General features: G+C 44.3%; 1 protein-coding gene and 1 pseudogene across 2 annotated transcripts; both read left to right on the forward strand.

The window, feature by feature from the left end:
* The first annotated feature begins 48,017 nt into the window (after positions 1 to 48,017).
* Gpr156 (G protein-coupled receptor 156) lies at positions 48,018 to 110,540 on the forward strand. Of its 2 annotated transcripts, none has more exons than XM_057765872.1 (9): positions 48,018 to 48,113; positions 48,588 to 48,724; positions 83,321 to 83,450; positions 83,763 to 83,873; positions 92,983 to 93,108; positions 93,932 to 94,027; positions 96,564 to 96,800; positions 103,164 to 103,322; positions 109,260 to 110,540. In XM_057765872.1, exons 1-9 carry the CDS (start codon positions 48,018 to 48,020, stop codon positions 110,538 to 110,540), a joined length of 2,373 nt encoding a protein of 790 aa, XP_057621855.1. The 2 variants fall into 2 exon arrangements, with proteins under 2 accessions (XP_057621855.1, XP_057621857.1); XM_057765874.1 differs by having other exon boundaries at positions 92,983 to 93,096.
* LOC130872331 (U1 spliceosomal RNA) lies at positions 84,750 to 84,904 on the forward strand (annotated as a pseudogene).
* Positions 110,541 to 144,179: the final 33,639 nt, after the last annotated feature.

Consider the following 144,179-nt stretch of genomic DNA (forward strand, 5'->3'; position numbering starts at 1 on the left):
AATTCTTATAATCACACTCGATGCATAATCACACTCGATGCCCCCTTTAGTCACCCCTATTTAGTTCTTTTACTTTCTCCTCCTAAAGCAATGCATGTGTAGCCAGGGGCCTAGTTAGTGGCTAATGAGAATGGTACCCTCATCTGTAATTAAAATTCCAGCCTTTATGTCACCTCCAATGACAGGGGGCGGCTTTGAAACAAATAATTGTTTCTTTTTTGTTTTTTATTTCTGCATCCTGTAAAAGGAAGACGTGGTAATTGGCCAATGGCTAGGAGTGAACCATATGGTTTGGGGATGCCAGTGGCATAATTATATATTACTTATATACATGTTTTATGCAGGTGTGCACTAGGAATTTCTCTCCGATCCTAAGCAGTCACAGAATCAAAGGTTCACCAGTGAGGGCCTGAGAAGACATATGCAGTAGACAACCCGCCATCAGGAATAGAACCTATGTTTCAACAGCTCGGAGACTACTTCAGTGAATCTCAGGTTTCAAGTCTCCTAAGGTTCTTCTGATGGGTGCTAGCCAGATTAAATATGACTGCAAGAGTACAATAAATAGCATACAGACCTACGCATATACTTGTTAATTGACACAGCCAGAAATCTGAAGAAACCTCTACCGAGAGTGCCTAGATTAGGTTGGTCATGGGTGCATCTGTGAGGGATTGTCGTGTTTATTCATTGATGCAGGAGGGCCCAGCCCATTGTGGTCCTGTGGTTATGTAAAAAGCCAACTGAGCAGGAGCCAAGGATTAGGCTAGCAAGTACTGGTCTTCTATGGTTGCTGTGTCAAATTTGTGCAGTTTCTGCCCTGAATTCCCTCAATAACAGATTGGATTTGGAAGTATACGCCAGATAAATCCTTGCCTCCAACTACCAGGTTGCTTTTTGGTCAGCAGAACAGAGCTGGTGCACCTAGTGATCTCGTGACTTTCTCATCATTGTGAACTCGACCCACACGGGGGATGGCAGTTGACACACACACACACACAGAGAGAGCTCCACATTCACAAGTCATGGGAAGAGAGGCTCTCGACTGAAGCTTCCAACCTTACACTAGGACATAGACCAGTGTAGACAGAGGGGTCAACTAGTTTCCATTGGGGCTCCATTGGTGAACTGCTTTCATGATTGATTTTATGTGAGTGAATTATTTGCTCATCAAAGAGAAGATTCTTTTCCTCATTCCCTGGTGTCATTAGGAACTCTCAGGTCAGATCTCTTCAGGTACTATTTACAAAGCAGTTGAATTGGGCTCTATCAGTACATTTAGACAGGCCCAACATCTTACACGGATGTGTGTGTGGTGTGCACATGCATGCATATGTGTGGTGTATGGGCACACATACACACATCCTATGCACACAGATACATACATCTAAAGATGGAAATTACTGACCACAGGAAGCAGAATGTGTGTGGCGTTTTCACTAGACTGCAAGGCTCAGAAGGATATAAATGTTGGCACCAGGGCCCTGATGTGAGCACTGTGTTAAAAGATAGCTTTTTTATTTTCTCCCTTGAGAAATATAGGAATGACGCCATCCTGAAACAAAGGCCAAGTGTTTGATCTGACATAAAACCAGGAAATCCAGAAATCCAGACCCCTTTAGTGTACATCGTCATAAAACTGGCCAGTTAGAAAGTTGAAGGGGTGTCAGAGGGGACACTAGGCAATGTTTTGGAACTCAGAACCAATTGTCAGAAGATCTATCATGCTATCCTGAGTTCTCCCCCCCCCCCATTGTCTTCCTATTCTTCCTTTGACATGATAATAATGCTTAGGCCACCCAATTGAATATAAAGAAAATCATGTGTCTTAACATCCAGGGCTCAGCAGTAGTCAGTAACTAGAAGCCTACTGAGCGTAAGACTGAAAATGAGGCTGTGGGTTCTGCAGGAGTCTCAGAATAGAGAAAACATGTCAAAAGGCTTGCCCATCCCTACCACTGGCAATCCTCAGAGAAGGCACAAACTACCAAAGCCAAGGAAAAGCTGGATCTCAAAGTCTTGTGGCTCCCAGGGATGAAGTTGATTTCAAACTCCATATGAATAAATGACTTTTCTGGGTCCCAGAGTGGCAAGAAGGATTGAACAGTGTGTGGTGCCCATCCTCCTCCTCCATCCTCCATCCTCCTCCTCCATCCTCCATCCTCCTCCATCCTCCTCCATCCTCCTCCTCCATCCTCCTCCATCCTCCTCCATCCTCCTCCATCCTCCTCCATCCTCCACCCTCCATCCTCCCCCATCCTCCTCCATCCTCCCCCATCCTCCTCCATCCTCCTCCATCCTCCTCCATCCTCCTCCATCCTCCACCATCCTCCACCTCCATCCTCCTCCATCCTCCTCCCTCCATCCTCTGAGCGGAACCCAGAGACCAGTGAGCAGGTATCTCTCCTTGCTTCAGAAGAACACTGCACAGCTTGCCTCTCACAGGAAACTTGGAGAAAGATAACACATTCCCTCCGTCCCAGGGAGGGAATTTGCAGCTTGGAACATGTACTTGACAAAAGTCCCAATCCCCAAACCTCACTGAGCCTACAAAGAAATAACACTGTCTAAAGGGACAGAAGGATCAGGTTTGTATCCCAGAGTTCAGAAGGCAGAAGTTGGAGAGTTTTTTGTTTTTTGTTTTTTAGATTAAGAATCAGGACTGTAATATGACTCTGACTCAAAAACCAGAGGTCTAGCCAGATGACTCAGAAGGTAAAGGCACTAGCAAAGTTTGATGACCTGAGTTTGATCCTGGGAACCCAAGCGGTGGAAGGAGAGAACCAACTCCCACAAGTTCTGACCTCCACAAATGCTCACTGGTGCATGTACTCCCCCCCCCCCCACAAACAAACATAGAAGGGATTTTTAAAAAAAATTTTTGCACTTGATTTTATACCTAAATGAAAGAGATTAATCACTACTGAGATCCAGATTAATGGGCTAAAAGATCAAGTAGGAAATATTTCAGAGCACAGAGCGAAGATGAGACTGGAGGACAAATAAATAGTCCAAGGGGTTTAGGGGGTTGTGTTTGGGGAGCTGGCTTGGGGCGGGGGGAAGGCTCAGATAAAAGAAACAAACTTGTAAAGGAGAAATTTTTTTAGACCAAGAAATCCCAGGGAATTACATTCCAGACTGTGAACACACCCTAGAAAGTTCCTGATCAAATCTGAAACTGTATGGAGGTGGGGTGGGGGTTATAAGAGGATACACAGCAGGAATTAGAGCCTGGGGATAGGAAGATGGCTCCCCAGTTAAGAGCACTTGATGTTCTTGCAGAGGACCAGAGTTCAGTTCCTACCGTACAAATAGCTAAGGTACCATCATCCTCCAGCTCTAGAAGATATGATGCCCTCTTCTGGCCTCCTCAGGTACCGCATGCAGTTGGTATACATACATGTGGGTGAAATACACACATAAAAATACATAAATCTTATTAAACCTTATTTAAAATATTACTGAAATAAATCATATTAAAAAGAACAAACAGGATCTGATCTCTGGAAGTTAGTACAATGATATCCACGGACTTCTGATAGGAAAGGACTCCAACTCGTGAAATATTTGACCAGTCAAAACTCTACTCAGTCATCAGGGAGAAAGCAATTTACTTACAAAAATGCGAAAAGTTGGAGGCTAATGCCTGTTTTCCTACTTGAAGAAAACGTTTAAGAAGGGATTTAACCGACCAACATAGAAATCCCAACAGAGCTAGGAGGATGATAGCAGGATGTCATGGTAGTGAGCAAGGAAAATTGAAATAGATTGCAGGCAAATGGATGGAGCTAGAAAACATCATACTGAGTAACGCAGACCTAGAAAGACAACTATCGTGTGTACTCACTCATAAGTGGTTTTTAATCATAAAGCAGAGAAATCTGGCCTACAGTTCACAATCCCAGAGAACCTAAACAACAACGAGGACCCTAAGAGAGACATACATAGATCTAATCTACATGGGAAGTAGAAAAAGACAAGATCTCCTGAGTAAATTGGGAGCATAGGGACCATGAGAGAGGGTTGAAGGGGAGGGGAGAGAAAGGGAAGGAAGCAGAGAAAAATGTATAGCTCAATAAAATCAATAAAAATAAATTTTTAAAAAAAGGAAATTGAAATAGAGGTACATAGGTTAAAAACACAGACCATAAATGTATAAGCACACGTGATAAACAGCACAAGGGCTAAGTAGGCCAAAATTGTAAGAAATGTAAGAAGAATTAGATAAAATAGTTATACCCAAAGACTCCAAAATACTGATTTCAGAATTGGTCAAATCTTGAGCACATGTTATGTATGGTATGGCATGGTCAAAGAATTGAATAATGGGCTGGAGAGATGGTTCAGTGGTTAAGAACATTGGCTGCTCTTCTAGAGGTCCTGAGTTCAATTCCCAGCAACCACATGGTGGCTCACAACCTTCCTTAATGAGATCTGGTGCCGTCTTCTGGCCTGCAAAAATACATGCAGGGAGAACACTTTATACATAACAAATTAAAAAATATATAAATATAAATACACCATCTCTCAAAAGAACAAAAAATGAAAAGCTATTTTGGTATCCATAGAATGCTTACAAAAGTCAGATGTATTTAATAATGAATTAATTCTTGAAGAGAGAAGACTGTATCCCAGCATTCAGAAGGTAGAGGAGGAAGGATCATGAGTTCAAGGCCAGCCTGGGCTAAGCAGTGAGAATCTGCCTGAAAAACAAACAAAAATGTTGTTAACAAATTCTCACAAGGACAATCTCTGGTCCTGTTGCTTTGTTTGTATTGGTGAGTCTGTCACCCAAGGCCCTGTGCTTTTCTCTGCCCTGCTGTGATGTGTCCTTAGACATAGTTTTTGATCTCACAAAAATAAAGTTGGAATTCAATAATATAAAAATTATCAAAATTGGGACTAGACCAATGGCTCAGCCGTTAGGCACTCATACAGTACTTCCCTCATAGAGGACCGGAGTTTGGCTCCCAGCTTGCAGTCTAGACAGTTCACAAACACCTGGAACTCCAAAGCCAGAGAATCTGGCAGCCTCCCAGGTAACCTGCACTGACAGGCCCAACCCACACACAGAAGCACGTGCATACAAAAAGTTAGGATTTTTAAATGATCAAAATCATGTGAAGAGAAAAAACTTCAAAGTATAAAGTACTTATAATCAACCAGAAAGAAAATACTTTTTACCAAAATCCAAAGGTCACAGTGAAAGCTATACTTGGAAAGTATAACTATCTACTATAAATGTTTTAAGTGTTAAATAAGAGAAAATAGAAGTTTGTTTTTCATAAATAGATTTGAAAAAAAACAGCAATGGATGGAGAACAAAGCAAGTTATTCTAGCAGAAAAGAAGAAACTATGGGCGGACACAAGAGCCTCACATACAAAGGGTGTGCAGATGTGTTTGGGACGGGACTGAGTGAAAGCAGTCTGAGTCACAGAGAGAAGTGATTAAAATGGTAAGGAAGCTATGCCAACAAACTCGAATTCTGAGGACAGTGGGTAGTTTCCTAGTGAAAATGCAAATTATCAAAGTGAAACCGGAGGAAGAAAGATAAGCCAATTAATTGTAGGAAAGCTTAGAATGGTCCTTTCAGATCCTGGGTGGAGACAATCCCAGGTTTCCCTGTGCTCAGAGCGGAGTATCGGGGGCCTATTGTTAATTCTGATGATGTAAACAGTCAAGCTTGCTGTGGGATAATACCTCTGTACATTGTGTGAATGAATATATGTTGCTATGATTGGTTTAATAAACAAGCTGACTGGCCACTAGCCAAACAGGATAAAGTTAGGAGGTGAGCCAAAGTAAGAATGATGGAAAGGGGCTGGAGAGATGGCTCAGTGGTTAAGAGCATTGCCTGCTTTTCCAAAGGTCCTGAGTTCAATTCCCGGCAACCACATGGTAGCTCACAACCATCTGTAAAGAGGTCTGGTGCCCTCTTCTGGCCTGCAGACATGCACACAGACAGAATATTGTATACATAATAAATAAATAAATATTAAAAAAAAAAGAATGATGGAAAGAAGGATGGAGTCAGAGGAGTCACCAGCCAGCCAGAAAATGAATCAGACACACAAAATGGGAAAGAGGTAAAAAAACACGAGCCTTTGGGCAGCACATAGACTAATGGCAATGGGGTAAGGTGTAAGAGCTAGTTAGTAATAAGCCAGAGCTATTGACTAAGCATTTGTAATTTATATTAAGTCTCCTAGTCAGTTATTTGGGAAGCAGCTGCTGGTTATTTGGGAGCAGGTGGTCAGGACAGGAAAACTCCACCTATACAAAGTCTCGAAGAAAATTAAAATAGGATTCTCTTCAGTCCCTTTTGTGGTTTAATATCAAACCTGTATGGTTTTATATCATACAATGGAAAATGCCAAGGGCTGTAAAACTCACTTCATTTTATGTGTTAGTACAAAAGCTCTTAGAATTTTTGTTTTAAATTTAATAAAAGCACTGCTTTGGTTCTATTTTTAAAGTTTCAAAGAACAACCAGAGAGAGAGAGAGAGAGAGAGAGAAATAGAGATGAGAGGAAGCGAGACAGAGAGAAGCAGAGACAAGAAAGGGAGGGAAGGAGACTCTTTGTCCTCTGGCGGTGCCATTCTGTCTGATTACTTTTCAGGTCTCAGATGCTGTTAATGACTTTCTCTACAATGTCGTACCCTATACTACCAAAATACAGGTAGTATGACTGTTTCGGAAAGAAAGGTTGACGTGGGAACATTTCAGACCTGTCCAGCAGAGGCCATGAGCATCAGGTCTTGACAAAGGCCTGGTCAATGACAGCTTTTTCCACTGCATTCTGATTTCAGAGATATCAAAACAGAAACGTAGACATCACAGAATCGGTGAGTAAAATAATAGACAAAGAGAATACTGCAGGCCCATCTCACTTATAGAATATAGGCATGAATATTCTAGAAAAGGTATTAATAATCCAGATCATATATCAGAAGAATTACCAAACACCAGACCCAAAATTATGATCTCTAGTTGAGGAGAGAGATGAAGGGAAGATTTGTGAGCTATGATATTGAGATATTTTCTAATTTGTCCTCATCATTATTGAAACCAGTGCTGGAATTGTGAGGTGTAGCCTTGTTCAGTGACCTACCATCCACGTGCCTGGAACATGCACACTCCTCCCTGGCTCTCCTTGTCTTCATGTGAAAGTAGGGCATACCTGGGTCTATTCTAGGAGTCTGTGGGTCTAGGACTACGGACGAGCCACAAGAATCCAGCCCAGGTTTTACCTAGGTTCTGTACAAGTCAAACCCTGGTTACTCAGGAAGAAAACTGGTCACACTGCCCAATAAATCTTCCTGCTCTTTAATTTCACACAACAGTGCAGAGTCTAATTCCAGCTCAAATGGGAATTTAAAATGACTAAGTTCTCCTTCTCCACCTACTCCAGGCGAATATGCGTGTCCTGGCTCCTTACTGAGGACCCCATAAAAGCCAAGGTTAACCTCAAGTGCCTTGTGAGAGTTACAGACACTGGCAAAAAGCTTGTTTTGAATACCACCTCAGAGCTGCTCACACACCCAGCCATTCTCTCTTCTGCAAGTAATTTTTTATTAAAGTGAGTTTACATATGCTTATTTACTTACTTTCTAATTATAGAAAAATAGACACAACAGAAATTTAACATTTTAACAGTTTCCTTCCTTCCATTCTTCCTTTTTTCCTTCCTTTCTTTTTTTGTCTTTTTTCTGGAGGGTTGTTTTGTTTTTGATAAAAGCCTTCTCTGTGTAACAGCCTTGGCTGTCCTGGAACTCACTCTGTAGACTCAAAGAGATCCATCTTTCTCCCAAGTGTTGGGATTAAAGGTGTGAGGCCCTATGCCTGGCTCATTTAAAGGAGTTCAGTAGCATTAAATACACCTACAGTACACTGTTGTGTAACCCTTTATTTACATTTACATTCCTTAAAAAGAATAAATGAATCAGAGGGTGAGAAGATGGCTTTCAGCCATCTCTGTCAGAGCGCTTACTGCTCTTTCAGAAGACCAGGGTTTGGTTCCTAGAGCCCACATGGCCGCCCATAACTGCTTGTACTTCCTGTTTCAAGGAGTTCTTTTATTCCCCTGCAGGCTCCTGCACTTGTGTGGTACGCATAATCTCACTGCAGGCTCACACACATGCCGGCAAAATAAAGAAATAAATCTTTTAAATTAACAAACAACCAAAGGCTAGGGGTGTAACTCAGTTAGCAGGGGCTTGCACGGAGACCCAGGTTCGAGCCCCGGCATACATGAACACGACATGGTGGTTCATGCACATAATCCCAGCACTGGGAAGATTGAGGACAACCTAGGATGCATGAGATCCTGTAAGGAGACAGAAAGACACCAACTGAAGGGTAGGGTTCCAGGAACAGAGGCGGCCAGGCAAAGCTCTGCTCTGAAGACTGCTTCAATAGACTAAGAAGAAATGAAGAAATTTTTAAGGGGCAAAGTTTATTGAACTACCTGTTGCTCCCCAAGAGCCTAAACGGTGCTGTTCTGTGATTGGTAGCCAAGACAGTAATGATCATCGTCAGAATAACCTTTTAATCAAACCCAGGAATGTTCACATATGCTGGCCATAGGCTTGAAGAGTCTTTCGTTTTATGGTTGAAAAGAACAAAACAGATCCTATCTGGACCAGTGAAAGGCAATGGAGACCAAAGGAGATACCACGAAAAGTTGAACAACCGTGAAGGATCCCGTGTGGTGACAATCAGACCACTTTACTCGACCTTAAATTTCAAAGTATTTAAATCCTAGAGGTGAAAACTTTAACAAAGTAATACACATAATGGATAATTGACTAAGGTTCCATTAGTTTTTTGGTTTTGTTTGTTTGTTTGAGACAAGGTTTTACTATAGATTTGGAGCCTGTCCTGAAATTACCTCTATAGACCAGGCTGGCCTCGAACTCACAGAAATCCGCCTACCTCTGCCTACCGAGTGCTGGGATTAAAGGCGTGCGCCACCACCACCCGGCCAAAACTGATGACTTTTTAAAAGTGAAAACGAGAGCAGGGAATTTCTCAGGACTGTCTTACGTGGTACAGCAGAGCCATCATTCACAGGGCACGAGTTTGGGATTTAGTCAAGTAGAGTCCTCAATCAGGATGAATGGGGTCGGCTCAGTCTGACCTTGCCCTAGACCTGGCCCAGCCTGCTTAGGAACCACACAGACTCAGTAGCCCAATTTTGCTGGAACCCTTTGTCGTTGTCGTCCCCTGTCTCCCCCCCGCCCCCCCCCCCCCCCCCGCACTCTTCAATGTCAGAGATGTACCTCTCAAAGGAAATCATTTTGGTCCTTGCTGTTCCAACCTGACAAACTTCCCCTTAAATTACAGGCACCCTTGCATGCTCAGGTAGGAAAGGACATGGGGCAAGTTGTGGCAATATGTTATTTGTTGTGGAGTCTGGCCCCAGGCCAAAAAACCCCGTATGTGACCTTTGAAAACTGACTGTGGGCCTACACCAGAGGCTCCGCCAGTTAATTGCAATCTGAACTGAAGTCAAGGATCTGCCTCCCTCTCCCCTCACGAGCCAGCCTAGCCCACGTATTTATCTTCAAAGCTCAGGCACCTTCCTCCATTCAGAGACCTCTTCTAGGAGTTGGCTGATGCGTTTCCCTGGCACTTCCTCTTTACTGAAAGTCTTGCTGGAGCACGTTCTGTACTTCGACCCAGGACCTTTCCACCCCTAGCCTCTTTTCCTGCCTCCTAGTCCCTGGTGGAATACGCGGGGACTTTCTTAAAGGCTCCTCAACAGTGAGAGGGTGGCTTCCACTTAAACTGCACACACCAGAAACGTTTCATTGATAAACTAAATGCCCAGCAATGAGGCTTGTGGAAATAAGATTTCGTGCACCTAAGATATAACTGTGCAGGCATTTAAAATGATGGATATAATTGAAAGGTTGTTTAATTATTAGTGGTTCTAAGTAGCATGCACTTCATCTTGTACATTCAAAAAATACAACAGAATAGAGAGCAGAAGCAGAATAGAAGAGCTCTGGGAGCTAGGATGTCCAGCCATGACAGTTTTACCTATCTGTGTTTCTTGGTCAAGGACAATAATGTATTGTTTCTATAATGGAAGTTATAATTTTAAATATTCATACTCTTTAAACAAGCACCCGTGTTTCTGGAGTTCTTCTCTGAGTTTAAGTTTGCATACAAAGGCTAAGCTACAATGTTGCCAAATGGTTTGTAACAGTGAACATTTAGATGCAGCTCAGTCTTGATTGCTTGAGAACACAGGGAATAGCTTCTAGCATATGCATAGATTATAATATTGGCAGCTCGACTGACTATTTAATGGTCTGGAAAGGCTTTCGTGATATATTAAATAGGTTTAAAGTAGCGAGTTACGTAACTGTATTTTCATGCCCTTTGACCTGGCCACTCCAGTTCTGAGAAATACTAGCACAAAAAAACAAGTGTCAATATTGTGTCATGTCAATGAAACATTAGAGGCTGCTCGAATTTTATCAATGGAGAATGCTGAAACAATGGCACATTCACATAGTGGAGTACCAGCGACCCTTAACAAGAATGAAGTCTTTATGGACAAACAAAGAAAGTGTGATTTAAGTATGTAAAATGTTATATATAAAAATGTAATTATACATCTCTACATGTATGCATGTCATACACAAAAATGTAATTATATAAGCATATATTTCATACATAGAAATATACTTTTATGTATGATGTATGGATATTTTGCATATATAGACAATACACACACAGGTATGTGCATGTGTGCATCGTAGGATTGAATTCAGGACCTCACAGAAGCAGGGAGGGGAGGTATTTTCTTAAAAACATTAAGACTAGAGCCGGGCGGTGGTGGCGCACGCCTTTAATCCCAGCACTCGGGAGGCAGAGGCAGGCGGATCTCTGTGAGTTCGAGACCAGCCTGGTCTACAAGAGCTAGTTCCAGGACAGGCTCCAAAACCACAGAGAAACCCTGTCTCGAAAAACCAAAAAAAAAAAAAAAAAAAAAAAACCATTAAGACTAGGTAATTCATTCTCAATTTCTATCTTAAGAAGAGCTAAGATAACTATTAAGCTTCCCAGCCTCAGAGGACTGCCTGGGTTTGGACTCTGGACATCTTGCTTGGAGGAGTGTAGGAGTCCTGTTAAAACTCTCCCCTGGATCAGGAGAGGGGAGGAAGAAAACAGAAAGTAATGGGATACATGTACATACACGTGCATGCACACACACACACACACACAAAATTATAAAAATAAAACAAAGCATGGAACTATGGTGTGTAAAATACTTGGTGGCAAAAGCAAGTTGGAGATGGTGCTGGTTAACCTTTGCCAGAAATTTAGACATACCTGGGAAGAGAGAAACTCAGTTAAGAAATTGTATCCAACACCCTGACCTGTAGGGAAGTCTGTGAGAGTGGGTTGGTTTGTTTGCTTTCTTTTTAATTATTGTATCGTATGGTGTGGATGCTTTGTGTGGCAGTCTGTCTATGCATCACATGCGTACCCTGTCCACGGAAATCAGAAGAGTACAGTGGACTTACAGATAGGAATCTAACCCGCGCCATTTGCAAGAACAGCCCCCACATTTTCTTGATCAATGATTGATGTTGGAGAGCCCAGATCACGGTATGGAGTGCTAACCTTGGCAGGTAGGTAGTCCTGGGCTGTCTAAGAAAGTCAGCAGCATTATTCCATTGTCTCTGCTTCAATTCCTGCCTCTAGATTCCTGCCCCAAGTTCGTCCTCTAACTTCTCTTTATGATGGACTGACTGTAAACTGTGAGACAAACCCTCTCCTCCTCAAGTTACCTTTGGTCTTGGGGTTTTATCACAATAGAAAGCAAATTAAAGGGCTGGAGAGATGGCTCAGCAGCCGAGAGTACTGGCTGCTCTTGCAGAGGAACCAAGTTTGGTGGCTCACCTGTAATTCCAAGTCCCAGGAGATCCAATGCTTTCTTCTGGCCTCCTTCGGCGTGGTATACACACAGCGCACAGATATACATGAAGGCAAAACATCCATACACATAAAATAAAAACAAGTAAATCTTGAAAGAAAGGAAAGAATGAAGGAAGATAGGAAAGAAGAAAGGAAGGAAGAAAGAAGAAAGAGAAAGGGAAAAAGAAAGAAAGAAAGAAAGAAAGAAAGAAAGAAAGAAAGAGAACTTAAGACAGAGTTCACTTGTTTTTGTCTTTGTTTTTTTTTTTGTTTGTTTGTTTTGTTTTGTCTTGTTTTGTTTTGAGACAGGGTTTCTCTGTATAAGAAAAACCCTGAAACTCACTATGTGGGCTGGGATGACCTCGAACCCAGAGATCCATTGCCCTTGCCTCCCTAGTGCCACTGCCACCTGGCAATTTTTTGCTTAATATGATGTGTACTTCTGTTTCCCACAAGTCTTCTCCTGGGTGTCTTGTTCCTACCTGTCCTGTGGAATCATGGTCTGACAGGTGAGGCCTAGAAGACAGGTCCCTGTTGAGAGTCACAGTGGTGTTCCACCCCTATGGCCTTGGGTGCAACCAAGTACTGACAAAAGAGGTTGCTCACTTATTTAAAAGGCTTGCTGGTAGCTAAAGGAGTAACCAAAGTGCTGCCTTAGACATGGCTGTAACATGAGAAGGACTACCTAACAGAAGCCTGCTGGTTACTATGACTCAGTCTCTTTGTTCACACAAGACAGACACCCACACATAAGGACCAGGATTTCCCTACTCTCCTTGTAGGAAGTTATTTGATTTGTGCCCCTGACACAGTTCTAAACCACTGGTTTATTGGAATCCTACAAGGCACTGGTCCCTCTTCTTCAAAGCTGCTGCCTCTGCTGCCGCTGCTGCCGCCGCTACTGCTGCTGGGCTCTTTCCGCAGAACAGATTCCTCCCATTGATGTTACTGTTTATTTCTCTAGGTACCACCTGGTATGAATATGGTTAATTTTTTCATCTCTCTGAACTTCTTTCTTCACTGTATTTATTATTATTATTATTATTATTATTATTATTATTATTATTATTACTATTGTTTGTTTGTTTTCAAGACAGGGTTTCTCTGTAGTTTTGGAGCCTGTCCTGGAACTAGCTCTTGTAGACCAGGCTGGCCTCCTTGAACTCACAGAGATCCACCTGCCTCTGCCTCCCACACCCCCCCAGTGCTAGGATTAAAGGTGTGCACCACCACTGCCCACTCTTTCTTCATTTTTAAAAGGAGATGTTTGGCCTTGACTGCCTTGAAGGACGGTGCCAGTTTTGCAGTGCTCCACCTGCCTGCTGAGTCAGTAGAGGAGGGCGGTCACATGGTTTTCCTTTCCCGAGTGGTCTTCAGACCCGGGGGGAACCCCTCTGCCTTGTGTTTCTGTTCAACATCCCCGACATTTAACCACCAGTCTCCACTGTCTGTTTATACAGAGGTCGGGAAACTGCACGTTCTGGTTCCGCCCTACTGGACCAGTCCTCTCCCCTTACTCCCCAACAAAATCTCTGCCATCCAATCAAAATAGGCCTCTTGCCTTGGGCATCCCTGCGTCTCTGCAATGCTCAGGGGTCTTTTCCTTTGGGGAATTTCAAGATAAAACTCCTAGGACTTTGTTTTCAAGTCTAATGAAGAACAAAATGAAAAGGGAACCATGATGAGAATCCAAAACAGAAGTTACAGTTTTTGAGAGGGGTTGGGGCGGGTAAAAGGCTTAACTTAGTCAAACTACAACAGCTAATTGATAATCTATCGATATAAACTTAGGTAATAACAGTGCTTGGACCCCTGTGAAAACATTTCATCTACCAGCTGGGCACAGGGGTGCCTTTCCTTCTGTTCACCTTGAATTCCCCACCCTCCTTAAGAAGGCTCACTAATGTCATTTTATCTGCAAACCGTTTCTACTGAAATGCGCGCATGTATACCGTCGGTCTATCTTCAACTTCCTGCCAGCCATCTTGCAATTAGTAATTCATCTTGCCGTGTAAGTTGTTCCAACTTTGGAAACACTTCACAAGTTAGTTATCTTCAAGTGTCAAGACCTAAACTTCAAAAATCTCTCAGATGACATGAATGAAGAAATCAGCATTGTTGGAGGAAATGAGATGTTAACATGATGTATTCAATTAAAAAAATAAACCAATATAGGGATTGAGTAGACGGCTCAGTGGGTGAAAGCTGCTAGACCTGGTGACCTGAGTTTGATCTCTGGAGCACACATGGTGGAAGGAGAAAATCGAGAAAAAGAGACCCCCTTAAGTTATCCTCTGACCTCCAGAGGTCATACTGTATTTTGTGTAAGTGTACATAGGTAGAGGGGCACACATACACACACACACAGTGTAAGTAAGTAAGTAAATAAATTTATTATTTTTTGAAAAGGCAACAGTGAAAGCTGGGGCTATAGTTCAAGCAATTAGGGCTTACCTGTCAAGCATGAGGCCCTGGGTTCAGTCCCAAGGACCTACTATAAACTGGGGGAGGTGGCCCCCTTCTGTAACCATAGCACCCAGGAGACACACACAGTAACACCAGAAATTCAAGTCATTCTCAGCTATATAGCAAGTTCAAGGCCACCTGGGATAGCAGGAGATCCTATCTCAAAATAAAAAAAGGAAAAAACAAAATAAAAAATAAAAAGGAAGTTATTCTAAACATGGGAACTCTAATGCCATGTCGGTTAACATCACCCACAAGGCCACACCTCCTATAATGCCACTCCCTGTGGACCTATGGGGGCCATTTTCACTCAGACCGCTGCAGTACCCTTGAAGTAAAATACCTGAGAAACACAACATAATGGGGGGGAAGGGATTTTATTTGGGCTCATCATCTCAGAAGTTACAGTACATGGTTGATGTAGAGGTTTCTGGGATGGTATAAGACAGATTGTCACAGCATGTGGGGGACCCCTCACAGCCAGCAGGGGACTAACCCAAGGAAAGGTGAAGAAGGAGACTCAAGACAGTGCCATCTTTGCAAGCATTAGGCCAAAATCTTCCGAGACCAGCCTCGTGATTTACTTTTCTTATGCATTTAAACACAGTAGAACTTGTGACCTGTGACCTTTAAATAAGAATGAATTCTATTGGCTGATAAGCAGAGCTCAGGGCTAGGATCTAGAGGAAGGATCTGTGATAACCATAAGGATAGATTCTGTTGGTGGAGGATGCAAAGTACATGGGGTCCCTTTCTTAGGGATATGTCCTATTCACTACAGAGTTAGGATTAGGGCCGAACAATGTTCAGGATATTCGAGGGATTCAGGTGGAGGCTGGCTCCTGATAGAATAACAAAGAATCACCAGGTTGTTTGACCACATCACTCCAGCATTCCCGGTGACCAGGCATCAATAGACCATGGTGATTGACAATCCTGGTTTCTCCAACCCATAATGGCCAGGAGGATACAGAAAAGCTCACATCATGACAGACAGGAAGTAGAAAGAAGAGACTCTGCTGGCATTCTCCTTTTCTTCTTTTTAATCCATCTGGTCATTCAGTAAAAGAAGGGGGTCAACCTAATGTGGGTCCTCCCCCTCATATAATCCTCTTTGGAAATATCTTCCCAGGTACACTCAGTAGTATGCCTTCTTAATATCCTAGATGACTCTAAATCTACTCGAATTGGCAATGAAGATTAGTCAATACAGTTATTAACTCAGTAAGCAATAAAGCCTTTATGTTAAAAAAGATACCCATTTCAATAATAGTCTTTAATTAAATGTTCCTAATTCTCAAAATCAAAATATAGGCTGCTTTTAAATGTTGACATTAAAAATAAGATCCTAAGAACTTTAAATCTTTGAAGAAAGAAATTGAAGAAGACACCAGAAAGAGGAAAGATCTCCCATGCTCTTGAGTAGGTAGAATAAACATAGTAAAATTAGCAATCTTACCAAAAGCAATCTATAGATTCAAAGCAATGCCCATCAAAATCCCAGCAAAATTCTTCACAAACTTTGAAAGAACAGTACTCAACTTCATATGGAAAAGCAAAAAACCCAACATAGACAAAACAATCCTGTACAATAAAGAAATTTCTGGAGGCATCACAATCCCTGGCCTCAAACTCTGCTACAGTACTGAAAACAGCCTGGTATTGGCATAAAAAAAGACAGGAGAACCAACGGAACTGAATTGAAGACCCAGATATTAATCCACACATCTACAAATGTTGTAAAAGGGATGGTGGGCCACTTCCTGCCGCCGGGCTCCCATCTAGCTTTACCCGGAATAATTACACGGAAACTGTACTCATTTAAGCACTGCCTTGCCCATTAGTTCTAACCTCTTATTGGCTAACTCTCACATATTGATCTAACCCATTTCTAATAATCTGTATCGTCACTTGACTGTGGCTTACCAGCATGAGTCTAACAAGCGTCCGTCTAGGAGAGGAGAGCCATGGCGTTTGCCTGACTCTGCCTTCTTTCTCCCAGAATTCTGTTCTGTCTACTCCACCCACCTAAGGGCTGGCCTATTAAAAGGCCAAGGAAGCTTCTTTATTTAACCAATGAAAGTAACACATAGACAGAAGACCCTTCTACACCATACGAACACCTGATTTTTGACAAAGAAGCAAAAGATATCAAATGGAAAAAAAGAAAGCATATTTAACAAATGATGCTGGCATAACTGGATATCAACGTGTAGAAGAATGAAAATAGATCCATATCTATCACCATGTAGAAAACTCAGGTCTAAATGGATCAAAAACCTCGACATAAAGCCAGACACACTGCCTCATAGAAGAAAAAGTGGGAAGTACACTTGAACACATTGGCACAGGAGGCCACTTCCTAAATATAACCCCAGCAGCACAGACACTGAGAGAAACAATTAATAAATGGGACCTCCTGAAACTGAAAAGCTTCTGTAAAGCAAAGGACATGGTCAACAAGACAAAATGGCAGCCTACAGAATGGGAAAAGATCCTCACCAAACTTACATAAGACAGAGGGCTGATCTCCAAAATATACAAAGAACTCAAGAAACTGTCATCAAAAGAACACATAATCCAATAAAAATGGAGTACAGACCTTAAAAGAGAACTCTCAACAAAGGAATCTAAAATGGCTGAAAGACACTTAAGGAAATGCTCAACATCCTTGGCCATCAAAGAAATGCAAGTCAAAACAACTCTGAGATTCCATCTTACACCTGTAAGAATGGCCAAGATCAAAAATACTGATGACAACTTATGCTGGAGAGGATGTTGGGTAAAGGGAACATTCCTGCATTGCTGGTGGAAGTGCAAGCTGGTAAAGCCCCTTTGGATGTCAGTGTGGCAATTTCTCAGAAAATTAATAAACAACCTTCCTCAAGACCCAGTAATACCACTTTTGGGTATATACCCAAAGGATGCTCAACCATGTTACAGGGACATGTTCTCAACTATGTTCATTGAAGCAATGTTTGTCTTAGCCAGAACCTGGAAACAACCTAAATGCCCCTCGACTGAAGTATGAGGATGAGGAAAATGTGGTACATTTACACAATGGAGTACTACACAGCAGAAAAAATAATGACATCTTGAAATTTGCAGGAAAATGGATGGAACTAGAAAACATCATATTGAGTTATATGGTAACCCAAATCCATAATGCAATTATCACATATACTCATACATAAGTCACTTTTAGACACAAAACAAAGAAAAAACAATCTACAAATCATAGTTCCAGAGAACCTAAACAACGATGAGGACCCTAAGAGAGACATACATAGATCTAATCTACATGGGAAGTAGAAAAAGAAAGATCTCCTGAGTAAATTGGGAGCATCAGGACTGTGGGAAAGGGTTGAAGGGGAGGGGAGAGAAAGGGAGAGAAGCAGAGAAAAATGTATAGCTCAATAAAACCTAGAAAAAAAATAAAAGTGATGGATTTGTTTTTAAAAGAATAATGAAATTATGCCATTTATAGTAAAATGGCTAGATATTATCCTTCTTAGGAAAATGAGCTAGACTCTAGGTTGCGTACATGAGTCTGCAGAATACCTGCAGGAAATCTGGTTCAGTTCATAACACCCTAATAGCAGCTCACAACTGTCTATAACTCCAATTCTAGGATATGCAATTTCCTCTTCTGAACTTGGTGGGCACCAGGCATGCACTTGGTGCACATGCATACACGCAGACAAACACACATTAGATAAAAACAAATCCATTCTTTTTTGGTATATACATTTACTTATTATGTATACAATGTTCTGTCTATGTGTATGCCTGCAGGCCAGCAGAGGGCACCAGACCTCATCACAGATGGTCGTGAGCCACCATGAGGTTGCTGGGAATTGAACTCAGGACCTTTGGAAGAGAAAGCAATGCTCTTAACCACTGAGCCATCTCTCCAGCCCCAACAAATCCGTTCTTAAAAAGATTACAGTCACATGATTGGGAGGCAGGAGCAGGAGAACTGCCGTAGGTTTGAGGCTGGCCTGAGATACAATGCCACATGAGACCCTGTTTTCAGGAAATTATAGAATATATGTTTCATTATACGCACATATAATGTATGTGCGTATAACGAAACAGATTAAGTAAAAATTATGTATATCCACTTGTATATGAGGATTGGAGTTTGGGGGGAATCACCCCAGAGCAAACTGGATCGTTAGATGAGGAAATCAGCAAGCATTGGTTCAGTGAGAGTCCCTGCCTAAATAAATGTGGTGGAGAATGAGGAAGCCACTCAGTGTCAACGGGGGTGGGGGGTGAGATTTAAGCTTTTGTTTTATTTATTTATTTATTTATTTTTGAAATAGGGTTTCCGTCCAGGAACTCACTCTGTAGTTCAGGCTGACCACAAATGCAAAGATTCGCCTGGCTCTGCCTCCCAAATGCTGGGATTAAAGGCATGCACCAGCATCGCCAGGCTGAGATGCAAACCTTGTTAAATAAAATAAAAACATAGGTGGCCAATGCCTTGAGGGAATGAAGATGAGGCAGAAGCATCCTTGGACTTGTACACTCGGGTAGTTACCAGGGTGACAGGAACACACAGCCTGCTGTGGCGCACAACTCAATTTAGGCCTGGAACAGACAGAATGCTAAGGAGAAGGTCACTCACCTCACCAACCTGAATGGTAAGAACTGGAAGAATGACGTTGAAGGACACGGCATTTAATTCAGACATTGAAGGGCTGAGGGCATTTCGACAGGTAAAGCTGTGGATGGCGGAGGAGAAGGAGCCAAAGAAATAGATGCATCGACAGTCCGGGGTGTATTCAGAGACCTGCAGTTGATAAGATTTGATGGAAGAGGACAGAGGGTTGGAAAAGCAGCTGCCATTCCAACTGTGAAAGCTTGGACGGTGTTAAAATGTCTAGTTATTGCAGGAGTAGGCGGTGGTTTGTTTGTTTTGCCATGAAAGTGACATATTCTCAAGTCTGTGCTGATGGTGAGGAGACCCGAGGCAAGAGAACCTGTTAGGAAACTAATAAAATGATTCAGCCCAGGGTAATTAAAACTTAACAAGGGCAGCAGTGTGGGAATGCAGAGGGGAAGAGTCTCCAGAAACACTTCTGAAGTAAACGTGGTAGTGCCAGGTGGGAGATAAAAATCGGTGCCCAGTACCTGAGGAACTGCGGGACAGCTTAATGGAAAAAGGACAGAAGGGTGGGGAAGGGGACCGAGCTTGAAGGAGTCCAATTTTGAGGGGCACTGAGAGTAACCGGTTCCGTTTAGAGGGACTCTGAGGAAAGGTAAAAGGCCACGGAGATCAGAGGGGAAATCCTTAATGTGGAACCACGGGCTCAAGATCCAGCTTTGCACTCTGAAGTGAGCATTGGCAGAGAAAGGTTGTCCCGGAAATGTGTGTGTGAATGAACGCACAGGCGTACATACACATGGAGGCCCGAAGTTGATGGCCGTTGTCTTCCTCAGTTGTCCTCAGCCCTAGTTTTGAGACAGGCACTCTCACTGAACCTGAAGCTTACCTGGCTGGCCAGAAAAACCGGAGATCCGCTGGTCTCTGTCCCTACACACACACACCTCCTCCCCACACCCCGTGCAATCCCAACTCTGGCCTTGGGATAATAGTCACGGGTGCTTTTAACACGGGTGTCAGAACTGACTCAGGTCCTCGGGCATTGTTCCAGCTCCCCCACCCCACGACGCCACGGCCTTTTAAACGGAGAAACTCCAAAGGTGGAGAATCAAAGGGACCTCCATGGCCCCTCCATGACAATTTCTAGCTGTGCAGAACCGGAAGTCACGTTTTGCTCATTTTCTTATATAAAGCACTTGCTTTATTTCTTTCCTTATACTTTTATCTGTAATGGAGTGTTTTCCTGTGAAAAGAAGCCTTTGAGTGGCATAGTGGGGGTGTAAGAAGTTAAATCCAACCCTCCCTGCCATGTGATCTGAACCCTGCACCCCTAGTCTGTTCCTCCTCCTCTCCTGTCCCTAAAGTATGTGGTAAAAATGTGGTGTTTGGGGGACTGAGAAGTGGCTCCCTGCCTGAGTGAATCCTGCAGTCATCGCTGTCCCTACATCCTTGTACATAGTCACTTGGGTCTGTACTTTTAAAATACAATAAAGGAAGATATGTAAATTCAAAGTAGATTCTCAGGACCCAGCTCACACTCGCTCTCCACCTGGGCCCAAGCCAGGTTTTCCTTAATGTACACAGGTACGTTCCTATTATAAGCAACATTTTTGTCTTTCTGATTCTAAAATAAGCATAAACTCAATGCAAAGAATCAAAAAGTACAGCAATAAAAGAGAAGAATAAGGAAAAGGAAAGAAGAGAGAAGGGGAAAGCGAGAGGGCAGTAAGGAAAGGAGAGAGACGGAAAGGCATGGGGTGGGAGGGACGCAAAGGCCCAGAGAAAACTAATGGATATCCAATTCTCGAACAACAGGAACCAGTTTGGGACCTGAGTCTAAGGAACCAGGCACAGGACCTGAGCATCCTCCGCCCGCGGCTCCTAGACAGCGACCCTCTGGGCACTTTGAACGTGCTGCGCTGCGAGGAGCTGCACGGGCAGATGGGAGTGGAGGTCGGCGGAATGGAGGATGCAGGAGTGGTGGAGCGGCTAGCGGCGGAGCGCAGAATCGGGTCCCGACACGGGGTGGCGCCAGAGGAGGGACGGCGTGCAGGCAGGGGAGGAGGCGACCCGCAGGGCACCGCGCACACCGCACGGCCGCCACTCCTGCTGTCAGCGTGACGATGGGCGCGTCTGCGTCCTTCCCGCCGCCTTCCAGCCCCGTGAGCCCACCAGAGACCTGGAGAGCACGCGCATCCCAGCCACAGCGGCCGGGGACCCCGCGAGGTGAGCAATGCGCCCTTGAGGACCCCACACGCGAGATTTTGTAAGAGCTCCTGGTGGATGCCGTATGTCCACAAAACACGGGGCACCTGAATTCTACAGTAAGAAGTGGAGAGGGAAGGGGCACTTCCTTCTCTTCAAAACCTGGGCAGGGAATTCGGGAATGATTTAAGAAATCCAAAAAGTATTAGGGAAGTGGCCACGCATCAGGGATGCAGATGGCAATTTGGGAGGGAAAAAAAAGAGGAGAGAGTGCTGTAACTGGGTGTGAACAAAGTGTGACTTCTCTGTTTCGTTGAAAAAGCGGCAAACTGCTGAAAAAAGAGGTCTTAGAACTAATCCCCACAGTCTGGAGATTTCCAGGCTTGATTCCATATCTACCCTGCAGGTGCAAGCTCCTCCGGAGGACAGGACAGCGAGCTGCTGTTTCCCATACTGACTCTGAAGTCTGAGAAAAAAGTTTTACTACACTGTGTACGTTCCGTGTGATGGCTTTGTTCCTGGGCACCAGAGGAGTGCCCCAGGCGCCCGAGCGTCCTTGGCTCTGGCCAGCACTTAGAAAGCTAGGCACCACGTGCTGCTTCCTTAGCTTTCCTTGAAATGTTACCATTTCAAGAGTAAGCTCCTTAGGGGAGGGTGGCGTGGCTACTCTTACCCATATACTGTTGTTCTGGGTTCACGCATGAGGAATAAGTAAACTGTGCCCTGACCCTATAATAAATTGACTTTTCCATTGTACTCTTTAAACGAGATTCAGAGGGTGACATTGCGTGCACACTTAGGTGAAAAGAAAAGGTTTCCCGGTGGGGGTTTGAAACCACCTTATGTGTTGGTGTGTAAATTAGGCAGCCAAGTGGGTAAAGAAAAAAACGATCTTTTTCTCCACCAATAGCTGGATTCTCCCAGTAGTTGGAGTACCAGCCAGGCTTCCAAGTCTGTAGATTGTTTGTTTGTATTTAACTGCTGCTGACGGAACACTTGGGTGTATACAGATAAGTGAAGGAGGACCACTTGTCTGGGGACTTCAGATACTTGGAGTCTGGGTTATTATGTGCTTTGGTAAACTTAGCTTAAATCAGGGCTCTCTCAGAAAAAGTGGAGGTGCTCTCTGGTCCCCATTTTGCCTAATTCCCCTTCGGGTCCACTACTGTATCTGGCATATTCTCTTTGTTTCTCTTTCTCTCGCCTCCAACTTTCAGCTTCTCTCTGTTCCCTGAAGAGTCTAGAGTTGGCCTGGTCAGAGGCAGAATAGTGGCAGTCTGGAGACCGACATTCCCTGGTCTAGGGAAATTAGAAATGTCCCCCAGCAGAGACAAGGAGGGTAAACAGCAGGAAGCAGCTTCCAGCCTAGAGTGGAAGGATGGTCAAAGGAACGGGGTCACCTGCAAAGAAGAGGCCTTGGACACCTTGTTCCGCTGGCTCCCTATTTGTCCATATAGATATTTGAAAGTTGTATTGGAAGAAAATGAGGCCCCTGAGAAGCGCACCCGCTCCTCAGATTTACCTTTTAAAAAGTCTCTGTGTGTCTGTGCGTCTGTGTGTGCAGGCACATGCAGTCACAGGATGCCTCAGGTGTGGGTTCTTGGTTCCACCTTGAGGCAGGGTCTCTGGTATTTGTTTGTTGTGTGCACCAAGATAGATAGCAGAATCCAAGGATTCTCCTGTCTCTGCCTCTCGCCTCGTGGAAAGAGGACTGGGATCCAGGCCTGAATGCTCTATAACTTCTGGTTTTATTTGTGTTCTGGGGATCCAAACACTTCCCTAGCAAGCAGTTTACCTACGGAATGCATGGTTTGTTTCGGATCTTGAATGTTTTTCAGGGAGTAACTTGGGCCAGGGCTCCTGTGAAGCACAGGAGCAGGGAAGTGCAGGCTGACTTGAGCAGAGAAGCTGGACTTGATAGTTGAACAGAAAACAGATGGAGCTCTTGTTTGCAGAAAGAATGGAGAACTATTGGTGTTTAGTTTCTGATGAGTTTGCTGAAGGATGCTGATAACGAATGCAAATCCCTCACTTCTTTTCTACCAACACTTTATTAGGAGAAATTTTAGATATACCCAGAAGTTACATACCTTTCTTTTCATAAACTTTTAATGATCTTATTTTTAAAAATTTATTGCCGGGTGGTTGGTGAGGCATACCTTTAACCTCAACACTTAGGAAGCAGAGGCAGATGGATCTTTGTGAGTTTGAAGCTAGCCTGGTCTACAGAACTAGTTCTAGGACAGCCAGAGCTACACAGAGAAACCCTGTCTCAAAAAAAAAAAACCTGTTTATTTTTATTTTATGCATGTGTTTTTGACTGCATGTATGTCTGTGCACCACATGCCTGCAGTTCCCATGGGGAACAGAAGGGGGCATCAGATCCACTTGGAACTGGAATTAACAGGTGGTTGTCAGCTACCATGTGGGTGCTGGAAATGGAACACAAGTAATTAGGAGGAGCAGTCAGTGCTCTTAACCACTTACCCATCTTTCCAGCCCTTTTAATGATCTTAAAACATTAAAAAAAAGTAATAATAAGAGTTTGAGACTCAGATGTATGTGACTCAGGCCTGGACAAAGGTTAAATCAGAAACTGATTAAGAAAAAAATATTAGAAAGATATTTTTTTGAGAAAATATTAATTATATTATATGAATTTTGTTCTTATAAATCTCCTATAACAGACAACAGATCTCTTGATTTTGGGGCACTCCCTCCCTCCTTCCCTCTCTCTTTCACTCCCTCCCTCTCTCTCTTTCACTCTCTCGCCCCTCTCTCTCCTCTCCCTCCCCCCAAATTTAAGGTAGTATATGTGGTAGAGAGACAAAAGGAAGAAACGCACACTGATGATATTCTTTTACTCATCCATTCATTCATTACAACAGGGTCTTTCTATGTAGTCCACGCTGGCCTCCAATTCCCAATCCTCCTGGCTCAGCCTCCAATGCAGAGATTACAGATGTCTTATTCTTAAGACATCAGTTGGATTTATCACCCCTCCCCCATGTAAAACCCTCCAATCGCTTCAACTCACACTTGAATGAAATCCAGTCCTCCATCAGAGGTGACCACAGCCCTGAATGATGGGGTGTGCTTGACTTCACTAGGTCACATCTATTGCCTGTGGTTTTCACTGCTGAGCTCATCTCTCCCTGATTCTTGTGACCTTAGTGAGAATGTGCCTGGCATTTGTCACTTTTCAATGCTGTGTCTCTGTCTCTGTCAATTGGACAGATCTTCCACTGGAAACACCATAAGAGCAAGAGATTTTTGTTGTTGTTTTATGGCTATGTTCCTACTTGGCAAATGATAAGCAATTAGCAGATATTATTGAATCAATTAGGCAATGAATAACACGAAGCCTTATCTCTCTCCCACCAGGCTTGTGAAACCAAGTTTTAAAAAAAATTGGTAAAATACTATAAGTCAGGTAGTCAGTACTCTATAGGGAAGTGATGGTCTGGAGAACACTGAGCTCCTTTATCTTAATGGTGTTCCTAAGCTTTGCCTGCTGGGGGTTGGTTCAGTTTTGGCCACGCAGCCCAAACAAAATATACAAAATTTCACTCCATCAAAATTTCCCTTATGCCTCTTTCTAGCCACCCCCACCATCCAGAAGTAGTAAATTCCTCTTGTCTGGATGTTAATGGCTCCTGCACCCATATAAATGAATTTATGTAGCATATCCACTTTGTCTGACTTCTTTTTGCAGCAGTCTCTGTGAGATTCATTGTTGTTGTTGAGTATATCAATAGGCCATTTCCTTTTACTGCAATAAAATAAATACCACCTTGAAAGGTGGTATCCATTGTATGAATATTACTGTTATGTTTATTCATGTTCCTATTGATGGGCACTCGGGTTGTTTCCAGTTTGGAGCTATTTTGAATAAAGCTGCTATGATTATGCTTATAGATCCTGCCTCTGTTTAGTCCTAAGTATTTCACTTGAAATAGAAAATCCTTCTGTGTCCCTGTGCAGAGAGACGTATGGCAAATGGACAGGGGTTCAGTAACAGGCAGTATGGTGTCCTTCCGGAGACATTGCTGCTAGGAGCTGCTCTACCTCATATTCTGCTGGGGCTAGCACTTGGAAAATGAGCACCCATGCAAATCAGGGGAGCCCTCAGGTATTCCTTAGATGTATTTTAGGTCCTTAAAAGAGACAGTGCGCCATGCCTCCTCCCTCACGGTTATATGTCCCTCCTCCTCTCCAGCTTCCCAGTCTTAGCACAAGCTGACGCTAATCAGCCTCTGAACACTGTGCTACCGAGGTGTTAAAACATTCATGAGAAGGAGTCTTGTTCAGAACCTGATCAAATATTTATGTCTTTCCATGGGGCATTGGTTTCCATCTAGATTTCTCAAGGCGTTTTTCTGAGCTTTTTGTCATACTCATGAGACATACAGACAGACGATACAGCCTCAGACGATCCCGTGCTACTGAGGCCAACCTTAGAGCACCCTGTTCTCCGGAGACGAGATAATTAGCACACAGAAAACGATGAGCTTCCAGTGTGTCCACATCAAGCATGCACTGTCGAAATGGCGACAAGAGAAGAGCTTGTTAACGTGGCACACTCACAGATGTGATTTGGAGGGGTCGGCGAAAAGAATGCGCTAGAATGAAGAAGGATTCGTTAAAGTGGGATGCTTACACCTCAAATGCTAGGATGAGGGGATCACTCTTGTCACAGGGTTAGTTCCTCTGATTCTGCCACGACGGAGCCTACACAAGCTAACTACATCCAGTGCTACAATTAAATTGTGACTTCCTGCCATGAGAGTCTATGGGCAGAGGAGGAGTCTCTGTAGAATTTCCATGGGAGAAATAAGTCAAAAGAAGAAATGTCTTTGGGGTAGGGTTCTGAAGGATCCGTGCCCTTCTGACCTGCGCTACAGTGTAGAGGGCATTTCCAGGGGCGAACTTATCATTTGAATTATAATAAGATCAGGTATTAAATCAGGATCAAAGAGCCAGGATGGTGTAAGGAAGGTACAAGAGGGTGAGGGGGTGGGTGGCCAGGTTTCAGTAACAGACAAAGCTGGTGGGTAGCACATACCTTAAACCCCAGTACTCAAGAAGCAAAGGAAGGAGAATCTCTGTGAGGCTAAGGCCAGCCTGGAGTATGAAGAGTTCCAGGAAAGCCAGACTACATAGTGAGATTCTGTCTGAGAGAGGAAGATAGATAGGTACGTAGGTAGGTAGATAGATAGATGGATAGATGGATGGATGGATGGATGGATGGATGGATGATATATAGATGATAAATAGAAAGGAAGAAAGATAGATGACAGATAGACAGGCAGACAGACAAATAGAGACAGATAGCAGGCCAGCAAGAAAGCTAATTACAAAGGTATTGTCTGTTTGTCGTAGGTATCCATGTAACTTTTGGCCAGAAACTGGGTCGGATTTTGAGTCATTCTTGGGATATGCATCCAACAAAGGCAAAATCTTGAGATATGGTTGTAGAAAGTACTTCTAGACTATTCTCTGATGTCCTGTCCAGTCTGGAGAGAGGCTCGGTGCAATCTAATCTAAGGGAGGTGACACCAGGAAGTTAGGTTGCCTTAATACATTCCCAGACAGAACCAGAGCAGGTCTCCGTACCCACCTTGCTGCTCCTAACAAAATGCAAATGCTCCAAGTTAAACAGGATTTAGAGGCTGGTGCTGATTCTCAGCTCTATCATAATTCCTTTACTTCAGTGGGGGTGACTGGGGTCTAAGTACCCCTTCATCCAGCATCCATCAGCTGAGGGTTAGTAGGTGTGATGGTCTGAATGACAATGGCCCCACAGGTTCATAGGGAATGGCACTACTGGGAGGTGTGGCCATGTTGGAGGAAGTGTGTCACTAGCGGTGGACTTTGAGATCTCAGATGCTCAAGTCAGGCCTAGTGTGTCTCTTTCTTCCTGCTGCCTGCCCTCAGGATACAGAACTCTCAGCTCCTCTAGCACCATGTCTGACTGTGGTACATGCTTCCTGCCATGATAACAATGGTCTAAACCTCTGAACTGTAAGCCAGATGCAGTTAAACACTTGTCTTTATAAGAGTTGCCGTAATCATGGCATCTCTTCACAGTAATAAAATCCTAAGACAAAAGCAGCAAAAGGCTAAGCGATGGGGCTGCCAAATCATCATCCCAGCCCACTAGACTGGACTGTGGCGATAGCTAGCAGTGGAACCGAAGTCATGTGCATGATGGCCCCTGGACAGGGCTGCTAGCCACCTTCCTTCAGGCTGCAGGTTCTTATTCAAAACTGACCACACTTCTTATCAAACTGGGTTGTTGATTTTTTTTTTTTTTTACCTGGAATGGATATTGGTATGAGGGATGTTAAGTGTGATAGCCTTCCACAGTGATGCTGTGAAGGGGAATGTAATAGGGGAAATGATGGTTCTGGGACGTCAGTCTTGGGAGCAGCAGTTGGGGATCTTTGGATACACAGCCATCCTTGGGTATCTGAGATAAGTTGGTTCAGAAGCCCCTGCAGATACCGAAGTCTCCAGATGCTCATGTGCCTCATATGAAATAGTGCAATAGTTGCATATAGCCTATACATATCCTCTTGTATAATTCTAGATTATTTATGGTACCTATTATAATGTAAATGCAATGTAAACAATTCTATATTCTATTGTTTAGGGAATGATGACAAGAAAAAAGTCTATGCACAGACACAATTTTCCTTTCCCCAGTATTTTCAGTGTGTGCGCAACAGAGTTCATAGATGCAGAACCTTTCAGATAGCAAAGGCTGGCTGTGTGTGGATTAGCCAGAGCTCTGGAGTCAGAGACTACAGTTCCCACAGAGAGAGAAGGCTGTATTTGGATTAGCCAGAGCTCTGGAGTCAGGGACAACAGTTTTTATAGATAGAGAAGGCTGTGTGTGGATGAGCCAGAGCTCTGGAGTCAGGGATGACAGTTCCCACAGAGAGAGAAGGCTGACTTTGGATTAGCCAGAGCCCTGGAGTTGGAGAACATTTCTTGGAGTGAGAACAGGAAATGGCATGGGAAGGTCTCAGGCAGAAACTTCCATTCCTGCTGGTTGGAATTCTTCTCTTGCTATGATGGCATGGCAGGGTTCCAGAGTGACACTGGGAACATTTGACCAAGTGTGAATTAAGTTTCCCATGGTTGCCGCCTCTGCTGGAACATCAGGCTGTCCATGGGCACTGTTGGCACTCCGTCATGGATTCCAGAGGGTGACTGGAAAGACCTTGAGAGAAAAAGCAAAAGTGAGCATCTTACCTAGGAAATGCCGAGAGCCTGAAAATGTGGCCTGGGCTGATGCTGTGGTAAGGACTTGAAAATGCCAGTCTAGCAAGATTCTGGATCAACAAAACTTTTCTCGGAGGCTAGGCATGGTGGCATATGCTTTTAATCCTCGCACTGGGGAGAGAGCCAATCTTTCTGAGTTTGAGGCCAACCTGGTGTACATAGCGAGTTCAGGACAGCCTGGGCTACTTAGTAAGACCCTGACCCAACTCCAACCTGCCAAAAAAAAAAAAAAAAAAAGCCAAGTAGATGAACTAGAGAGATGGTTACGGCAGCTCTGTTCTTCAGGGGCCCACAGCTTGGTTCCCATCACCCACATGGTGGCTCTCTGATGTAGGAAGTCCTTCTGTATATGTGTTGCTTTTATTGGTTAATGAATAAAGAAACAAGCGGCCTCCTACAACAGCTCTCTACTACCTGTAATCCCAGTTTCAGGGGGCCCAACACCCTCTTCTGACTTCTGCGAGGCAGGCATATGTGCATATGCATGCATGTGAACAAAACACTCAAGCACATAAAATATAAATAAATAAAAATTTAAAGGCGACATAAGAGGACGGAAGAGGTACGGTTTGTGCTAGGTAGGACTGTAGGAGAGAAAATGAGTAGGTAAAAAGTTAATTCTTCAGATTTTTGGCTTAAAAATGTTTTGAATTCCACATATCTGTCACACACACACACACACACACACCCCAAAGATCCTGAAAATGTCTATTAGAATGAAACCAAGTCACAGAACCAGAGCCAGGAATGAGGGCCATTGCTTGCCCAGTGCCGTTCTGGGGGTGAGGACTGGAAGGCCCTCGGGTGTCTGCCAGCTCTGTTCACGGCATATTCCATAAGAACTGTCACAGGCCTCTTCAAGCCTGAGCAACCGTGTTACCCCACAGCTCCACGCGAATTCCTGCAGGGGCTGGGCCAGCTCTGTGTCTCCCATCCCTGGAGGAAGCAAGCAGTGCCAGCAAAGGCCGTCAGGGGTTGGAGTGGTGGGATTTCGCAGACAAAAGCCTAGACTATTCTTGTCCATGCAGCTACGGGAGGCTCCGTAGCTGAGGCATTGGAATAGATACGATTACCATTTCACCACCGCTCAGATTGTCCGGTAGCACTGTCGATTCTGTGCTTTAATTGGCTTCTGTTGAGTGACATGAGGTAAGTCCTCTCTCCAGGAGAAATTTCTCTCTGCCTTTGTCCACGAGGATCAATTAAAAGCAAATGCCAGAAAACCACATGCCCCACTGAGCTCTGGGGACTGGTCTTACTTGCAATTATAAAATTTCAGGTCCTTTAAAACATTTAACCACGTTGAATTTTTAAACTACAAAATTAATACTCACACTATACAATGAGTCTAGTAAGAAAGAAGTATATGAGAAAATGCTATTGAACCTAAACTTTCTTTATTCTCTTCATTGTGGGGAATGTGTCAGAGGTTCAGTGTGAATGCTTTCTTCCTAGTTCATTCCAAACCAGTTATTATGGAATTATTTTATTTTATATGTAAACAGAATAATAACATACCAGTTACTATTTTCATTTTACTTATCATCATATTATGTACATATTCTAGGTTAAATAATCCAATTTACTATTAATAGAAAATTTTATAATTTCTCCACTGATAACTATTCATGTTTACCTCAAGTTCCTTTGCTTTTCACAACAAACTATGTGATAATCAGTATACTTTGTTTCTGCACACAGTTTGTGTTTTCTAGTTTTTTTTAGCAGGACTGAAGGTTGAACCTAGGGCCTTATGCGTGCAATGCAGGGCTCTCTACTACTGAGCTGTGTCCCTAGTTCCCATTCACGTTGGTTTCCATTTCTGTTGGAGAGATTCCACAGACTGGCATTTCTAAACCAATGGGAACACACACAATTGTAATTCTAGGGTGGGTGAGGTGATCCCTGCTACCTTTTATCTTTCTCTCCTTGCCTTCCTGCAGGAGGGCCTGTGTGCAGGGGAGCCTATGGAAGACTCTCTGCCAAGTCTGGATTATTCCAGCTCAGCCGTAGGGAGTCTGCGGGTCTCGGTTTCATTGTATCTAGCTCTAGCTGTTGGTTGGCCAAACTGTTTATAATTCCCTTTGCTCATTTATTCCATGCTGTGGAGTAGAATTATACACAGCCTTCATCTGGGGTGAGGGCAGTGTGCAGGAGAGGGCCGGGCTTTCGATAAACCTTCCTTGCTCTCCCACCAAGCCGGATCTGCTGTGTTTATAGCGCCCTTTCTTTAATGGTTTCCTTGAGAAAGGTCCTTCCATTCCTGTCTCAGTCTTCTTGCATCTTCAGCATTTGGGGGAGCTTTATAAGTGTATAGTCAATCAACTGTAACAGATTATTTGACATGAGGATAATTACATGCGAAGCTAGGGGTCTTGGAGCTTAAGGATCGGCGCCAAGCAGCAGATGTGAGCGTTTAAACAAATGGTTTTTGTGAACCCTGGAGTTAGGAATGAACTTTTCAATGGAACTTGGCTTTCAGTTTTAGTTTTGCTCTTGTTGTGATTTGAATTCAGTCTGTTGGGCCAGGGAAAAGCAGGACTCCCCACCATACCAGAGATGGCAAAACAGCAGAAGGCCCTTAAGGGAGGTTGAACACAAGTTAGCAAGATCGAGCTGACAGCAAAATAGCGAGATGTTTAAATCCCAAGTGAAGGCGGCAGTGTGGGCCTGTGAGCTAGCAGACATGTGGGAATTTGTGACCCTAACCTTAATCCGCACTTAAAATGCTAACGTTACCGATTAAGGCCTATCCCAGGCAGTTTCCTGGGAACACTTCTGTAGGCTGCTACAGAAAAAACTGCTTCCATAGGCTGCAGTTTGGGCTTAGCAGCTTCAGAGTAGATTTCAGAACCCCAGACTGAACACTAAAATAATGAAACAGAATAGAAATTATTACAACTAATTTCTAAAACAAATGTTTAAAGCTAGTTTTCACATAAACATTAGCTTTTATGTTAAAATATATTTTATATAAACTTTTAATTTTCAAATATGTCCTTTATGATAATAATAAAATTAGTGCATATGTCTTTTATAACTTAAGGATTCTATTCTGTATCTTTTTTTTTCTTGGTTTTTCTTTATGGAAAGGGTTTCTTTATGTAGTCTGGGTTGTCCTGGAACTCACTCTGTAGACAAGGTTAGCCTCAAACTCACATAAATCCACCTGCCTCTGATTCCTGAGTGCTGGGATTAAAGGCGTGCACCACCACCACCTGACTCTATTAAGTATTTTTTTATTTAATACAGTTTTTATTTATTTATTTATTTATTTCATCTTTGATTTTTCTTTTTTTATATTTTTATTGATTTTTATTGCACTATACATTTTTCTCTGCTCCCTTCCATGCCTCACCTGTCCCCTTCAACCCTCTCCCAAAGTCCCCATGCTCCAAATTTACTCAGGATATCTTGTCTTTTTCTACTTCCCATGTAGATTAGATCCATGTATGTCTCTCATAGGGTCCTCATTGTTGTCTAGGTTCTTGGGGATTGTGATTTGTAGGCCAGATTTCTTTGCTTTATGTTTAAAAACCACCTATGAGTGAGCACATATGATAGTCTTTCTGTATCTGGGTTACCTCACTCAATATGATGTTTTCTAGATGCATCCATTTGCCTGCAAATTTCAAGATGACATAATTTTTTTTCATGCTGTGTAGTAATCCATTGTGTAAATGTACCACATTTTTCTTATCCATTCTTTGATCGAGAGGCATTTAGGGTTCTGTCTATAACAAACAATGCTGCTATAAATATAGCTGAGCACATGTCCTTATGGCATGATTGAGCATCCTTTGGATATATACTTAAAAGTGGTATTACTGGGTCTTGAGGAAGGTTGTTTCCTAATTTTCTGAGAGATCACCACACTGATATCCAAAGGAACTGTACCAATTTGCACGCCCACTAACAATGCAGGAGTGTTCCCTTTACCCCACAACCTCTCCAGCATAAGTTGTCATCAGTGTTTTTGATCTTGGCCATTCTTACAGGTGTAAGATGGAATCTCAGAGTTCTTTTGATTTGCATTTCTCTGATGACTACGGACGTTGAGCATTTCCTTAAGTGTCTTTCAGCCATTTTAGATTCCTTTGTTGAGAGTTCCCTGTTTAGGTCTGTACTCCATTTTTATTGGATCATTTGTTCTTTTGATGACCAGTTTCTTGAGTTCTTTGTATATTTTGGAGATCAGCCCTCTGTCTGATGTGGGGTTGGTAAGGATCTTTTCCCATTTTGTAGGCTGCCAGTTTGGTTTCTTGACCGTGTCCTTTGCTTTATAGAAGCTTTTCAGTTTCAGGAGGTCCCAGTTGTTTCTCTCAGTGTCTGTGCTGCTAGGATATATTTAGGAAGTGGTCTCCTGTGCCAATGCATTCAAGTGTACTTCCTACTTTCTTTTCTATGATGTTCATTGTGGCTAGTTTTATTTTGAGGTCTTTGATCCATTTGGACTTGAGTTTTGTGCATGGTGATAGATATGGATCCATTTCTACTCTTCAATATGTTGCTATCCATTATTCCAGCACCATTTGTTAAATATGCTTTCTTTTTTCCATTTGATATTTTTTGCTTCTTTATCAAAAATCAGGTGTTTGAAAGTGTGTGGATTAATATACAGGTCTTTTATTTGGTTCCATTGGTCCTCTTGTCTGTTTATATGCCAATACCAAGATGTTTTCAGTACTGTAGCTCTGTAGAAGAGTTTGAAGTCAGAGATTGTGATGCCTTCAGAAATTCTTTTATTGTACAGGATTGTTTTGAGTATTCTGAGTTTTTTGCTTTTCCATATAAAATTGAGTACTATTCTTCCAAAGTCTGTGAAGAATTTTGCTGGGATTTTGATGGGCATTGCATTGAATCTGTAGATTGCTTTTAGTAAGATTGCCAATTTTACTATGTTAATTCTACCTACCCAAGAGCATGGGAGATCTTTCCATTTTCTGGTGTCTTCTTCAATTTCTTTCTTCAAAGATTTAAAGTTCTTGTCATACAGGTCTTTCACTTGTTAGGTTAGAGTTACTCTGAGATATTTTATGCTATTTGTGGCTGTTGTGAAGGGTGATGTTTCTCTGATTTCTTTATCATTCCATTTATCATCTGTATACAGGAGGGCTTCTGATTTTTTTTAAGTTAATCTTGTATCCTGTTACATTACTGAAAGTGTTTATGAGTTGTAGATGTTCCTTGGTAAAATTTTTGGGGTCGCTTATGTAAACTATTTTATCATCAGCAAATAGTGAGAGTTTGACTTCTTTTTTTCCTATTTGTATCCCCTTTATCTCCTTTTGTTGTCTTATTGCTCTAGGTGGGACCTCAAGAACTATATTGAATAACTATAGAGAGAGTGGACAACCTTTTCTTGTTCCTGATTTCAGTAGGAATGCTTTGAGTTTCTCTCCATTTAGTTTGATGTTGGCTGTTGGCTTGCTGCATATTGCCTTTATTATGTTTAGGTATGTTCCTTGATTCCCTGCTCTCTCCAAGACCTTTATCATGAAGGGATGTTATATTTTCTTGAAAGGTTTTTCAGCATCTAATGAGATGATCGTGTGGTTTTTATTTTTAAGTTTGTTTATATGATGGAGTATGTCGACGGATTTTTGAATGTTGAAACATCCCTGCATCTTTGGAATGAAGCCTACTTGATCATGGTGGATGATGGTTCTGATGTTTTATTGGATTCAATTTGCCAGTATTTTATTGAGTATTTTTCATCAGTTTTCATGAGTGAGATTGGTCTATAATTCTCTTCCTTAGTAATGTCTTTATGTGGTTTGGGAATCAGGGTAATTGTAACCTCATAAAAAGAGTTTGGCAATGTTCCTTCTGTTTCTATTGTGTGGAATAATTTGAGGAGTATTGGTATTAGTTCTTCTTTGAAAATCTTGTAGAATTCTGAGCTGAAACCATCTGGTCCTGAACTTTTTTTCAGTTGGGAGACTTTTGATGACTGTTTCTATTTCTTCAGCAGTTATAGGTCTGTTAAATTTGCTTACTTGGTCTTGATTTAATTTTGTTAAGTGATATTTATCCAGAAAGTTGTCCATTTCCTTTAAGTTTTCCAATTTTGTGGAGTACAGGTTTTCACAAAATGACCTAATGATTCTCTGGGTTTTCTCCATGTCTGTTGTTATGTCCCCTTTTCTTTTATGATTTTGTTAATTTGGATATTCTCTCTCTGCCTTTTGGTTAGTTTGGATAAAGGTTTGTCTATTTTGTTGATTTTCTCAAAAAACCAACTCTTTGTCTCGTTGATTCTTTATTGTTTTCTTTGTTTCTATTTTGTTGATTTCAGCTCTCAATTTGATTATTTTTGGCTGTCGAGTTCTCCTTGGTGAGTTTACTTCTTTTTGTTGTAGAGTTTTCAAATGTTCTGTTAACTCACTATTGTGGTATTTTTTCAGCTTCTTTATGTAGGCATTTAGTGCTATGGACTTTCCTCTTAAGACTGCATTCATTGTGTCCATAAATTGTATGTTGTGTGGTCATTTTCATTGAATTTTAGGAAGTCTTTAATTTCTCCCTTTATTTATTTCTTCCTTTACTCATTGATGCTTCAGGTGATCATTGTTTAATTTCCATGTGTTTATGGGCTTTCTGGAATTACTGTTGCTGTTAAATTCTAGTTTTAAGCCATGGTGATCCGGTAAGATACATGGGATTATTCTAATTTTTTTGTGTCTGTTGAGGTTTGTTTTGTTAACGAGTATGTAGTCAGTTCTTGAGAAGGTTCCGTGAGGTGCTGAAAAGAAGGTATAATCTTTTCTGTTTGGATGGAATGTTCTATAGATGTCTGTTAGGTCCATTTGAGTCATTACATCTGTTAGTTCCCTTATTTCTCTGTTAATTTTTTGTTTCAGTGACCTGTCCAGTGGTGAGAGTGGAGTGTTGAAGTCTCCCACTATTAGTGTGTGGGGCTTAATGTATGATTTAAGCTTTAGAAGTATTTCTGTTATGTGTAAGGTTGCCTTTGTATTTGGGGCATAGATGTTCAGTATTGAGATTTCCTTTTGATAGATTTTTTTTCCTGTGACTAATCTGAAATGTCCTTCTTGTCTCTTTTGATTGTTTTTAGTTTGAAGTCTATTTTGTTAGGTATTAGGATAGCTACTCCAGCTTGTTTCTTGGGTGAATTTGATTGGAATTTTTTTCCTAACCGTTTACTCTGAGGCAATGTCTATCTTTGAAGTTGAGATGTGTTTCTTGTATGCAGAAGAAGGATAGAGTTTGTTTCTGTATCCATTCTGTTATCCTGTGTCTTTTTATAGATGAGTTGAGTCCATTTATATTAAGGGATATTAATGACCACTGATTGAAATCTCTTGTTATTTTATTTTCATTGTTGGTGACGTTAATTTGTGTGTTTTTCTCTTCTTTTTGATTTGATGCTGTGAGATCAGATAATTAATTGTCTGTGTATTTGTTGATGTAGCCAACTTCCTTGGGTTGGTGTTTTTCTTCTAGTACTTTCTGTAGGGTTGGTTTGTGGCTAGGTATTGGTTAAATCTGGTTCTGTCATGAGATACCTTGTTTTGATGTAGTACCCACTCAAGCCAGAAGAGGGTGTCAAAGTCCCTGGAACTGAAATTATAGATGTTTGTTAGCAAGCATGTGGGTGCTGGGAATTGAACCTAGGTTCTTCTGGAAGAGCAGCCAGTACTCTTAATTGCTGAGCCACCTATCCAGCCCTCCTACTTAAAGATAAAAATGAGGTTCAGATCCTATCTAAATGGAAAAGCCTGAAAAGTACCCTAACTATTTTCTGGGGTTCCTGAAGGATTGTGACTGCACAGTTGGGGAGACAGAAGAAATTTTGTACAATATGAACAATCACCCAGTCGCTGATCAGAAGAAACTGTTCTTATTTCAGCCCCCCCAGAAGTCATTTCCATTTTCTTTGGAAAGAAAACTATCTAGGGCATCTATGTGCTAAAAAATAATTCACGAGATTCAGCAAAATAAAACAACAGGTACACAAAAATGGAGCTTCCAGAACGCAGTGTGAAAAGAGTAGCTTGTACTCTCTGCTTCGAGAGTCTAGGGAGAGAGGGAGCTAGAGTTCACCGGAAAGAATACTGGAGAAGAAAAGCATGGAGAAGACGTCAGAGAGTTTCTCAGGACACCTCAGGCCTAACGCTGTGATAAACAAGACAATAAAAATAATTAAGGCTATCAAAGATAGCAACATAATAAACCTACTTCACCCTGTTGGTCTTTATGTGACCTACTACCCAACAATAGGAAAATAGACATTTTTTCTTTGACTTAGTTACTTTGGGGTTGTCTGACAAATCACCATGACTGATGTGGGATTCCCCTCGATATGCTACCATTAGTTAATAAAGAAGCTGCTTCAGCCTATAGCAGGGCAATATAGCCAGGCTGGAAGAGATAGATATAGAGAGTAGATGGAGTCAGAGAGAAGCCATGTAGCTGCTGAAGGACACAGACGCCAGTCAGAACCTTACCCGGTAAGCCACAGCCTCGTGGCAGTACACAGATTAATAGAAATGGGAGATATGGGTTAATTCAAGATGTAAGAGCTAGCTAGAAATATGCCTGAGTCATTGGCCAAAGAGTATTGTGAGTGGCTGGGAAACGAATGAGCAGCCTCTGTCTACACATGACCAAGACTGCTTATAAAAGAAAGTATTTAATTTGGACTCACAGTTCCAGAAGGTTAGAGTCTGCGACCTTTATGGCAGCAGGCAAGCATGGTGCTAGAACAGTGGCTGAGAGCTCACATCTGATGCATAAGCAGGAGGCAGAGAGTGCTGACTGGGACGAGGGTGGGCGTTTGAATTCTCAAAGCCCACCCCCAGTAACACATCTCCTCCTACAAGGCCACACCTCATGATCCATACATGAAGTTCCATACTGAATCAAGTATTTAATTATATGAGCTTATAGGGGTGGTTTCTCAGTTAAGCCACCTCACTTTTTAAGTAAAAATGGAATATATGTTTAAGTATAAATGGAACATATGGTCAACACAGACCATATGTTGCATTCTATCATAGCACAAAGACTCAATAAGATTAAAGAGATTGAAGTTATTCAGAACATGTTTTTGAACATGGTAGAATTGAGAAATCAATAACAAATCTATAAACATTTGATAATAAAATAACATGCTTCCCAAATAATTTATGAATTAAAGAATTAATCAAGGGCTGGAGAGATCACTCGGTGGGTACAACATCCAGCACACAAGCATGAGAGCCCAGCTTCAGACCCTCAGGAAAGTCAGGAATTATGGCATGCATCTGTAACCCTTGGCTGGGGTAGACTGTGCTGGAAGAACTCTGGAGCTTGCTAACCAAGCCAGCTAGTCAGCCAGTAAGTTCTGGGTTTATCATGTTTAAAAAAAAAAAAAAAAAAAAAAAAAGTGATGTCTAGTAGAGAAAGATGCTATATCTGACTTTCACCCTCCACATGCACTCAAACACACATGCACAGGCATGTACACAAGCCTACATACTCACAAAAATTGCATGAACACAAACTAGCTGGGTATGACAGCACACACCTTTAATCCCAGCACTTGGGAGACCGAAGTAGGAGAGTGTCTGTGAGGGCAAGGATAGCCTAGTCTAGACAGCCAGGTCTACGCAGTGAGACCCTATCTCAAAAAAACAAAAGAAAAGAAAAAAAAATGTAAGTTGGATGGTGGTGGTGCACACCTTTAATCCCAGCACTTGGTAGGCAGAGGCAGGTGGATCTCTGTGAGTTCAGGGCCCAGCCTGGTCTACAGAGTGAGTTCCTGGACAGCTAGGACTGTTACACAGAGAGACTCTGTCTTGAAAATCAGAGAGAGAGAGAGAGAGAGAGAGAGAGAGAGAGAGAGAGAGAGAGAGAGAGAGAGAGAGGACATCACTACAGAGTCTATATTTTCTTCAGGAAAGCGTTCATAGCCTTCTTAAGTGTGACTGAGAGCATTTAAGAATCATGACCTGAATGATGAAAGGATTGGGTGAGTTTTTCTCTTTTATTGAAAATACATTTTTTTCATACAATTTTCATTTTGTTCATACTTTTTAATTCTGTAATCACTTGGATTTCATTTCCCTTTCCTAAACTCTTCCCAATTCTCCCCTGCCTCCCCTCCTACCCAGATCCATACCGTTCTGTCTATCATTAGAAAATAAACAGGCATCTAAAGAAGATTAAGAAAAAAAAAGAAAAAAAAACAAGTCAGAATAGGATAGAACAGAAGAAAAAGCCAAAACAAAAATGCACATGAGAAACATATACAGATGCAGAGACACAGAGACACACACGTTTGCACACACGGGAATCCTGTTAAAGTACAAAACCAGAAGCCACGATATATACAAAAGACCTGTAAGGTAAAAAAAATAAATACATAAACAAGCCCCGACACAATATTATGAGACAAAGAACCAAAGATGCCATTCAGTTCGTTTTGTGTTGGCACTACTGGATACGGGGCCTGCCCTTAAGAGCAACCAGGAGGAAACCAATTTTTCATTTGTGAAAGTTATCAGGCAGAGAAAGCTTCTGGGTTAGAGGTGGGGGTGTTCGCGCTTCTCTCAGCACTAAGACCCCATCAGATGCAGAATTGTGCAAGCCCTGTGCACAATGTCAGAGTCTCTGTGAGTTCATATGTGCGTCGGTTGTGCTGTCTGCCTTGTTTCCTTGGTGACCTCCATCCCCTCTGACTCCTACAACCTTCTAAGTGTTTAATTTCTTAATCATACGTCCTTGAAGTTGATTCTGTGGAATAACTCTAGTGTCTTGACACACGTGTGTGCGTGATCTTTATCAGAGTGGGCTACAGGGAGTTATATCAACGATTTGTGCAATTTGTACTCTGATGGAGTCCCATATTCCTTTGCTGAGCTAGGGTTCTCGTTGGATGATTTCCCAGGCAATAGCAGCCATCATCACCTAGAACTTGTGAGAAGGCAAGGTCAGGCAGGGCAACATAGCAAGAAGTAAAGGGGGAGGGGGGAGGAGAAGAAATTCCTGAGTCCTAGCTACATTAAGGATAGCTTGTTAAGGAAGCGGCTACAGAGTGACTGGGGTATTAATAGTCTGCATTTTCCGTCTTCCTCCTAAAAGAGACCAAATTGCTCCCACTCAAGCGATGATGTGGATTGCACAGCAATGTTGAACTACAGTTTAGGGAAATCTAGTGTCCAGTTCAGACGAGAACTCACAGACAGTGTGAGAGCTATCTTACAACAATCACTGCCCGAGGCTTTCAGGATGAGCCCCTGGGTCCCAGAGGCTTTGGCCCTCACATCCGTTTGTGGAATAGAACATCCAGTCCCTTGAACAGAGTGACCTTCACCCGGCTGTGTGGCGTCCTCACGAATGTCCTTTAGCCTGGGGCTCAGGGTCACTGTGCCCAGGAACTTGATGAGCCTCTCAGCCTTCGATCTGAGTTCTGAGAGGGACAAGGGTCTCTGCTGCAGGAGGTAAAACCTGAGCTGTCCAAAACCCAAATCTGAAGCCTCCACCTTACCGTTCTGTCTGGTTTTCCTGCGGCCAGAAGCTTGATTTGTTAGGACACCTGGCTGTTCGGCTGGCGAGAAATGACAGCAGGGACTTCACAGCAATTTTCACTGAAAGAGAGCAGCCAAGTGTCATTCATCCTTGGCCCTTAATAGTCTTCAAGTGAGAACTTTATTGCATATTAATGAGCACTAATTGATATTTGTGGACTCATTTTTATGGAACTCGTGCACATACAATTTACCTAATAGTAGCTAAGTGCCACTAGGTAACAGTGGAACTCTGAAAATTAGTGAGGGTTTCGTATGATGCTTTGTTTTTTTCAATTATCAAATTCCGATCTGTGGGATATTAAGGGGTCTCCAGGGTCCCAGTAGGAGGCAGAAGAGATTCACTGGCTGGTTTTGTGGTTGTGCCGGCATGTACCTGAGAGTCAGCCACACACTTCAGGGCAGGTCTCTGAAGTCGGGAGATGTGCCCAAGTAAAGCAGCAGTACCCCAGCTAGTGAATTGTTGCGAAGTATTACTGTAACTGGGCAAAGGTGTGTTACGTTTGTTTCTGCTGCATTTGTTTAATTATGTGAAGTGTGTTGCTGTTTCACCTTGCCTGCCTGAGGTTCCTGATTGGTCTAATAAAGAGCTGAACAGCCAATATCTAGGCTGTAGAGGAATAGGTGGGGCAAAGAGAGTAAAAAGGGAAGAGAGAACAAAAGAAGAGAATGAGGGAGAAAGAGGAGATGCCTGGGACCAGCCAGCCATAGAAAAAGTAGGACATACATAATGAAAGAAAAAAGAGGAAGGGAGGGGAGCGGAGAAAAATGTATAGCTCAATAAAATCAATAAAAAAAAGAATGAAAGAAAGGTAAAAGTTCCAAGGTAAAATGTAGATGAAGAGAAACAGGTTAAATTAGGTTATAAGAGCTAGCAAGAAATGAGCCTAAGCTACGACCTAGCATTCTGACTAACAATAAGTCTCTGTGTCATGATTTGGGGGCTGGTTGGTGGCCCAAAAGAAAGCCTGCTACAGTGAACCTTTGGGTCATGTCAGCAAGTAGGTATTGTTTGCCTACTGTGTGTAACAGGCACTGTGCTAAGTGCTTGAGTGGCACTGGATTGGCTTGTTCCCAGAGGCATCCCTACCTCTTAGCATAGTGGCTACCAGGTAACATTAATCATTGTTCATTGAATTAAACAATATGATCTCTGCTCTTGAGGTCTGTAATTCATTATTCTTACAAAAGCTGATTTTTTAAATTTTATTTTATTTTCTGTGCATTGGTATGCGGGTGTTGGATCCCCAGGAACAAACAGTTACAAACAGTTACAAACAGTTGTAAGTGGCCATGAAGATGGTGGGACTTGAACCCAGTCCTCTGGAAGAGCAGCCAGTGCTCTTAACTGCTGAGCCATCTCTCCAGCCCCACAAATTTTAACTACAGATAGTCAGGGAAACAATATGGATGCCTGGATAACGTGGTTTGTGTACCCTCATGTTCTGTATAGATGACCCTTCTAGATGGTGGAAAAGAAAGAAGTTGGCATTCATTGAAGATACAGTAGGATCATTGCCTTTGCAGATATACCACGTGTGACATGATTTAATCATCAACAACCCCATGAATTATATATTCCTGTTTCATTGGGCAGGCAGCTAAGAACTGGAGAAATCCTGTCCCGAGACGCTACTAGTAGAGTATTATGAAGCTGGAGCTTAAACTGAGACCATTAATGGATTAATTAATTGATTAATTAATCTCAGCATAAAAGAAGGGAAGCCAAACTCGACATACTGGATGGAGGGGTAAGTTGGCCCAGGGACAGACATTACAGTGTTCTCTTTGTTTAGATGACTCACTGTTTATAAAAATCACTGCTTAGGGGACTAGAGAGATGACACAGAAGGTACAAACACTTGATGCTCTTGCAGAGGACCAGGGTTCAGTTCCTAGCGCTCTCGTGACAGCTCACAGTGCTCGGTAACTCCAGAACATGGGCATCGGATGTTCTCTTCTGGCTTCTGTGTGTACTTTGACTGGAACCTTTGGAAATCCAGGCCAGCATCCCGTCTGCATACCGGCAGCAATAACATCCTAGAGAAACAGAATGCATCACCATAGGGATTTGTGACCATCCACAGTCTTGTTTCCTAGCTCTGGAGCTCTGTCATGAGTCAAGTTGGTCTGTTGTGCTGTATTGTATGGTGCTGGCAATCAAACCCCGAGCCCAGAACTTACTAGATGAGCCCTTCACCTGGACTGAGTTCCCAGTCCTGTCACAATTCCATTGTACTGTTAGTAAGGTGGGATCCTACTCCACTGGAAGTGAGAATATGATCCAAGGTGCTTGTGTTTGAGACATAAAAATATATGTGTTTGAATATAAAGGACGATTTAACACTTGCGTGTTTTCCAACACATATAGACCTATAGATATAACTTTAAAAATAATAAAACCTTTCCCCCCATTGTTTTGATATTTTTCCTGAGGAGACTATTTCTGCTCACCCCCAGAGAGAGAGGGCAATAACTGATCAAGTTAAAACTTCTGTCTAAGTCCACTGTGGAGAACAAAAGAGCTCAGGTTACCTTGAGCAAGGCAACACTTGGGCAGCTGAAGCAAAGCCCCACTCAGCACGGGTGGCAGGCAAGTCATGAAACCTGTATCCTGGATTCCCTGCCCAACCCGCCGGCAACCACGTGTTTGCTGCTTACACAACCTGAGGGACAGGCCTTCTGCGTCCCTTTCCCTCCAGTGAGTCTTGTAAGTTTCTTAAGCCTCCTGATTTTTCTGAGTTTCTTGTGAGTTTCACAAGCCTGTGAGTCTCCCTCTGTGTTTTAATCTGGAGAAAATGGCAACACAATGAAATTTACCTTGTTACCTCTCTAGATTCCTTGGCTTAGGTCCACATTTACATCGGAATCATTCTTTGGCAAAAAGAAGACCTTCTGTCATTTCTTTTTTTTAAATATATTTTTATAAAATTCTTGGAGTTTCACATATGCATACAAAGTATCTCGATAACATATCTTGATAACCTTCATTCCTTCCCCCAATGCCTACCAGATCCACCCAACTCCCATCTTCACTGGACACTTTATGTGCACACATGTGCAGATAGACAGACAGATGGATAGAGATACAGATATATCCCACTGAATTCAATTTGTGCTGCCATACACAGGCATGGGGCAATCTATTGGAGCAAGGCCCATCTACCAGGGCCACATCTGAAAAACAAAACAAACAAACAAACAAAAAACCCTCTCCATCCTCTCCATCCTCCAGAAGCCATCAAGTGCTTATAGAACCTCGTTCTCATATTTTTCTCAGCCTGAAAGTTTTAGACAAGGTTGTTATTTCTTTCAAACTGCTTTCTACCTTCCCCACTTGGAACCCCGTTACATGTGTATTGGACACTCCCTGTCATCTCTGTGCTCATTTTTATTGGCCGTTCTCCCCCTATGCTTCATCTTCAAGAATCTCCCTTGCTGAGTCTTGAAGGTAACCAGTATTTCTCTCTAAAGTATTTAATCTAGGGTATTTTGTTTCAGGCACTCTATTTTTATCCGAGGGAGCTCTGTCCAGCTCTTCGTATCTTCGTTTCCTGGCCCTTCTCGTGTTTGGCTTTCTGTTCTCGTAGTGAAGTAGAACCGTTGTTTTAAGGCCTGAATATGCTAGCTGCATCATTTCTGTTATCTGTTTCCATCAAACTATTTTAAATCTTTTATATTTGTGAGTCATATTTATTTGGAATCTTTAAGTGCCTGGCATATTTATTGGATGTTGCATGTGTGTGTGTGCGTTTCTACATGACCATTTATATGTGCATGTGGGGTGCACATGTATATTTAGATACGTGTGTGCATGCACTTGGAGAGGCCAGAGGTTGGAGTAGCTTGTCTCCCCCAGTTGTCGTCCACTTTACCTTTTGAGACAGGATCTCTCCCTGACTTTATTCTCACTAATCCAGCTACACTGGCTCTTCCTGTCTCTGCCTCCCCAGTGCTGGGATTACAAGTGTACATTGCCCTGTTTGGACTTTTTAAAAACATGGATGCTGGGGATTGAACCCATGCCCTTATGCTTGTCAGCAAGCATTTTACAGCTGAGCCGTGTCTCCAGCTCCTGGATGATGGACATTTCTAATTCATGTTGCTAACTGTTAGATCCTGTTGTGTTGCTGAGAAAGAACCGGGTTGTGTTCCTGAGATGGCTGAGCACTCTAAGAATTGTTCTGGTCCTTTGTAAGCTTCTTTGTTTGTTTGTTATTGGTTTTGTTTGCTTGCTTGTTTGTTTTGAAGCACTGTTAAGGCAGGCCCATAGCATCCTTTGGATTTAGTTTAGTTTAGTTCAACTCTTATGATGTGATTTTCCTGAAGATTCTCCTCAGGGTTCTGCCTATTGTGAGTCTCTCTTCTCCGGCTGCTGGGAACACTGTGATGGCAGCGCTAGGGGCTGTGCAGCTACTGCCTGCCAATCGCCACTGTTCTCACTTGTCCAGAGACCATGAAAGCCTCAGGCTCCCTGCGGATCCCCTAAGCACCTTCTCTCTCTTTCCTCCTCTCTATACCTTCCCTGTTCCAATACTCTATTTTATAGATTCCAGCCACCTCAACAACCCTAATCTCCCAGCTTTTTCTTTCTCTTTCCCTCCCTCCCTCCCTCCCTCCCTCCCTCCCTCCCTCCCTCCCTCCCTCCCTCCCTCTTTTCTTTCTTTCTTTCTTTCTTTCTTTCTTTCTTTCTTTCTTTCTTTCTTTCTTTCTTTCTTTCTTCTTTCTCTTAGCGAAACATCTAGTTTCTGTTTGGATTGTTTTTTCCCTCCTGGTGCCCCAGTCCAGAATTTGCCTTCAGGCGGAATGTCTCTTAGGAACCAAAGTCCTATGATCTGTTGCCTAATGTTTGAAAAAAGCATTGCTTCATACGTTTTGTCTGGTTTCTAAGTTGCTTAAAGGAGGAAAGCAATTTTCACAGTGGTTCTATGAATTGCATAATAACTTGTTAGTAGATGGTGGTCATGTGACCAACTTTTCAATGACCAGAAATAAATAAGATTATTTATAATAAAAATTGAATAAATAGGATATAAGACCACTAAAAGCCCCATAAAACACTGTTTTAGAAAAGAATTCTATTGTGACTGATAAAAGGCCCTGGGTCTGCTGCTGTGCATAAAATTAACTAGTTCCCCATGGGAACATGATATATGGGGATGTGGGGTGGATTTACCTTAGGTAGGGTGTGGCAGACTTTACACCTTGAACTGTGACGTGAGATCGGACTCTCTTCTCATGGCCTGAGGCTTCTCCCTAGTCAGCCAACACTATAACCTTTCAATTGTTCCCTTTTCAATGGTCAAGTCCTCCAATGTCTCAGAACTTGGACCTAGGAGTTTGTCAACCCTGAGAGATTCACCTGCGATAGGTTCCTTTGTGAATTTCTGTAACTAAGTGCCATCTTTGGGATTGCATGCCTGCCCCACATGGCTATCTAATCTTGTCCTACATAAGGTTCCTGAACTGAGTATTCATGGGCCAAAAGAAGGGTTTCTCAAGACTCAACTCCAAAAGCTTTCTTGAGTATACAATGCATCATATGTCTCAGTTTCACATGCTGGGGACAGCTGGCAATGACTGGAGACTTGTGGTTGTTGGAGATGTGTGGTTGTTGGAGCTAGGAGGAAAGTGCCAGGGATGCCACTGAACATCCTACAGTCACGGAATGGTCCAGAGGGAGGAGAGTACCAGGGATGCCACTGAACATCCTACAGTCATGGAATGGTCCAGAGGGAGGAGAGTACCAGGGATGCCACTGAACATCCTACAGTCATGGAATGGTCCAGAGGGAGGAGAGTGCTAGGGATGCCATTGAACATCCTACAGTCACGGAATGGTCCAGAGGGAGGAGAGTGCCAGGGATGCTACTGAACATCCTACAGTCATGGAATGGTCCAGAGGGAGGAGAGTGCCAGGGATGCCACTGAACATCCTGCAGTCACGGAATGGTCCAGAGGGAGGAGAGTGCCAGGGATGCCACTGAACATCGTATATTCACGGAATGGCCCACACAACAAATGATTGTCAAGCCAGGAAGACACGTCTTTGGCTTTCCAGAATGATGGGAAAGGCAATATGGAAACACATCTCCTTTCAGACTGCCACAGTGTAATCTGCTCTGTGATTTGTGGCTTTGCTCAGCAGGGGATGTCTAAAATAAAGAGTCTTTTTAGTTGTAATGTTAACACAATTAGAATATGAGCAGCCATGCCTTGTTTGCTTCTCATCCAGTCATCCGCTCAGACCACACAAGAATTCAAATGCTTGATGGGAGACAGTGGACTTCAGTTTTCTCATGATTGCTCTGCCATGAAGCTGCTAAATAATTCAGAAGCATAGTAGAGGCCAGTGACCGGGCAACACCTGGTGCTGTATTGTCCGTGTCTAAGCACACGGACTCCAAAGATGATACTCTGCACCTGTCACCGTTGTTCTGCCTTAATCATGGGTCTAGTGTTCCGTGACTGCAGATTAGTAGTAATTAATATTTGTCCCAAGTCTCCTCCACAGAGAACCCTGTACTGGCGGGGCACTTTCAAAAGCATAGAGTGGAAATGGCTCCCTCATAAGGTCCCCCATTGTCCCCAGGTTTGTTCTCTCTCCTAAAGGAAGGATTGGTTTTCAGAAGCAAGGGTGAGACTCAGGCATGTCCAATCTGTAACCCATAGACCACATATGCCTCCCCTTCCTCTCTCTCCCACCCCACCCCTCCTCCTCTTCTATCTTTGTAGCCAGACTGGCTTCCAGCCCCTGCTCACCTAGCTCGGCATTCCAAGCCCTGAGATGTCTGGCTTTACTTCTCTGAAGATTACACTATTCGTATTACAAACTTCTTCTGAGAGAAGTGATGCCTTCCTCAGCCCATTTCTCAGTCCCTTCCCCGAGAACCTGACAAGCCCATTGCTCTTCTGACAATTTAAAAACCAAGCCAAACTCAGGGCAACTCAGCCGTCTGGACATGGAAGGCTCCTCCTCCACACACTGAGAGACGAGAGCAAATAGCTACAAGATAATTAATACAGAGAGACAACATGGGTACTCAGCCCGGAACCACCTAGAATCAAACAGCTGAAGCCAAGAGCTAGCTGTGTGGTGGTGGTGCATGCCTTTAGTCCCAGCACTTGGGAGGCATAGGCAAAGGGATCTCTGTGAGTTCGAGGCCAACCTGGTCTACAAGAGCTAGTTCCAGGGCAGGCTCTAAAGCTACAGAGAAACCCTGTCTCCAAGAAGAAGAAAAAAAGGAAAAGAAAAGAAAAGAAAGAAAGAAAAGGAAAGCAAAAAAGCAAGAGCATGTGGAAAGATCTTAGAACACAAATTTTGAGAAGGGAAAGGGAGAAGCTATGACTCATAAGTCAAAAGTAAAGTTTTTAAAGAGCTTAGCCGTAAGGTTCTGGAGAGTGAAGAGATTTTTTTTTTAACCTAGGAATTACTAAACATACTTTATCTCTGTTTCTAAAGTACTCGTTACAATGAGTTTAATATTTTTATTAAAGTATTTTCTATCTTAAAATGTTGTGATATTTATAAGCATAGAAATACACATAATAGAATGTGACGACATATAATTAATATGGTAAAAAAAAATTTTAAACCTGTGTGTGCATGTTTTGTCAGCTGGTCTACTTGCTTTCCTGCAGGGCCCAGTGTGGAACCCCGTGGAGCGCTGACTGCCCTCTGGTGGTGAACTGGAATCAACACCGTGTATGACCTGAGATGCCCACTCTCCATCACGTGGTAGCCGCTGGCAGCAAGGAGCCAGCTGAAGAATGTCTGGTGTTCAAATATGACTGCTGAAAGAACCTAACTGAAACTCCCCTCGCTTTTACTGGAATCCCTCTTCGACCCTGGGTTTGGAGTCTGGCGGCAGCTCTGAGATGGGGCCTCGGAAGGAAAAACTTCAGTTGTTTCTGCATCCTTGCCAGGGAGTAGCCGCAACTGAGTAGGCGCCCGTGGAGGGGGCATGTGGTGACATGGAGCTGGAAATCAACTGCTCTGAATTCTGTGACAGTTTTCCTGACCAGGAGCTGGATCGGAGACCCCTCCATGATCTTTGCAAGACAACCCTTGTAAGTGAGCAGCCATGGGCTATCAGTGCTACTCAAATGTATGGGAGTGGGGGTGGGGATAGGAGTGAGGGTGGTGAGGATGAGGCTGGTGGGGGGGATAGTGACGGGGATGGTGGGGGAATGGGGGTGGTGTTGAGGATGTGGGTGGAAATGGTGATGTGGATGGTGGTGGGCATGCGGTGGTGGTGGGGATGGGGGTGGTGGAAGAGAAACTGCCCATGTAGAACAAGCATCTCCCAGCTTTGGCGCTTTCTCAAGAGCCCTCATTCTTGTTTTATTTTGTTTTTCGAGACAAGGTTTCTCTGTGTAGCCCTGGCTGTTCTGGAACTTGCCAGGTAGACCAAGCCAGCCTTGAACTCAGAAATCCGCCTGCCTCTGCCTCCCAAGTGCTGGGATTAAAGGCGTGCGCCACCACCGTCCGGCCCATCCTTCATTCTTAACGGCTTCTTCTTCCTTTTTTTTATGCACCTCCAGATTGACTCACAACACAGCAGTGCAGGCGTCTCTCCGCTGTCTCCTGCCCTCTTGGGGGTTGTTTGGACTTTTCTCAGCTGTGGGTTACTTCTGGTGCTTTTCTTTCTTGCTTTCACAATTCGCTGCAGGAAGAACAGGTAAGCGACTTCCTCCTGTAGCCAGTACTGTGAAACCCAGAGTGCTAACATCATCTTGGCCCCACGAGCAGCTTAGCCAGCATCCACCCCTGTGAAGCCTGTGATTACAGGGGTCTTGTCTCCCATGCTCCCCACGGTGCCTCCAGCATTTAGAACAGATTGACACCTAATGGGCCCTCAGTAAATATGTTTGGTGGTCTTGGAGGGGAGACCAATCCAAGCCGTGAATTCTGCCAAGAAAATGACTGGGGAAAGCACATGTTTCGGGGTGAGAGAACTAAGATTTCTATCATGTAAGCTAGTGCCGGTCAGCAGATTACACAAGGATGGCATTGTCTCCCATGTGGTTTGCCCGAGTGAACCAGTAGCTGAAAGCATTCTAGGGTGAGTGTTGTCAGCTGAAACAAAGAAACTTGGGGCTGCAGCAGAAACCTGGCTGGTTGAGTGCCTGCTTAGCATTTACCAAGTTCTGGGTTCAGTCTCCTGCGTCACATACAGCCGGGTGTGGTGACACGTGCCTGTAATCCCAGAACTCAGGAGGGGAGGCAGGAAGATCAGGAGTTCAAGGTCGTTGTTTTAGGGTTTTATTACTGTGAAAAGAAACCAAGACTAGGTAACTCTTATAAAGAAAATGGTTCCATTAGGGTTGGCTTATGGTTTCCGAGGTTTAGTCTATTATATGAACAGCGATATGGAGGCATGCAGGAGGACGTGCTGCAGAAGGAGCTAAGAGTTCTGATCCACAGTCAGCAGGAGGAGACTAGACACCAGCCTGGGTGTAGTTTGAGCAAGTAAGACCTCCATGCCTGCCCCAACAGTGACACACTTCTTCCAACAAGGCCACACCTCCTCCTACAAGGTCACACCTCCTAATAGCGTCACTCCCTATAAGCCAAGCATGCAAACACCTGAGTCTATGGGGCTATTCCCAGTCAAAGCGCCAGTCATCCTTGGCTATAGCGAGTTTGGGATAGGCTCTTCCTTCCCAGCCAATGAGATGGCTCAGTGGGTAAAGGAACTTGCTGCCAAGTTCGATGACCTGAACTTGAGACCCCACATGGAGGAGGGAGAAAACTAGTTGTTTCAAGTTTTACACACACACACACACACACACACACACACACACAAATAGAATAAGATTTAAACCTCACACTCCCAAAAAGGAAAGAAAGCCTTAACCTGGGAACACCGCGCTGTGGGCGCTCACAGTACACACAGTGGCCAGTTCAGTGGCTGCAGGGGCTGTGCCTTCCCTACCCACGGAGCTGAAGGAGCAGAAGAGGACACAGAGGAGACTTTCGCCCCTGTTAAGAACAGACAAGCCAATTCCTCGATTGTTGAAGCACTGGGTCTAGAGTCCATATTAAGTTTCAGTGACAGTGCTGTCCTTTGAGGATAAATGCCGTCGAACCTACATCTTGAGATTTAAGACTACAAAGGTGAACTGTGATTCTGGGTACATGGCTTCGTGGATATTTGCTGAGGATTAGTGTTTGAACTGGGAGAATTGGTATCTCGTTAGCTATAGAGTTAAACGTAGTTTGAGCGTTATGCTTTCAAGGACAGCCTAGTCTTTTTCTTCTGACCAAGACCCACAATTTTTATGAAATTGTTCACAAGGCAGGAGTTATCAAACATGGGAGTAAAGCTGGCTCAACGGTGAAGAGTTCTGGTTGCTCTTCCCGATGACTCAGGTTTGATTCCCAGCTACACGACAGCTCTCCTCCTGCTGTAACACCAGTTCTTGAGCACACAAAGGCCTCTTCTGGCCTCTGCAGGTACCAAGCACACATGCGGCACACAGAAAGGCATGGAAGCAAAACCCCCATGCACACAGAATTAAATTAAAGTTTAAAAGCTTTATCAAGGGGCTGGAGAGATGGCTCAGTGGTTAAGAGCACTGACTGCTCTTCCAGAGGTCCTGAGTTCAATTCCCAGCACCCACATGGCAGCTCACAACTGTCTGAAGATCCAGTTGCAGGGGATCTGACACCTTCACATCAATGTACATAAAAACAAAGTTAAATAAACCATAAAAATATTTTAAAAAAAGCTTTATCAAACATGCATGCATATTACTAAAACAGAAACACCTGCTGGGTGTGATGGTGCACACCTTTAATCCCAGCACTTGGGAAGCAGAGGCAGATGAATCTCTGAGTTCAAGATCAGCCTAGTCTACAGAGTGAGTTCCAGGACGGCCAGGACTACACAGAGAAAACCTGTCTCAAAAGAACAAAACAAAACCCAGAAACACCTATGAGCAGCACTGAAATGGAAACACCTATATTTTTGTCATTCCACTAAAGATTTTCTGCCAATTGCAGTGGGAGCATGACTTGGCATAATGAATGAGATCATAAGAAGCCCCATAGATCAAATTACAGTGTATGGCGATGTAGTTTATGAGATCTGAAAGGGAAGATGAAAGAATCCGTTTTTGAGAGTGCCTTACTGAACATAAAATTTCTTCAAATGAGCAACATCACAATCAGATGGTCTGGCTTATTTCTGTTGAGGTCTCGTGTGCATGTGTGCTGTGTGTGTGTTCCTGCATATGCGTGTGCAAATGATTAATATGAATGCCAAAGGAAGAAAAGTATATCACTGAAACAAAATAGTGTAATGATGGTTACGTTTAGTTGTAGACATTGCATTTTTTTTTTATTTTAAAGTAAAATTAGCATAGCCGACAACAGAAAACCAGTAAAGATGTAGGAATCCTGACCAAACTGGTATTTGTATGACCCTCCTCCCGACAACATCAGGCTCACATTCTTAACAAGGACACACACAACATTTGTCAGATTTACCTAGAAAGATTCTAGGCCTTAGACAAAGCTGTACTGCATTTAACTGTGGCGTGGGAGCTCATACTTGCAACCTCAGCACTCAGGAGCCAGAGCCAGGGGAGAGCAAGTGTGAGGCTAGCCTGGGCTATATAGTAAGGTTGGGAAAGGTTAGACCCTGTCTGAAAAATAAAACAAATGCAGGAGAAAGAAAAGGAAGAAAGACAATAGGAACAAAATTCAAGTCGTACAAAGTATGTTCACTAATACATTGGAATTAAATTGAACTCAGAAAATCCTAAAGTATACAGAATTTACTTAGGACACTTTAATAAAACCAAAGAAGGAATCAAAAGAAAAAGTGAAATAGAAAATACCTTGGACTGAAAATAAACATGTACCAAAGCTGGTTAGCTGACTTTAGAGTACTCTGGGCACATGAAGAAGGGTCCCAGTCATTAATCTCACCTTCACCTGCTTTAAAAAAAAAAAAAAAAGACTAAAGAACAAATGAGCCTAAACAAATAGCGGAAAGAAGGTGATAAAGATCAGTAGAAATTGATAAAATAGAAAACACAAAACAATAAAAATAAATAAATCAAAAAAACCAAAGCTGTGTCCGGCAGTGGTGACGCACGCCTTTAATCCCAGCACTCAGGAGGCAGAGGCAGGCGGATCTCTGTGAGTTTGAGGCCAGCCTGGTCTACAAGAGCGAGTTCCAGGACAGAAGATCATAAGATTTGCTGTGGACCAAAGTCCATTATACAGTGAAGAGGTAAGGAAGGAAAGAGAGAATAACCCATTTTCAAAGGTGCTTTATTGAACAATGAAATTTATTCACAGGCGCATCACTGCAATCAGATAATGCAGTCAGGCATGGTGGTAAAAGCCTTTAATCCCAGCACTCAAGATTCAAAGACAGGCACACTCTGAGTCTGAGGCCAGCCTGCTCTACAGAGCAAGTTCCAGAGTGAGTGTGTAGCTGGGGCTACACAGAAAAACTCTGTCTCAAATCAGATGATCTACTTCATTTCAGTTCTGAGAACTTGTGCATGTGCGTGTGTTGTTGTTGTTGTATGTCTGGGAAACACTGTTTCCCTGAAGCTACCTACTTCCTCTGGCTTTTACAATCTTTCTAACCCCTCTTCCTCATAGATCCCTGAGCCATGAGGAGAGGGGGGGTGATGTAGATAGCCCATCTAGGGCTGAACCCTCTTCACTCTGTTGCTCTCTGTGTGTTGACCAGGACCAGGTATGAATTTCTGTATTAATTTCCACCCACAGGAAGATGCTTCTCTGACGAAGGCTGAGTTATATATTGACCTATGGGGATAGCAATAAGTCATTAGGAGTCATTTTATTGCTATATTGATCTAGAAGAATAATAGTAGTTGGTTTTCCTCTTGTGCCCATGACCTATCTGTCCATTGGTTCTTGGCTTCATTAGCAGTTTCAGGAATGGGTTCTATCTTAGTTAAGGTTTCTATTGTTACAACAAAACACCATGACCAAAAAACAAGTTGGGGAGGAAAGGATTTATTTGGCTTACACCTCAGCATTGCTGTTCATCACTGAAGGAAGTCAGGACAACAACTCAAACAGGGCAGGATCCCAGAGACAGGAGCTGATATGTTAAATAGCAAATCCAAAGGAATCAAATCTTTTTTCAAGATGAGGTTTTTCTGTGTAACAGCCCTGGGTGTCCTGGAACTAGCTCTTATAAACCAGGTGGACTTGAACTCACAAAGATCCACCTGTCTCTGCCTCTACAGTGCTAGGATTAAAAGAATGCACCACCACCACCTGTCAAGGAATCTATTTTAAAAATGAAGTAACACCCCCCAACAACAACAAAAACAGACCCCAACCTGTTACAAATCAACAAATCAAAAAGATTTAACAAATTTGTAGGGTGTAAGACCATGCACAAAACTTAACTGCGTGTCAATAGACTAATTACAGACCACTGAAAAGTGAAGTCAAAGCAATACTATTTATAACGTCAGGAGGACTGTGAGACCTCATCTTCGGAAAGGAAAGGAAATGATAAGGGAAAGGAGAAGGGAACGGAAAGAGAGAAAAGAAGGAAGGCGATCTATACAGATAAATTGAACAATGTGGAATATCTATATCTGAAAATGATGACATGCTAGGGAATTAGAAAACCTAAGTAAGTGCAGGGGGCTGTGTTCAGCACTGCTAAAAACATCGGTTCTCTAACTGATCTGTAGAACACCCAATCCCAGCCACATACACCTCCCTTTAGATATATCATCAATTACACCTCCCTTTAGATATATGTTCACCAAGCTGATCCCAAGATTCATACGAAGAACCACCCAGATTTCAAAAAAGCATAAAGTCATTAGGAACCACCCAATGTCAGGACTGACCACAAAGCTGGAGGAATAAAGTCAGCTCGGTACTGGCAAAGACAGGCATGTACACTGGCATGGACACTGACAGAACACACGGGGCGTGTACACTGACACACACAGGGCGTGTACACTGACACACACAGGGCGTGTACACTGACACACACAGGGCGTGTACACTGACACACACAGGGCATGTACACTGACACACAGAACTTACAGAGGTAAACCCACATTTCTGTGGCCCGCAGATACCAGCCGAGAGGACAGGCAATGTCGTGGCAAGGCAAGTTCAGCCTTTTCAACAAACAGCATTGGAGAAACTAGACGCCTGTGTGAAATCAGTACCTCTGACCTGCACCGTGTACCCTGTTCAAAAACAAAATCTTCAACTGTGATATTTATTTAAGAATAATAGAAAAATGTTGTGATCTTTGAAAAATATTCCTTGGATAAAATATCAAAAGTATAACCCATAAAAGAAAATTTTTAAAATTTGGGTTTATAAAAAATGAAATAGAAACCTATCTTCCAAAGAGAGTCTTGAGAGTATAAAAAGAAAAAGGCATGAATTGAAATGAAATATTTATAAATCTGATAAAATACTTTTATTTGTGTGTGTTGGCATGAAATGCTGGTAAGAGCACATTGTGGTAAAACTAGTCCACCGGCTTCTTTCAAAATTCAGTCATACCCAGCAATCTTACTCCTAAGAGAAATGAGTCTATGTCTATAGAAAGACTTATTTTCAATGTTCATCACAACTCTATTTTAATAGCCCAAAACTGAAAAAGAACATAAATGTTCATCAATAGATGAATACAGAAACAAATTACTATATGTTCATTAATAGAATACTATTCAGCCACAAAAAAAAATGAATCACTGATACTTGGAAAAATATAGACAAACCTGAAAATATTATACTGAGTAAAAGAGAAGCAGGTCAGGAACCTGGAGGCAGGAGCTGATACAGAGGTCATAGGTGGGTTAGCTGTTGGGATGTGCCAACTCAAAGCCCTGAATGTGGGCCTGAGTGGTAGTTGAGTTGGTAAGTCTGGGCTTCCCCTGGGACAGCCCCCCTCAGGCAAGGGTCAGGGCCAGGGCCAGACCTCCCACACCCAGGCCATAAGGTAAGTTCTCCTGTGCTCATGGGCCAGCTCTCCTGTGCCCAAGCCACCAGGGCCAGCTCTTCTAGGAGAGGGCAGCTCTCCCACTGAGACAGCTGGCTAGGGGCAGGGCCAGCTCTCTGGTGCCCAGCGCACTGAGGGCCAGCTCTCCCATGACTCACAGTGGTATTATGGGCCATGGACATCGTCACAAACTCCAGCTGAGGTTGGACCACAGACCCATACATGGCCGTTGGCTACAGCTCAGACCTAGACATCACCATAGCCTTGGGTGGGAATGCAAATCACTCAGTTCAATATTGCCGGGGCAGCAGCATGACCCTTGGACATCAGTGTTGCCTCAGGTGGCATCCCAGACCACGGGCATCCCTATGGCCTTCAGTGGTATCATGAGCTACAGACATCTACACAGACCTCAGCTGTGGTAGGCCACGGACCCAGACATGGCTCCACGTGGCAGCACAGGCCACCATATCAGCCTGTTCCTCAGCACAGTGCACTAACCACTGAGTTTCTCTTCTCCCATTTCTCCACTGTGTACCTGTTCGGAGTGGGTACCTGCCAGTGGGCTGTGGCTGTCTTCTGCCCACCCAGGCTGAGGAGCACAGGGCAAGCCTGTCTAAAAGGTTTTATAATTCCTGTTACTCAAAATTCTAGAAAACTAACCATTGCTAACTAACTCGAACTAGCAGAAGGGTCAACAGTTGACCCTAAGTGGGTGAGGTTAGCAAGAAGAGACAAGAAAGAGGAATTATGAAAGATCATGTAAACAGCAGCAGCAACAACAAAAACCCTAAATAGCCATGGATGATTATAGTGACATAGAGAGAAGACAGTTTGCACTGGGGCTGGAGAGACGGCTCAGGGATTAAGAGGACTGGCTGCTCCTCCAGAGACTCAGGTTTGATTCCCAGCACCCACCTTCTTGAAATTCCAGCCCCAGGGGATCTGACACCTTCTTCTGGCTTCCACAGGCACTGCACAAACATGTACACATGGTGCACAGACATACATATGTTCGGGCAAGCACATAAAATAAAAAGAAATGTTCTACAAACACTCTTGTGTTTCTGAGATAGCACTCATGGGGAATAAAATATATGACAGCAGGGATGTTTTCCTCTCTTTTTCCTTTCCTTTTCTTTTTCTTTTTTTTTTTGTTTGTTTGTTTTTCAATACTGGGTTTCTCTGTGTATAGTCTTGACTGTTTTGGAACTCACTCTGTAGACCAAGCTGATCTCAGACTCAGAGATCCACCTGCCTCTGCCTCCCAAGTGCTGGGATTAAAGGTGCACACCACCATCACCCACAGGTACATTTTTCTAAAGGACTTGCTAAGTATCTTAAAACCATCTGATAACTTTACTAGATATTAATAATTGTGTAGAAAATATTTTCCTTAGATTATTCATGAACTTACTAATAAGACTATTCCTTTAATAATATTCTTACTAAACTGTACAACTTAACTGTTGAAATTGTTGACTGTTTCAGGCCTGAAGGGAAGCTCTATTGATATCTGTTCTGACGTGCACAAAAGATGGCTCCTGTTGTACATTCTACGTCAGGCCAACCATGTTCAATAAGGTCTTTTATTTTGAGCCCTTATTTCACTATTACTTGAGATGATAGTTATAGATAGACTGATATTGTGTATCTCAAAATTGACACTGGAATTCCCACCATAATCTTCAGTAAAATGTTGCTGTGAGAATTATGAGTCATAATTATTGTGTAGAATGTGGGGTTTTACTCTACAGGCAGACAAACAACCCGTTACTGTTTCAAGAATGGGAGCAAAAGGCTCGTCTCCCGGCTCAGAACCAAAGTAGTCAACACTGACAGCAGAAACAGTAAGCAGCGTCTACTGAGTCTTATTGGCTCCCAGGACAATGACAGATAAGGAACACAGTCCAAATCCCAAGAGCACAGTGAAGGGCCCACGAGGAAGGTGGATGCTTAAATAATCAGTGAGTCTCCTGCTAAGGAGAGGAGCACTGGACCTAGAGGATTCACTGCCTTTACAGCGAGTTACAAGCTTTGTGTGTTCATGCGCGAGAGTGTGTGCGCGTGCATGCGTGTGTGCGTGTGTGTGTGTGTGTGTGTGTGTAACAGAGAGAGAGGGAGGGATGGAAGGATGGAGGAAGAGAGGTAGATTGGGATCTATGTTACCTTTCAAGGTTCCTCATGTATTATATAAGCAATCCTGAGAAGGGCCTGGATAAAGAACAGAGAGGCACTGTGTCTCGGAGTACCCAGCAAGACTCTGCGGAGAAGCTCCTGGGCCCATGCTAGCTTTTCATCCCACTCAGAGCTCTGTGTAAAAGCACCTTCCACATCTACAGGAGTGACGGTTAGACTGGAGGTGCCTTTTCCTGTGTCCTCACTCCTGTACATCTTCCTTCCCGAGTAGGGTCCCCACAGGGTCCTCTGACTGCTTCTGGCAGAGCTAAGTCTCGTACTCATGTGCCTTACTGTGTTGGCCTTCTCTGCCATCAGAAGACCCGTGCCATGGTTCTTCTGGTACCCTTCTCAGAATACCTGACTTCCTGGGACTCATGTCATTGATCCTCGTTATGAAAGTCCTTAAGATCTCCATGCTTTCTGAGAAGGCTAAGATTCAGCTTTTCTTCATTCTTTCCATTTCTGAGAGCGCTGTGTTATCATCCGAGCGAGGCTGATCCTGTTACAGTCAGTAGAAAATGTTCAGTGGACTGAATACTTATATGCGCAGGATACTATGTAAAACGTGATTTATGGGTTTCTGAGACCTTGAAATTTATCTGTCCCCTGGGTAGAGAAGCATGAATAAGTCGAGGTACATTCTGTTTTGGGGAAAAAATGGCTTTCAGGCAGAAGTGGGGCTAGCGGGGGGAGGGGGGAGGGAGAGGACCAGTAGGAAGGGCTGGGGACTGGGGAAGGGTCAACAAAACAAAGAATATATGAAAATGCCATAATGGAATCCATTGCCTTGTATACTGATTTTTAAGACATTGGTTTTAAAACCCGGTGTTGAAGCCCTAATGCCTTGCTGCTGGGTAGGACCTGTGCTGTTTTCGTATTGATTGCTCCAGGGCCGTCATCTTTGTGGTTTGATTCATTGGAGCTGAAAGCAAGGTGATGGGAAGGACAGGCCAGCAATTCCAATCACTTAGGGCTGAGGGAAAGCTTGTGCATGGAGTTCTGGGATCATAGCTGTAACCTTTGACCTTGTGATTGCTAACAGGGACAGGAGAAGAGGAAGCAGTCCAGCTGGGAACAGACACTGGCCATGTAGCTTATGTTAGGATGATGTCGCAGGGTCAGGGGCTGGATGAAACAGAGGGGCCAGGGACAGATCCTGCAAGAAGCTGAGATTCACAGAAGGAAAATATTATTTAGGTCGTCGTTTCCAAGGGATTGAGCAGCGAGCTAAGAGCAGATGTAGTATTTATGTGGTCAGATGTCACTGGTGTGTGGGAACTAGGCAAGAAAGGAGACGCAATGCAGATAGATGCAGGGTGCTGGGTGGGGAGGTCTTTCATGGGTCCTGCCTGTGGAAAGGAGTACGGGTGGGCGTGTGTGGAGGCTAATGAGGCAGTAGGGTTAATAGTCGGGTTTCAGCACAGAGCCTAGATGGACATCAAGCCCAGACGAACTGCTGACACCGTCCTTCAAACATCTGTGTATGGGAATTTACGTAACTAGCCAAGCATAGTGGCATAAACCTTAGGAATCAGAAGCTGGAGGATCACCGGTTCAAGACCAGCCTGGGCTACATAGCGAAATCCCTGTCGGAGAAAACCAAAAATAAATAAGCAACTAATACAAAAAGAGACGTATGGGCTTGCAAGATAATTAAGTGGTAAAGGCACTTGCTGCCAAGTCTGTTCACCTAACTTCAATCCCAGGGGCCCATGAGGAGGAAGGAGAGAACTGACTCCCACAAATTTTCCTCTGATCTCCACATGCATTCCATGGTATGCATGCACATGCACACAAACAGACAAACACACTGGACAGACAGACAGACAGCTAAACACAACTGTCATTAGCCTATTACAGCTGATGATGGATGGCATTTACTGAATTGGGAGAAGGGAGTTTTAACTCCCTTACCAAATATTGAGATCCTTGAACTCTTTTTAAAAAAAAAAAAATTAAAGATTCGTTTTTATGCTCATTGGTGTTTTGCCTGTAGGTGTGTCTGCACACCATAAGGGCACGCAGTGCCCTCAGAGTCAGGAAAAGGACACCGTATCCCCTAAAACTGGAGTGACAGGCAGGTGTGAGTTGCCATGTAGATGCTGGGACTCGAACCCTGGCCCTGTACTCTCAACCACTGAGCCATCTCTCCAGCTCCTCTTCTTGGATTTTTAATATTTATTTATTTACTAGTGGTGCTGAGGGTGGAACCCAGGACCTTGCTCCTGCTAGGCCATTAGTCTGTCATTGGCCACGCCCCACCTCTTGAGTGTTTTCTTCATCATTGCTCTCCATTGTGCCCAGATTATGCTGTTTCCCAGGGGAGGACTTCAGCTGCCTGGAATAAAAGCAAGTCCAAGTCCTGGGATAAACTCTTGGAAGATAGGCAAGTTCTTTCACCTAATTAACGCAGCTTCAGGTCTATGCAGACTGTGCGTAACAAAGTGGCTGCTTTCCACCATAGCCTCTCCCCTCGTGTTTGCCCCTCTCCCAGCCCCAGGCATGACCTGGAAAGTTCCAGATCCCCAGCCCTTCTGGCTGTGGTTCTTCCGACTGTCCTCTCAATCCTGTCACCCCACAGCAGCGGGGCTGTCCTTGGCGCACTAGTGCAGTGGGCTGTACTTCCTGAGTCAGGTTCTTGTTACCTACAGATCTGCGAGTTCAAGGCCAGATTGGTCTGCACCAGAGTTCTGGGCCAACTGGGACTACAGACAGACTTTATCTGTAAAAATAAATGCGTGAGTACACACACACACACACACTAAATTGTCAAGCCGTGTGCCAGATAGGTTCTAGGGGTTATATTAAAGGATAAACTAGCCATCTCTTTCATGGAATTTGGTTTCTCAGAATATGAGGAGCCAGAAAGTAGAGGATAAATATTAGAGATTTTAGTGAACAGGGAGAGTGGATGGGAGTGCTCGGGGTGGCCATGCTGCCCATGCTGGTTTAGAGTGGCCAGGAAGGCCTTGCTGAGAAGGTAACAACACTTGAAAATAGACTAGAACGGATTGAGAAACCAGTCGTAGAGGAGACCAGCCCAGACAGAGGGAACAGAAAGAAGTCCCGAGGAGGGAATGAATACCCTTTCAAAGAAAAGGAAGGAGACTGGTATGGTTGGAGTGGATTAAATGAGGTCGAAGAGAGGAGGGTTGGATCAAAGGAGCAATGGAGCAAGATCTATGGGCAGTAGGTTGGCAGAATTGTCTTTGGCTCGTGCCCTGCATGTGACAGGTGCCATGTTAGGACTGGAGCTGAGAAATAGCACTGGGTAGGAGTTCTAGCTGCTGTTTTATGGATAGAGCATTAGTAGTTAAAGGAGTGGAACAGAATTATCTTAAATAAAACCATCTCTCTGGGTGTCTTAATCCAGGCACCTGGGTGGTAAAACAGAAATTCCTGGTTTGGCTCATGGCTGGAAAGTGGGCACTAGGCCTTCTAGTCAGGGCTGTGGTTCCCTGGTGGGGCGGGGCCACATCCACTCTCTCTGTTTTATGATCTTTGCCATCCGGGGTTTGGCATGGAAGGAGACTCTCTTGAGGGACAGAGCCCTTGGTCCAGGCTGAGAGAAACTTGGTTCTGAGAGGGATGAATAGCTAACTCTGACGGTACTGTTCCTTTTCATTTTTATTATTTGAGCATGTGTGTGTGTGTGTGTGTGTGTGTGTGTATACAAGAGTGCAGGTAACTGAAATGACCATAGCAGCATCAAATACCTCTGAAGTTAAAGTTAGAGATATTTGTGAGCTGCCTGATGTGAGCACTAGGAACTGAATTCATGTCCTCTGTAAAAGCAGCATGTGCCCCTAACCACTAAACCATCTCTCCAGCCCCTCCAATGGAACTTCCCTGTGTGGGTCATGGGCTAAAAACTGAAGGAACAAAAGAAAGAAGATTCCAATATTACTGAATAAAAATAAAAAAAAGAAGGGGCTGTTTTATATGCAAACAGAATATAAGAACTATTATTCATGAAGAGAAAGATGGTTAAATTTCTCTACATTGAAACGAAGAATCTGGGTGTGGTGGTTACTTGGAAAGCAGAGGCAGGAGAATTTCTGCGAGTTTGAGGCTAGCCTACTCACATAGCAAGCTCCAGGACAGCCAGGAGTACATGGAGAGATCTTGTAGATAGCTAGCTAGCTAGATAGATGATTAGATAGATAGATAGATGATAGATAGAAAGATAGATGATTAGATAGATAGATAGAAAGATAGATGATTAGATAGATAGATAGATAGATAGATAGATAGATAGATAGATAGATAGATAGAAAGATGGATGATTAGATAGGTAGGTAGATAGATAGATAGATAGATAGATAGATAGATAGATAGATAGGAATAAATAGGTAGGTAAGTAGTTAGATATTGAATTTTTCTAAAAGAAAAGGCTACCAAACTACAGAGTGAGACAATGTATTCATAATGTATGCATCAGTAAAGGGTTTTTATCCAGAATTAAGAACTATAAATCAATGAGAAAAGCAGAAAAACTCTTTTTTCTTTTACTGAAGATTCTTTCTCATACAATATATCCTGATTATAATCCCCCTTTATTCCTCCTCCTTGCTCTTTACCTCCCTCCCTCCAGATCTACTCCCTTTCTGTCTCTCATTAGAAAAGAGCAGGCTTCTAAGAGATAACAAACATAACAAAATAAAACATAATAAGATGAAGTTTTTTAATGGAGAAAAGATTTGAAGTGGCACTTCACAAACAATCCAGCTATCTCATAAACGAATAACGGTCAGTCAGAGACATGGAAATTGAAGTCTCAGTGGACAGCCTACAAGGCTTGCTTAATGTATAGTAGGCAAATGATGGACAAAATTAAGTTTGGAGAAGACGAAGAGCAATAGAAATTCTGATGCATTGTGATGGAAGTATAGTTGCTTAGCTAGAGGGATACCCATCTGAGAAATACCTCATGGTGCAAGGCATTGTGTGAATGTCACAGCACATTACACACACCCAATCGGCACAGCCTACCACAGACCTAGGCTATAGAGATTACCGCTGTATATGCAGACTGTATGCATGTGGTATCTGAGGGTATATATAGATGCATTCACTTTGCAAAAATGTTTAGCAAGGTCTATAAATCTTGAACATATTCATTCCCTGTATGTCTGAAATCCAAGAAAAACTGCACATATAGCTACCAAAATACATTTACTAGAAAATTCTTAGCAGTACTATTTATAACAAGCCTATTTCAGCCCACTTTGTGTTGCTTTAGCAGAGTATCTAAGACTTGAGTTATGTATACAGAAAAGAGCTCTCTTCAACTCTTGCTTCTGGTAGCTGGAAAGTTCAAACAGAATGGTGCTACTGCTGGGTAAGAGGCTCCTAACTGTATCACAACACGACAGAACAGCGAACTAAAAATACACCAAAGAGGCCAAGCATGTGGGGTAACCAAGCTAGTCTCACAAGAACAGCCTATGGCCGTGAGGTGGACATTAATCCCTTCCATGGAGGTGCCATGGCCCAAATCACCCTTTGATGTCCCATCACCTCGCAACAGTGTTGCACTGGGAACCACATCTCAACATCAGTTTGGGTGGGAACAGACCATATTCACACCATAGTCGAACTGTGAAGACACCGGAAGCAGCTCAAATTCCCATCAACAGTTTTACCATCACAGTATCTTCAGATGCATCCCATAAATCGACGCTCCAGGACAATATAATGGTCTCCAGTTACCTGCCATAGTACAGTGGCACTCTGAGAAATATTGTCTACCAAAAGAAGGCAAACACAAGGTTATACCTGGCATAGTATAATGAGAAGCACAAAGACAGACAAGCTAGCCTGTCAGAAGTCGGGGGGGTTGACCCTAGGTCGGGAGGGAGAAAGGGGAGGCGACATGGTGACCAGTGGAGCTGTGCACTGGATGCAGAGGCTTGTTTGGTGTGAATTACTGAACTGTATATTTATACATATCAGTTTATCTTTGTTTCTGTTTTGTTTTGGATTTGTGTTTGGTTTTTATTTGGTTTTTGAGACAGTCTTGCTATGTAGCCCTGGCCTGCCTGGTGTGTAGCCTAATCTGGCCTCAAATTCATGGCAATCTTCCTGCTTCAACCTAGAGGGCTGGGATTATAGGCATATACCACCTTCATGCCCCACTGTGTGTATTTTCTTCAATGTGTTTTCTAAAGTGTCATTGGGTTTCTTTTTCCCGTAAGATGAAAACCTCCCAAACTGATGCTTGTTGGTTTGTTATAAGAAACAAAACTTCTTAAATATCATTTTTTTCTGGAGAAATATTCTTACTTATGTCTATATTATATATATCGAAGGACATAATGATTAGTTATACTGTAAATGTGAAGCGAACTATGTAACACTTGTTTATATATCACTGATTTAAAAAGAAAAAAAAAGGAGGAGGAGAAGGAGGAGAACTTGGGCCAGCAAGACAACTCAGCTGATAAAGGTGCCCCCTGGCAAACCTGACAACTTGGATTTGATCCCCAGAACCACATGGTGAAAGGAGAGAGCCAACTCCTGCCAGTTGTTCTTTGACAACCAACATATGGCCTGGTTCATGCTACACACACACACACACACACACACCAAATACACGAAGAAAAAAGAACTTGTTTTTCAAAAGACTCAATTAAATGACAGCAAAAGTACACACAATAAAAGAAAACCACACCAAAGTTAAAACTTCTGCACCCAGGGGATGGAGAGACAGCTCAGTTTAAGAGCAAACACTGCTCTTGCAAAGGGCCAGGATTCAGTTCTCAGCACCCGCATCAGGTTGCTCACAATGGCCTGTAACTCCAAAGTCAGGAGATCTGACACCTCACACAGATGTACATGCAGGCAAAACAGCAATGCACATAAAGATAAAACATTAAAAAAGAAGTGTTTTGAAACCATATACCAAGTCAAGGATTTATACCTAGATATTTGAAGGAATGTATAATAAAATGTTTACCCAGTGATAAAAGACAAACCAAAATAAAATGGATGTGGGAAAGAGCTCTGCCCTTTGTGGTTCATGTCAGCAGGCCACCCGTGTGGGGCACAATCTCACTCTCAGGATGAAGAGTGAAAATTAGGTAGCACCATCTTAGAAAACAGTATAAAGTGTGTCGGGAATCTGAATAGACGCATCTCTGAAAAAGATATATAGAAATTCAGCGGGTACTCCTTAAGTAGGAAAAGGAAGGCAGATCAACTCAGTCTCTAACTTTCCACTTACTATGGTTATAATTTAGAAGTTTAAAGTGATTTTGAGGCTGTGGCATACCATTCCCTTATACACAATGTTACCATTCTCATATATACAATGTTACCACAGGAGTAGAAAATACTGGCGCTGCTAAGGATGTCGTTTGAGAATCCCGAGTGTTAAAACTAGATCTAATCAAGGAAATGAAAACATGCGTCCACATCTAAACTTATAAATGGATGCCCATGGTATTATTTATGATAGCTCCAGAGTGGGAATAACTAGCCCATGTCAGCTTTAAAAAGCCAGTCACAAAGTGGCGTGCACTGTGCCATATCCCTTCACAGAATAGTTCAAGGTCAGAACTAACTAAATTATAGTGTGAAGAGTCAGTGCCGCGTTTTGCCTTTAGAGAGAGAGAAAGGTAGCAATTATGATGTGGCTGGAGTGGCTTGTTTTGGACTTGGGTGATGGTCACAGGGATGTCCTCTTTGTGGCAGTACACTGAACTATACCTTTATAATCTGTGTACATAAAAAATAGCTTCCCTTGTCTGCAGTCCTTATGTTTTAAAGGCAAACTGTCAAAAATGTGTAATTATAGGAGTCATGGACAGGAAGTAGCTATACCTTCAGGGGGCTGTGGGACATGGGGACCAAGGGTTAACTTCTAAGCGCCCTCTTTCCATAATTTTAGAAGTCATAAGCATGGTGCTCCCCAGATTCACGTGTGGAAGTCCTAATGTGCCTATGTATGGAGACAGAGTCTTTAAAGAAAAATGACTTAAGTTAGGTGACAGCACTAATCCCGCGGGACTGGTGTCCTGAGGGTGCACGCAGCAGACGCGCCTGCTGGTGCGGAAGAGCCTGCGAGGACCCGGCAGGCAGCTGTCCACAGGCTGGAAGGGATGCTGCGCTCCAAAAACAGCCTTGCTCAATTCATGATCTTGGGCTTCTAGCGAGAATAAAATCCTGTTGTCTAATTCCTCGAGCCTGTGCCGTTTTGTCATGGGAGTCTGCGCGGATTGATTTCTCTGATCAGATACTGTATGGAGTCTTAGTCCTACATTTCCTGTGCTCTCCCGTTTTTAGTAACTGTAACTGAATATCCATATTTTACTCGATTGGGGTACTAACTAGATTTGTAAATAATCTAACATTAATCTACACCTGACCCCTCCCTCTTCACTTCCCACAAGGCCAGGAGTTTGCTTTTACCATTGTGATTCACCTGATAGTGAACATGTTTTCAAGCGTATTGAATTTGGCAATAGCAGCTGACTGTGTGTGTGTGTGTGCGTGCGTGCGTGCGTGCGTGCCTGCCTGCCTGTCTGTGGCGGGCAGGGTGGTGATGGCTGCCCTGATCTATACACAATGACCTTTGTTTCTATCTGACTGAGCAGATAGATGTAGGGATTAATCATTGTCACTCCTAGATGGCGCAGCTGCAGCTGTCCCCCACTGCCTCCCTCGCTCCTGATAGATTTATCAGGGTGTTTTGTTTGTTGGGAAACATGCCTGAGCACAAAAGAGCTAACAAATTGGAGTCACTTACCTGTAAGTAAAGATTTCTAGAAACATGGTTTGGTTTTTTATTTTCTACACATCTTTAAATACACACCTTGAACCTTTAGAAGGAGGAGGAACAGGAGGAAGAGAAGAAAGAGAAGGCGATACCGGTGGCCATGCTGTTTCTGGGACGCCAGGATGATGCTTTCCCTTCTGATCTTTTGATGTGGCATGGCCTCCAGCCTAGGACTGCAAAGAAATAAGTCCCACTCCGTGCCTTCTTCAGACCTGGGAATACCATGCCTCTGGTCCCACAAAAATGAATGGTCTGGGTTTACTTAGCACTAAATATTTTATAACAAGACCATCTATAGTGATATTTTATTTGCATGTTAATAAATAAAGCTTGCCTGGATATCAGAATGCAAAGTTAAGCCACTAGAGGCCAGGGAGTGGTGGCACACACCTTTATTCCCAGGACTCAGGAGACAGAGGTAGAAGGATCTCTGTGAGTTCAAGGCTACCCTGGGCTTCACAGGAGTGATCCAGAAACAACAGATCCAGGTAGTGGTGGCTCACACCGTTAAACCCAGTGTTTGGGAGTCACACACCTTTAATCCCAACACTAGGGAGGCGGAGACAAGAGCAATATGGCTGGGCAGAGAGAGAAATATAAAGGGAGGGACAGGAACTCACTGGAGTATGGAGTCTGAGGATTCATGGAGATAAGATCTCACCCTTACGATCTGAAGATTTGGTAGAGGGAAAAGGTCTCTCTAGCGGTTGCCTGCTTTGCTTTTCTGATCTGTTTCCTTTAGCTTGAACCCCAATATCTGTATCTGGGATCTTATTATTTGTGCTACAACCATCTACAACCCTCAGATGATAACCACTCCCTGGGGCCTAACACTCTTATTGTCCAGATGTCTCCACGGCTCCTGCAGATCAGCCCCTGGGGATCCTGACACAGGCCTGGATGGACATTAGGCATTTTGGAACTTGGCCCCAAAACCCAGTATAGTTTAGTGGGTCTGAGCTATTGTCTGTTTTCATTCTGCGGCCCCAACAGTCACCAGATCATGTATGTCAGCACGCCCCAGGGTAAAGCTAAAGGGAGCAGACCACAGCTGTCAAGATCTGTTCATTCCTTTCTGATGGCCCATTGCCCACCCAGAGTCCTAGACCTTGGGAGGATGTCCCAGCCAGCCTGGGCACTGTGGGGGTTTTCTGCCGGGTAGACTCACGTTCACAGCCTGCTCTTTTGTGGAGTTTGTCTGTCCTTTCTTCCCCGGAATATCTCCTGGCTGTGCACATCCTTATGTATTCAGTCCCTTGCTCACTACTGCCTGTGATTTCAAGGTTTGTGTATCTGCCCGCGGGATTTAAATGCTTCTCATTTAAATTCTTTGACTACCGTTGGTCAGTGCTGACAGTATTTCTACCTCTGGAAGCGACAACAATCATCTTTGCATGAGAACACAGATACACATGAGCCTTCATGGTTAGGGCTATCTCCCAAAGCAAGAGACAAAACACCTATTAGCGGTAGCTCATTTTGGACAGATTCTATTATGGAAACATTGCTTTAACACTATGTATTTTTGCCTGTACTGTCTCTTAGATGGTAATGATCATTCTAAAGTTTACTGTTTCACAGGTTAAAAAAAATTATAGATAGAAATAAAATATATTATAAAAATTATAAATAGAAAAAATACTATAGGTAAAGCATTTTATCTATAGTAGCCTAAATTTACATATCTGAACCTGTTCTTCATCTTGCATGTACTTATTTATCTATGTGTGTATGGGGATCACAGGCAGGTACATGCTCCCGTGTGCACGCGGCAGTCAGAGGACAGCATTCGGGGTTGGTTCTGTCCCTTCCACCATGAGTGTCCCAGGGTCAAATTCAGATTACCAGGCTTAGGAACAATCAGCCTTGCTCACAGAGCCGCCTCACTGGCCTCGTATCCAAACTTTTAAGTGGTAGTTTATCTTTCAAGTATTCTAGAATTGTATTCTGCCAGACTCATTCGTGATCTCTTCACACCTCCATGGTCTTTTTCTTTTTTGGCTTCAAAATGGTCCCTTGAACTCGTGTTTTCCTTCCATAGAACTTATGTTTCTCTTCTCCTCGAAGTGGCTAATGTCAGACAGTCCACGCTGATATACTCTGAGAACGTAGCCTAGGCATCAGCCGAAACTAGGCAACTCCCTTCCTTTCCGTCCCAATGCCCAGGCTGTTGGGAAACATAGTAAACCAGAAATGTGCTTAGCAAAGGGCATCGTCCTCAAGGAACCGTGAGTAGGAACCCCTCGGACCTGCAAGGTGACCGGAGAAATCCAGAGGCCCTTTTGATGTCTTTGGAGATGGGGCTCATACACCATACATCAACCCTGCCTTTCGGAAGTTTGCGGTACAGTCTCACCGTCCGGAAGCCATCACTAGACAGTAAGTTCAAGGATCACTAATCCCAGACCACTTTATTACCCCCAAGGTACCCTGTGCTGGTTTGCAGCTTCTCTCCAGTCCTCCTTCCCTGAGCCCCTGGAAACGAATCATCCTTTCTATATCTGTAGCTCTGTCTGTTCCAGACTCTTCATGTAAATGGATTCACACATCAATGTCTGACTTCTTTTATTAGTAGTATAATGTTATTATTAGTATTATAATGTTAGCATGTTTCAAGTGTATTCGTGCGGTAGGATCAATCAACGTTTCATTTCTTTCTGTGACTGAGTAGCATCCCATTACATGGATGCCACACATTTTGTTTAGCCATTCTCAGCTAACAGATACTTGGTTCGTCCTGCTTTGAGGCTGTTATTCAGTAAAATGCTGCTCGGGGCATTCACATGCAAGTCTTTATGTAAGCACACATTTTGCTTGCATTGGAACAGCGTTTCGTGGCAACTGTTTAACCTACCTTTAAAACTGTTTAACAAAATGGTTACATCAGTTTAAAGTCCCACCAACAATCTATGGAGTCTCCTACTTCTCCACATTCTCACCAATGCCCGTATGCATGACCTGTTCGATTCCAGCCATCCCAGTGGATATAAAGTAGTGTCTCCATTTCCTTGATGACCAACGATGCTGAGAGTTTTTTCATGTTTTTATCAGTCATTTCTGTATTTCGCTGGAGACACACCTATCCAAATCCTTTGATATTCCAAAAGTATTTGTTACTTTATAGGAATGTTCTTGAATTAGTGTATGTCGAACTTGACTTGCATTACGCTGTCCTATGAGACTTTTTAAAACAAAATCTTTGTGCTGGGGGCTAGAGAGATGACTCAGAGCGTAAAAGCACTTGTTGCCTTTGTAGAGGGCCAGGTTCAGTTCCCAATACTGACGTGGCAGCTCATGACCACTGGTTAACTCCAGTTCCAGAAGATCAACGCTCTCTGCTGGTCTCCATGGGTACTGCATGCACGTGGTGAACGTATATACATTCAGGCAGAACACTTATATAATAAAAAAAAGTGCATCTTTTATAAAAAAAATGATGCTTAGGCTTGGCTCCCACTTAAATCAGAATATCAAGCAGACAAAAATCTATGCAGGTGACTAAAGTTTTTGAGAAGCATTGCTACTGACAAGCTGACCAAGCTCATGATGCTAACACAGAAACATTAACAGCACAGAAACACAGACATTATGCAAGTCATAAATCAGAGAGTTGACTAAAATATAAGTCATAAAGTGGCTGATGGGGCCAAAAGGCAGTGATTAGCTATTTAATGGGGGGGGACAATAAAATGAACATTTATTGCCAACATTTAATCCCAGAATTCGGGAGGCAGAAGCAGGCAGATCTCTGTGAGTTTGAGGCCAGCCTGGTCTACAGAGCGAGTTCCAGGACAAGCTCCAAAGCTACAGAGAAACCCTGTCTCAAAAGAAAAAGAAAGAGAAATGGACATCCCTGTTATAGGAAGTTTCAAACTGCCTACAGCTAGAGAAAATGACCTGGCTGTGAGTTTTATCCAGGAGACACTCGTATGAGGTGACCATGCATGCGTGAGAGTTAAAGTAGACGTGTGAGTTATGACACAATTAAATCTGTGAGCCCAGGAAACTTATCTCAACATTTGATATTCACCAAGAGAAAAAAATATTCTCCAGGAAAAATTGAAAGGTGGTTTTGAAAGTCACAGGAGACGTGGAGGCTATTTTTAAAGACTTTATTAGAAGTGTAGCAAAAGAGCAAGTGAGGAATTTTCAGAAATCTAAACACATGGAAACGTGACAGTCACAGTGGTTACTGCCGGAGGAAAAGGACGTCTCTCAAAGAATGTAAAAGAGGAGGGCGGCTCACAGAGTGTTGAGTTAGGAACGGTGTCGGTTGTGTGTGTTAGACATTTAGAAGTGCTTTTGAAGAGAGCTGAAAGCACATAAGGGGATTATTTTTAAATCTATTAAAAGGAGGAAGCTGGGACGACAGTGGCATCTTTTGCTGCTCTAGGGGGCACAGAGACTGCTCCACTTACAGAAGACAATGGGCTGCATAATTTCATATCTCTGAGCTTATTGAGAACATCAGAGTTACTGTCACCCCTAAGCTACCTCCTAAAGGGACCCAGTTACAGTCATCGAGTATTTCTCTGGATTTTACAAATTCCTGTTTAGGCAGTCAAATAAATACAGGTTAGCTTTTAGAAGGCTTCTAGAAGAATCTTCCCTTGGTTGTCCCTCTCCCTGAAGCTTTCACCCTGATGGAGGAGGGTCATCTGTCTATCTGTTGCTTTCATTGGTTAATTAATAAAGAAAACTGCTTGGCCTGATAGGGCAGAATTTAGATAGGCGGAGTAGACTGAATAGAATGCTGGGAAGAAGGGAAGTAAGACACACGCTATAGTTCTCCTTTCGAAGATGGACACAGGTTAAGATCCTTTCTGGTAAGCCACCACCTCGTGGTGCCACACAGATTATTAGAAATGGGTTAATCAAGATGTGAAAGTTAGCCAGTAAGAGGCTAGAGCTAATAGGCCAAGCAGTGTTTAAAAGAATACAATTTGTGTGTTGTTATTTCGGGGCATAAGCAAGCCAGGCGTATGGGAGCCGGGCGGTGGGAAGCCGCCCGCAGCTCCTTCTACACCCCCCCCACACCCCTTATCACCAAGCCTCTTAAAAGAGTGTCCTCAGCAGCCACCTCTGTCTTCTTATCTGCAGGTGATTCTTCAACCCTTTCTTCCGACTCCACTCCATGGAAAGGTCATTAAGTCTGATTCCTTGCCAAGGCTACTAACTCAACGGATGCTTCTTAACCATCACACTTTTTAGCTTTTAAAAATACACTAATGCAATTAACCATCACCCTTCCTTCTTTTCCTTCTCTCTATCTCTCTCTATTTTTTTTTTTTTTTTTTTTTGTAAATTTTGGTTTGTAGACAGGGCCTCACTATGTAGCCTAGGATTATTCTGGAACTAATAATCCTCCTGCTTTTGCCTCCCAGGCACCAAGATTATAAGCATGTGCCACTGTGCCTGGCTCCATTCTTCTTTCTGAACATTCTCTTTTCTTAATTTCTACCATTTATTCAGTTCTAGGGGACAGGATAGATGGCTCAGTGCTTACTGCTCTTCCAGAGGACTCAAGGTTAGTCCCCAGCACCAACTCAGGCAGCTCACAGCCACTGTAACTCCCACTCCAGGGGAATTCAACGTTCTCTTTTGGTCTCGCAGGCAATACACTCATGTACACACACACACACACACATACACAGTGCACGCACATAATTAAAAATACAACAAGTTTTTTTAAGAATCCAGTTTTACCTTTGTACTCATCAGTTGCTTCCAACAGTTCTAGAATTCCTTCTGCCCACTTCATTTTGATGTTACCTTGGATTCCAGTCTTGATTTACTTCTTACCCTGCGCCTTTTGTCTGGTCTTAATGTCTCCTCTTCAGTATCCTCAGCCGCAACTTTCTCTAATCCTGTTTGACTTCACAGTTGCCATTAAGGATTTTTCCATAGTTAGTTTGGATTCATTGACTAAAACCAGACTTTAGTCACTGTTGTGGAATAATGCTTTTGTACACCAAAGATTTGTCACTTGTATTGGTTTAATAAAATGCTGATTGGCCAGTAGACAGATAGAAGTATAGGTGGGGCAACCAGACTAAGGGAATTTTAGAAAAAGGAAAGTCAAAGACACAGTCATCAGCCAGACACAGAGGAAGCAAGATGAGAATGCCTCATTGAAAAAAGGTACTATATGTTTATGTGGCTAAACATAGATAAGAATTATGGATTAATTTAAGCTGTAAGAGCTAGTTAATAATAAGCCTGAGCTAATAGGCCAAACTGCTTACAATTTATATAAGCCTCTATGTGTTTCTTTGGGACTGAATGGCTGCAGGACCAGGCAGGAAAGAAACTTCCATCTACAAGCAACTAGTCTTGCTCTCCCCTTAACCATCTAATTTCCATCTTGTTTATTTGCAGATGGAGACTGTTCATTTGTTTCCTGGCCACCCAGACTCAAATAATTACATAGAAACTCTATTAATTACAACACTGCTTGGCCTATTAGTTCAGGCTTCTTATTAACTAAATCTTACATCTTAAATTAACCCGTTTCTATTAATCAATGTATCACCACGAGGCTATAGCCTACTGGTAAGTTTCTGGCATCTATCTCCTTCGGCAGCTACATGGCATCTGCTTGACTCTGCCTTCTTTCTCCCAGCATTCAGTTTAGTTCCCCCTCAACTAGCTCTGTTCTACCCTGCCATAGGCCGAAGTAACTTCTTTATTAACTAATGGTAAGAAATCATATTCAGAGCATACAGAGGGGAATTTCATATCATTTATTAATAAACAATTCATTCATATCTATTTCTATCATCTCCCATGTATACAGATAGTTGCCAACAAGTCTCAGCTATTTAAACTCTGGAATGTCTCTCAAATTTGTCTCTTATTATCCAACTCCATTGTCCAAGTATAGTCTTAGCTTTTTAAAAGATTTGTTTATTTACTTTATGTATATTGGTGTTTTGCCTGTGTGTATGTCTATGTGCGGGTATCAAATCCTAGAACTGGAATTACAGAAAGTTGTGAGCTGCCATGTGGATGCTGGGAATTGAATCTGGGTCCTCTGGAAGAACAGCCAAGGCTCCTAACCACTGAGCCTTCTCTCCATCCCCTTAATTTGTTTTTATTGGAATGGTTGCCATGTCTCCTTAGTAGGTCTCATTTTGTAAGCTTCAATCTTTTGTCAATATAACTTAAGAAGCTCAACATGGTTTCCTAATGCAGGCTTGGACTTGCCTACACAGCTCCTTAGGTAAGTATTTAAAGTTTAGGGAAGTTTTGTTTTTGAGGTAGGGTCTCTATGTAGACCAGGCTGTCCTGGAACTCACAGAATGTTCCTCTGTCTCCTGAGTGCTGGGACTAAAGGCATGCACCACCATGCCTGACACGCATTTAAATGTTTGTGTTGTTTGTAACACACAATACCCACGTTTTCCCTTTACTCCACACTCCAGCAGTGTAGTGTGCGCATTGATCACCTGCTGTAGTTGGGTTTTCATATAGAAGTGTTTCATGGCTCTCCACTTATCACCAGAGAAACAGTCATTCGCCCTTTAAAACAAACCCCTGCCTCTTCAAATGAGGGTCCTGGGCCTGAATTAGCAGAACCACCTGGAAACCGTCCGAAATACAACCTCAGACCCAACCTAGAGTCTACTTAATCCAAAACTTTTGGGGGTGATGAGGACCAGCAGTCTGTGTGTTGACAAGTCTCCGCATGGTTCTGGTCCTTCTGGGATTTAAGAACAACCGTGATAAGGCACAGTTTATCAAGTTCCACATCCGTTGACCAATGCTTATTTTCTCTCAGAAGCAGATCTTGTTCACTCTCTCATTGCCTTTGCTAACGTCTGAGTCAAGGCCTATGTTTCTGTTTTCCACATCTGCCACAACGCCCAGCACTGAGAAGGGTGTTGATCTGGATTGAGGACATTAGAGGCTGCGATTTGGCCCAGTCAGTGAAGTGCTTGCTGGGCAGCCTGAAGCCCTCAGCTCCGTCCCCCACACCCGCACAAACATGTTGGATGCAGTGAAAGTCACTTAGAATCCCAGCAATGAGGAAGCAGTGGGGATCCCTGGAACAAACAGGGCAGTCAGTCTTGTCAAACGGATATGGTGATGAGGACAGGAGAGCTGGCTCAGAGGTTAAGAGCACACCTAGTTCCAGGGATTCTAAAACCCTCCCTTGGCCTCCATGGGTGCCCATGGGTGCTCCTCAACACAGGCACACACACATGCACACACGCACATGCACGCACACTATATATATATACACATACATATAAACAAAAATAAACATTAAAATATAAGGTGACAAGCAATTGAGGAAGAAGCTGATGTCAACTTCTGCATGTATACTTATATGAGCAAAAATTCAGTTTACTGAAATATACCTTCTCCCCTACAAGATTTATTCCTGATAAACAAATGGAATCCAAGGCTTCTATTCATTTTTTAAAATATTTATTCATTTTTTAAAAATCAATGGGTGTTTTGCTATATGTCTGTGTGCCATACGCATATGGTACCCTCAGAGAGCTGCAGTAACTGATGTGAGCCACCATGTGGCTCAGTGTTCTTAATAATAAAAACCTGCAGTCAGATATTGGGGGTGAAAGCCGAGAGATCAGAGAAGCAGAGCACCAGCCGCTAGAGAGACATTTACCTCTACCAATGCTCAGACCAAAGGGGTGATCCTGTCCTCAGACTGTGTCCTGGGATTGCAACTGTCCCCACCAAACTTCAGACTGCACTGAGCTCCTGTCTCCTCCCGCCTCATACTCCTCTCTCCATCCAGCCATAACACTCCTGTCTCCACCTCTCCAGTGCTGGGATTGAAGGTGTGAGATACCCCCAGCTGACTCTGTTTCTCTTTGAAACTAGATTAATCTAGTATAGCTCAGGGTGGCCTTGAACTCACAGAGGCATGTCTGCCTCTGTCTTCCTTGAGTCCTGGGATTAAAGGTGTGTGTGTCACCACTGCCTGGCCTCTAGTGGCTTAGCTCTGCACTCTGATCTTCAGACAAGCTTTATTTGCTAAAACACAAACAAAATATCACCACAGAGACTAGAACCTGGATCCTCTGGAAGAACAGTCAGTGCTCTTAACCACTGGGCTAGCTCTCCAGCCCCAACCCCAAGGCTTCTATTCTTAAAGGCCGATATATACCACACACATACACACACCAATACTAAAAATTAGGAAACATATGGAAAAACTAAATCTCTCATGAGTCTCTGTGTGACATTTTGGTAATTTCTTAGAAAAATCAAATACATACTGTGTGATTTAGTCATTGTATTACTGGGTATTTAACATAGAGAAATAGAAACATATGTTTACCCAAAAACCTAGATATAAATATTTATGTTAGCTTGATTGGTGATACTCAAAAACTGGAGACCCTGACAATACACTGTCTGGAAAGGAAATCCAGACAACAATCTCATTTATAATAGTGTCAAAAAAAATCAATGAAATAATTGGAAGCTTGAGAGGAGACTCGGGAGCTGGAGCACTTGCTACACGCATTCGAGGACCTGAGTTTGACTTTCCAGAATCCACATAAAGCTGAGCATGGTAGTTCTCATGGCTGTAATTCTAGGACTCTTTTTTTTTTTTGTTTTTTTAATTTTTCGAGACAGGGTTTCTCCGTAGTTTTTGGTTCCTGTCCTGGAACTAGCTCTTGTAGACCAGGCTGGCCTCGAACTCACAGAGATCCGCCTGCCTCTGTCTCCCGAGTGCTGGGATTAAAGGCATGAGCCCACCACCGCCCGGCCTCTAGGACTCTTATGGCAAGATGGAGGGTAGAGTCAGGACAATCCCCAGAGGCCCAAGGCAGTCAACAACCAAGAGAGCATGACTCAAACAAGGTAGAGAGAAAATGGGCACCTGGAGTTGTCCTCTGACCTCCATGTGTGTACCCATACCTGTAGCCATGAGTGCACAGATGTACGCACACATCACCCACACACATACACACAATTAGTTGTTCCTTTTTCATCTGATTATAGGAAAGAATGCATAATTCCTGTCTGCCATAGTGTAGAGCCAACACTGCCAAGCCATTGCTGGAGCCAAGGCTTAGAGACTCTAGACAATGGCAAAAGCGCAAGAGCCCAAAGCCAGCTGCAGCAGGAATTCAGCCTGGATTCCAGCCAGCGGGTAAAACCAGGAAGCGAATGGGAAATCAGCCAGAGTCCTAGGCTGAGCCAGCAATGGGATCTGAAGACACAGTCGCCGTGAAGAGCACGGAAGGCTGTGTGCACCACAAGGAGAGCAGTGGTCCTCTGGGTGTGCTCTTGCTCTCGCTGTCAGCCAAACAGGGCCTTCGGGGAGCCAGGTGCAAAGCCACGGCTAAATAAAAAACACTATTACAGGGTGTTAGCAGCCAGCGTCAGAAAGGCCTCTGAGAAAGAACAGGGTCCCGGGCAACTGTGATCAGATCCGAACGTGAAAGAATGCTGGAGGGTCCCGGAGTCAGAGGGGGTGCAGGTCAGTTGTGCCCACGCTGTTCCCAGTCCTTTCACCGCAAAATGAGAGTCAGGGGAGGGTGTGAGTCTCAGGTTCTGGGGACTCCTGTCCTGCCCTGGACAGCTGGTGGGGACAAGGCAACAGGGAGCAACAGATCTGCTTTCGTGGTTCTCTTATTTCTCATTTTTCTAAGGCCTAACACTCATCTAAATCTAATGACAGAATTAATTTTACAGGCTGGGTGGTTGTGGCGCATGCCTTCAATCACAGTACTAGGAAGGCAGAAGCAGGCAGATCTCTGAGTTTGATGCCAGGCTGGTCTACAAGAAATAGTTCCAGGACAGAGAAACCCTGTCTCTGAATATATATATATATATATATATATATATATATATATATATATATATATATATTGAGGTGCTACTGAGAGACCCCATACAAAGTGCTCGTAGGTTGAAAGCTGGGCCAAACTCAGCCCCGGGGTCATGGATTCCCAGATTCTGGCACAGTAGAGAACCATTCTTGCTTGTGTTTATGTATTCAGCATTCCTCACAGAGTCCCATGCACACCGTGGCCCAGCATTCTCCCGACATAATAAACCTGAAGATTGAAAAGAGAGGAACGAAGAGCAAAGACGGATTTACAGCCACCTGGGGCTGGCGCTCTGCAATTGGATTCCTCTAACGGCCAACTGTGCTTGTGCTTTTTATCCTGCGTAGAACCAGGGCGCCTGGGCTGGCTTTGTTTCTTTTCTCTCTCGCTGGAGGCCTTTCCTACAGCTGCAGTGGGGCAATGGGAGGGAGAACGGAAGTTGAAACTGCAGCCTGAACAATCAATCACAACACGCGTGGAACTGGAACCCTCGGGTGGGAGAGCTTAGGGAAAATGGGATTTTCTTCTGTGCGTCTATTGTCCCCTCTTGTTTAAAAGTACATTTAAAATATTGTACAGTTGTTACGAGACATGGAAATATACATTTGGGAGTTGATTTTTTTTAAAAAATAGATACTAAATGTTACCATAATACTCCTAAAGAAAGCAGGCTTCCTTTCTAAGGGTACCCTGTGGCTTTTGCTTCCCCTCACCAGCAGTGAAAAACGGATTGTTGGTGTTACATGCAGCCTTCCACTACCGTCCTACACCTGAGCCGGTACAACGAGCTAATGGACATTTGCTGTGAAATGGAAATCTAAATTTCCATATTCTAGCTTTTTAAAATGGATGTGAGGATGCAGTTTTGAATTGGGACTCAGTTATGTTTGTAGCCCAGGAAAGCTATGAATTCTGAAATATGTGTACTATAAATCTATATGTATTTTTATATATTAAACTTATATAGCATACACACACACACACACATATATATTCTATGGGCTGTGTAGATGACTCAACAAACAAAGGCACTTGCCATCATGCCAGACTCTCTGAGTTTGCAGTGGAAAGAAAAACCAACAACTGTGAGTTGTCCTCTGGACTCCATGTGCATGCCACGGTACACAGGTGTTAAGACGCATGCAAATGAATATAATTTGAATTTTTCAGTGTTAGATTGCCCTGGATGCCAAGGAAAGGATTGTTGGTGTTATATGCAGCTTTTATTGTCTTAAAAGAGGAGTCAGGAAACTATCTTGGTCGTGAGAAAGCTAAACCTCCCGAGGAAGCAGCCTCATGAGTTGAGGACAGAGATTCTAGCTAATCTGCTTTGCTATCTCCATTTTCTCAATGCTGTGATAGGTTGCTATTCAGGAATTAATGTTTGACACAAAATGACCATTAATGAGAGGATGAGCAAAGCCAAGAACACTGAGGCCATCGGCTAAAGGAGAGTCTGGGGCCAGGACATTTGGCAAGTTTTCTTTAGTACTTAATAAGCAAAGCTTCTATTTGGATGATCAGTGGATAGGGCTGTAAAATTCACCACATCCCTGGAAACCAGGTCAGTCTGCTCTTACAGGCTAAGGAATTGAGGCAGAAGTGCACGTGACTGGCTTGCTGACAAGAAGATTCTGTGGCTAACGGGAAGAGCTGGAAGGGACCCTGGGTCTCATCGGGTCCCACTGCTGCTAGCCACGCAGCTATCCTGTAGCCTTCTGCTTCCAGGTCCTTTACGGCGTCAATGACTGTGGGTCCAAATGACAGGTTGGTGGTTGGGAATTTTGCTCTTTGGATTAGACAAAGCTGTATAAGCACTGAGGTTGCTTTAAAAAGCAAGCGAGCTTAGAGGGGCCAGGCCCACCCGGCGCTCAGGCTTCCTTGCCAGCTGCAAGCAGCAAGGCCATCCAAGATCAGCGGGTTTTCTGAAACCTGGGAGGGCAATGTGCGCCGTTCACTTCTGTCACTAATGTCAGCTGAGACGTGGAATGTGTGGTCATCAAGATGAGGTCTGCTGGGCCCTCGGGGGCCCTCCTGGCCACGTGACCTGGGAGACGGGTTAGACGAAAGCATTTCCTAGGAGAATTCTCTAGGAAGGATTTGGCCAATGGAGGGGACCCTTTGGAGGAGGCTGATCTCACTGGAGACAGTGAACCTACCTGCGACGTGCCTACGTGAAGGAATCCTGCCACAGATGCTGCGGTTCCCTAGAAACCGAGGGCGGGGGAGCACAGAGTTGCACAGACACCCTGTTAGGATCTCTTGTCTATTTCCGGGCTTCTTTCAGCACCATGCTGGGAGGGAAGCCCGGGAGAGGCTCACCCACACAACTAGGCTTGTCAGTGAGGACTTAGTCTGGTCTGTAGAACCCCACAGCGCTCACAGCCCTAAAATAACTCTGATCTTTCTGTGTGCAGTAACAGCAGGGAAGTCTCAACCGTTCCATGAATGTCTGCAGAGCCACCCGGAAGCCACTTCTATTCCCCAACATGTGCTCTCTTTGTCTAACACATGGATGTTAAGCCAGCTCATGACCCCCTCTGGCTTCCAGTGATTGAGAAGGAAGTTCCCAGATAGAAGCTGGGAGAGCAGTTAGGAAGCTATTGCAAGGAAGACTTTGATCAGTTGGTGGCAGTAGAGGTAGTGAGAAGTAGCTGGGTTCTGGTCGTATTTCCAGAATGGAACCAATAAGACCTCAAGACAGATTGGATGTGGGAGGTAAGCAAGAGTCAGCAATGACTTCAAGGTTTTTGATCCAAGCAAACAGAAAGATAGAGTTCACGTGCTGAGCTGGAGAAAGACGGCAGATAACAACATATGGAAGAAGACAAAGAGTTAAATTGTGAATGAACTGTGGGAGAGAGAGAGAGAGAGAGAGAGAGAGAGAGAGAGAGAGAGAGAGAGAGAGAGAGCGCAAGCGAGCCAGGTGCGGTGGTACACTTTTGATCCTGGGCAGAGGCAGAAGCAGGTGGGTCTTTGTGAGTTCAATGTCAGCCTGGAACACATAGCAAGTTCCAGAGCAGTCAGGGACACACAGTGAAACCCTATCTTAATGAGAGTGGGGTGGGGGAGCATATTTATGTTTCAAATTCCTGAAAGTAGAACTCTTTCAAATGATGAGACAAAGGGTCCAGAGACCCTGAAGCAAAATAAAATGAAATCATTCTGATGAGCGAATGTAGAGCCCAGGAAGCTGAAAGGTTACACTGAGCTCTCTGGATGGTCCTCTAAGGAGGCCCAGGTGGGATGAAGCCGCAGGGCGGTGCAGGCATGAAGCACAAGTGGTTAGAGGTCACGCTATAGTGTTAGCGTGAGGTGTGCAGGATTCGGATTGATGAACTCAAACCAAATCGACAAAACGACAGCAGATCAGATCTGTGGCATGACACCAGATCACATAATAAAGCTGGAATCTTGTATGACATACATTTATAATCTTATTGTAACATAATATGATCAAAAGCAGCAGACTGAATGAAAAACTCAACAGATTCTCAGAAATGAAATTTTTTTCCACTGCTGAGCTGACTCCTGTATTTGTTTTAGCTGTGAGGGAGCTCACTGATAGGGACTGGAGAGACAACTCAGTGGTTAAGAGCACATACTGCTCACTGCAGTCCAGAGGCCCCAGGTTCAACTCCCAGCACCACACGGTTCACCACTGTCCGTAACTCCAGTTCCAGGGAATCTGATGCCTGTTCCTGTCCAGACATACAACTGGTGCACAGACATCCATACACATACAGGCAAACACCCATACACATAAATTTAAACAGAACCAAGCTACTCAGTGTTAGACTTTGCATCAACTCATGATGCGTCTTATAAAGTGTGCCCTGTGATGTTTTAAGGGAAGTTCCTTCTAGCCTAGCCATAGCTTGGCCAGATACAACCTTGAACCGTGTTTCCAAATTCAGTAACTCTCAAAGTCCCCTAGCTCAGAGGCCAATGTTTGAGCTGGTGAATGCCACAGCCCCTGGGTCTACTAGACCACGAGAGTGACAATACAGGATTAAACGAGACCTACAGATGTTTGTTTGCATGTCCTGAGTCTACTGGAGAACAGAAAAATTGAGAAAGTCCTTGCCTCACGTTTCTAGTCGATAAATGAATATGAAAAGAAAAAAAGAGATTGTTATATAATCCCCAATATCCCCCAACACCTTGTTTTCTGACTGCTAGTCACCTAGTCTAGACTTTCAACTCTTCACACATGCAACACAAGTCATGTCATTGTAACTAAGTGTGTAATATTTAAATCTCCTGTGCTGGCTTCTCCAGCACACAGGGCTGAGGCAAGGTGGCTCCAGCCCATCTCTCCCTGGGGCTGAGCAGGATGGTGAGTGTTGACAATCCAGACCTCCCCCCTGGCCACCGAGGAGAAAGCAGGAGCTCACTTGATTGCTTTAGGGCAGGAACTTATATAGGGCTGAGGTAGTGGGCGGGAGTCTTGGGGTGGGGTGAGGTGGAGTGAGGAATAAGGGCCAATAATATCCTGCCACGTCAGTGGTGACTAGACAGAGGTGGGTCTAGGTCAGGCTGTGCTGAGTCACTCCTCTCTCCTCAAACTCAAGTTAGGCTCAGGAAGTTACACGGGGCCTCATGAGACCCAATTCTCCCGGCATTATGAAATCTTCTGCATGTTGGTAGATGAGGGAAGACATTCAGCTTTGCAGACTTCATCATTTAGTTCAATAGAAAAATAAAATGACATGGTGGCTGAATACCTCCCCTGGCAGCAAAGACAGTCCCCCAGACAAGTCATTACCTACTGAATTGGAGCTAATTGACATTTGCATGGCTTCACAGGTGTTCGCTCACTCGGCCAAACTAAACAGGTTAATCATCTCCTATTCATGTTTTCTTTTATGAGATACCCTCAGTAAAACCTCTCAAGAAAAAAATACCAAAAAAAAAAAAATTCACGTCTGGGTCCAAGGCATGTTTATCTGGACAAGGTGTTTACACCAGGCCTTGAGACGTGAACACTAGAGAATGCCTACTTCCTCAGAAATAATTAGACAGAGCTCCTCTTCACTAAGTCAGAAAGGGGGAGAATTCCAAATTAGGATCCATGGAATATTGGATTGTGCAAATGAGACCAAAGTAGGGCGTTCGAACAAGGTAGGTGCCGAGCTGAGCAGGACTGCAAAGCTGTTCATCAGTGATGTAGACAAGCAGGTGTTTAGCTACAAGGTCCTGGCAGGAAGACATGAGAGGGCCGCCATCGTGGTCAAGGCTTTTGTGTAGGAGCTTGTGGGAGGCTAATGGAAAAGGGTCTCAAGCCCTGGTCTTACAGAAGCTCAGACATCAGTGATCTACAAAATCAGCCTGATTTCCCCCTTAGATTAACATCACACCCCGAGCCTCTGCCGGTGCCGACTTTGTCTAGGACCCCCCAGTTATCTGCATTCTCCATCCACCACTGACTTCGCTTTGCCCCCTCCTAAAAACGACCCTAACTTAATCCCCTGTTTTTAATCTCTGCTGCCTCTTGTTTCAGTCAAGTAAAGAAAGCAATGTGTGCGTGTAACAATGAGTGTATGTAAAGAAACCCAGACCCCTCTGCAAACAGTAGTCTCCCTCACAGCTCAGTGCTGCAAGCCTCACACTGTCCCCCTGTGCACTGGCTGCGGCTTACATACACTGAACAGCCTCAACTTCAGCGACCAAGCCCTCGTCCTTCTCTGGCGTCGTCTGTGTGCCGATGGTCAGCCTTTCTTTCAAAGTCTCTGTTATAAAAGCAAGAGATACAAGAATTTGGGTTCAAGAAATTAAAAGCCAGGAGGACTGGGGAGATAGCTCAACAGTTCCGACCACTTGTTGCTCTTGCAGAGGACCGGGGTTCAGTTTCCAGCACTTACACAGTTGGTTCACAGCTCTCCATAGCGCCAGCTCTGAGGAATCAGATGCCTTTCTTTGTTCTCCGTGGGCATGAGGTACACACGTGATACACACACATACATACATGTAGACAAAGCATTCATATTTATAAACTAAAACTTTCAAGACATTTTTGGTGTTTTGTTTGTTTGTTTTGAGACAGGATTTCCTCTGTGTAACAGCCCTAGCTGTCCTGAAACTTGCTTTACAGACCAGACTGGTCTTGAAATCACAGAGATCTGCCTGCTTCTGCTTCCCAAGTCCTGGGATTAAAGGCATGCACCATGACATCCGGCATATACGTTTTTTCTTTTTAAAATTAGACATATTGGCATGTGCCTGCAATACCAGCACAGGATAGAGACAAGAGAGACAGGAGTTCAAGGGCATCATAGTTAGTTCAAGGCCAGCCTGGGCTACAATAGGTCCTATCTCAAAACATAAAAAATAAAGCAAACCAGGGTTTGGTTGTTTTTAAATGCATGTAAATAAACCGTAGGTTTCTTGGAGGGTGCACAGTGGCCTCTTCCCAGGGACGGGGCTGCGGTGGGGATTGTCCTTAGAAGGACATTGCTCTGGCATGCCTTCGACACGGGTGCAATGGGTCACAGCTATGCCACTCTTCCTATTCCCACCTAGGATTGTGAAGATGTCCAGCCCCAATCTGAACATTGTGACCTTACTGGGCAGCTGTCTGACTTACAGCAGTGCTTACCTTTTTGGGATTCAAGATGCTTCAGTGGGGAATTCAATGGAAGCGCTCGTTCAGGTAGGTGACACTTTGAAATTTTGTTTTGGACACCATGTTAGATTTTGATGACATTCCATGATAATGACTCTTTCTGTGAGTGGTAGATATGTATCCATGTTATAGTTATGTATTCATGTTATAGGTACCCATTCATGTTATAGTTATGTATCCATGTTATAGTTGTGTATCTGTGTTATAGCTATGTGTCCGTGTTATGGGCACATTCAGTGAGGCCCACTTTCTCTCCCCCCCGTCTTCTGTGGGCCTGACATGTTTAAGATGGAGGAAGGTTCCACTGTGACTCTTGCTTCTGTCCTCGTTTGCCCTCAGATGAGACTGTCCATGCTGTGCATTGGGACATCCCTTGTGTTCGGCCCTATTCTGGGGAAGAGCTGGCGACTCTACAAGGTGTTCACCCAGAGGGTCCCCGACAAGAGAGTGGTGAGTTGGACAGCCGGTACACAATGCTGGGTTGCAGCAGGAGCTGCACGGAGGCTCAGAGCTGGGGAAGTTAGTGCAGATCTCTAGGATATAACTATAGGATGGCTAGAATTCTTGCTCCTCACTTCAATCCTTAGAGTGATGTGGCTCCATAAAGCCCCAGACTTCTATGTCTGAGAGTGAGTGCAGCCAGGAACTAGATCTGGGAGCATGGGCTGCTTTAAGGACACCAGGCTCCACGGGAACCTGTGAGCTGGCCAGTACCTGGCACAGTGGGAGTGAAAACAAGATGCCCAGAGACTGGCTCTTGGCACAGATGGGAGCTGTAAGTGAAAGAGGGAGTGTAGAAAGCTATAGCTAGAAGCAGAATGATTCCTCTCCCTAGGGTGCAGGTCTTTCCCATACAGGCAATTATCTGCCCTGAGAAGGGCATAGCTAAAGCAAGAAAAAGGACTCAGCAGGAAGAATTGACTGAGCAAGCCCTACAGCAGCTAGGTCACCTGCATGGCCCTGACGTCCAGCATTTATTATAATCATACTCTTCCATTTTATCAGATTCCCTGATATGACTACCCAGACCATGAGTCTCTTTGGCTAGAGACTCTCCCAGACTTTTATATTTAATTCTGTCAGACTGCTTCTCTGTGATTATGGGATGTTAAAAACCAAACATTATTGAATCACGGTGGCTACTTAGCAAAAGTTTTTCTGTAAGCACACAGATGCAGAAAGTTGGCTAAAAGGACGGAGTTCATCCCTCTTGATAACGGTTTTTCAAAACTATGGAGTTTTTTTGTTGTTGTTGTTTTTCTTTTTTTCTTTTTCTTTTTCTTTAGGCAGAATTGACACACAAGAAATACAATATTAAAAGTGTGACAAGATACCTGGCAGGGGAACACCATGATCAGAAGGTGGTTTTTCCAGAGAGAGGCTCACACACTTAGGGTGAGCTGACCCCTGAAGTTTCCACACACAGGAAACTCAGCTGCATAAATTGTGGTAGTGAGGGGCTGAAATAGCTCTCTCCCCTGAATAAAAAGTGTGGTATTATGTCAACCGTGAAACATGTGATCCTGCAAACTCCACCATCCCCAGAAGCTCAACATCCTCTGCCCTTTGTCACATTGTTACATTGTCACATTGTTACATTGTTGCATTGTTATATTGCCACTTACATTGTCACATTGTTACATTGTCACATTGTTACATTGCTACATTTGTCGCATTGTTACATCATTACAATTGTCACATTGCTACGTTTGTCACACTGTTACATTGTTACATCCTCCCTATCCCGAGGACACCACTGTTTTGGTTTCTGGCATTAAAGATTAGTTTTCCCTTTCCAGGGTTTTACATCAGTGGAATCATGGGCTGGAGAGATAGCTGAGCAGTTAACACAGTTGGCTTCTCAGCACCCATGTTGGGCATGCGCACATACCTACACAAAAGTGCACGCATGTGTTTAATTTAAAACTAAAAATAAATCTTTTTTTAAAAAACAAACTTTATATTTATTTTATGTGTGTGAGTGCTTTGCCTACACATATATATGTGCACCATGTGTGTGCCTGTGACCAAGGAGGTAAGAATCGGGCATCAGATTCCGCAGAACCGGAGTTACAGATGTGAGCCACACGTGTGTGCTGGGAACCAAATGTAGATCCTCTGCGAGCACTCTTAACCACTGAGTCATCTCTCCAGTACCTAAAAACAAACCACTGAAGAGAAACAAAATTCAGAGTCATCCTTAGCCACATAGTAAGGACACATGAGACCCTATCTCAAAAATAAATAAATGAAAATAAAATTTTGCTGCTGGAGACGTATTTCAGTGGGAAGACTGCCTGCTGTGAACCATGCAGTGGGTACTCTTATTTAATCTGGTTTGTTTTATTCATGTAATTATTTTGAATATAATTACTCATCCACATTGCTGTGTACAGCAGTAGTTTGTCTGTTTGCCCATTGATGGAGTTGGAGCTGTTTCCAGTTTGGGACTAAAACAGATAAAGATGGTGTGAACATTCATGTCCTTATATTTCCATAGATACATGCTTCCATTTTCTTTGCTCAAAACCTGAAAGGAGAATGGTTGGAGCACATAGCAGTGTTCTGCACGTTTTTGTTTTGTTTTTGTTTTTGAGGTGAGGTCTCACTGGGTAGCCCAAGCTTGTGTGTAACTCACTATGAATTCAAGGTTGGCCTTGAATTCACAGAGATCTGCCTGCCTCTGCTTTCTGAGTACTGGAATTACAGATATGTGCCCCACTCCAGGCTAACTTATTCTTCATAGTGCATGCTTTGGTTATTAAATATAAGAAATATTTGCCTAATCGGTGTCATCAAAATTTTTATTTTTCTCCTGAGTTTACTTCTAGAAATTTTAGAGTTTTTTAAAATATGTGTGTGTGTGTGTGTGTGTGTGTGTGACAGGATGGGCACTCTTGCCACAGCATATATATGGCTCTCTCCTTTCACCATGTGGGACCAGGGACCAGCTCAGGTAGTCAGGCTTGCTGACAAGCAGTTTTACCTGTGAGCCATTTCACCAGCTCGCAAACAAGGTTTTAGAGTGGTTTGCCAATCTGCGTAAAAATCACGTTAGGATTATGATGGGAAATGCTTTGAATCTAAGATTAAACTATTGAGAATTGATTTCTTAACAATGATGGTTTTTAATCTATAACTACTGTACATGTCTCCACCTATTTAGGTTTTTATTAATTTATCTCAGCAATATTGTATATTTCTCAGTATAGAGCTTTCACATATTTTTCCAGATTTATTACTCTTTAAGTTGTTATATGTTGCATGTTTTATTGTTTTGTGAACTATACTTTTATATTGATTTTTGCTCAGACGCAGACAGACAGGTGGGTTTTGATGCTGACCGTGTATGTCCATAAAAGTTCTAGCAGTGTCGTTTTTAAGACGGTCTCATAATATAGTCCAAGTTGACCTCTGTCATCTAGGCTGGCCTTGGGCATGGTGGTCTTGCTGTCTCAGCTTCCAAAATGCCAGACTACAATCATTTTAGCATGTGCAGACTTGTAGCAACTTTTTTATTATTATTATTATTGTTGTTGTTGTTGTTAATATTATTTATTTTGGTTTTTTGAGATAGGGTTTCTCTGTAGCTTTTGGAGCCTTTCCCGGAACTTGCTCTGTAGACCAGGCTGGCCTTGAACTCACAGAGATCTGCCTGACTCTGCCTCCCGAGTGCTGGGATTAAAGGTGTGCGCCACCACTGCCCGGCTCTTCCAGCAACTTTTTCATAGACTCCGTTAGATTCTCTGCATTGTTGTCACATCACCTGTGAGTAAAGAGCTCTTTTCTGAGAGAACTGGAAAAAGCAATAGTACAACTTCAAACTGAGGTGATGAGTAAAATATCCTTCAATGGTTGCTATTTTATATAAATATGTGTGCCTTGACCACATGTATATCTGTGCACCATGTGCATGCAGTGCCCAAGGGGGCCAGAAAAGGGCGTCAGATCCCTTGGAACTGGAGTTGCAGCCATTTGTGAGGCTCCAAATGGATGCTGGGAACTGAGCCCACTTTCGGGCTCCCTTCGATTATTCTTGACTGATGGGGAAGCCCTTCTATACTAAGCTTGGATTGGGTGTGTGGCTTATCCCAGTAATCCTAGCACTTGGGAAGCAGAGGCAGGAATTTGGTGAGTTTGAGGCCAGCCAAAGCAAGACCCTGTCTCAAAAACAAAACAAACAACCAAAGGAATCATTGTGTGCATGCATGAAGATGCCATAATGAGTTGCATTATCATGTATAATTAATGTATACTGATAAAAAACATTCTAAAGAATAAACAAAAGCATGGATATTGGCTGCAGTTTCATAGACTCTATTTTTCCAGTTGTGGAAGGCTTTTTGTTTCCCCCCTTAGGTTCCTGATAATTTTTATCAATATTGGTGTTGGGTTTTGTCTAGCAAATTTCCTTGTCTATTGAAGTTGTCATATTATTTTCTTGTTTGATGTGCTCATATGATGGGTTGTGTTAAAATGATTGTAGAATGCCCAAACAAACTTGTATTCCTGGATAAATTCAAGTTGGTCATGCGCTACTATATGCTTTGTGTTTGGTAGAATTCCTCTTTATAAAAATTTTGTTTGGATTTGCACACTTATGCTTTTAGCGGCTATTGCTTTGCAGTTTTCTTTTCTTATAGTGCATTCATTTACCTAGTTTGGTATTAGGGTAATCCTGATGTTGTAGAATGAGCTGGGAGCAATCCTTCCTCTTCAGTTGTAGATAAGGGTAAATTTGCTGTGCACTTCTCACCACGCAGCAGGGTCCTTCCCTTTCTTCTCATCCCAATCTGTGTGCTGTTGTTTTCAATTTTACATGTACTATAAGCCCCCATCAGTTGTCATAATTTTTATTAAACAATTATCTCATAAAGGTATTTAGGAAAATAAATCACACATTTTCCTGCATAGCTGGCATTTCCAGTGCTCTTAATTTCCTGCACACATTTTGTTTGTTTGTTTTTTGAGATGAGGTCTCACTATGTAGCCCTGATTGGCCTGCCACTCACAGAGATCCACCTGCCTCTGCCTCCCAAGTGCTGGAATTAAAGAAGTATATAACCACCTTCAGCCTTATATCCTCATTTTCATTTGGTATCATTCCCTTTTGACCTGAAGGATTAAAAACATTCAAGTGTGAGTGTAGAAGTGCTGAACCCTTTCAGCTTCATAGGACTGATGATGTCTTTATTTTGACTGTATTTCCAAAAGAAATATTGCCACGAGCTTGTTGTGTAGTGTTGGGGGTGGAGCACAGAGTCACTCACACTAGGCAGTGTATCTACCGCTAGCTGCATCCCAACCTTTGGATGTTTCCTTTGGTTTCCGTACTTGGATGAAGATGATCTCTCCCACTGTCTTCTCACTTGACCTTATATGGTGAGGTCTGACTCCTGATCTTTGCTCCTCCGTACAGAGTGTGTCTTTTCCCCTAATTGCTAGCAGTGGTTTCTCTTGTGAGCAATTTGATTAAGCAAAGTTTATCTTGCTCTTGCGAACTTTATAACTAGCTTGCTTCCTTCCTTTGGTGGTTGTCAAGAACATGCATCTACCACATCCATCACCCTGTAGAAAACTGAGCTCCAAATAGATCAAGGATCTCAACATTAGACCAAATACCCTGAACGTGGTAGAAAAGAAAGTGGGAATAGGCTTGGACTCACTGACACAGGTAAAGGCTTTCTGAATGAACACCATAGGCATTAAGACCAACAAGTAATGAACGGGACTTCGTGAAACTAAAAACTTCTGTACAGAAAGGACACCATCATTTGGACAAAGCAGAAGCCTACAGAATGGAAAACACTTTACCAATTAGATAGTTAGCTAGAATATATAAAGAACTAAACATAAAAAATCAAGAGTGTTATACATATTTTTATGAATTTGTCATAAACAGTTTAAGATTTATTGTCATAAAAACATTCTCGCTTCATAAAAGAAGAGTCCAAGATGAGCACCTGTCTCTGCAGCTCATGCTGAGCCTTAGCGCAGTGCAAGAGGAAAATGTACTTGTCAGGAACCTGCTATAGGACGCGTGCAGAGAGGAGAGATGTGAGCAGCCTTGAAGTAACCATGACCGCAACTGCTTAATATGGAAAAGGGATCCCGGTGACTGCTTGGACAGATGATGGTGGGATTTTGACTCTGCAGAAATGAAAAGCCCGGGTGTTGAGAAGGCTTAGTGAGTAAAGGCACTTGCTGCCAAGTTTGATGGTCTGAATTTGATCTCTAAAACCCATGTGATGGAAGGAAAGAACCAACTTCCACAAGCTGGTCTTTGACCTCTGAGTGTATGAACATGCACATATAACACAATACATGAATATATTTTTTTTTAAAAAATAGCTCTTGGGGCCAGCGACCTAGGCTGGAAAAGGCCTGAGGCGGCGAGCTCCACAGGAGGGAACTGAGACAGTGATGTAGGCCTGAGCAGGCCTGAGATGGCAAGCTCCATGGGAGCAGGAGCAGATCCAGACCAGGGGCATTTGCAAGGCAGGACTGAGCCAACAACCTGGGCCAGAGCAGACCTTACGCAGCGACCTCCACAGGAGTAGGTACAGGGGAGCAACTGCCGAGCAAGTGGGCCAGAGCCAGAGACCCCTGTGGGGGTCCAGGCATGAATCTGGGACCTTCGAGGGAGTAGACCTGAGCCAGGACCTCTGTGGGTCTGGGCATCCAGTCTGGGACCTCTGAGAGAGTAGGCAGGAACCAGAAATCTCTGCAGGTCCAGGCATGAGTCTGGGACCTTCAAGGGAGTAGATCAGAGCCAAAGACCTTTGCAGGATCAACCCCAAACCAGGGACCTCTCCAGGAGCAGATCCAGACCAGGAACATTTAGAGAAACAGGTCTGAGCTGGCAACCTAGTCCAGAGCAGGCCTGAGACAGCAAACTCCACAGAGCAGAGCAAACCCTGGGAACGCTGAGCGACCTCCAGGAACATGGTGTGACCAACAGGGTAACTAGAACTGTGGCGCTGACTGTACCATGAGGAACAACCATCTGAGCCTTGGATCCACCTAGATTAATCACCAGAGTCCCAGACAGCCTCAACCACACCAATTAGAGGAAAAGATGAGTAGACAAGGTAAGAACACACACAACACCACAAAGAGCAAAATGACACCAGTAAAACCTAACGACCCTACAACAGCAAGACTCGAACAACCAAATGTAGATGAAAGAGAAGAAAATAACATAAAAAATAACTTCAGGAAAATGTTTGAGACTCTTAAGGAAGAAACAAGAAATTCCCTCAAAGAAATGGAGGAAAAGACAAACAAAAAATTGCAAGACATTAGCAAATCCCTTAAAGAAAACCAAGAAAATATAATCAAACATATGAAAGAAACTATTCAAGACTTGAAAACTGAAATAGAGACAATAAAGAAAGCACAAGCTGAGGGAATTATACAAACAGAAATCATGAGAAAACAATCAGGCACCACAAACACAAGCAAAAACAGCAGAATACAAGAGATGAAAGAGAGACTCTCAACCACCGAGATACAATAGAGGAAATACACTCATCAGTCAAAGAAAACATTAAATCTAACAAAAGCTTAACATAAATTATCCAGAAAATATGGGACACCATGAAAAGGCCAAACCTAAGAATAACAGGTATAGAGGAAAGAGAAGTTCAACTCAAAAGCACAGAAAATATATTTAACAAAATCATAAAAGAAAACTTTCCCAATCTAAAGAAAGATGTGCCTATGAAGATACAAGAAGCTTATAGAACACCAAATAGATTGGATCAAAAAAAAAAGTCCCCTTGCCACATAATAATCAAAACACTAAACATACAGAATAAAGAAAGAATTTTAAGAGCTGCAAAGAAAAAAGGCCAAGTAACAAAACTTTCAATCACTGTAAAAGGATAAAACAAGATATTCCATGACAAAACCAGATTTAACCAATACCTAGTCACAAACCCAACCCTACACAAAGTACTAGAAGGAAAACTCCAACCCAAGGAAGTTGGCTACATCAACAAAAACACAGATAATAGATGGACTCACAACAGCAAATTCCAAAGAAGGGGAAAACACAAATTAACATCACCAACAACTAAACTAAATTAACATAAGATAACTATCACTGGTCTTTAATATCCCTTAATATAAATGGATTCAACTCCCCTATAAAAAAGACACAGGCTAACAGATTAGGTACAAAAACAGAATCCATCCTTCTGCTGCATACAAGAGGAAATCTCAACACTGAACATCTATGCCCCAAATACAAGGGCACCCTCATATGTAAATAAAGAAATGTAAGAATGGCCAAGATCAAAAACACTGATGACAACTTATGCTGGAGAGGTTGTGGGGTAAAGGAACACTCCTTCATTGCTGGTAGAAGTGCAAGCTGGTACAGCCCCTTTGGATGTCAGTGTGGCAGTTTCTCAGAAAATTATGAAACAACCTTCCTCAAGACCCAGCAATACCACTTTTGGGTATATATCCGAAGGATGCTCAACCGTGACATGAGGACATGAGCTCAACTTTGTTCATAGCAGCATTGCTTGTTATAGCCAGAACCTGGAAACAACCTAAATGCCCCTCGACCAAAGAATGGATAAGAAAAATGTGGTACATTTACACAATGGAGTACTACGCAGCAGAAAAAATAATGACATCCTGAAATTTGCAGGCAAATGGATGGAGCTAGAAAACATCATTTTGAATGAGGTAACCCAGACCCAGAAAGACAGTTATCACATGTACTCACTCATAAGCCTACAAATTACAATCCCAGAGAACCTAGACAACAATGAGGACCCTAAGAGAGACATACATAGATCTAATCTACATGGGAAGTTGAAAAAGACAAGATCTCCTGAGTAAATTGGGAGCATGGGGTCCTTGGGAGAGGGTTGAAGGGGAGGGGAGAGGTAGAGAGGGGAACAGAGAAAAATGTAGAGCTCAATAAAAATCAATAAATAAGAAAACATTCTCTCATACTAGTCAAATTATAGAAAAATGCTAATAATTCCTCCGTCTTTAAATCCATACCTGAGCCAATGGCTAAGTCTGGTTGTAAAACCTCTCCATTTCTCTACGTGCTCATAGAGCTACATTTAGAAATAAAAGTGAACTTCCTTTATAATACCCCTGGAAACCTCTGCCAGAAAAGTTAGGACATCAAAATATTAAACCAGCTGAGTGGTGGTGCACGTCTTTAATCCCAGCACTCGGGAGGTTGAGGCAGGTAGAGTTCTGAGTTTGAGTCCAGCCTGGTCCAGTGGACAAGTTCCAGGACAGCCAGGGCAAAGAGAAACTATCTTGAAAATCAAAACAAAATAAAAAACAAAATGTTAAACAAATGGAAATGTTTAGTGGCACCAATAGTAATAACTGAATACTTATGAGGAGGCATTCAGTCTTACAGCCTCATCCTGAACGGGGTTAGTGGTGGTGGCGTTGATGGCTGGGTCCTACGGAGTGCTGTTACTGTAGCCCACAGCTCAGAGCACAGGGCACACTCTAGCAACTGTGTTAAATACAGCCAGCAATCAAGGAGACATTTTGACCATGACTCTTTTTGCAGATTATCAAAGACCTGCAGTTGCTGGGGTTGGTGGCAGTCCTGGTGGTAGCTGATGTTATCCTGCTTGTCACGTGGGTGCTGACTGATCCCATCCAGTGCCTCCAGATCCTTGGAGTGAGCATGAAGGTGAGGGCCTACCCCTAGGCCTTCTAATTCTTCATGTGGGCTGGGTTCTGTGCTGGTGGTCATGTCAGCAGCACTCACTGAACAGCTGTCCTGCAGAGAAATCAGGAGCCGTGGCTGCCCTGGGCACCCTGTCACTTGTCTGTGGGCTGTTCTGCCACCCACAATGCTCCTCGTGCCCCTGATCTTCTCGTGGGTGTCCTCCCAGATGTCAGTGCATGGGGAATCTGCCTGACAACTCTCTCGGCTTGCAGTCACTGTTGAGAGATACAGGTGATATCTTGAGGCTGTCTCTAATTCTTCAGCTTCAGTTCAAATCACACCCTGCACCAGCCATGCTCCTGGGGGAAGGCTGCAAAACCTCTCCTTTCCAGAGAGGGATAAGGAGGAGGTAACAAGATCACCTTCTTCACTGAGCTCAAGTGAAGATTAGGAGAAAGAGTTCAGATACAGGGCTGAGAGGAATCAATACTACAAGGGCCAGTGAAGACTATTTTTTAATAATTGTTCACAATGTGAAATACTCTTGTAATTTTGCTGAGGTGCTGTCTGGAGCCACCATGGTAGCAAAGCCCACACCCTCGGGTAAGCCCCTAAGTGGCCCTGTGTCTCTAGGCACCCACCTTTTCTCCCTTCCCTCTCGCTCAGGCACTCTGGTTTAGGTTCTAACAGAACATAAACTTTTCTACATTTTTCTCCCGTTTTTACGTACTGAGCGGGGAAATTCTCTGCTAGGAAGGAGTTCATATCCCTGGAAGTTCACAGAGCTCTGCTGTGTGGTTCCAGGAATTTAATGCCCTTGGTTCTGACCTTGTGTCCGTCACAGGTGACAGGGAGAGATGTGTCCTGCTCTTTGACCGACACACACGCCTGTGCTTCGCGGTACTCCGATGTCTGGATTGCTCTGGTTTGGGGATGCAAGGTTGGTACCACAACTCCACAGGTTACAGGCCGTCTCCAATAAGATAGGTTTGGAAAGAGAATGGCGAATTAATGAGATTTATTCATGGACAGAGATGACAGAGAATGGTGAGCTCAGAGCCAGCCTGGGCTCATGCGGAAGTCCCAAACTGTGAACCTTTTATTTCTTTACCGTTTACATGTGGAGGGGCACTTTTGCAAACCCTCATGGGCCTTCTTTCAGTCTACCAACCAATCACTGGAGTCAGCTTCTCTCATGTTAGGATTTGTTTTTCTGTTTGGGGTGAGTTTCTCGGGGAGAAAGTTTGTTTGTTTATTGGGGGTCCTCATTGGTTGTGTAAGCCAGGCTGTCGTTGAACTCACAATGTGACTCACTGTAACTGATTTAGGAGTGCTTCTCTTTTCTTTTCTTAAAGAATCAAGGAAGCAAACAGCCATCACTCGCTTGTATCCTGAAAATGGTTAGGAATTGAACCCCTGAATGCTACCAAATGGCGCTGACCTCTGACCTTGCCCCTTCCATAATTCCCCTCAAGTAGGGACAATGATACAGCCCCTTTAAAGCCGCTTTCACCCGCTTAGAGTTTCCAGCCACCCCTGCCCTTAGTGAGGGATGCAGAACTTTCCATCTTATTATTCTTGTTCTTCCTCTGGCTCTGGACACTTCTGAAGCACTCGGTCATCTCAGTTCTTGGATTCTGGAGCTTATCCTCCACTTCATCCCTTCACCCCACGACCTATACACCTCCTCCATTATTTGCTGTGCGTTTCCATGGCGCTTCTTTTCACTACCACGGTGTCTATAGGATATGAGGAAAGGAATACCGCCTCAGCCAACCTCCTGGGGGTACCAGCCAGCAAGGAGCTCCTGAGGAGGCCTGGCCTCCCACCCCCGCCCCAAGCTTGCTAACAAAAGGCAGATGACAATCAAGGATCAGATGTGACACCCTCAAATAGCAGTCATGGGCACACTGGCTTTTACTCATACCTGTTTCCCTCTGTAGCAAGAATATTGATGAAATTAATATTCCCTTATTATGGAATTAAACTGTTTTATGAAAATCATATCTAACATTTCAGAATCACAGAATTAGTTTTATTCACCTTTGGTAATGATGTAAGTGCTGAGTGCCACTCAGTGGTACCAGTTACCCAGGAGTCGTCAGTGAAGATCCGATGGTGGCTGGCTTTGACCCTGCACCCCCATTTGGTAGAACCAAAGCTTCCAAAGTTACCCCTAAGAGTCACGCCTGCAGTTGGAGTTGGCCAGGTCATGTGATGTCAGAGTCAACAGGACACCTGGCCTGACTTTCCTTCTCCCCAATCCCCTTGGTTCTCAGCCTCACCTCCTACCCAATGTGTATTCCAGTTCTGAACAAGGGCGTGACTGGCCTCCTCTCCTCTCCCTACCAGCCAAGCCCTCCATTCTGCTGTTGTTGCCCTCCTGATGTTATTGCCCTTGTTGTTTTGAGTCAAGTGGCCCAAACTGGTCTCAGACTCACAGCAATCCTGCTGCCTCAGCTTCACCAGTGCGGGGATGCCTAGTTACCCATCATGCCTGGTTGTGAATGTCCTTGGTCGCAATGGTTTGTAGCATAGTGCTCTGAGCAAGTCAGAAAAACCAGTGCATACAGAATCTGTACACCAAGGATGGCCAATGAAAACTTTGATGTCCAGATGTACGCAGCTGCCTCTGGGGAAACAGCACTGTCAGGGACCATGCCATTTTCTCCCTAGTACAAGTGAGAACCAGGAGGACAGATTTATGCTTGTGAAGAGAGAGAGAGAGCTGGGCCCTAGTTCCTTGTGGTAGAGGCGGGGAATGTCACAAAGCAGTTCAGAGGTATCGCCTACTGCCTGTGCCTCCCCTCCTTCTTGCTGGGGTCCCAGCCTGCCTTTGTTCTCCTCTTTTTCCATCTTTCTTCTCCCAAGAACCCCTGCTGCACAGAGCACCGGTAGCCTATGGAGTTCCTTTGTGTGGAGCAGAAAACCGTGCTCTTGCAGGCAGAGGCAGACCTGCAGGTGCAGAGCCTGGCAGGCAGATGGTGCCTTTGAGTACCCTGGGAAATCAAATAACAACCCCTCCCTCTGGCACTGCCCTGCTGCTGTAGCACAGGACTGAAGAATCAGACCTCAGGTCCCTTCTGGTTCCCACATGCCACTCAGCCTTGCTCACTGCCAAGCCATAATGGATATGTAGCACGCCCCCCCCCCCCCGACATAAACAACAGCAGGAGCCGGCTCCCCTGCCTTCCGCATGCCCACTGCCCGTCTGTGGAACTCCTAGGCACCTCCACTAGGCTCTGTGCCTTCTCCCCGAAGAATCTGATAGCTTGTTCGCCAGCCTCTGGTAAACTTATTCTTAGTGAAGGACCAGAAGTGATGTTCAGAACCCATAGGTAGAAGGATTTATCTCCTGGTTTCTAGGGACGTCTCTTAGTGTGAGCTCATAGCAAATCTTTAGGCAGATATGATTAGCCCGGTGTCACTGGCCCCAACCCTGTTCCCCTGACCTGTGGTTCCTGCTCCTCCTGCAGGGACTGCTACTGCTGTATGGTGCTTACCTGGCTGGCCTGACCAACCATGTCAGCTCTCCTCCGGTGAACCAATCCTTGACCATCATGGTCGGAGTCAACCTCCTGCTGCTCACCGCGGGCCTGATTTTCGTGCTCACCAGATACTTGCACTCCTGGCCCAATCTAGTCTTTGGATTCACATCTGGAGGGATCTTCATTTGCACAACCACTGTGAACTGCTGTGTGTTCCTTCCCCAGGTACGCAGGAGTGCTTTGCAGGGTTCTTCACGGGGCGCAATGGGTCACTTGCTTTCCCTGCAGTCATGGTGGTCAGAAGAAGGCCTACAGCCCCTCCGTACCTCTTCAATGCTTAGGAGAAGACAGCTCTGTTCCCGAGTCAGGCCAAATAAGGCGACCAGTGCTGGGGGGTCTGTTCCTCGAGGTGACCGCTCCCCTGCTTCCCACCCAGCTCCCACTCTGCTCTGAAACTTACTGTGTAGCTCAGGCTAACCTCAAAGAAGAAAGCCTTTTCCTTTCTAATTTGGGATTTGGGATTGCAGGTTCATAGAGAATTTTCTGTTAGAACTTCGAGGTGTAGAATGGTTTTCCTAGCCAGGTGTGGTGGTGCACCCCTGTGACCCCAACACCTGGGAGAAGGAGGCAGGAGAGTTGAGTCGCCCTCAGATACACAGTGAGCTTCTCTCTCTCTCTCTCTCTCTCTCTCTCTCTCTCTCTCTCTCTCTCTCTCTCTCTCGGCCACACAGAGTATCCTCTTTATGAAAGGGAGAAATTAGCCCAGTGGTGGTAGCACACACCTTTAATTCCAGCAATCAGGAGGCAATCTGTGAGTTCAAGGCCAGCCTGGTCTACAGAGCAGGTTCGAGGATACAGGATATCCAGGGCTGCACAGAGAAACCCTGTCTTGAAACACACACTGTAAATGGAGACTACTTTTCCATTTTCTGGCTACCCAGACCCAAATAATCACACAGAAACTATATTAACTACAACACTGCTTGGCCTATTAGCTCAGGCTTCTTATTAACTAACTCTTACATCTTAAATTAACCCATTTCTATTAATCTATGTATCGCCATGAGGCTGTGGCTAACCAGTAATCTTTCTTCTTTGGCAGCTATATGGCATCTGCCTGACTCAGCCTTCTTTCTCCCTGCATTCAGTTCAGTTTTCCTACCTGCCTGTATTCTGCCCTGCCAAAGCAGCTTCTTTATTAACCAATGGTAATAAAACATATTCATAGCATACAGAGGGGAATCCTACATTAATACATACACACACACACACAGAGATATTAAAATATATTTCCTATTATGTAGGTTAAGAATAAAATCAAATAAAGGAGGAAGGCAGAAGCAGAGAATGCATCCTGGCAAGGAGAGAAGAGGTGGGGAAATCTTTAAGCCTGGTGGCTGTTTTCCTGAACTGATGGGCCACAGGGCCTTATCCATCACCTCAGTGATCTAGCCGCTGGATGCTTTCTTTTTCCCTCTCGCTCTCCATTTCTTCCCTGAGCCTAGCCCCCATTCTGAATCCCTTCCTGTGGTGAAACTCACGGCTCATCCCACTGTTGACTGTCAAGGTTGCAGACAACTCTGGACCACCACGGCGTGACACGTAGGCACTTCAGTCTCCTTCCTGCTCAATAGTTCTCAACAAAACATTCAGCAAATAAACAAATGGGGGGGGGGGCGTTGTGCACGAGTGGATAAACCTGGGTGTGGCTTTTGTGTTACAAACTGGAGGGACTTCGCAGCATCTTAACACTGTAAGAACTGGGCTAGAGAAGACCACTACGAGTGGAGGCTCACCTGGGTGGTGGTGGCGCACGCCTTTAATCCCAGCACCCAGGAGGCAGTGGCAGGTGGATCTCTGTGAGTTTGAGGCCAGCCTGGTCTACAGAGTGAGTCCAGGGGGAGCAGGACTGTTTTACATAGAAATCCTGTCTTGAAAAACCAAACCAAAACAATAACAAAAGGAGTGGCGGTTCATTGTTTGGGATCCTCTTCCCTAGGAGATATGGAAGTGAGGAGAAACTTTGGGGTGGCCTAGCCTTTTTTTGCCATTCCTTTTCTTTTTTATTTACCTGTGAAAGAACTAAGCATTTGCCTTTCCAGCTTCCCGCTGGCTAGAGGTATCCCCAGAAACGCTAGAGGTTTCCTGGGGGGTGTCTTAGAAACTTCCTACCTTCCTGAAAATAAATAAATAAATAAAGACAAATATTGTTGGCATATCCCTTCTTTCTGCCTTGAATCCCTGAATATATGTAATGCCTGGCGTGAAGGCAGTCAGTTGTGATCGATAAAATTTATTTATTATACTGTAGCTCCTTCTGTGTAAAGGTATACAATCAGCAGAGGGTTTTTTGACGTTATTTTTATTTGGTTTTGGTTTTTTGGTTTTCAAGACAAGGTTTCTCTGTTTAACCGTGGCTGAACTCTCTCTCGGTAGACCAGGCTGCTCTCCATCTCAAAAGAGATCCACCTGCCTCTGTCACAGACTAAAGGTCTGTGTCACCACCTGGCAAAAGGATTCTTGAGGAAAACCTGCGGGCACAAAGGAGAGCACATGGCTGAAGGTCCGGTCTTCTTCTATGGTTGGAAATGTTCCAAGATATTTATTCTGCTTGGTCAACAGGATTCCAAGGGCATTGCCTCTTTTCAACAAAAGCAAAGCCCAAAGTCAGGAGTCTAGTCTTAGATAATAAAATATTGAGTAAGGATGAAAACCGATGCTAAATTGAAATGAAGCCCTGAATAGGCAATTTAGACACCACAAAATATTGAGTTAGCAAACTAAGGGAGCGAAAGGCAGATACAAGAGACTAAATTTTAAAATATATAAAGAATAGGTCTGGGGCAGAGTTTATAGTGAACAGAGAAAAGAGAGGGAGGGGAGGGGGAGGGGAGAGAAGGTGAACACTAACCACCAAGGAACTCCGAAGGAAAGGCTTTCTGAGTAACACGCCCTGTGAAAACGGAGGCAGTCTCCCTGGCTGGTCCTGGATTGTGTTCTTTTTGTCCTGAGCCTCAGCAGAGGACTCCTTCCTCTGGCGTTAGAATCCTCTGCAGCTGTGATGAACAGATTAACCGCTATCTCCCAGAATTTACCTACTGTCGCCAACTGTGCCGGAGCGCGAGCGGGGAAGGGACCGCTATTGAGTCCCGGAATGTGGTGGGTGGGCTACCGTCCCTCCCCTGCCTCACCCCTTTTCCTCCTGGTTTTCTTGGCCTTCCTGTCTCTTTACCTCTCCTCTCTCTCTCTCTCTCTCTCTCTCTCTCTCTCTCTCTCTCTCTCTCTCTCTCTCTCCCCCCCCCCCCCCCCCTTGAACTGACCGTGTTCTGAGACTAAACTATATTTTATAGTATTATAGTTTTAGGGGCTAAGTCGTTTTTCATCAGAGAAAAATGACCGAGGTCTGTTCCTAAATTGATTTCTCCTCTGAGCTCAGAGATGTTTGGTAGAAGCACGGCTTGCTCTCCCTGTGAGACTCGCGCTGTGCCCCCAGGGCCGAGAGACAGCTGAGCACAGTAGGGAAGACGTCCGAGGGGAGCTAAGGGAGGATCCGATGATGACTGAAAGGGAGGCGAGTCCTGGGCTAGCCGGAGCCTTCGCGAGCTGCTGTCGGAAGGGTCTCTAGGCGGCGCTGGAGAGCAGGGTGAAGCGACTGTAGGCAAGGGAACTAAGCTTGTACACAGCTCTCAGGAAATGCCTGGGTGTCTCTGATGCCAAGTGCTGAGGTCATCGCCAGCCTCCAGCCAGCCCCTGCTTTTGTGACCTGAGTGTGAACCCATCCCCCAACTCTTCCATTCCATCCCGAAAGGCAAAATTCCGAGGATATTTTCTCTTTCAGCCCCGCATCCGCGACACACTTAGGACTTGTCCCCTTTCCCTTGTACCCACAAGACTGGAGAACATCGTTTATTTATTTGGGAGTCCTTTGGTCATATCTTAGCTGGTACGTACAGGCAGTGACGCACAGGGTCCTTCCCCTCTTTAAGTCTGGTGGGAAGCTGATATAAGAGGAATTAAGATACGTGTGCCAAATGCTTTGGAAGCTGCCCTAGACTTTCCTAGAGCTCGCCGCATCTTCACAACAAATGGGCGTTGGAGGTCAGTCTTGAGACAAATGCAGCAAGCAGGTAGAAAGAAATAAGACACATGGTGCACGGAGGGAGGTCAGGGGACAACTTTCAGGAGGAATTGGTTTTCTCCTTTCGCTGTGGGAGTTCCTGGGAGTGAACCCAGGTCACCAGGCCTAATGACAAGCACCCCTACCTACTGTGCCTTCTTGCCAGTCCACTCTTTGCTATTTTTCAATTGATTTTATTTTTATTAATCTTTTATGTGCCCGCATGTATGTCTTTGCACCATGTGCATTCTTGGTGCCCACAGAGTCCAAAAGAGGGTACCAGACCCCCTGGAACTGGAGTTACAGACAGTTGTAAGCCAATAGATGGGTGCTGAAACCCGAACTGGGGTCCTCTAGAAGAGCAGACAGTGCTTTGAACTGCTGAGTCATCTCTCCAGCCTCTCTGCTAGTTATGAAATAGAGATAAGGTGAGAGGGTCGAGGAGCATCTCTGTGGGTTTCTAGAAGCACAGTGTGGCCCGATACCACACAGATTCCCATGGGTACTGGTTTCCTGTGGCTGCTGTAATAATTGCCAGTGGCTTTAAACGAAACAAATGTATTGTTTTTGTCTTAGGGTTTCTATTGCTGGGAAGAGACACCGTGAGCACAGCAACTCTTATAGGAAACATTTAATTGGGGTGGCTCACTTACAGTTTTAGAGGTTCAGTCCATTATCATCAGGGCAGGGAGCATGATGGTGCACAGGCAGACACGGTGCTGGAGCTAACAATCCTTGCATCTTGACACAGAGGCGACAGGAAGTTGATTAACAGTCACACTAAGGGAAGCTTTAGCAAAAGAGGCCTCAAAGTGTGCCCCCACAGTGACACACTTCCTCCAACAAGGCCACACCTCCTAATAATGCCACTCTTTTTGGGGACCATTCTCTTTCAAACCACCAGTCTTGCAGTTCTGTAGGGAAGATACCTGAAATGGGTTTTATTTGACTATAACCAAAGTATCCATAGATCTGTATTTATTCTTCGGACAAGAGGAGAATCCATTTCTTGGTTTTTCCAGTTTCTAGAGGCCCCCTGTCTTCTTTCACTCATGGTCCTCCTTCCCCTTTCTGACCCAGCAAAGGGGCATCTTCATGGCCATCCCTCCTCTCTCTCTTTACCCCCACGTTCTTCTCTGACTCTCTTCCTCCTCTCTTATATGGACTCTTTAATGACAATGGACCCTAACTGAATAATCCTTCCATCCCCAACCTTAACATTACATTCACGAAATTCCATTGGCCATCTGAGATAACAGTCAACCAAATGCAAGGACTCAGAGACAGGTAAAAGACGTGAGGAGCCAGAACGTGTGCTATAACATCCACGTCACCCAGAGGCCAGAAAAATTTTTTTTTTGCTGGTCCTTTGGAGGAAGTGTTTTGATCCTTGAGGATTGATTATGGATATCCCAGAAAATGCAAAGAGTCGAGTCTTGAGGACCAGGACCTTCCAAAAGAAGGAACTGAAAGGGATTGGAGGACTTTGGTCAATGGTGCCTTGGCTCCACCAGCTTAGGGGAGCTAAACCCAAGACTAACATGGCCTTGAGCTTGTAGTGAGCTAGTCCTTGGCAGCCATGCTGGCATGGCTCCAGCAGGGATACTGAGATGCCAAAGGTAAGAGGTCTCTGCCTCTACTGCTGCGGTCTCTGGTCATTCACATCTTCAGCACTTGCTAGGTAGATACAGTGTCTCTGGAACTCTGTAGCAGACTCCTGTCTGAGAATGTTCTAGCTCACTTCTGACACTATGAAAGATGACCAGCCCATGCCTCTACCGAGTGCTCCCCAAGGACAGTTTCTGGACACCCAACATTCTGTCTCTTCATCAGTTACATGAGAATCCAAAGTGTGGTGGTCCTGATTCCAGCTGTCGAAAGTGATGTGTGACCGTTGGAAAGTCACACTCCTACCCACTTTCGCTGTTGAAAATACAGTCATGTGTCATGCCTGACATTCTGTTTTTGTTTTTCTTTTTGGGGACCTGTGGGTTTTTATTTGGTCTTTGGTCATTAATTTGGAGTAGAAAGCCTCCAACAATGAACTGGGCTCGCAAGAGGGAACACATCGTTCCTCAACAACTGAAAATGCCAAGAGGAACTACACACTAGTAGAAGAAGCATCATAGACACGTTCTTGTTCAGTCAGCTCCCAACCAGGAGCTTTAGAAGGCTGTTTGAGACACATGTTTGCTCTGATTTCCTTTGACACTTTGACCCCAGAAAGGCTGTTGTGTATCATAGTCTGTCTTATTCTTGGGCATTTTTAAAGCATGACACCTTAACATTTCCTGTGTTTTCTGTCATTACTGCCCATGAACACTGCAGAGCAAATGGCATTGCAAGGAGTAAATAGCTTGTGCATATGTGTGTTGGTGACAGTGTCGTCCCTTGGTATTTACGAGCAAGAGCAAGGGAAGTATTTCTGGGCGTGTGATTAAATAAATAACATGTGTTCTTTTGACTAACAGCTGAAGCAATGGAAGGCATTTGAAGGAGAAAACCAAACAACCCGACGCATGGCCAAATATTTCAGCACTCCTAGCAAAGCCTTCCACAGCCAGTTTGACGAGGACCAGAACGGCCACCTGAGGGATGAGAAGAGCTGCATGGAGAGGCTTCTCACAGAAGTAAGCCCCATCTTGCCTAGCAGGCTCCCTGTGAGGAACTTCAACCCCGCGGGAGCAATCCCACGTGCCCTCAGGGCCCTCCATGCCCTCATGGCCCCTCGTGTTCTCATGGCCTGCACGTTCTCTCTGCCAACATTCTCTGTCCTAGTTATTCTTCTACTTTGCCCCAAAGCCAGCAAAATCCCACCACCACTCCAGTGACCCTCATCCATCTCACCCATGCAGCAGACAGATGTAGACTGAGGTCTTTGTGTTACCTGTTGATGAGTAAGACATACTCAGGTCCTGACCTTAAGGAGTTTGCAGTCAAGTGGAACAAATGGATATTGATAAGTAAACATTTAGTCATAAACTGTGCTAGCAAAGACTGGAGAGGAGGTACAACTGACAGAAGAAAGCTTATCTAGGCTGCACCAAGACATGGCTTTCATCCCTGCCTACTAACCCTGGTGTGGTGGCAGCTGCCTCTAGTTCCGTCCTCAGAAAGAGAAGGTGAAGGTCATCCTTAGCTAGCACAGGGGGTTCATGGCCAGTCTGAGCTACAGGACTCTAGCTCCAGAACCAAAGGAAAGAATTGAAACTGTGATGACAACCAGGAAAGAAGCAATCAGGTTGATAAAGTGAGAGTGATGGGCTGGGGAAGTGGGGAAAAAAAAAAAACCAGCAGAATCGTCAGAAAAGGCTCTGGATGAAGTCTAATGATGAGGACCAATTGGCCAGGGAATGAGTCAAAAAACCAAAACAAACCCACGCAGAGGGAACAGCATTAGAAAGACCCTGAGCTCTGGTGACCAGTGTGAGTACTCTCTATGTACAGTCATGCCGTTGTGTCCACGACATGATGGGGCCTCTCTGGGACAGCTCAACCTTCTCAGTGTCCAGCGTTCCCCGGTGTGTCTACAGGTGGGGGTGGAGTGAATACGGGTCTCTGAAGGTCACCACAGCATCAAGACAGCCTGGGTGCCCCAGCCAGCCCTTCTTTATTCTGTACTTAAACCAGAATTGGCCCCTCTCCCAGACAAGCATAATGTGGACTTGAAAACCCTGAGGACTCTGCTCCATAAGAAGGCAGTACAGGGCCAGGGCCAGGGCCAGGCGAAGGAATTATAAGTATTTTGACACAAATTAAATCAAATTGCATATACATATATATATATGTGTGTGTATGTATATATATGCAAATATATATATATATATACATATGCAAAACATGCCTGAGTTAGTGCTATTAGGGAAACCAAACTTGTTTTTGATAGCAGGACTGTGTCCTGGGCATGAACATCTCCATGAGAGGACAGTGCGGGAGAAACCTTAGACATAGACGTGCCCAGATGAAAGGCCAAGCCTGGTCAGCACCCACGGGGCCCTGCTTCTCTGCCCCTCCCCCCCCCCGGGTCTTCTTTACCCATCAGAGAAACCTCTGCTTTTCTTCCCTCTTTATTAAACACTCTGGGCATTATTTTAAAGCCAGCTTTCTCTCCACCTGGCAGGGCAGTGGCCCTGCCTCTGGTGTTCTGTAAAGTTTTTAAAGAAATATTTTCCCCGATAAACAGAAGGCCTGAAACTTGGCTAGACTCAGCAGGGCGGTCCTCATTTACAATCAGCTAACACTGGAACGGCCAAATGGACTGGAACGGATTCTTTAGCCTTATGGTAATTTTTTTGAGCAGCTTATTGTACCTCTGCCATGCTACCCTGTTTCCCACGCAGTGGCTGAATGTGCTCTTTCCAAAAGAAACCTTGAGTCTGCAGGGCAAGAGCCCTTAGCAGGCTCGAGCACATTAGCAGCAAAACACCGCTTCTGTTGCGCTGGCAATGCCAGAGCGTCTTCCATAGAACAGGCCCAAGAGCCAGTAGCCAGTCCTGGCGACCAGCGGTGGGCAGCCAGGGCATGGTTGGCTCTTCATCCTGGGTGCTACCCCTGCTGCCTTTTCCTTATGCAGGACAGCACCCGCCCAGCCAGGGTTTGGTCTAAGCTCACTAGACCTCCCTTGCAGTTGCCATGATTTGATAGCCCAGCTTCTCATTTGCGTCTTGTGTTTTTCTATTTGCTTTTGTTTATGAGACAGTGTCTGTGTAACCCAGGTTGCCATCAAACTGCGATCCTCCTGCCTCAGTTCCCCAAGGACTAGAATTACAGGCATGCACCACCACAATCAGCTCTTCTCTTGGCCTCTCACACAGCGCATTTCTCTTGCACCAGTGTGCAGTAGACAGACTGTCCCTTGTGCTGGCGACCCTTCCTTCCGTCCTGGTACTAGAGACGTGAGATGTGGACTCCTAGGGTCCGTGTCCTCTTCCATGTCACTTTGACATTTTGCTTCCCACCGTAGACCAAAATAATGATTTAAATATTCATGTAAAAGCCGCTGCCACAGGAGGTCAGATCTCCGACTCCTTGTGGCAGGACCTCACACTACGCCTCTAATTAACAAAGCCGCGGTGAAAACACAGTCTTGCTTCCTTTTGTGGAAGAAGGAAAATTGACTGTTTACATTGATGTTTCTAAATCCGTAGTCAGCCAGCTTCAGACGTTTGGTGAGCTGGGAGGAGGGTGTTCTTCCCATCTGGATGTTCATAAGTGTTTCCTATACTCAAAGCCATTTGGAGAGAAAGCACAAGGAGACAGAAATCCCGTTTCACCCCTAGAGTGGGCTCATCAGCTACGGCTTCTTCCTGCCTGCTGAGGCTGGCATGAGGACTTTCAGGGTGGATTTCAGGAATGGGCGCTGGGGGAGGAAGAAGGGGATCAAGTCTCTACTGAGCAGCCACCACCATGGTTACCTTGTGAGGTCCTTAGAGTCACCTGACAAATCCTACATAGCCTAAGTGTTCCCCTGTCACTCGTGGACTCTGTTCTGGGTGAGTCTCCCCTCACCAACCAGCGGATCTACATCACTTCAAGAGGGGGAGGGAGACCTGGCAGGTGGGAACTCCTCTAAAAGTCCCTTCTGCCTGCTCCATCAGTCTCTCACTGGCGTTGGCTTCTCTTCTGATGGCAAGGAAGAACAGGAGAGCCAGCACCAATAAATACCACCTCCTGGTTTTGCCCAGGGACAGGGACTTACAGGCCACTGCAGGTTTATTGGAAGGTTGTATTCCATGCCTTCCTCCCTTAAATGGTCATTTCTGACCAGGTATGGTATGCATGCCTGTAATCTTAACGTTTGGAATATCAAAGCAGGAGAATTGCCATGAATCTGAGGCCAGCTTGGGCTCCATAGTGAGTTTTAGGCCAGCTGGAGTACCCTGTCTCAAAACCAAAAAGAATCATTTCTGGCCAAATTTTCAATGTAATTTGATAAGCAAGCCTAGGTTCTGTCCATGGCCAGACTAGAGTTTTAACTTTTTTTTTTTTTTTAAGATTTATTTATTTATTATATATACAGTGTTCTGGCATGTATGCCTGAAGGCCAGAAGAGGGCACCAGATCTCATTACAGATGGTTGTGAGCTACCATGTGGTGGCTGGGAATTGAACTCAGGACCTCTGGAACAGCAATCTTAACCTCTCAGCCATCTTTCCATCCCCCCAGACTGGAGTTTTATTATTGTAAGACAGAGTCCAGGCAGGGCAGTGGTGGTGCACACGTTTAACTCCAGCACTCAGTAAGCAGAGGCAGGCAGATCTCTATGAGTTCGAGGCCAGCCTGGTCTACAGAGCAAGTTCCAGGACAGGCTCCAAAGCTACACAGAGAAACCCTGGAAGGGGGGTGGGAGAGGAAGAAGGAGAGGGAGAGGGAGGGAGGGAGAGAGAGAGAGAGAGAGAGAGAGAGAGAGAGAGAGAGAGAGAGAGCATTCTTTTGTTTCCAGGCATGATAAAGGGTGTCTCAGCACTGGTCGTTCGCTCCTAAAAAGGAGGCAGCCACAAGATCAGTACTGAATTATCCAGACAAATCTTGCTGGACCCCAGTGCTTGCCAGACCATTTCCCCCAGAGTCTGTTTCATCTTCCTCAGCCCATCCATTCCTCATGAGACACTTTTCACCGCTGCTCTGCCTTGAGCATGGGAGAACACACGTTCTAAGCTAGACAGTTCACTGCTGCCCTCCACTAGGGCAAGAGCGTGGGCATGCCCAGACACCCAGTGGCAGCTCACACCCGGGTCTGCTTCCCGCCCCACAGCGTGCAGTTAGGACAGGCACACTTCTGCAGCTGTTACCTGCCTGCCCTCTGGGGCACAGCCTGTTGACTCGCTGACATCTGCACAGGAGGACAGAACTGCCCCAGCCTCCTTCGCCTTCTTCACTGGATTCTAGAGCTACCTAATCACGCTATCTGCTTTCAGCTCCTGTAGTAAGCCTTTTCTTAAGTTATCACGGATTAATTTGGAAATTAATGGGACTCACTGTGATATTCCTGGGCCTGCATACAGTCTGCATTGATCATGGCCATCCGCACCTTCTCCCCCACCTTACTTCTCCCCCCCCCACCCCCACACTTCCTTCTTAGTTCCTAATAGCCTTTTCTACTTTTAGGTCATTATTGTTTTTGCATCGACACCTGAGGGAAAAATAGCACGAACCATTTGACTGGGTCTGGTTTATTTCACTTGACATGATGTCCTGAAATTCCACCCATTTTTCTACAAATGGCAGGGCGTCATACTTCTTCAGAGCCGAATAACACTCTGTTGATGTGTGTTGTATTTTCTTTATTAACTCTTCTGTTGACGGGCGCCTTGGCTGGTTCTCTCCTTTGCGTTTTGCAGTCAGTGCTGTAACAAGCATAGCAGGATGATAATGATACCGATTTCATTACCTTTGGCTCTCTGTCTACTCAGGCCTGGGATAGCTGGGTCACCGGGTACTACTCCTAGCTTTTTGAAAAACGCCGCCTTGATTTCCAAAGTGGCTGTACTGATTTCATTCCCACCAACATCGTATAATGGCTCTGTGGTCTCCACACCCTCACCAGCGTTTTTAACTATAGACATACTAACTGGATAAGGTTATTTCTCATGTGACTTGATTTTTGTATTCCCCTTATGGATAAATATGTTGAGTACGTTTTCATATGTGTATTGCCTACTCGTATTTCTTCTTTAGAGAAGTACCTATTTAGATCCGACAAGATCGTCCACCCATTTTACAATTGGACTCCATGAACCCTTATTGCTGAGTTCTTTAAGTTCTTTCTATATTCTGCATATCGGCCCTTCGTAGAGGAACTGATGACAACCAAACCTCTCTGGTTCTATCGGTCATCGTTGTGTTGTTCTCTGTGCTGTTCAGTAGACTTCTACTCTGATGTAAACCCTCTTGCCATTCTTGCTTTTATTTCATGTTAAGCTACAATAATGCCGATACACACACTTCTTTAAGAGCTAGTGATAGCTAATTGGTCTCTTAGGCCTGTCACTCCAGGAGGCCCTGCCACTTCCAAGGACAAGTTGAAGCTGCCTTGAGATTCTCGTTGGCTCACGTAGTTCTGGTATGAACGGTATCTCCCTCTCCTTCCCATTCTCCGGGCCGTTTCACAAGAGGCAAAGCGTTTGTTTTCTCTGTGGTCATCCCGAGAGACGCGCTTCAGATTCATCTGTGGTTCACACAAGTCTGAGAAGGCCAAGCTGAACAATCACAATCCCTCTTCAGTCTGGTTTCCTCAGAGTAACCTGACCCTCTTGGGGCTGAGGGAAATGAGATGATACTGCAGCTACCAGCAAGCCTTGAGGCTGGGCCCCCTTCATCCTCACAGACAGCAGTGCACAGTCCAGGGCTGGGAGGAGAGCCCATACTGCCTTTCTGGGAACCACATACCTGTGACTATGCTAAACGCTTGGCAGGCCTTAGTTTTTTCATCCAATGTTAAGTCCCGCCTCCAAGCTTAAGGTCACCACCCAGTGCATTGGAAAAAACTGGGATTTAAGCAGGGTCTCCAGTGTCACATTTTCTACCACAGAAGGCCTTTTGTTGATGGTCTTGCTTTTATTTCACAGAAAAATGCAGTAATCGAAAGCCTGCAAGAACAAGTCAACAACGCCAAGGCGAAGATAGTAAAGCTGATGTCTTCAGAGTGCTCCTACGACTCCCCGGAGTGGACTGTCCCAGCTGCAGCCTCGGCCCATGGGCTGGCAGTTCAGGGACCTTCAGAATACCCCACTGCCTCTGAGAATGCTGTCGGTGCAGCTGCCGAGGACTCCCTGCATGCCTCCGTGGCCTCCCAGTACCTGGAAAGCCCTGGAGCATCTAAAAGGGACGATAGTCCTTCCGGAGACCAAAAGGATAACGTGACTTTGAAACAGTTCTGTGATCATTTGGACAGGGGTTGCAGCCCAAAGTCACAGGCTGAACAAAGTGAGGGTCCAGAAAGAGGTGATCAGGGACCCATGACACCCAGCCAGAGTTTCATGGCTGATAGAGTGGGGTGTGACCCCCATAGGCCCAGGCAGAATTCAGAGGAACTCCCAGAGAGGCCACCTCGGGTCAGTTCAGTGGTCAGAGAGAAGCTTCAGGAAGTCCTACAAGAGCTGGACCTGGGCCCCGAGGCTCCCCTTTCCCCACTACCTTGTTCCCAACAGCTTTGGAAGAGCGCCACTTCCCGCAGTCCCCAGAAGCTGTCTCCATCTAAACTGGGTTTCAGCCCATATGTGGTGAGGAGGAGACGGGCTGCCCAGCGGGCTCGCTCCCACATCCCTGCCTCGGTGGCCCTCAATATGGGGCAACAGGCAAATAGGGCGGTTTCTGGTGCCCAAAGCGGGCTGGTTGAGCAGAGCCGGGACAGCCCCAGGCTGGACCACCAAAATGCGAGGTCCAAGGTACCACGGTCCTCTTCTGTAAAACTGTCACCACTCTCAGATCCTCCCCAGAGACGGAGTGCCCTAGAGGGTAACAAGCGATGCCAGCCCGAGCCTCAGGGGGCTGGAGGATGCGATGTAAGCGTTCCTTGCCAACCTTCTGCTTTTGCCCCACGCCCACCCTCTTCACCAGGTCTGCCCAGGCACCATCAGTCTCGACTCCTAGCGTCCCCTGGATATCCTGCCTTGTCCTCTGGGTGCTACAACCTGGACAGTGAGTCCAGCAGCTCAGACGAATTCTTTTGTCGCTGCCACCGGCCCTACTGTGAACTCTGCTTCCAGAGCTCTTCAGACTCCGGTGACAGCGACACCTCAGACAGTGACCTTGAGCAGCCTTCAGGACGAGCCTCCTGGGAAAAGCTGTGGTCCCGCTCCAAGCCTGTTGTGAACTTTAAAGATGACTTGAAGCCCACACTAGTGTGAGAAGCAGCAAGGTAGGGCTGGCCAGAGGCCAGTCTGAGTCCCCTAGAGACAGGAAATCATGGCAGGAGAGCTAGATCTGTCTTGGAGGACCAGATCAGCTCCAGCCTTGACCATCCTCGTCTGGGTTTCTGCTGTGTCCACTCTTACCTTGAAGACGTCTCAGTCTATGAAAAGAAGGGCATTGTCCACCCCGCTACTACCTCAGCATTTCTGTGAAGAGCTTTGGTGAGGGACTGTAGAAATCCTTACCCTGAAGGTGCTAAATGAGTAGACAGAGCTGTCCATCCAACTCAGCCTGGATTCTACGAAACTGTGAATGTATACCAAGTGGCCAGCTGGCTGGATGGACAGAAAGATGTGTTGATGGATGGAAAAATTCTGTAGAACCACTGTGACCCACCAAATTAGCCTTTCAGTGACCAGACCTGCCAGGTAGATAAGCCTACATTGTTATCTGTCCAACCCGTAGGAAGGGTGACTTGCTTGCTGCTGAAGGCCGTAAGCATCACTGATTCAGGGTTCCAGCTTCTGGTTCATGTCAGTTCAGCACTTCCTACCCTGCTTCTTCCTGTCCAGCCACTATCGTGGTGCCTCACTCACCATGATCCCCAATAGTTTCCTAACATGTGCCCATAGTCTTCTCGATGGGCTCAATAGTACCTGTCTCTTGCTGCTCTCTAGTGGCACTGTGTTCTACACAAACACACAGCAGCAGTCTGTGCTGGGAGACTTATTGCTCAAAATGGGGAAATAGAAAAGAAGAAATGAAAGGCCAGGAGTAGCGTTTAATCCCAGTACTCAGGAGGCAGAGGCAGGTGGATCTCTGGGAATTTGAGGCCAGCCTGATCTACAGAGTGAGTTCCATGACAACCAGGGCTATGAAGAGACCCTGTCTAAAACTAAAATTACAAAAAAAAAAAAAAAAAAAAAAAAAGAAGAAGGAAGGAAAGAAGGCAAGAAAGATATTTTGCCTGAGTCTGGCTTGGGACTTGACAATAGCAAATTCTAGTAGTTCCTTACGACAACCCTTTAAAATAGATGGATGCCCTTATTTCTTCAGCTAGGGACCATGGGGCTTGGGGAAATGCAATGTCTCCCCAGCACCACAGTGCTGGAAAGGGACTGGCCTCTGCCAGTTTGCCTGAGCTGCTGATGGCTTTCCCCAGGGATGCATCTCTCTATTCATTCTTCTGCAAGCGGCTGGCGAGATTGAGGAGAGAGCTAAACACGGGCAGAGTGAACTTCGAAGATGTGCTCAGCCTGCAGTCTCAGAGGACACAACCAAGTTCTTCATCCCCTCTTTCCACGGCTGAGAGTCGTGGAGCTGATAAGGAGTGAGATCTGGAAACCCACCAGCCACTAAAGCTGCAGGGAAGGCAAGCTGGTCCACTTCAATTGTTGTCTAACCGGTCATCTGCCCTGGCTGCCATCCTGCATCTGGGCTGTGTGTGGGTTTTGTGAAGGAGTTTGGGTTTGGGGGGAGGGGTGCATTTAACATAAAACATTCTCTCAGGGTCTGCTGCCACCTCGTGAGCCTCCAGGTGCTTAGCCACGGGGGCCCTGCTGGCCGGACAGCAGCTTCTGCCGTCTACTGTTCATAATTTATTCTGCATAGGGGGCTGTAGTTCCCGTGTGTGTTGTTTGTATGATGACCAAGCGTACCTTAATAAAAGGGAAATGACCCTCAAGTAAGTCTCTTCTAAAGCTGTAGTCTTGCTCTGGGGAGGAGCCTGGGGAAGACTAAGTCTCTGAAAGGGGGAAGATACAGAACCGCCCTTGGGCTGTGACGGTTCCGTGAGCAACGTTTTACAAAGTTCCATTTGTGACAGACTCTCTGATGATCTCTCTGTGCAGGTCCTTATCCCAAAAACATCCCCTTGAGCTGGCAGAGGACACAGTGAAGACCCCTAGAGACTCCTTCCATGTGGTGGGGTCTCTGGATGAGCTTCTCCTTAGCTCCCCTCCCCCCAGTATGCTACCCCCAGCAGCCTTCTCTTTCTTATGTTCGTCCTGAGGATTCACAGTCAAATACCTGTGGTTCTGCTTCTAGACCCCAACCCCACAAGTCCTCCCACAGCGCCATTCGTTTCTGACATCTCCCCAGCCACCCACTGTGCAAATGCTTTGCCTTTCAGGGTTTAGGTGAAATGTATTCTTTCTCTCTCTGGCTTTTCCTGAGCATGCCCAGATGGAACTGACCGGTCCTCTTGCTTAAAAGGAAAGGATGTTTCCTGGTCCGTGTTTTGGCCTTGGTTACAGAGGTCTCAATTAAGCAACTTGAGGATGACTTTGTAAACTATCCTAGACCTGACTGAAAAGGTGAAATGTCAACACTAAATGCTCCCTATTTATATAATTTGGTTCAAATATTATAAGCAAAGCACCATGGCAGCCTATTCAAAAATCTTGCCCCAAACCCACCATTCACCCTGTGTACCACAACCTCTTCTCCTCACCCACAGATTCTCGGAAGTTTCTCCCCAAGAGCATCCAATAGGCAATGGCATCCATAGAGGGATGTGTGTGCCGCGGTGCTCTTGGCAAGTTCTTGGCTACTTTCTTGAAGTAGTGGCAGTAAATTGGGCAGAGGATTCTTTAGAAGTTGATGTCACCCCCTGCTGACATCATCACACCATGTGATTGTTGGTCCTAAGGCCAGGCAGAGTGCCAGGCCCAACTCTGCCCCCACAATATGTTTTCTGCTCATTGAAAATCTGTGTCTTCACAGCAAAGATCTACCCTTACCTCCTGCATTGTCCCAAACCTCCCCTTTCCTTAAAGATCAACTTGCACTCCTCTGAGTTCAAGGAGGAGAAAGGAGGAGTTCAAGGAGGAGTTCATGTAGGAGGCATGGCTTTTTAGAACTTAAAAAAACCTTTTTGAAAAATTGTTTATGTGTGGAGTGTTTTGCCTGCTCATGTGTCTATGTACTGCGTAAATGCAGGGTCCATAGAGGCCAGAAGAGGGCGTCAGAACCCCTGGAACTGGAGTTACAGACAGTTGTGGGCCATTAGGTGGACGCTGAGAATTGAACTCTAGTTCCCTGTGAGGACTGTTAATCACTGAGCCTTCTCTGCGGCATGATTCTTAAAAGAACCACACTGCTTTCGAAGTGGCACAAAGCCCCATTGACATGTGTTTCCTCCATGGATTGCAAGTTCCCCAAAAACACTGAGCACATCTTCCCAACCTGACAGTAGCACTCAGAGAGCTTTATCCAGGGGAAAAGACAAGAAACGTCTGACTGGCAGCTTTGTGAGGGGGCAGACGGGGGTGGGGGGGAGCGAGGTAACAAAGACAGAAGGTAGACCTTGCTCTGAGCCAAGGGCAGAGCCAGAAAGGGAGGCAGCCACCTGGCTCTGCTGCCTCCCCGTGCATTAAGAGCATGAAATAACATCACTTTTAGACCCAGAAGTAACTGGATTCTGAAAACCACGGCGCTTTAAGTCTCTTAGGGAAGGGTGGAAGAGGATAATGGGGTTACTGGGAAAGAAACAAGAAAGCTGCTTTGATCAAACTCTTCCCTTGGAGATTCAGACTCGTTTCCTGGCACCGGACAGTATTTTCAGGACGACTGTTGACCTGAGGAAGACATGGGCATCTGCACGAAGTTGCTCCATACAGCACTTCCTTGCCCACGGGCCTGCTTTCCCTAGCATTGGGCACCTACTCTGATCTCTCTGGATTTCCCCTGATCTCAGCCTCCTCCTCAGACAAGTGTGTTTGAAGAGGGAAGCACTCTGAGACATGTCCAGCTCACTACTGAAGCAGTGGAGAGACAGGAAATGATGTCATTAGGCAAATACCTATTGTACCTAATGTAAGTTTCCCAAATCTGGGTCAGGATATCCTGAGGCATGAAGCTCGGAGGATGAGTGCTTGGAAAAGACCCTGTGAAGGCCTGTAGAGAACCAGGAGAAAAGAAAGAGAAAGAAGTCCAAAGAACAGAGAGAAGCGAGAGGGAGACCCAGCGAAGGAGGAAAAGAGCAAAGAATGGAGATCCTGGCTTGCTTGGCTTGCTCAGATAGCTCCTGGCAGTCGCCCCTCCTCTATACAAGTCTGCCGGCTTCCGCTCCCAGCAGCAATGGCAGGAGGCGGATTGTCGGGGAAACAAGGCTGAGGTGCCCTCGCTCTGTCCTTTCGTTAGCCCAAAATATTTTCATCTGTTTATTTCTCCATTTCCCCCTCCAGGCTGTGAGCGTCACAAGGCTGGAGCTTGTCAGAATGGTCTTGGTGGCTCCCAAGCCCAGCCACCATTTCTTCCACGGCGTTGCTGCTCTGCAAATATTTGTCCAAAGAAACGAATTGAGGGAAGAAGGTGACCTGAACAGTACCAACATCCAGGCGACTCAGAGAGGTCCCCTGGAAGACAGGACTCAGGTGCCCCACGCGCACGTAAAGGACACAGTGTTGCTGACTTACCTCAGCCTTCTCCTCAGTGGTATCTGACCACGCCCTTTATCAAAAGAAGGTAATTGTGCTTGTCAGATGGCTCAATAGGAAAAGACACTGTGGCCAAGCCTGTGACCTGAGTTCAGTTCTTAAAGTCTACATGAAAGAAGGAGAGAGAGAAGCAACTGACTCAGGCTTTCTCCTCTGACCTTCACACAAGTGCTGTGGCAGGCACACACATAAAAGCACAGACACATGCACAAATACACACACACACACACAGACACACAGATACAAACACAAAGAGTAAAAACAAGTTAAAGAGGACAATATATGAAACCCATAAATTTTTCTACAATCAATAAATGCTTCCAAAAGTTGCTCTGCTTAAAAAAAAAAAAAGAAAAAGAAAAATGGGGCTGGAGAGATGGCTCAGAGGTTTAAATCACTAACTGCTCTTCTAGAGGACCCAGGTTCAATTCCCAGCCCCCCACATGACAGCTCGTAACTGTAACTCTAGTTCCAAGGGATCTGACACCCTCATACCAATGTACATAAAAACAAACAAACAATAAAGTAAAATATTAAAAAATACTTAAAGAAAGAAAAAGAAAACAAAGATGACATTTTAAATGACATTTTCTTTTCTATTAATTAATGAGGCTTTCACCAAGATGTGCAATGTCTTCGTGGCTCAGTTTCCCCAAATATGAACTGGAATAGTAACACCTACCTGATCAGGTCTTTAGGAAGGCTCCATTAGCTAACATGTAAAATGGTGCCAACCCTGCCTGACAAGGCAAGCATTATAAATGTCAGGTGCCCCAAGGGATTCCTTTCCCAAGGTCCAGCACTTAGTTTTTTGAGAAAGGGTTTCTCTGTGTATCTTTGTCCTGGAACTCACTTTGTAGACCAGGTTGACCTCAAACTCACAGAGATCCTCCTGCCTCCCCAGTGCTGGGATTCAAGGTGTGAGCATGCCACCATGCCTGCTTACATCCAACATTTAGACGGAAGTCAGTATTCCCTCAAGGGCTTGAAGAAAGTTCTTACTTGCTAAAAGGAATCATTCTCCTATCTCTGCCAAAAGGGACACTGGGCTCTTCTATATAACTGTGGTGCCTTTGGGCTCCCAGTCCCTAGTCACAAGCCCCCACCCAGCTCACAGCTTCCCTTCCTCCCAGGTACCTATTCCCATATAATCCATAATCTTGGTGCTATATGTCCCACCCCCAGCTTTTCTCTGCTTCCCTGAGAAACAGCCTTGGCAGTTTGGAGAAAACTTCATTTCCTTTTTCTTCCACAGACTGGCTCCTGTGGCTTCCTTACTAGGCTGATTTCATTCAGTAAACACGGCTGTTAATGAAGAGGCAAGGGTCTTTGAAAGGCTCTCCCATATACAGGACCAACAGCAACAGACTTCACACCGTGCGCTGTTGGCCCACTGCCTCCAACCGACAACCCTTAGTGCACCTGCCGCTCCGTGAGCACCAGGCAGAACACAGCCTTTTCTGAAAAAGGAAGGAACAGAAAGGCAGATAACATCTCAGCAAAATGTTTGGAGAGCACTCGTTCATGTACACAAGCCCTCTTCCCCTTGCTTTACACCAAAGTCCCCTCATTGTCTTTGGCGGTGCTCCGGTGGGGACAGACAGTCATAGAAGTGTGAAGATGGCCCTCTGGTTCAGCCCACTTTGGAGGTTTTTTCAGTCCAGGTTCTTTCCATGGGGAGAATAGATACCAAGGTGAGGCCAAAGGAAAAGATGTACGAAAACCAGAACGTGCGATTGTTAAGGGCAGTCAAGACCCATGAGCAATTTTCTTTGTAGAAGCAGAATTATACGTTGCCATAGAAATAGGCATAATAACGCACATGCTACAGGGTAGCTACTACGTGCCGTTTCATCCTTGTCTCCTTAACGCTTACTACCATCACAAAGCAGGTATCTCAGTGATGAAGAAACTTTCCCTGGGAGAGGTCAAGTAAGGGAAAGCCATATGACCCATTAGAGGCCGAGCCCGTGTGTGCTCTGAAGTCTCACCGGAGATTCCTAAATAATTCTCGGACTCCCCCAGCGCTGCTTCTAGAGCACATGCCACAAGTATGCTTCTGGAACCAAGTGGAATTTCAACAGAGGAGGGCAGGGGCCACGCCTGAGGTGTCCCGAGGAAAGGCTGGATGGGCTGGTTCTGTCAGTCAGTCTCTTGCAAAATCCTCCGTGCTGAGTCATTGAGCAGTCCCTGAGGCCGGAAGACTGCTTTCTGAAGCTACCTGCCTGGTCACTCCAGTCCCTTGAGGAAGTTCAATTCTGAGCACAGGTTATACTGAAAGCAAACAAGACTCTTCAAGTTGGTTCCTGCCCTCCTTGAGTATTAGCACAAAACGAAGTGAGTATGGGACCCATCTGACGGTGGAGCCCAGGGTGGCGCACGCCTTTAATTCCAGCTCTCCGGGAGGCAGAAATTGGCGGAACTCATTTTGCGGCCATCCTGGTCTACAGAGCTAGTTTTAGGGAGGCCAGGGCTACACAGAAACCTTGTCTCGAAACAAAAAAAGATGAAATGTGCACTTCAGCTCATTAGCTGAGATCCTTTGCCAGCTCACACCTCTACCGGGCTGAGAAGCCTCCTTGCTCCCCATTTCCTGTAGGACAAAGTCTTATTGACCGGGGATCTGAGGCATGCCAGGTTGAGCCCCAGAAATCTCAGTTTTGCTCTTGTCAAACGGGTTTGCTATTTGCCTAGCGTCTCCCACCTGGCAGAGGGCTTTTGCCCCTCTCTCCTTTGTTGAACTACCTGAGTCTGAAGTGGCTTCCCTTCCGACCAGGGTCAGCTGGCCTGATTTATTAGGTAATAAATCTTACACTCCTGATTGGCCGCTGAAAGCAGGTCTACTGTTGATCTTGGACTATTAATAAATCCTTCACTGTTAACTTTTCAGACGCTTATGTCTTGCCTCTTCAAATGTTATCAGAGGATCGATGGCAAACACTTCTCACTGCATCTCCACAGTGTCGTCCCCAATGCTGGATGCCCAGTTCATCTTGATCAAATTTCAAGGTTTATTCTGCAGATGGACCAACTACTACTACTACCTGTCTGTGTAAGAGTATCCCGAGCACATAAAAAGGAATTCGGTGGCATTTTTTTCCCTCTCAAACCGTATCTGAAGTTTGGCATTTCAGAGAATCTTGGCTGTCTCCTTGGGAAGGAGAGAAACACACACTTGCTGAAAGTTACTGTGTACCAGCTACACTACTGGAGCTTACGAAATATATTTCTCATAGTTCTGGAGGCTGGGAAAGCAGAACTCAAAGTGCCAGCGTGGTAAACAGCTTGGGGAGAGATGTAGTTTCTGTATGGAGGGAATGCTGGTCCCAAGATGGCAGCACGGCAAGGAAGCCAAACAAGCCACGGAAAGTCTGGTTCTTAAGATCACGTGTAATTATCTACACCTATATGAGTGTGTAAAGGTGAGTGCAGGTGGCCACAGAGGCCAGAAGAGGGCTTTTAGGATGGCTGAGTTACAGGCTGCTGTGAGCACCCGGTGTGGTGCTCGGGAGCCAGTCGGGGTCCTCTGGAAAAGTAGCGATCATTCTTAGCCACTTCACTCCCTCTCTAGCTTCCTTCTGAGGATTTGGTTTTAATTTTCTCCTCTTCCTCCTCTCCTCTTCTTTCTCCCTTTCCTCCCGCCTTATCTTTTTTTGTTGTTGTATTGACATGCTCTTTTCACTGGGTCTATGTACCTCAGCCTGGACTCAAACATCCTATGTATCTGAGGATAACCTTGACACACAGCAATTCCCCTGCCTCCCAAGTGTTGGAATTATGCCTTATATTATAAATTATAATATAGAATTATGAAAGTAGCCATCAGGCCTGACATGAGTCTCTTTGATGCAAGTTTTAATGGTGCTTCTAAGAGAGGAGTCCTCACGGCTAATCACCTCTTCTATTGTCATGCTAGCGTTACCCCAGTTTTGAAGGGGACACCTGTAAGCCATAGCAGTCCCAAAAATCCTGGGCCCAGTTTCTTAAAACAGCCTCAAACAACAACTAAGCACCTGCCCAGATGGATTTCTATCTATGATCAGCTACAGGAAGCTGAAAATTTAAAAAAAAAAAATGTGGGCAAGGGAATGGATAACAAGGTTAATCCTGAGGTGTCCCTGTTATGTGATGTAGTGAAAACTAAAACCAGAACCCAGGTCCATTGGTGCGTTCTGTGATGTCACAAGCAGGCACCTTTACCATGAGGAAAAAGTGCTCATACCGGTAGAGTGCACTTGTGAGTGTATTATTACCTGGAGCTGCAGATCTTGACCATCATGGCCTGAATCCAAGCAGAAGTTAATGTGGCCAATCATGCACTAACAGGATTTTGTCCTCCTAGTCACAATTGTAGTTCCTGAGACACCCTAAGTCCTGACATCATACACTTCAAGTTTTCAAGGCAGTGTTAATGAGAGCCTCTGACTCTTGGCTCTGATCTCTGGGGTTCTGCCTGTCATCTCCATCTCTTGGCTTTGCCAAATCCTGGCTTGAGGCCACCCTATTCTTATCTTGGCATAGCTTCTAAGTAGTGGGGAAGGCGATGGGTGATGCAGACACATCCCCATGGCCTAGTGCCTTCCTGCATCTCAAATGTACATTCATCTCCCTCCATGAGCTCATCTCACATCTTGGCTCATCCTCAGCCAAGTGAAGACCAGGAAGCACTCACCAGATATCTTGTAGGTAGAATGCAGCTTGCTAGAACTGCATGGCAATACTGGAAGCCGGCGGTACCTTTAGGAGGTAAAGTCAGTAGGAAGTGAGGCCTTAAAGACGTGTCATTGAAAGCAACAGTGGGACTTCTGTCACTTCCACTTTAGTTTTCTTTCCTTTGCTTCTTGACCATGTGGCAGTAGGTTTTGTGATCCCCACCATTACCGTATGGCCTTCCCACCAAGTGCCAAGAAGCGGAGGAAGCAATCAAGTAAAAAACAGAACCTCCAAAACTATGAGCTATGATAAATTTAGTTTTAAATTTTTATTATTATTTATGTATGTATGCGTATGTGTGTGTGTGTGTGTGTGTGTGTGTGTGTGTGTGTGTGTGTACCTGTGTTTGCTGGTACCTGCAGAATGTATGAGAGGCCATCGAATCTCCTGGAGCTGGACTTAGACAGCTGTGAGGCATCTGACATGGGTGCTGGGAACCAAACTTGGGTTATAGCAAGTGCTGATAACTGCTGAACCATCTCTCCAGCCTGTCGTGGAGTATTAGCTGAAAATGTGTTACATTTGTTGGTGCTGTGGAACATATGTTTAATGATGCAAAGATGTGTCGCATTCCTTTTTTGTTGCTGTTGTTTAACTCTATGAAGCGGTGTGACTTTGTGTGTCTAAAACACCTGAGGGTCTAATAAAGAGCAGAACTCAATAGCTAGGCAGGAGAGGGATTGATGGAGCTGCCAGACACACAGAATAAATAGAAGGAGGAAAAGAAGATCAAGGAGCAAGCAAAGGAGAAGGAGAGAAGATGCTGGGGGCTCGCCACCCAGCCACATAGCCAGGCAAAGGGAAAGAAAGAAAGAAAGAAAGAAAGAAAGAAAGAAAGAAAGAAAGAAAGAAAGAAAGAAAGAAAGAAAAGAAAGAAAAGATATACAAACATAGAGAAAGGTAAAAACCAAGAGGCAAAAGGTAGACAGGGTAAGGTAAGAAAATCTGGCTAGAAATAAGCCAAGCTAAGGCAGGGCATTCATAAGAATGATAAGTCTCCATGCGATTATTTAGGAGCTGGTGGTGGCAGGCTCCCCAAAGAATAAAGAGGGGGAAAAACTATATCAGCTCATCTTTTAGTTTTATTTGCTTTGTTTATGGCTGTTTGTTTGGGTTTGGGTCTTATGCAGCCAAGGCTGGCCTCGAACTTGTTGTATAGACAAATATGATTTTTCACTCCTGATCCTCCTGTCTGTATTTCCCAAGTCCTGGAATTCCAGGGTGTGAGCCAGCATGCCTGGCTTTCTGAACCAACTATTTCAGGTGTATGATACAGTGACAGAATTGTGCCTAAGAGTCATCCTTGTACCTTTTTCTGCTATGACATAACCAAGCGTGGGATGCTGTGCACATGATAGACAGTTGTTTAAAGCACTGACTAGAGAGGGGGATAAACAAGGAACGTTAAATTCTCATTGGACAGTTACTTCCTGCACATCTATCATGAAGCTAATAGAGTACAGTGAAGGAGTAAACAAAAGATAAACCTTATTTCCGAGAATGACAAGTACAATATACAAGAATAATAAAGCAGGTTAAAGAGATGGAGAGTACGTGAGCAGATAAGTGAATAAATGTATTGAATTTCTACTAAATGAAAGCCACACAAATAAAACTTAAGTTATGTCCACCCAGGATTTTCCCCCACTAGGCTGTACATAGCAAACTAATAGGAGCTTATATAGAAATAATGAGATTAAAAAAGTATATTATTGAATCTACTTTAATCCAAAAAAAAACAACTATTAGTCTTAAATATTTTACATTGGTATGGATTTTGGTTTATTGATACAAATTTAAAGTTATTTTTGTTATACTGTATGTATGTTTCTACTCTTGTTTGAGGAACTGTGTTCATGAAGCTCATTTAAGACTGTAATGTATAATTAAGAAATGGAGGTTAGTAGTCATCTATGATAAGCAAACATGTAGCCATGTTAGGTATGCTTTAAAGGCTAAACAGATATATTTAGATGTGGGAGACTTGCTTCTCCCTGGAGCAGTTTTGCCCATCCTGTTGCACCCAGCTATCTCAGTTGGTAAAGCATGAGACTCTTAATCTCAGGGTTGTGGGTTTGAGTCCTACATTGGGTGCCACTTTGCCCCAACCTGCAGGTAAGTCAACAGAGACCCTAGAGGAGGAGTGAGAATTGAAAGGGACAAGAGACACAAGAGATGGAGACAAGACAGGATTCTGATCAAGTCTCACTTATTCAAGGGAATAAGCAAGGTAAATATAGGGTAACGGAAATGAGAAAGTTCTTCATGTATATATGAGTAACTAGGCAACTTACTAGGCAACCTAACCATGGTCTAATGGCCAGGAGGAAAGTCCCTAACTGCAACATGCAGAAAAGTCAGAATGTTCAGAACACAGGAATAATGGAGCAATAACTCCTTGCAGAGTTAGTACTGGACAGATCAGGACAGCAGGAGAAGCCAAGTGCAACAGGGTGGGCAAAACTGATCCAGGGAGCAGTAAGACTCCCACATTTAGATAGATAGATGGTCTTCAAACACTTCAAAGACTTACAAAATATGGCATTTAAAATGTTTACTAACTTGAGGCTTTTCATGAGACATATCTGCTGCTCCTGGCAGCACCAATTTACTTCAAAAGAAGATGATGGTCATTGTAGAACATCTGTATGAAATTTGCTCTCTTTATGCCAAAAGCTAGTCAGTCATTTTGGAGAAAAAAAATGCCCTTGCTTTGACTGCTGGCAGTGTGCTATCCAAATTGGACTAGCAGAATGCAAAAATAAGTGATTGCCAACATTACCAAGACAAGGTAGGACAGTTCTTCAAAATTCTCTACTTCTCAGAAATGTCTGTCAGATATCCTAGGCTGTATATCAAACATAGATGCCCCAAAATTACAAGGGAACTTTGGATAACTATTCAGGTAGCCAGATGTCCCTGTCATTAACTAATATTACTTCCTTCTGGGGTCTTTGATGGAATTAAAGACTAAATAGTTAAATTTATAGTTTTCCTTAGTTATGATACAAAGTAAATTCAATATAAAACTTTAGACTCACAAAGATAAGAGAGATAATAGAGTGTTTTCTCAAATTTTGTTAAATATAAATAGACTGGATATTGTAACTGTAATTCTTACTTGATAATTGTTTTGTTATATATATACATATATCTATATATCTATATCTATATATAAAGTTTTACTATGTTAAAGTTAAAACCTTATCTTTTAATTAGACAAAATGGGGGAAATATTGTGGAATAATCCTTTTATACACTGTGAATATGTACTGCTTTTATTGGCTTAATAAAGAGCCAACTGGCCAGTAGCTAGGCAGGAAGAGGTTAGGCAAGAGAGCCAGACTGAGATAACACTGGGAAGGAAGAAGGAGTTGTCATCCAGGTGCAGAGGAGACAGGAGATGAACATGCTGTGTTGAAAAAAGGTACTGCCATGTGGTAGAAAGTAGATAAGAAACGTGGGTTAATTTAAGATGTAAAGAGCTAATTAGTAACAAGCCTAAGCTACCAGTCTTGCATTTATAATTAATAATAAGTCTATATTTGGTTATTGGGGTGGTGTGGGAGGTCTTTCTGTCTATGTGTTGCTCTTATTGGTTAATGAATAAAGAAACTGCCTTGGCCTGTTGATAGGGCAGAGCTTAGGTAGGCGGGGAAGACTGGACTGAATGCTGGGAGAAGGAAGGTGGAGAAGAGATGCCATAGATCTGCCTCTGGAGACAGACGTGCTGAAACTTTGCTGGTAGGCCATGACCTCATGGTGATGCACAGATTAATAGAAATGGGTTAAATTAAGATACAAGAGTTAGCCAATAAGAAGTTAGAGCTAATGGGTCAAGCAGTGATTTAATTAATACAGTGTATGTGTAATTATTTCTGGTCTAAGCTAGCCGAGTGGCCAGGAACAAACAAGCAGCCCTCCTCCAACATTGGGGAGTTGGCAGTCCCAATGAAAAACCCCACCTACACTAAATGTCCTATTAATTTACTATAGCTATTACAGCAAAATATCACAGACTAGGTGGATTAAACAAGCAAAATTTATTTTCTCAGGGTTCTAAATGGTTAGAAATCACTTGTATTCTTGTAGACAAACTTTTCTGTCCCACCAACCAATTCTCAAATAACCATAGAGACTTAATATTAATTATAAATGCTCAGCTGATAGCTCAGGCTTATTACCATCTGGCTCTTGTAACATAAATTATCCCATTTCTATTAATCTACATTCTGCCAGGTGGCATTACCTCTTTTTCATCTTGCACCTCCAGTTTCCTCTCCATGTGTGCCCTTCTATTTCCCAGCATGCTCTCTGCCCTGAAATCCTGCCTAGCTATCAACCATTCAGTGTTAATAACAATGAGAGCAACACATTTTCACAGCGTACAGAAGGATTATTCCATAGCAGATTCTTCTGAAGACTGTCTCCTTGAACTGTAAACAGCCATCTTTCCCCTACACCTCTTCACACGTCTTTCCTATCAAGAATGAATCACTAGGGCCATTCATGACACTTGGGAGAGGCTTCATAAATGTTAGGCTGAATTCACATCTATCCAAGAAAACGAAAGGCAAATGGCAAAGCCGTTTAACCCAGGAAGCTATAAAAGGCTCATAGCCTGTAGCAGTTCCTGGAACTCTCTGAGTCAAAGGAAATTATGTTTCCATGACACAGAGTCTGACTCGGGATTTCTTTTTTTTTTTTTTTTTTTTTTTTTTTTTTATTTATTTTTTTATTCTTTTTTAATTAAAATTTCCACCTGCTCCCCGTTTCCCATTTCCCTCCCCTCCTCCCAAATATTGCCTCCTCCCCCCACTCCCCTCCCCCTATCCCCACTCCTCTTCTCCTCCCCCCACACCATTCCCCCTCCCTCTCGATACTGAAGAGCAGTCCAAATTCTCTGCCCTGCGGGAAGACGAAGGTCTTCTATCTACGTCCAGGAAGGTGAGCTTCTAAACAGGCTAAGCTCCCACAAAGCCAGTTCATGTATTAGGATTGAAACCTAGTGCCATTGTCCTTGGCTTCTCATCAGTCTTCATTGACCGCCATGCTCAGAGAGTCCGGAATCAACCCATGCTTATTCAGTCCCAGACCAGCTGGCCTTGGTGGGCTCCTAATAAATCAGTTCCACTGTCACAGTGGGTGGGTGCATCCCTCGTGGTCCTGATTTTTTGCTCTTGTTCTCCCTCCTTCTGCTCCTCATTTGGACCTTAAGAGCTCAGACCGTTGCTCCAAATTGAGAATCTGTCTCTACCTCGATCCATCGCCAGATGAAGGTTCTAAGGTGATATGCAAGAAATTCATCAGTAATTAGGGGTATTTGCATGATGAGAGGAGACTTGTTTCTGAAGAGTCATTGCTCTCCTCCTCTCAAATCAATGGCCCACTGCTTCTGACCTATGAATTATCTCTACAGCAACTACATGAGTCATGGAAAGGAGGCGTGGCTGGGGGGTGATCAGCAGGAAGGAGGGAATTTATCTTTAGCCTGAGACCCCTCATCAGGGTGTAGAGGCAGGTGGGGAATCGATTGCTCAGCCTCTCAGTCGCCTAATGAAGCAGGAACAACAAAGAACTTTCAACCAAGAGTTTCTCCACCTTCAAGAAACACTATTCCCCTTCAACAAAGACACCCAAAGTCCTATCCCCACTGGAAACATTACTTGTCGCTGGACCAACAAGAAAAACTCAGGACCCAATAGCCCAAAGGGAGGTCACTCATAGGTATGAGAGGTAAGGGGGCTGGTAACACAATGTGGCTTCACCTTCATTCACATGTTGAGGTTCTACTGTGTGCTTGGATGATCCCCTAGAGACATCCATAGGGCACTTTCATCTAGCCAGGAGACAGTCTCTAAATGGGACATTCAAAGACCCTTGAAGACATGCTCTTGCTTCCCAATTTGTCTTCTATGACTAAGAATGTTCAACAAAAGTCTCCACAGACGCAGGTGGAGGTGACTCACTGGGAAAAGGCCTTTGCCACCAAAGCTGATGACCTGAATTTGATTTCTGGGACCCACTTGGCGGAAGGAAAGAATCAACTCCCCTCGGTTTTGTTCTCAGACCACTACATGAGTGCTGTGGTATGTATATACACATACATACTTCACACACATAAAGATCCCCACAGGGACTTTGCCGCAGAAAGCAGCAGTCTTGAGAGCTATTGGTTTGGATAATCAGAGTGAAGAGCACTGGCCTATGAGGGCAAGGCTCTCCTGCTTCTTTCCTACCAACTTCAGCTTGTGACACATATCAGACTGGGTACCGAGCAAAAGCCCAAGAACGACTCTTAGAAGATGCTCCACAAACCTGAGGCACATCACACACAACAAGTAGAGAACTTTCTCTCACTGCTGTGGAAAGGCTGCTGACAAGCTGCCTTGCCACTGAAAATGGCTCAGAAAGATCCTTGGCTTTTGGTGGTGTTCTGCAAGGAAAGGCCTCAATCAAATCCTTGAGCTTCTTAGGGGAGTTCCAGGGAGAAGATTCTTGCAGCCTGGGCAGGCTTTGATGATGTAACTTTGATCTTTTGCTCTAGGAATGGGTTTTGCAAAGGGCTAAAAAGATGCTGTGTGCTTTACAAAGGGCTAAAAAGATGCCATGTGCCCCTCTGTCCTGAATCTGAGTCCAGAGTTTATGAAATGGGATAAATACTTTGCACTGCTGTGTAAGTAAGAATTTGAAATACTTTGGATATAAGAGAAAAAGAGCTGGGTGGCAGCTGATGCCTTTAATCCCAGCACTCGGGAAGCAGAGGAGATTGGATCTCTGTGAGCATAAGACCAATCTGGTCTACAGAGTGAATTCCAAGACAGTTAGGGCTACACACAGAAATCTTGTATCAGAAAAGAAAGAAAGGAAGGAAGGAAGGAAAAAGGGAAGGAAGGAAGGAAAGAAGGAAGGAAGGAAGGAAAAAGGGAAGGAAGGAAGAGAAGAAAGAAGGAAAGAGAAAGAACGAGCTGGGGAAACTCATTCACCCCACAGCACATGGTCAGTGTGGAAGGCTGTATTTTTCATAAATGATCTCAACAATATTTTTAGAACCTTGCCACTGTGTTATCAGAAAGAGATGCCTCCATCTCCTCCCCTAAACCTAGGTGGGTCTTTCTGAAGCCCTCAACAAAGAGTGTGGGGGCTTTTGAGATGGTGCAGTGGATAAAGATCACTTTCTGGGTCCTACATGGTAGAACAAGAGAACCAACTTCAGAAAGCTGTCTTCTGGTTTCAGCAAGTATGCACACACACTAATAATAAATAAAAGAACAAAATAAAAAATAAACTAGGTGGTGGTGATGCATGCTTTTAATCTCAGCACTTGGGAGGCAGAGCCAGGCAGATCTCTGTGAGTTTGAGGCTAGCTTGGTCTACATAGTAAGTTTCAAAACAGCCAGAGCTGCATAGTTAGACCCTGTCTCCAATGAAAGGAAGAAAGAAAGAAAAATAGAGAGAGAGGAAAGGGAGGGAGGGAGAAAAAAAGGGAGGGAGAAAGTTACAGTATAAGTGATACTGACTTTTCAGGTAAGGTTATTTAAAAAATAATGGTACTTCTCTCTGCCTGGCTCTTTCTGAACCCTTGACCTTGGAACACAGCTGGTGTTGCAAGGAAACTCAGGCCCCACAGAGAAACCACATGGACAGGCTCAACCGTAGTTCCAGCCAGCAGCCGGCGTCTCTGCTCAGAAGTGTTAGCAAGGGAGTTTCAGATCAGGGCTGCAGATGATTATTGTTATTAATTTATTTAAATCAGGGTCTCACTGTCTCTGAGTGGCCTGAAATCCACTCTGTAGACCAGGCTGGCCTTCAACTCACAGAGATCACCTGCCTGAGTGCTGGGATTAAAGGTGTGCACCCCCACCACCCTGCAGAGCTGCGCATTTTAACTTGTGCCCCAAATCCAGCCTATTGACTATTTTAAATAAACTCTCTAGCACACTTATTCATCTATAATTGCCTTTGCAGGGTGTGGCAGAAATGATAACATAGACCCTGAGACCCACAAAGACATGGATAATTTATTATCTGGTCCTTTACAGAAAATATTCACATGCCTTAGATGATCCCAGCCCCTGCTCTGTGAGCCACCCAATCAGGGTCTAGTGGAGCAAAGGTGAACTGTCCCCACCAAGGCCAGCCCCTGCCTTAGATCTGTGAGCCAAATATTGCTTCAAGCTACTAAGTTTTGAACTGCTTATTTCATAGTAATAATCAGAAATATTTTTCAGCTAGGCTAAACTCAAGAGAAGCTGGCCCTAGCTGGTAATCTTGTGCGCAGATTCTATAGCTTGGGGTTTGTCTCTGCAAATACCAACATGCAGAAATTAATTAGCAGCAAATGCAGGGGGCATTCACAACTCAGGTGTTTCCTGTCCTCCAATTCCAAGGGGAATCGGCTTAAATGTTCCCAGTTCTTCAATAACACCATTAGTGACTGCATTAGTTTTATCGCCAAGAAAAGATAATTTTATGCTATTAGCTAGTAACACCTCATTAACTTTGACCCTCCCCCATAACTGCTTGCCAACCGTGTTATAGTTGAGTGAAACGGCAGATAATTCTGCACTATCAGACACAGCTGTGAGTGGATGCTACTCGTGACACCTCCTATAACATACACATGCAACGCTCTCTGCATTAACACAAGTGAAGCTAAATAGAACCAGGACTAAGGCTATTTCTGTTATTAAGCAACGTTGAGGTTGTGTTTAGTGGGGCTTCTTCTCTCACGTTCAATTGTATGAGATTTTGCGGGGGTTTTGGGTTAGTGTGATAAATTGTTTTTATAATTGTATAAGCTGTGACTAGGGCTGTGAACTCAGGTTTTTAGACGTGTGTGTGTGTGTGTGTGTGTGTGTGTGTGACATCAGAATACTCAGTATAGCCAGTCAGTAACATAATTTTTTCTTTAAAATATTTCTCCATATGAAAAGCTCAATTAATATATAACTCCACTTATAGTCTAGGGATAACTAGAATTCTCAGAGACAGAATTCAGAATTGGGTCCTAAGGATGGCAGGAGATCAAGGAATGGAGACTTATTCTTAGATGGGCATGGAATTTGAGGATGGGACCAGCAAATATTTCTAAAGAGTGCGTGGCACACAACAGAGCAAATCTACTTACCACCATTGAACCTGACAGCTAAAAATGGTGAAAATGCTAAATTTTATGGCATCTATGTTTTATTATAATGAACGTGGTCTTAGAAATATCTTAGAGCTATTAGAAATCTCAGTTTGGGTTAAAAGTGGCTAATGGGGGCTAGCGAGATGGCTTAGCAGTTAGGAGTAGCTAAAATGGCTTAGCTTGCTGTGGGGCTGGAGAGATGACTCAGTGGTTAAGAACAAGCACTCGCTGCTTTTCCAGGGGATCTGAGTTTACTTCCTAGCACCCATGTCAGGTGACTCACAACCAACTCCAGCTCCAGGGAATCTGACACCCTCTTCTGGTCTTCTGCATTCATGTGCGCGCACACACACACACAACCTACACACAAATAAAAATAAATCTTTTTTATTTTGGCTTTGGTTTTTCGAGACAGGTTTCTCTGTACTTTGGGAGTCTGTCCTAGAACTTGCTTTGTAGATCTGGCTGGCCTTGAACTCACAGAGATCCACCTGCCTCTGCCTCCCGAGTGCAAAGCACAAACGTTAGGCAATCTCTCCTCAGAAGCTCCTTACCACATCTCGACAGAGGTTTTCTTCCCCAGTGAGAAGGCCTGCTTCTAGCTGAGGAGCGCCTCAGAGCAACATGGGAAACAAAGGCAGGAAGGGCGGAAACGGGACATCCAGACTGGATCGGGAGGCGGGCATGGAAGTGGCTCACACCGGGGCCAAATTCCGTCTTACAGCCTTTACCTCCTCCAAATTCCTCAGCTCTTTTAGGTCTGCCGAACAACTGCCTTCATTTTCGATTTATAGAGTAGAATCTGAGTACGGAAAGATTGGCTCACTTTGCTAACCTGCCTCACAGCTAACAAGCATTGAGGATGGGAGCCAGGTCTCTCTGGTTATGAAAGCCCCCATCTGTTTTGCTTCCCTGTCATATTGGGCCTGGCCTTATTGTCATGCGGACCCACACACCTGCTTTGAGACGGCTCTCTGCCTTACTGCCCAAGATATCTTCATCCTAAGAGTCACATTCTGAAAACAGCTCTAAAAATAACGTCACAAGTAACTTCTGTTCACCTCTTCCCAGGAGAAGCGAAATACACCAAATCAAAGGCAGCTGCTGGTCCGGTCACCTCTTCCTGTATTTGTTTCTTCTTTTAAGGACAACGAACTCCCCTAGCCGCCCCAACTCCTGCTCTTCCTGTCCTCTGTGGTTCCTCCTTCATTTCCTCTACTCTCTCAAGTGACACACAGAGGCAGCATTAGCCGTGACAATTTTTGACCAACTCTTTACATGGTAGTATGAATTGATTTCTTGTGTAATAGTGCCCCTTTGGTATTTTCCAGAGCGTGAGATCGATGTTCTTCAGTAACCAAGGACTGGGAGAGAATCAAGGAGGTTGTACTAAGTAAGCTGTATAAACCCTGTCAGTTTCATATCCAACAAGATTATATATGTCAAGGATTGAGCTCACACTGTAGGTTTGGATTACTAGATGATGTCTGTGCCCCTTCCCTATTCTTGGAGTTGTTCCTAGACAGCAGGCCTGGCCCTGGAGCCCTAGAATCTGTCTTTGATCGCTTTCCAATGCAAAGGTCTTAGAGAAGCTCAGAAACATTGCCTTTCGTCATCTCAGTTTTTTTTTTCCTGTTTTTTTTCAAGACAGGCTTTCTCTATTTGGCCCTAGTTGTCCTGTAACCCACTCTGTTCATTTGAGGCTGGCCTCAAACTCACAGATCTGCTTGCCTCTGCCTCCTGAATGCTGGGGTAAAAGGCGGTGGCACACACCTTTAATCCCAGCACTCGGAAGGGAGGCAGAGTCAGGCAGATCTCAGTGAGTTTGAGGCCAGCCTGGTCTACAAGAGCTCATTCTGGGGTAGGAGGGGGATGTGTGCACTGCCACCGCCTCCTGCCTCCAATTAATTCTTTATTATCTACTTTTAACTTCACTAGAAACACTATGTGGCGGGATGTGTGTGTGTGTGTGTGTGTGTGTGTGTGTGTGTGTGTGAAGTATGATGGCTGACATTATGTTTTAAGCTTAAATTACTGTGCTTAAGAGATCTATAAATAAAAATGCCTTTAACCTCTAAGCTCCCACTTGCCCAAGGACAGATAACTTCCTGGTATTCTAGGGACTATTGTTCATGGAAGATAACAAAGCCTGTTTTTGCTTCTGCAAGCAAGCTTGGTTGTTCCAAGTGTGATTGAACGAAGGCGGGAAGTACGTAGCCTTGTGTGGGTACCTTTATAAACCCCTGACTGATGTGATTTAGAGTCATATTATGAAATGTGATTTGGAGTCATGTTCTGAGCATGGGTTTGGGGATGGATCTGGTCAGTGTCCATGGTCCATGGCCCTGGTGAGTATTTAATAAAACTTGCTCAAAATTTGGCTCAGAATCGCGGTACGTGGCCTTATTCTTGTCCAGTGGGACTAACATAAGCCTGTCCAGAATGCATGTATGAGTTGGGGGGCAACCTGCGGATTCATTTCTCTCCTCCTACCCTGTGGGTCTCAGGGATTGAACTCCACACATTCGGTTTGGCCCTTACCTGTGAAGTCATTTCCCCTGCCCTAGACATACTTTGAAAATCACTGAGAGAGGGCCTGGAGATGTAAGTCAGTGGCAGTGTGTGCACAGCCTACACACACACACACCACAGGAGACCACGCAGAGAAACTTTAAACGCAAAATAAAATCTGCACAGCTCAACAGGCACCCATCTGGCCACAGGTTTACCCAACACTCAGGAAGAACCGTTATTCCGTTTCATGTCCTTTAGAAAACCTTGGCTAAAGGATCAGTCTCAGCTGCTTGTGGAAGCATATGCACTTGCGAAGCAGCTGGATGTGTAGCTGCCAGCCTGGTCCACAGAAAGCGCTAGAACAGCCAGGGCTCCACGGAGAAACCTTGTCATGGCGGAGCAGTGGGAGGACAGTCTGCTCTGGTTCTACCCTCTCTTCCTAGCATGTCCCCAAAGGAAGCCTGTCCTAGGTTTCAAGTTAGAGTACTCCCCAGGCCCTCTCCTCCACCTGGAAGTCCCAGCACCCAGGCACTTGTCTGTAGGGTGGTGTCTAAGTCCTTCCCCAAAGCTTATTTCCCACTTTCTTGCAGGTGTGCCCAACATAGACATTCACCGTGGTATTTTGAAGAGTTAATTCATTGTTCCATTCAGGCAATGCTTCCTCACTAGATAGTAACTGGGTAGGGATCGAGGAGGATGTTGATTCAGTGCCAAGTCCACTGAGCTGCTAATAACCTGGACAGCAGGCAGGGATTGGAAACACACCCATCACATTCTCTGAATAGCCTAGCTGTCCAGAACCAACCCTTGTTAAGCCATTACACAATTACATTCCCTCTTTTCTGCCCAACCTGAGACAGAGGTCTCAGCTGGAGGTCCATCAGCATCGCTGGGCAGTTGGTGAGGCATGAGGTATGACTAGATGAGTGTGTGTGTGTGTGTGTATGTGCGCGCGCACGCTATGGATATGGACCTACATATGCCTGGATTCCTCTTGAGCACTGACTGGTTCCCTTGATTTTTCCTTCAGAGAGAACATAGATTTATTATACAGTATAAGGGGAAAAAATCCTAAGAGTAGAAGGGGTCCCAAGAGAGGAATACTCTTCCTTTGCTTTCTTATATAAAAAAGTATCACTTCCCTGACAGCTGCTCATGACCAAGGTCAAATGGATGTGTGGTATGGCTATTTTCCTTAAGGGCATCTTCCTTCCTAGATGCCAGCGAATTGTGTTCATGGGACGGCGCTGGAACTCTTCAGTGGTCTCCATCTACTCTCCTTCCTCCAGAGTCTTGTTACTCAGAGTACAACCCCTGAGCCAGCCCAGTCAGCAGCGCTTTGGAACTTAGAAATGGGCTTTCCAACCCATTCATATCTACCAAGTAGGAATCTACGTTTCCCCCAAATTCCCAGGTGACTCACAGGCGTGCACATCAAAGTGTAGGGAGTCAGAACTTCAGTGTGACTCTGGGCCATAGCATTTAACAATGGGTGTGGCTGCATCACAGTTAACTCTGCAGGGCCTGGTCTGATCCTAGGGATTAGGCAAATTCTATACACTTTAGGTGTTCAACGGGAAGCCCATGAAGACAATGTTGTGGTATTAAGTAACCCCAGATAGTTCTTTGAAGTTATTGAGAATTAACCATTAAAACTTTAGGGCCTCTGTGTTAGAAATTTGATCTCTATTTACGACCTGTGGAAAGACAGTCACTGGCAAAAATGTATAGCCCATATAAACCAAATTAAAGATTTCTTGGTCTCCTCACACTTTGCTGCACACTGGGTGTGGTTTCTTTCGAAAGGCACCAGACAAGGATGGGTGTGGCAGATCGCACTTCTAATCCCCAGTGCTCTGGAGGCTGAGGTAGAGTGACTAGCGTGAGTTCAAAGACAGCTTGTCCAGCCCAGTGAGTTCTAGTCTCAAAACCAAACGAACATCAACAGTGTACATCAGATAAGCTCTAGACTTAGCAAGTCGCTTGGCATAGGGGAAGAGGCCTCTGAGGCTACTATGATAAACCTCAGAAACCCTCACAGCTAGAATCCAGCAAGATTGCCTGATGCTACTGTTGACCAAAGAATGCTTCCTTTAAATGACATGGGGCACTGTTCCCAAGTTTTCCTAAGAGCAGAAAAGATGGGTCAATACAAGGGGAGAGCACCTGAGAAAGGAGGTGAGGCTATCTGTGCAGGGATTTCCAGGGTCCCTACCAAAGCTTACTCCTGGCAGATGAACATCCATAGAGTCAGGCAGCAGATGGCAGCCTGGGAATCCAGTTGCCTGCCTGTTACAGGCCAGCTTAGTGTGGAGTACTTTTGAAGATTGAAAGAGTTTGTATGGGGTCTAGAATCCCTCCGGTGACCCTTGAAAAAAGGCTGCCTTGTCAGGCAGTGGTGGCAGTGCACTCCTTTAATCCCAGCTCTTGGGAGGCAGAGGCAGGCAGATCTCTCTAAATTTGAGGCCAGCCTGCTCTACAGGGAAAGTTCCATGATGGCCAAGGCTACATAGAGAAACTTTGTCTAAAAGAGGGAGACAAACACAGAGACAGAGACAGAGAGACAGAGGGAAAAAGAGAGAGAAGGGGAGGGTCTATTTTAGCCTGTCGTAGTGGTGCACACCTTTAATCCCACCACTCAGGAGGCAGAAGCAGATGGATCTCTGTGAGTTCGAGTCCAGCATGCTCTACAAAGTGAATTTCAGGATAGTCAGAGCTTCATAGTAAGATTCAGTCTCAAAAACAAAAAAGAAGGAAATCAGTAACATTTAGATTTGTGGTAACTATTCTGTCATATAAAAACTAAACATTTGTTATAAACTGTCACCACAAAATTAGTCAGAGCCCTTTACCCAAATACAAATTAGTTCTTCAAATACAAATATTTTTAATGTACTTAGTGTCTTCAAGTGGCAAACACAGCTTAATATAACCCATGTTGTCAGTTCATCCCTCTGTGGAATAAAGTATGGTCACAGTGATGGTAAAAATGGCATCTCTCTGTCTGTCGACACCTTCATTTCTGGGAAGTCAAACCACACTCAGATCCTTCCCCACTATTTCTGGGAGTTTTTAATACGGCGTAGTGATGAAGGAGGTCTCCTGGGTTTCCCAAAATAAACTTTGTCCAGTCACAGAACAGCTCCTTCTATCCCTAATTCCTGTACCTGACAGCTTTGAATTCGTCTTGCATAGTGCCCCACCCAGACTCTGAGTCCTCGCGGCATCAGCAGGAGAAAGCAGTTTGGCTCTTTCTCTTCAGGGAACTGTACTCAGATGAAGCTAGAATCCTTGACTTTTACACCACAAAGAAATGTGTCAGGATGAGTCAGGAAGAAGCAAGCCTGGGGTTTATCAAGAAAAGTCTCAGGGAGTGAAGAGGTGGCTAAGCGACTACGCCTATAGGGCTCCTACAGAGGACCCATTCCCAGCACCCGCATGGCCCCTCACAACCATAGGTAATTCCGTTCCGGGGATCCAACACCCTCTTCTGGCCTCCTGGGGCTCCAGCTATACACACAGTACACAGACAAATATGTAGGCAGATTATTGACATACACAAAATAATAAAAAGTAAATTTTTTTAAAGGAGAAGTTTTTCATATAGAAAAGGAAAAAAATCCAGGATAGACCAAAAAAAAAAAAAATCCTGTACAATAAAATAACTTCTGGAGGCATCACAATCCTTGACTTCAAACTCTACTACAGAGCCACAGTATTGAAAACAACCTGGAATTGGCATAAAAACAGACAGGAGGACCAATGGAACCGAATCGAAGACCCGGATATTAATCCACACATCTACGAACACCTGAAGCAAAAAATATAAAGTGAAAAAAGAAAACATATTTAACAAGTGGTGCTGGCATAATTGGATATCAACATGTAGAAGAATGAAAATAGATCCATATCTATCACCATGCACAAAACTAAAGTCCAAATGGATCAAAGACCTCAACATAAAGCCAACCACACTGAACCTCACAGAAGAGAAAGTGGGAAGTACACGTGAATGCATTGGCACAGGAGATCACTTCCTAAATATAACCCATGTAGCACAGACACTGAGAGAAACAATTAATAAATGGGACCTCCTAAAACTGAAAAGCTTCTGTAAAGGAAAGGACATGATCAACAAAACAAAACAACAACCTACAGAATGACAAAAGATCTTCACATCAGACATAGGTCTGATCTCCAAAATATACGATGAACTCAAGAAATTGGTCATCAAAAGAACAAATAATCCAATAAAAAATGGAGTACAGACCTAAACAGAGAACTCTCAACAGAGGAATCTAAAATGGCTGAAAGACACTTAAGAAAATGTTCAACATCCTTAGCCATCAGAGAAATGCAAATCAAAACGACTCTGAGATTCCATCTTACACCTGTAAGAATGGCCAAGATCAAAAACACTGATGACAACTTATGCTGGAGAGGTTGTGGGGTAAAGGGAACACTCCTGCATTGCTGGTGGGAATGCAAGCTGGTACAGCCCCTTTGCATATCAGTATGGCGATTTCTCAGAAAATTAGAAAACAACCTTCCTCAAGACCCAGCAATACCACTTTTGGGTATATATCCAAAAGATGTTCATGCCACAAGGACATGTGCTCAACTATGTTCAAAGCAGCATTGTTTGTCATAGCCAGAACCTGGAAACAACCTAAATGCCCCTCAACTGAAGAATGGATGAGGAAAATGTGATACATTTACACAATGGAGTACTACACAGCAGAAAAAAATAATGACATCTTGAAATTTGCAGGCAAAAAAAATGGATCTAGAAAACATCATATTGAGTGAGGTAACCCAGACCCAGAAAGACAATTGTCATATGTACTCACTCATAAGTGGTTTTTAAACATAAAGCAAAGAAAACCAGCCTACAAATCACAATCCCAGAGAACCTAGACAACAATGAGGCCACTAAGAGAGACATACATGGATCTAATCTACATGGGAAGTAGAAAAAGACAAGATCTCCTGAGCAAATTGGGAGCATGGGGACCTTGGGAGAGGGTTGAAGGGGAGGGAAGAGTCAGGGAGGGAAGCAGAGAAAAATGTAGAGCTCAAAAAAAATCAATCAAAAAGAAAAGGAGAAGTTTTAGTATAGATTTAAGCATAGAGGGGAAGGCTTAGGGGAAAAAAGTTGTGTATTGCCAAGTGTGGGCACGGGCTTCTCAAGAATGTGTCTCATTGCAAGGCTAGGGATTGAAGCCGATCTCACGCATGAGGCGACTATTCTACCACTGAGCAGCAACCCCAGCCCCTCTTTCTTTCTATTGGTTTTTGGTCTTTGTTTTTATTTTTTTGTTTTGAGACAAAGTCTCATTCACATAGTGTCTCAGAACTACCCCTGGCTCCAGTTCCAGTAGATTCAGATTCACCTCCTCTTCTGACCTCTATGGGTACCAGATGCACATATATATGGCAGACAAGACATTTATACACAGAAAGTAAGTGAGCTATAAAATTTAAAGTGTGTGTGTGTGTGTGTGTGTGTGTGAGAGAGAGAGAGAGAGAGAGAGAGAGAGAGAGAGAGAGAGAGAGAGAGAGAGAATCAGAGAATCACTATGTAAGCACTACCTGCTACCTGGTCTGGAACTTTTATGTAGACCAGGCTGGCCTCAAAAATCTGAGATCGATCTGTCTCTGTCTCTGCCTCCAGAGTGTTGGGATTAAAGGTGTGTACCACCATGCCTAGCCTTAATTAACATTTTAAACTCTGCTGGACAGTGGTGGTACACACATTTGATTCCAGAACTCAGGAGATAGAGGCAGGTGAATCTCTGTGAGTTTGAGGCCAGCCTGGTTTATAAAGTGTGTTCCAAGACATCCAGGACTGTTTCACAGAGAATCCCTGTCACAAAAAAACAAAACAAAACAAAAATAAAACTAAGAAAGAATTAGATTCTCATTTCGTTACTTCTTATTTACTTTGATTTTTAAGACTAGATTTTGCATAGCCTAGGCTGATGTGAGAAACTTCCTGCCCCACCCTCTGGAGTAACTGGAATTACAGGCCTGTGCCTCCAGGCCCACTTCTAATTACATTGCTTTTGAAATCATAACAAATTCAAGGGATTTAAAAAATACAGTTAAAAAAAAAAAACCCTTATCTCAAAAATTTTTATTTGGTACCTAAGATAAGGTAGACCACATTGTGTCAGATACATTTATAGGATGACCAGATAAAAACAGACTAAAAAAGCAGAAGGAATTGTCACTATACAGAGCTCACAAGGACATCAAGGAGTGCTTTGACTGTAAACTTGGTTAATCAGCCATCTGTGAGACTTTCTTAGTTCTTAGCCACCAGGGCTGTGGGGTTCCCTTACCGTCTCTGTCCCCTAATTTTCCCTGTCTTTTTATCTTGTCCTACTTCACCAGCATCTCCAGTTCACCACTCTCGGTTGAAGTCACTGAGGTCCTTACAGTCTTGGCTTGGAACTCCACCCAGTGCACCCAAGTCCTGAGCTGAAGGGAAGCTGAGAAAGTAGCAAGGCTTCCTTGGACACACTCAGCGAGAGGCCTTTCTTGACAAAGATGGAGTTACTGCGGCCAAATCCACATAGAGATGGCTTACCACCCAGACACTAAGACTCAGAAGTAAACAGTTGTGTTACTGTGGGAGAGAGTACGAAACCACTTCAATAAATTCAATTCAAATTGAATTCAAATTAAAATCTTACCAGGCATGTCAGGAGATGGAAGAAGGTGGATCTCTGTGAGTTCAAGACCAGCCTGATCTGCAGAGTGAGTTCCTGGCCAGTCAGAGCTACAAGTGAGACTTTAAGAAAGAAAAAAATTACTGAGAAGCAAGCTGAACGCCTTAAGCTATTCCTATAGGGCGAGTCACCTGGCTGAGATTGGGGAGGTCTCCTCGGCACTGGGCATTTAAGTATGGCCTTTGGAAGTAAGGAAATCGGATACGGAGGAGTGAGGATGGTTTCCTAGGTGCCGAGCACAGGCTCTGCTCCGTGACCTGCTTCACTGGATTGACAAACTCACTGATCAGTACACTGAGAGACGGTTGGGGACTCTCACATGGAAGAGACTTTAGTGAGACATGATGTCATCATGTTGTCCAGATCCTGAACCCGTTCTCAGGTGATCTTCTTGCTTCAGCCTCTCTAACACCTAGAACAGTGGACAGATCCTGACTTGAAAAGAACTGTTAATACCAGCATAGATTTTTTCAGGTACTATACACATGAAAATAGCACTATAAAAAGGGTGTCTTAAAGAACACTTTCTGGGGGCTTCTGAGATGGCTCAGTGGTTAAGAGCACTGGCTGCTCTTCCAGAGAACTCAGGGTTCAATTCCCAGCACCCACATGGCAGCTCACAACTATCTGTAATCCCACTTCCAGGGGTTCCAACACCTTCACAACGATGCACATAAAATAAAGTTAAACAATATATATATATATATATATATATATATATATATATATATATATAACACAATACTTTCTGGTGTTATCTAAAAACGAAAATACAGAATGGAGCCACAATCCCCGAACTCAGGAAGCAGAAGCAGGAAGCTCGTGGGTTCCAGACCATTCTCATCTTCTTATCAAGTTCAAGGCCAGCTTGAACTACCTGAGAATGACACGAAAAAGAAAAATCTCCCCTGAAGATTAGAAAGAAGGCAGGTATGGTGATTGAACCTGTGCCCAGAAAACCAGGGGCCAGCAAGATGCTTCAGTGGGTAAAGGCACTCGCTGCCAAGCCTGATTGCTGGTTTCCGTGGTGGCGGCAGCCTGCCTCAGCCTTTGATGTTGTTACGTCATCACCTGTCCCCAGGTGCCTTTCCATCGTCAGCTCTGCAACGTGCGCACCCCTTAGAAGTGTCCGCCAGGCACAGGTCCCTGTCCTTCTTGCCTCTTCCCTGTTTCTCCATCTGTCTACCTGCCTCTCTCATGTCCCCGCTCCGCTGTGGCCTTTGGCTCTTTCACTGCCCCCCCCCCCTTTTCTTCCTTTCCTTTCCCTTTTTTTATCTTTTCACTGTTGGCCCAAATCCCATTTCTGGGACCCACATGGTGGAAAGAAAAAGCCAGTTTTCTCACCAGTTGTCCTCTGACTCCACACACGGGTCATGGTGTAGCACACTAACGTATCAGAGCACACACACACACAAATGCATAACGAAATAAATAGTGAATAAATAAGAAGAAAATAATCCCTACAAACACTCCCAGTGATATTAAAATTGAGAGAAGCCATTTCTACCTCACTCTAATCCTGTTTATCTTTGAGGATAGTAGGCCGGAAATCTCTCTCCAGGTGAGCTAGCACAAACTGGCTAGATCTAAGCCGACTGAGTGAGCAGACAGCCTCCAAAGTCATTATGATCCTGCATTGTTTGCATGCTAAATGGCATACCTACCCCCAGTGCTATTACAGCGCTATTATAGTGTCGTAGCTATTACAGCTCTCCTGACGAGGACTGGAGACAAACAGGGGAGGAGAAGAGGTGGTGCTCAGGTTCCTGGAAAGATCCCCCTTTTCCAGAATAGACTCCAACATTCCTCCATCTGCAGCCTGTCCATACCCAGGACCCTCTGACCATGCCAGAGAAGGTGTTCCCCGCAGGTTTCCTTCCCTGTCCAATTCCGGCTGCATTTCTAGGAGGCCTTCCCTTTGCTCCCCCAGTTCTGAGAGGAAAAAAGAACACAGTTTGGGGGTAAAAAAATGAGCTCACAATTTTTGCAGTTTTACTATATTAAAATATCTTCACTTTTAGCAAGCCAGTGTGACCGTGCCTTTTATCCCAGCACTAGTCTCTGAGTTCAGGGCCAGCCTGGTCTACAGAGCAAGTTCTAGGACAGTCAGGGCTACACAGAGAAACCCTGTCTCAAAAAAACAAACAAACCAAAAAATTCATTTTTAATTAGCAAATTTTGTTCTTTCACAGTTTCATACCCAAACACTGTGTTTCAGTCCCCTGTCCCTCCCTCACACATTAAATCATGTTCATAAAAGTTTAATAGTGTCGGTCACTTCTATGTTAACAGATTCATTGGTAAATGTAATGAGAATAGTAAAAAAAATGCCTTTTAGGCATGTACAAACAGCTTAGGAAACCCACCACACCCAAGGCTGCACCAGATAACCAAAATCTGTAATATGAGGGCCAGCTTGTTGGGGTTTCTGTCCTGCCCAGTTCCCATAGCCAGTAAGCCCCAAAGAGAAATCACACAGAGGTCTCCATAAGTTATAAACTGATTGGCCCATTAGCTCAGGCTTTATACTAGCTCTTATGACTTATATTAGCCCATTATTCTTATCTATGTTAGCCACATGGCTCAGTACCTTTTTCAGCAGGGCAGTCACATCCTGCTTCTTCGGTGATCTGGGCAGGACTGGGGAAAAAGCTTCCTTCTTCCCAGAATACTCCTGTTCTCATTGCCCCATCTCTACTTCCTGTCTGGTTTTCCCACCTATACTTCCTGCCTGGCTACCGGCCAATCAGCATTTATTTAAAACATGATTGACAGAATATAGACAATTCTCCCACACCAAGAATCCAGTGACATCACTGACTCAGATAACCAGATATGGTCCTATACCCCATGATACCCACTGGACAGTATTTAAACAGAGACCGAGAGCAATGCTTTGCTCTGCACATCTGGAGAGACACCATATTGATCTGTCCTGTGGCTGGAGAGTCTTCCCCAGGAACCTGACCCTCAAATGAGAGACTTCTTTCTGTTAGAAACTGGACCTGACTTCAGATAAGACACCTTGTACAGACAAGCAGCCTTTGAGACAGGCTTTGGACTGTACTTAGGAACTTAGAGTGTGAACCTGTGTGATGACCCTCAGCATAACAAAATATAACTTTTGTTATACCAGCTACAACCTTCTTGTTTGAGACAATAGCTCAGTAGGGCTTATTCATATTGACAAATCTGTGCTGGGGTGTAGACCAGGCTGGCTTTGAGCTCGCAGGACCTCTTGCTTCTGCCTCCCAAGTGCTGGAATCAAAGGTGTGTGCTACCACTGCCTGACTTACAATGTTTTAAAAGAATATTTTAAATCTAATTGACCTTTTCATTTGCATGCTTTTGTTTTGCCCTTTTAAGAGTGCCACCCATCATTTCAGTTGGTACAAGAGAAACAGAAAGATTAATACAAAGTCAAAGTAGCTGCTGGTTGTGGGGTGCTGTTAATTGCTGGAACCTAATTAAGTGTCCTTTTTTTTTTTTTTTAACTGCAGGAGCATTCTGTCTTCCTTTCCTTTCTTCCCTCTCTCTCTCTTTTTATCCCTCCCTCCCTTCCTTCCTTCCTGTCTGTAATGGTCTCTCCTGTCCCTTTAAGAGACAAACCCCACCAACTCCCTCCCCCATCCACCTAGGCAAGTGGATTTTCCTTCTGCTTCCACCCTGCGACCTTCCTTTCTATCTCTTTCCTGAGGAGGTAGCTGCTGTCGTGGCTCCTCTCCCTGCTCCTCTCTCTCTCTCTCTCTCTCTCTCTCTCTCTCTCTCTCTCTGTTTTCTCTTTCTCTCTCTCTCTGCCTCTCTCTGTCCCCCTTCTCCTTCCCTCTCCCCTTTCCCCTTCCCTTTTAAACCCACTAAATAAATATTCAACATCACTCTGCATGGTGTGCTTATCCATCTCTGTCTCTTACCCACCACATGGCTCCCTGCCTGGGACCAGCTGCATTCGTGGCCCTCCATGATCTCGTGGCCCACTGCCTGTTGCCGCCACTCAGGAAACAGCAGCATTTTATTTTTACTATAACATTTGGTGCCCCTGACTTGGCCAGGTTCTTTCCACGTTCTCTCAAGTTTTCAATTCCAGTCTTTATTCCCCTTCGTGGCTTGTGGTGTGGTGGCTTGTCAGCAGGGCAGATCACGCCTCTAGGTCTCTCTTATTATGTTTAAAACTCCTGCAACTCAAAAAATGTGGCTTTTCCATACAACATGTGATTGCTGCCATTTTGACTGAGGTCAGGTGATCTTACTGCCATCTTAACTGATGGCCAGGTCAGATGACCAAGTCCCACCATCTTAACTGAAGTATACCCTGCCTGGTCCCCTGGTTTACTTATGTTTTTGTCTCTAAATTCCTCTTGTTGACTCTGTTACATGTGTGTTTTATGCAGTGGCATGCCTTTGGTAGGACCCACCAAAAGCATCCATTTCACTCAATTTCACCCAATTACTCACTCTGTGTATGTGTGTATGTGTGTGTATACATATAACTTAAATGCACATATGTTTACTGTTAAATGTTATAACTGTCCATTATATCTCATTCTAGACTTAAAAAGCATTAATTCTCATGTTTTAAACTGGTATGTACTTTTTTTTAGATTTATTTATTTATTTATTATTTATACAACATTCTGCCTCCATGTGTGCCCGCACACCAGAAGAGGGTGCCAGATCTCATTACAGATGGTTGTGAGCCACCATATGGTTGCTGGGAATTGAACTCAGGACCTCTGGAAGAGCAGCCAGTGCTCTTAACCACTGAGCCATCTCTCCAGCCCCTGGTAAGTACTTTTAAGTCTCTTACAAAAATACTATATATTTACTCCAATGCTGCTTTACCTGTTAAGTTGAGAGTCAGTACAGTCAAGCTTGGACCCAGCTCTCCAGGCAGATTCTATAACTTGTCTATACCCGATAAACAGCCCTCAACTGCTCAGAGATCTCAAGAATATGGCATTTAAATGATTAATTATTTAAAAAAAGCTTTTCATATCAAAAAGAGAGAGGTTGGCTCCTAGCAGCAGCACTCTACTTCCTCCCAAGAAGGCAGAAGACATATGGGCACAGAACAACATCCATCCACAATTTGTTTCAACTGTCAAGCACTGACCACTGGGCAAAACTGTCTTCCATCTAAACTGAAAATCTCCAGACAATGGAAAGAATCATTGGAATCAACAGCCTAGCTGCTCAGGTCAAGGTAGGCTCATCTTCCTACAGATTTCTTAGCCTACAGGATCTTCTGGAGCCTGGCAGACCCTGTGCTAAATAGTAAAAGGCAAATATGACCTTCAGTGACCATGGAGGACCCTGAGGAGTAGCTCTAGGTGCCAACCAAGTAAGTTCCCTGTTGTTTTTAATCAATAACTCAAGTAAAATTTTATCATTCTCAAAGATCTCTGATGCAGTTTGACAACTGAGAGGTTTTGTCAGTTTAAAAGGACAACCTCACCAAAGAAATTTCAGTAAAATACAAATACAAGTTATTAAAGTATGTACCTGCAAGTTATAAATACAAGTTATTAAATTTCTTTCTCATGCTTTCTTTCATAGCTTAAAAATACTTACATTATGCAAAAAATATTTGTCACAGTCATTCTGATATAAATGTGCTGCTGTTTAAAACTTATGTTTTCACAAACCCCAAAATATTCTTGTGAGTTCCAGGGATCCAAATTGAAAGATCTACCTTAAACAGGTCAGATACACCCTTCTCAATTCCCTGGTTCTAAAATGTTTTTTTCCCCTAAATTTAGCTTTGTTCTCTGTTCTGCCAATACATTAAACAGGTGTTAGAGACACCAGATATTTTCATACCACAGTGAACAGAAGCAAAGAGACTTATGGTAAAATGCTGCAGGTCCCCGAGTCGCAGCAGTGGGCAGAGGGCCACAGGACCATGATGGGCCACAAAGGCAGCCAGTCCCAGTAGGGAGCTGTGTAGCAAGTGAGAGATAGGGACTTATTAGGCACACTATGCAGATAAAGTGGGTATTTATTTAGTGGGTTATGGAAGGGAAAGGGAAAGGGGAGAGGGAGGGAGAAAGGGGATAAGGAAAGAGAGGCAGAGAGGGGTGGAAGGGGAGAAGAGAAGGAGGGAGA

The sequence above is a fragment of the Chionomys nivalis genome, chromosome 3 (assembly GCF_950005125.1).
Source record: "Chionomys nivalis chromosome 3, mChiNiv1.1, whole genome shotgun sequence".
Lineage (NCBI taxonomy): Eukaryota > Metazoa > Chordata > Mammalia > Rodentia > Cricetidae > Chionomys > Chionomys nivalis.

Bases quoted from the DNA above. Each gene is read 5' to 3' on its own strand.
- Gpr156 (XM_057765872.1), top strand. From the start codon at position 48,018: ATGGAGCTGGAAATCAACTGCTCTGAATTCTGTGACAGTTTTCCTGAC. The intron at 48,725-83,320 runs GTAAGCGACTTC...ATTCCCACCTAG, and splicing joins ATTCGCTGCAGGAAGAACAG to GATTGTGAAGATGTCCAGCC. The intron at 93,109-93,931 runs GTGAGGGCCTAC...TGTCCGTCACAG, and splicing joins TCCTTGGAGTGAGCATGAAG to GTGACAGGGAGAGATGTGTC.